The sequence below is a fragment of the Eublepharis macularius genome, chromosome 5, assembly GCF_028583425.1.
Source record: "Eublepharis macularius isolate TG4126 chromosome 5, MPM_Emac_v1.0, whole genome shotgun sequence".
NCBI lineage: Eukaryota > Metazoa > Chordata > Lepidosauria > Squamata > Eublepharidae > Eublepharis > Eublepharis macularius.
The window spans coordinates 39,600,907-39,745,085 of NC_072794.1; the positions used below are offsets into that span (position 1 = coordinate 39,600,907).

Sequence of the window (144,179 nt, forward strand, 5' to 3'; positions counted from 1 at the left end):
GTTAAGGGGGGAGAGAGCATTGACACCTGCTCCACTCCTAATACCAGCTGTGTTAAGGTGGGGAGAGGGCATTGCCACCTGCTCCGCTCCTAATAGCAGCTGGGTAAAGGTGGGGGTGGGTATTGCCACCTGCTCCTCTCCTAATATCAGCTGGGTGAAGGCAAGAGGTGGGCATTGCCACCTGCTCCACTCCTAATATCAGCTGGGTTAAGTTGGGTGGTGGGCATTGACACCTGCCTCACTCCTAATACCAGTTGAGTGAAAGCAGAAGGCAGGCATTGCCACCTGCTCCCATCCTGGGCTTCCCACCATGGCACGTTTTCTGGAGGGACATAGTGCCTTGCCTAGGCACTTCCCTCCATGGCAGAGCCCTTTGGTGGTGCACCAGGGCATAAAGTGAGTTGTCTGAAATACAGTTACTCAGTTATATAGTAAGTTTACTTCTAACCTAACCAGCCATTCCAGAAGGGTACTGTGACCAATGATAATGAAAGCAGCCAAGAGATCCAGGAGAATCAACCAGAATGTCGTCCCATTGTCACTCACCTAGTGAAGAGACAGTGAGAGAGTGACCAAGGCTGATTCAGTCCCATCTCCATATTAATGCCTGCTAACAATACTTCTGCATATTCTTGCAACTTACCCAAGCCCCAAAACACTAATCAACATACCTGAACCTTCAAGTAAGTGGGTCCCAGGTTGTGAAGCATTTTGAAGGTAAACAACAACACCTTGAGTTAGACCCAGAAACAAATAGGCAGCCAATGCAAGTATCCCAATAAAGGAATAACTCCATGGGCTATATCTAACCCTACCATTCTTTCAGTGGAATGACATTTCTGTTTGTGGAAGATGGGGTGGTGATTTCAGCCTATCCTTTTCTCCTGCTGCAGTACCCATCCACACCTTGCCATATGCTGTTCTTGAGGGTCCAAAGACAACCAGGAACAAAACTGGGGTGGGGGGTGTCAGTGGACTGCAGCAGGAGGGGGAAGTAAGAAAGTCCACAGATGATTGCATACACACCACTATGTTCCCAATGGTGGAAACCATGGGGAAAGGAAGTTATTGGTGGGTTAGCTCATTGCCTTTCAGGTTTTTGAAAATTTGTGTCAAGTCATTTAATAATACTATTCAATAAGGCAAGTATCAGTAATATCTGCTGACCATTGTCTATCATATTCGAAGGATACTGATTTGTTTCCAAGGGTTATTGCTACAGTTGTAGCAGTACCAAAAGAGAATTCATCATTTGTTCCAAGCATTTTTATTTTGCTTTTTTTTTTTAAAAAAGAAAGCAACTGAGAACAAGGGGTCTGGCCAGCAATAAATCAATAGCTAATTAATAGCAAAATGAAAAAGGTCCAGGGCTTCTGTCAGTGCTGGCAAAATAAAGGTCAGCTCCCCCCTCTTAAATCTGCTTAGTGTTGTGAATGCTGGCAGGTTTATTGCCAACGAGGCAAGGGCAGATGATTCAGCAGGCAAGATTAGCCAATAGATTTAATGTCCGTGCTTCAAAACAGGCCTAGAAATTCTCTTCAGGAATGATGTCTGTATAAGGGGGTCGATGTAAACAGGAAACAGAGCTTGCAATTGCACATTTGATAGTGTAACAATTTTAATTCTTGGATCGCCAAGGAATAACTTAAAGGATAAAGAAGTGTATTGGGTAGCAACAGCTGCTGGAAACAGGTAGATCACTTGCAGAGCAGGATGGAAGGAATTGGAATTACTTATACGATTGCTAGATGGTGTTCCTTCTGCACTAATACCATGCAGGGACTTGCCAGCCATTGCAGAAGGTATGATATGCTCTGATATATGCTATCAACCAATTAGAAACTTTCTTTTTAATTGGGGTGGGGGTACACTCCTCCTCTTGGGTAAAGCCTGGTGGTGCCCTTCATTAACACCTTAGAGGCCGATGTTGTGAAAGTGCTTGCCCCGAGATAGATGGTAGAGCTTTCACTTGCATTGAGAGGAGAAAAGCATAGGCATTCTAGGAGCTGTGAAATTTTGGGACAGTTTAGGGGTAGTGGTGTTTTACCTCCCCGATGCTATTTTTCCGCAAAAGCAGTGATCCTGTCCTGCCTTGTCTGAATCTCAGTTTTGGTTATCAATATGCAGACTGAGTTCAGGAAAACAGTATTAGTAATGGATGGCCTGTATGTAATTGTGAGTGGGAGGGAGGGCAATACAGAAAGAAGAAAGTCTTCTACCATTATCCATTCCTGTCTCCATTGCTTCTAGGTCTCCCTCACATCCCCAAAAAACAGTGTGTTGAGTCATTGAATAACCTTTCAGAATACGTTGCAGGTGGTTGATAACCTGATGCCATGGATGAGATGGATGTCATCACAACAGCAGTCTTGAATCCTCAGAAACATATTTAATTCTGAATTGGACCGTAGACTGTGAATCAATAGATCAGCAAGGTAGAACTAACAACAGATAGGTTAGATTTCTTTACAAACTGAAGGAAGTCCCAGGTTTGCAGAAAAATCTGAGATTACCCCCACCAACAATAACAGAAAGAATGATGGTAGCTTTAAGAAAGGAATGCCCATTGAGCTCTCAGTGGCAATTGGGGATGTATCTAGGCAACCATCACAATATTGGTGAGCCTTCCATGCCTTAGTTTCTGTAACTTGGAGGCCAAAATAGCTCAGGAAAAGATCTCACCTCCCTCCCATGTCATCACCTGATGGAGGAGGATGCAGTGTGGATAGGCCTGGCACCTACCACTGAGACTCACCACCCACACAAGTCTTGGCCTAGCAGGGCCACCATAAAACTGGTACTGGGCCAGTAGTGGGCAATCGCCACCACACAATTGGGCCTGGCAGTGGCAGACACCACACAACTAGGCCTAGCTCAGCCCAAAAGTGGCAGCCACCATTGTACAACTGGGCCAAGCTTTCCCCAAGGAGATACTGTCAGTGAGTGGGAAGAAGAAAAGGCTGAAGATGGGAGCAGATAAAGGTAAATTGTCAGATGGGTAGAAAGGAGAGAAGGAAACAGAAAATGGAGAGAATCTATGGGGGCAAGCAAGGAAGAGAAAAAAGAAATAGTGGGAAGGGAATATGGGATAAATGAAGTGCCTGCACAGGTCCTTTTGAGTAATCAGCTTATAAAAAAAATAACCACAATCACTAGACCATCTGTGCCCAATGCAAGGGTCACCTGCTTTGTGCCATTTCATGAATCTGGGTCATCTTCCAAGCAGTGTTCTCAAAGATTGTTCTGAACATCCATTAAGTGCTCCTAAACCACTGTTTATCCCACTGCATGGGAATGACCATCAACAACCATGTATCTTCTACACGGAGGAGAATTGGATACTTGGTGTAATGGGAGGTCTGCAGTACAGTACAGCTCACGGAGGTTGGTAGGAAGGAGAAGGTCCATGGCACTGCTCACAGTGTTGTACTTGAACAGAAGTCTCAGAGATGTACTTATGTCTTTGCATTAAGAGGCTAAGTTCATTGAGGCACTCGTCAGTGGCTGCAGAGGAGCTATCCTCTCTCTTGACGCAAGGAACATCTAGCATTTCAGCCTTTTGTGCACCGACAGATGACTTTTACTCTCTACCTCTCTTATCAAGTATAGGCTTGGTGGCAAGCCCATATAATTTGTGAATTTGCTGCAGTTTGTGCTAGAGCGAATATGGGGAGAGAAGGAGATTGGGTTATCAATGGTAAGGATCATGCATCCTTCCTTTGTATTAGTAGATTCTGTGCAATTGGTTTTGACTATAGCTTAAAAATGATCAGTCTGTCTAGCTCATGCTATCAAAAAGGTTATCTTTTGAAAGTATTGAAGTATGCTTAGGTTCCTGGTGCATAAAGTTTAAATATGTCACAGTGTTCATTTAGAATTATTTCAGGTCCAACGAGCTTTTTTCACATTAAGCAAAATGAAGTGCAATAATGTAAGTATTAGCTGCGGTCATAAAATTAAAACTACTTTATTCCAATAAGAGGATGCATGACAGTGTGAGTTAATTCACTCTGTGAATCTCATTGAGTTCATTTGGTTTTGTAGAGTGAAGAGCTTGTTGCAGCCTGGCTTTGCCCACAGTCAGCCAAGTGAAAACATAACTCCACGAAACCGCAAGCCAGCTCATTATAATTTGATTTTTTAAAACAAAACTTTAATAATGCTAACATATATTAATTCAGGTAATTGCTGTGCTTCAGTAATTCCACCAGGTGGTTTTTCTTCCTTAGCTACATTTTTAACCTCAAAATGATCTTGTTGAGCCCTTAAAATCCCCAGTAATGTTTTCAATCAAGATAGTGTTCTTAAAATTGCATTTTTTATGGGACTGGATTAAAAACAAAAAATGAAAATGCACTCTGTTACGATCCTTTTGACCAAAATCTCCCCCCCCCCCTTTTTTAGTATTTCTTGGTCATATTGCTATTGCCATTCTCATGTAGTACTCATGGTAGCCCCTCTTCCTCATTTTCATAGTCTGATCTTACAAAGGGAAGTAGGGCCAGTTCATATGAGATCAGTTTTACAGATATGAAATGTGTGCCATGATGATCCAACTGAGATCACGTGTGAAAACTTGTTTACATGCACAAATCAGATGCATATCTTAATGTCGCTCAAATGGGAGTGTGGACTACTATTTGCAGGACATTATTTTAAATAGATGAACATTTCAGTATGTCACCCCTGCCCATATTCTCATATGAGTTTTACACCTTGTTTGTGCATATTGGAGAAAATGAAACAAGCACATGTTTGCCATCATATATCATAAAGGTACACATATAAAGCTAAGGCATGTATAAGCTGAAGCTGAATCCAGATAAGGCAGAGATGCTGCTGCTTGGGAAGGCAGGTGCTTGGGAATTTTTAGATCCACTGGTAGACAGAGTGGAGTTGGCATTTGCAGAGTAGGTGAAGATCTTGGAGGTAGTTATGGGCCCAGCCTTACAACTTGAAAAGCTGTTTGGTGGGGTGGCCAAAAGTGTCTTCTGTTAGACACATCGGATTTGCCAGCTCCCTCCTTTACTACACTCAGCTGACATAGTCCCACTGATCCATGCTTTTGTAAACTTGCATTTGGCCCCATTTGATCAACAAGGGGCTACTCTTGAAGACAACCTGGAAATCTGCAGCTGTCTCAGAATGCAACAGAGTGATGGTTGTCAGGAGCTGGCCGTCAGGGACATAGCTTACTGATTTTAAAACTGCTTCATTGGCTGTCAGTTTATTTGTGAGTTCAGTTCAACATGGTGGTTAAAAGCACCTCATAGCCTAGGATTCACATATCAAAAGGGCCATCTCTCCCTGTATGTCCTCATGTGCCAGCTATGATCTTAAGATGGCCATCTTCTAGTTGTTCCCTCATTAAGGAGTGGCCCACCTGGCATCCCTGAGTGCCTGTGCCCTTTCTGTTGTTGCTGCCACTCTATAGCATGGGATCTCTGAGAAGAATTAGGGCATTAGGAGACACTGTAAGGCTGTTTTATTCACCAGAGCTTTTCATGGAGGGCAGACTGTAGACATTTTATTAAGTTTTATTAAGTGTGTTTGTGGGGAGAGTGGATTTTATTGTTTTAATTATGTATTGCAAGATGTTTTGAGCCATGGGGAAAGGAGGAATATAAATGTTTTAATAAATAAAGAAGGCATGATTGGCTACCACTGTTTTTTTAATTTAGAAAAAAAAATAGTGGCAAAATTAACTTTGCCTCTTTACAGGTAAGAAATACCCCCTTGGTTTAGGGAGTGGCATGGGTTCCCTGTAATTCCATCTTGGCTGTGGACCTGTTTGCTAACTGTGCTTTGGAAGGTTTGTATCCACTGGTGGTAGATAGAGCGGAGCTGGCATTTGTACAAGTTAAGATGTCAGCAAGTAAGGAAAGGGTAATTTGTATTGCCATGGTAACAAAATGATAAATCTAGAAAGGTAATCTTAATATATCCTTCCTGTTGGTATGTGTGACATGGACTTGAGCAGACTGTAACGATCCCTTGATAACCCGTTTGCTAAATCTTGCTCTTTGTGAGTGAATTCCTTAGCAAAGCCTCATTGTCTTTGCAGTGACTTGTAATGTGCTTAACGCAATTTCGGCAAGTTGGGCTATGTGTGGTTTTTTTTTCTTTTCTCTAGTTTAATATTATTTCTTGTGATTACAGCAATGTGAATAATTCACCAGAATCGTTTATTCAACAAATTGAATTTCTCTTTCTGTTTGTGCAGTATCTGTAAACAGAACTAAATTATTTGCAAATTTAATCACTGAATAATTCTCTGTCTGCAGATCTATAGACTGTTGTCTGGTTGTGTAGTTTAATATGCAGCTAGAACTCCCCCTGCCCTTCCATTTGAAATGAATATTCAACAATGATTTTTTTTAAAATACCTTTTGATTAAGAATGTGCAAACATTCTCCGAGAAAGTTTGCTATGAGAACTTGCCTGTCTTCCCTTAGTATTTGATTTATATTTCTCCAGAAGAGGAAACTCCTCAGATTTTTTTTGAATTTCTGTTTGGGCAATAATATCCAATAACAATGTATGGGTATTGGGAGTACCTCTTGCATTTGAGGACATTTCGATTCGAATTTACCTTTTGATGAATTTCAATCAGTGGTAACTCTACTTGTAATAATAGTATAATTTTTTTTTAACAAATTGGGATGCTAGGTAGAATGTTCACTAGAAAGAGTTTGATCATAAGTGACATCTGCTCAAATGAATCTCCTAATTTTTGGAAGACTTCAAAAAACAGTTCTTGAATGAAAATCGTGTTATTAATATGAAGTATATGTTACCTTCAAACCTCTGTGGAGTCCTAGTGGAGATTTGGGAACAGCAGCAGCAGTAGTGGAGGGCTGGTGTTTCATGTTGGCAAGAAGGCCAGTTAGATCTAACAGTGAAAGGAACTGGCAAGGATCCAGAGTCCTAGGCAGTAAGGGTGCTTCTAACTATGTGGCTGAAATTCAAAACTACTTGTTTGGGAATGTGAATTTGCCTAGCTTGTAATTACAATTGCATACCTCCCAATGGGAGCTGGGAATCTACCAGAGTTACAATTGATCTCCGGGCTACAAAGATTCCTCCACTCTGGAGAAAATGTCTGCTTCAGAGGGTGCTCTGTAGCAGTACACCGTGCTGAGTCCCTCTACTCCCTGAACTCCAGCATCCCCAAATCTCCAAAAATTTCCTCTCCTGGAGTTGGCAACCTTACTTGTCATACTTGGATATAGTATGAATTGTTATCCCATCCTACACACACACACATGTGTGTGTGCACACACACACACACACTTTTCAGTTCAAGGTGTCAAATATGTGGTCAGCATTCTGGCTGTCCAGGTGCTCTGAAGGTGGAGGTACAAAAATTTGCTCAGCAAGAAAAGGAGAACCTTACCCTGAACATCATGATCCAACCACCCACAAACTGGAAGTGTTTCTCTGCTTACAATCCATGTCTACTTTGGATTTAAGACTTGACACAAATGGATGAATATTTGATATGATAAAGCACATCACCATGCCTGTGCCAGTATTTCCAGTTAAGAGAGAACTCTCAAAATTCTTTGCTCGCTTCAGCAGAGTGAGCTCAAATAAACTCATTCTGAGGAGAGTTTACCTAATAATAGGGTTTAAATAGCTTTGCTAGAGCTCTCTGTCAAACATGAAAGGAAGATGGAGGGAGTTGCTTTAAATGTCCCTATCACTTGATGACTTTTTTCAGCCCAAGTAGTTTCCACATCAAGAAACTAATGGTACCCTCTGATAACAAAAAAGTGCCATTTTTACATTTTAGTCACTAGCTCTATCTCTATGAACATTAACTATTTTTACTGGTTAGATGGTGGATTTAATAAGGGTTGAAGGGCCAACTCTATTGGCTCTTACCATTGACTTGCTTTGCATGAATCAAGCCATGGCTTTTTAGCCACCACCTTTCCAACATGAACAAAAGCCAAGGCTTTGATAGAGTCCTCTGCTTATTCTATATATTTTTTTAAAAAAACAGTGAGACATAAAAATCCAATGTGAATACTTCGGGCAGCAAAAAAATCTAACCTACCGCCCTCAGATCTCTTAAAACCCTTTGGCTGTCCAGCCTGATTGTCCCTAGACTAATGTTATTTACCTAGCTTGCAATCATTAGCAGTATAACAAAGATCCCCTCTCCGCCGCCTCCATAAATTATTCATTTACTATAGGGGAAGTCAAGGGTAAAAAAAAAAAATGATGTTTTGTTGTCTGAGTGATGAAGTGAAATAAGTTAGAGCTCCTGTTTGGTTATCAGTAAGGGCAATCCTTAGGCCCATGTGGTTAACCAATAATCCTTTACACAAAGCAGGTGCACTTAGACAATTCAAAAAGTCCCTAAGGGCATAGTAAATGTCATCCAGTGCAGTGTTTGGTCTCTAATTGCATTGTTGGTGACATTTGTGGTCTCTGTGCTGCTAAAAGAGCCATCCCCCCCCCTCTATAGTTTTAAATTACACCAGAAAAAAAATCAGGAGAGAATTATCTCTTTTTTGCCAGTTAGTTTAAGCCTTTTATTTTCTATTGAACCACCTGTTAGGAATCCAATTTTAGGGAAACCATTAATACTAAATTGATATTTGCATGAAGACTTCTTGTCCAACAACTGATGGTATCATCTAATGGCTTTTCTGTATACTCTGCTTTTGTGTGTGTGTGGGCAAAGAGTAGGCCTTTGGGTCCCATTGCTTGTATACTGAGCTCACATCTTCTCTCGGTGTAATGAGAACTTTCTGGGTCTGCTACAGTTTTCAGACACCCCAAATGAAACATTCAGTCCTAGTAACAACACTTTGCCCAGAACTATCATTGCTTGGGTGATATTTCAAGGGAAATGATTCCATGATTTTTATAGTCAATTCATCTGTAGTGCTGGGGATATAAGAACCAAAAACATAATGTATTGGAAAGTTCTCTTGAAAAAGTGTTGTATGGGAGACTCCTTGAATATCAATTATACATTTCAAAGGAGTTTGCAAGCATAACTCTGGATATTGCCCAATGGCATAACTAACCCACTCCAATGTGTATACGTTGTGAACCAATGAAACATCTTTTAAAATGTATTGTTGAGATAATTCATTTTAAAAACAGGGAAGCAGTGAATAGCAGCAAGGTTGTTCTACCCTGCAGCAACCATGCATCTTGGACCCAATTAGAATATGGTCCAGCTTGGATCAGAAGAGAGGACTCCACCCAAACCAAGGTTGTAGCAAGGCGTGAAAAATGTTTGTCCACCAAGGGTACCAGGGTTGCTACCCACATTTCAACTAAAGTAAATTTTAAACTGATTTGGAAGTTCCTTCTGAGGTGGAAATCTGTAGAGCTTTAAGAATGACAAAAGAATTCCAGTAAGACTCAATAGTCCTCAAGTGGGTTTCATAGATTTTAAGGCTGTCATAAATTTCACCTAAAGAGAACTTCCATGTGAATTTGGAGCTCACGCCTCAGGCAAATATCTGAGGAATTTGAAGGGAAGCCAAAAAAATAAAATAAACCCACCACTGCTGATATGAGTAGCAATGTGTCAAGGGTGTTTCACTCAACCCCTTACCTAACCAATATTTATTTTTCTAGCATTCCTGTTTGTTGTCATGTAAAATATTTGAGATTGCAATTATCCGCCAAGGCACTTCCCCCCCATTTCTTAATCTATTTTCAGTTCTTTTTCTATTATGCTACTGTGGAATATTACATGACACAAGTGATTGAACTCACCAGCAATTTACCTTTGAAAGCATGATAATAGGGGTTACAAATGAAATCAAGGATGACATTTTTTGCTCCAAGAGAGAGAAAGGGGGGCGGGATTTGATAGCATCAGCTGTTTGAGCTCAAAAGTCTGTGATAGAAAGTGTTAGGCAGTAAATTAAACAGCTATCTGTATGGCCCATATTAGCCAAAGCTCTTCTTGCTTTTGTATTTCCTCTGAATACAACAGTGTAAATGGTATGAATCAAAGTCATTGCTGATTGAAAGCCTACTTATGCTCCAATAGTTAGGTTTTTGGCTAAATGGAGGCTTCACCTTGATCTCATTCATTACTTGTATGCAGGGGTCATTTCGTAGAAAAAGAGCTGGAGGAACTAATTAGCATAACCCATTAGCATATGCTAATAAGTTGGCATCACCTTGACATCACCGGAAAGGTGTCATTAACGTAACTGATTTGCATATGCCACACCCCCTGACATCACCTATCCTGGCTGTTTTGGACCCAATCCTGGCCATTCAGGGCCGAAATTGAGCCTAAAATGGCAAAAGGGGCTAAAAATGGCCGAAAAGGAGCCCAAAATGGTCAGGATTGGGCCACTGCTAAACAGGAGAGTGATCCACCACCTGTCAGAGGCCCAATCCAGGATGAAATGGGCCCAAAATGGCCGAGCCAGGTGGGCAGGGCCACCTGACATGTGACCTCTTTGATGTTCCTGCGTGTTTCCCCTTGAAATTAGCCCTGCTTGTATCACTGAACATTTTACGTGCTTGTGTCCTACTGTTTTCATTGGAGTTGCCAGAAAACTTTAAATGTGAATGACAGCAGAATTCAAGAAGAGTCTGCTGGGTTTGAGACCCAAAAATGACGGCATCGCACCAGGGACAATGCTTTAGCATTCAGCCCAAAACATAGAGGTATGGGTAAAAAATGGTGTGACAGTGTTGCTTCCAGGTTGTGATGGAAACCGTATCATCAGGGACAGCAATTATACTCACTTGTCGGATGGCCTGCCTTTGCCCACCAATCAGCTAAGCATTGGCAGGCAGTGGTCCCAATCCCTAGCAGTTCCCCGGGGCCCCAGTCTTCCAGGGCAAATTAGAACCCTACCAGTGGACCATTTAGGGCAGCATTCCATTTAACACAGCAAGCAGCCAGTTGCCCTGGAGGGCAAAGAGGGCGCAGAGGTCAAGGCCTTCCCGTGATGCTACCTTCTGAAACTGATATTCAGAGGTTTAGTCATCATGGCTATTAACCACTGATGGCCCTCTTTTAAAGCTATTTATGGTCATGGCTGTTACTACCCCCCTTTGCAGTGAATTCCACAGTTTGTTTGAGTAAATAAATATTTCCTTTTACCTCTTCTGAACCTATTTCCTAACAATTTCATTGAGTGCCTCTAAGTTCTAGTATTACGAAGGAGGGATAAAAAGCTCCCTCTATCCACTTCCTCCATGCTATGCATAATTTTATAAACCTCAGTCATGTTTTTCCTTAGCTGTCTTTTTTCCAGACTGGAAATTTCCAGACTGTACAGTTTTTCCTCATAGGAAAGGTGCTCATCCAACCTCTCGTATCATCATAGCAATTGGGGAGTTTGAATCAGGAGGAAAGGTATGAATACACTTGCATAAAATGAAAAATGGCAAGATGGCAACAATTGATTTGTAATTCTCTCTCAGAGAGAGATTGAAGGGATTTTCTCAGGACTATCTTTCTATAGATCTTGCACATCTTGTCTGGTTTGGCCTTGTATTTCAGTGATATCCTTAAGCCTTTAATTTTCCCCAAATCTGCAGACACCTCCCTTTGAAGTAGCGTTGTCAGGTCCCTCTTGCCTCCTAATGGGAGGGTTGGGACCTGGCACTTACTTGTGCCAGTTCCTTGTACATTCTTGCGCACATGCTTTGCACATGCTCCGGAACCAGCATGATGACATCACTTCTGGATGTGACTTCATCAGGCTGGCTGTGTGGTGCCTTCACTTCCATAAGTGACATTGTCACGCTGGCCACAAGAGCACTCCTGCACTTGGTACAGGGGTGATTCGTTTGGGCCCAAGTTGGCCCCAAACAAAGCGCGGGAATTCTCCCACAGCTGGTGCACCACAGCTGGTACACTTATGGAAGTGACGGTGCTGTGTCAGTTGGGAGCATGTGCACAGCATGTGTTCCTGAGGTGCCTGCTGGTGGTGGGCAAGCTGTGGAAGCTTGCCCCCTCCCACTGATCACTGGGCAATTGGCAGACAAGGGGACAAATCCCCGGGAATTTGTCTGCCACTGGTGGGCACCTGGGAACCCTACTTTGAAGGGGTACAAACAAATTGTTTGCATCTGTTTCCTGTAGGAATGCTGCCTATTGTGGAAGGGTGGCTATGTATAGACTTGAGTCTAGATCAGATTATTTCCCCCAGCACAAAGATTTCTGCTCACAGAGTACAATTTACTGCCTTTCATGGCAACTTGAAATGCCCTCCAAAATTCTGCTCCTGGGGATTCCCTCTTCCCCAAGAACAGAATTTCATGGACATTTGGGGGTGGGTGGGAAAATCACACTCCATGGGATGGAATCCTTGTTCCTGTGGCATTGTTAAGCCATTTGAGCTCTCCTTTATTTTTTAACAGCTGTTACCCAAAGCTGCTTTGTTGCTGCAGGGAACTTGAGCTGGATCCGAGTTCAAGTGTTGGGTTCCCAGACCCAACACTTTAAAAACCTGCATGTTTCGCTTGAACCTAAGACTATGTAAGACTGAACTTTTTAGGATGTTTTTTTCTTGTATCGCACTATTGTTATTGTTCTGTAGTTGTTGTGCTATAGTTATTTTATTACAATCCACCAGATATTCGGGCTGGGATTTTTTTCGGTTCCTCATCAACTCAGATTTTATCCAAAAATCTAGGAGTCAGTGAGATATTGACTTAGTATGTGGCATGTGCCAAGTAGTGTGGCTGTGTGCAAGTGTCTAGTTGTTATCCTGTCTATGCTGATATTGCCAAGATGTTTAGTTACTCCTTTTGGAACCTCACAGAACACATTTATCTGTTGCATGTTTCTTCTACAAATGCTGAACTTCAGATCTTAGATCTTGGTATTTTGTTATCTTTTCCATCTCTTTTTCCTCAATTTGATTGTCACCTGGCATCAATAAGTTTGACCTTCTTTCTTTCAAACCCAGTAATATTCAGAGTTTTATGTTCTATTTCTTATCCATTTGGATTTTGGAATCCCACAAGATCTATAATGATGATGATGATTTAATTTTATTGGCATCTACTGGTTTTAAATGTCTTTGTGATTTGGTGAATCTTTTTCAAGAAAGGCTGTCTGTCTGTCTGTCTGTCAACATGGAGCATAAATATCATCATCAGTTTAAGCATTCAGTAAATCTCTGGTCCATACTAAGTGTCATTGATTTAGAATGCTTTTGTAGAATAATTTCTTATCCAGCAATGGCACAACTGCATGCTCTGTTTTGAGATAACCATCTTGCCATGGGTTGATCAGTCATGATAGGCTTCTGATGCCCTTTCTTAGCTGTATAAGTATTTGACACAGGTAAAGGAAGCTCCTGTAAAAGGGACAACAAATTAAAGCATTTTCACATAATCCAACATTCAAGTGATACCAGTAATGCTCACTTGAATAATGTAATTTATGAATTCACCCTTAAAACTACACTCCATTTAAATCTACAGAAGTTTCCAACTCAATAAGATTGTTAGGACTTTCCCTACCACCAAGAAATGACAAATCTTGTAAGTGTACTCTCAGTCTCAGCAACATTAAATCCTTACGCTGCGATCCTCTAGTTTTGAGCAATGGTTTATTGCATTTGCACTTTACATTTGCATGCTGTAAAAATCTTGGTTAGGAACCTAAAAATGCAATGTGGAAACCATCATAAGTACAAGACTTTCTGAAATGTTAACCGAAAAGTAACCTTATATTGATTGTGACCTAGAAATGCCTAAGTAAGAAATACCCAATTTAAGGACTGCCCATCATTCATATTTTTATATTATTTTGTGAATAGCTTTTCTCCATATGTTTATAAGTCTCGGCAACTGTCATTCAGAGTTACATCATTTTTACAACCTTTACCATATCTGCCGACACTTTCAATTTATCCACAGTTGAGTTGTAGCTTATTACTGTGGACATTCTCTGAACACATACTTTACCAACATATATTCAGTTAAGAATATGGTATTTTAAAAAATGAGGGACATTTGTGCATTTGTTTACTTCAAACTGCTCCTGTCATAGCCTCTATCAGATTGGTTTTTTCCCCAATTTGATAACATTTCACAAAGTCCAGACTTGTCAATCTCAGAGTTCCTTTCTCTTGTCATATTTTAAATAAAACAACATTCCACTAAGATTCCCCATAACATACCTATCTTGTCATTTCCCCCCCCCCCTGAAATCATATAGTGGCAAATTATAGGAAAGTAACAGAACTAAGCAAGGATAAAAATTCAATAAGGTAGGCTTTATTTATGTAGGCAAAGAAAGAAATCATAGAATGGACAGGCATGTTATACGTCCATCTACTGTAACACAGGACACTCTCCCAATTCTTTGTCTGACTGATGCCATTCTTAAAATGAAAGCAGGTATAGGTCACTTCCACTCACACTGAGTGAGTTTTACGTCTTTTACACAGTCTTTACAGTCTTGTGATGCTCTAGTACATATTCCAGATTTTCTCTGGTTTTCCTACCATCTTTCCTATATCTACTTACTATGATCTTTTAGGAAAGAGCACAGTACATCTAGGGTAGCAACCAAGTGGATGAGCAAGTTTAAATCTTTCCTGGTCTATCCCAGGTCAATGCCATCTTTCTACTCCAGTATCCCATGTCAGCAGCCATTCCATCATCCCTACACTTCACTAGAGTACTTTGCAGGTTTTGTGTTTTAAATCAGTGATTGATAGATCACTATAGCTTTATAAATCTATAGTGATTTGTCAATCACTTTTTAAAAAAGTCTCCCAGTGATACAAGGAGACAAATGGCTGCCATAGGGGAATGCAGCAGTGAAAATATATGGAAATCTGCCATACGAACACTCCAGTGCCACTGCATTGAATCAGCACCCACAAGAAAATCAGAGAGTAACAGCACCATGTAGGAGCAATTATCAGTTTTAGTGAAAGAGCTTTGAAAAAAAAAGTTATTTCCTTTAAAGAGACAAGCCTTAGGGTGCTACAGCAGTATGGTGAAACCACTTTCACCACAAGCCTGCCTTATCTTCATCCGTAGGGTGCCACACACAGAAAACAGGTCACCACAATGAGAAACAAACAGAATCACACATCCAGATATTGCAAACCATCTATTCAAACCAATTTATATTCCTGTAAGATACCATGGGGCTCAAACTAGAAGTCCTGGAACCCATACCCCTGCCTCACTGCCCCACTGTAACAGCAGTGTTTGAGGGGAAAGGAATTATGATCCTTTTGAACTCTCTGAATGTAATCCTCTTAGCTAGGTCAAGTGACCAGAAACAACCTTTTGTATATACAGCATGGCCTCTTGCTTTCCAAGTGAACAACAAGTCATTTGGACAAGGCACAAGTTCCCCTCCATGACTTCACTTTCATACCATCATACCACCCTACTGCCACTTGCTAAGGATATGCAATTATATACTAATCAACTCCCAAGCTGAAAATACCCCATTCATGGTGATTAAAACTAATCTGAAAAAAACAGCATTTAATATTTAGAAATGTTATGATCTGGCTATTATCCTGGTGCCTAAAGGTCTGCTGGAATTCAAGAAGGACAGGAGGAGATTGAGAGTGCAGGAAGAGTGACTTAGCATATAGAGACTAATATTAACCGAGAGTGAAAAACCTTGCTTTAAGCATTTCACTCATTTTAAAAGAGAAAATATTTCATAAGAGCGTTTTTTTGTCAGTGTTTCCCCAATTTTTCCATTTCTTCCATTGGAAAAAAAATGGGAGTGCAGTACTTTAAAAAAAAACAGGAAAAAATCTGTTGGTGAAACTGCAGCACAAGTTTGAAAAAATCTGAGGTGCCAAGGAGTCTAGAAATTTCATTGTGGTGTCTTGCATTTTCAGCAATCATTTTATTGTTCTGTCTATTGGCAGTCCTCAGTAGAACCGCAAATATTATTTATCTTTTCATATCAGAATATGTTTTGCTATATGATAAATGCATGTACCTGACGTTCTTGCCTCTGCTTGTTTATACACTAACTTTCTACCATTCAATGGTTGCTTTCTATACTGGCCCCAATATTCAGTTAAACGGAACCTTTTAAAGTGACACTGATGAGAAACACAGGAGAATTTAGGTTAGGATTAGAGCTAGAGGTTAGCTTTTTGCTGTGATGATGACAGCCAGGGTTACCCCATATTTATGTATGTACTACAACACTTCTGTCATCACTTTAATAAAAATTATGAGAAATTGTGAAGAGTTTAGGGTTAGGTATTGTGGCAGCAATAAGTAGAGAATATGGTCATTAAAAAACAAAACAATGAAGGCTGAAATGTGGCTCCTACATTTTTGGGCGGGTTCCTAAAGCTAAAGAAAATTTGTCAAGGCTAAAGGGGCATACATCTCTTGAATGCTAACCCATGAAACAAAGTTCTTTGCAAGCAGAAAACCACTCCATCTTCGGCAACTCTAGGGATCAGCTTGAAAGGGACTTTTAACTGAGGGAAAGATTCATTTTTAATATCTAGCCTTAAAAGAGTTCTGGGGAGCTTAAAAGTTTGCACACACTTTTGTGTTGTAAGTCTGACACTCCTTAGTTTGACTTGCAAGCCCTTCCTATCTCTATATAAAAGGGCTAGGCAGGGGTGCCCACCCCCCTCCCCAAATTCGGCTTAATCTGGTTCCAGGTATAATAGATACCATAAAAATTCAGTAGCCTTAAATCTTGGTCATATTCTCTAATCCAGTTCAGTAAGATCAGAGAATCTCAAATTTATCCAGCAATTATTCCCTATAGTAAAAACTATCCAGGGTGGTGGGGAGAAATTATCAATAAATTCCACCAAATTTGCCAGTAACCAAATCCTTCCTTTCCACAAAAGACCTCACAAGTTTCAGGAAGATTGGGCCCCAGGGTCCAATTTCGTGTGCCCATGAACAAAGTGCCCCAGCCACTCCCCATCGCTTCCTATAGGGAAACCTTTCCAAGGCTTTCCATGCCAATAAACCTTAAGCAAAGGGGCAATCCCTTGCAAAAACCCACTTCCCAATGCAAGCCCACTCCACTAGCCAACAATCACAGTGCAGAACCAAATACCTCTCACAGTGAAAAAGCAACTCCCCCCACCAAGAAAAGCCAGGAACTAGCAACATGCAGCAGTCCAACACCCCCCCCCCCCCGCACACACACACACAAAGGAGAACTGGAAAAATCTGGGAAATAAAGAGCAATGCCAATAAATGGACAGCAACGAGCAAACAGTAATGCAAAGTACCTCCACCATCAATTAATTAAAAGCAATTAAAGCTTAGAAAACTGCCCCTCCCCCTTTTACTCTACTCCTCCCCAACTCAACACAAAGCTAAGAGGCAAAAATTGGTCTTACCAGGGCTTTTTTTCTGGGAAAAGAGGTGGTGGAACTCAGTGGGTTGCCAGCACAGGGGGCAACTCTTGGTGGGAGGTGGTGGCCCTGGTATCACATGTGCGTGTGCAAAGTGCGCGCACGCTCCCAGGACCAATGACATCACTTTGGGTCAGCTGGAACAAGGGGGGAGTTTTTAAAAGTTTAAATCACCCTTGGCAAAAATGGTCACATGGCTGGTGGCCCCGCCCCCTGATCTCCAGACAGAGAGGAGTTTAGATTGGCCTCCGCGCTGCTCCAGCAGCACGGAGGGCAATCTAAACTCCTCTCTGTTTGGAGATCAGGGGGCGGGGCCACCAGCCATGTGACCATTTTCAAGAGGTTCCAGAACTCCGTTCCACCACATTCCAGCTGAAAAAAAGCCCTGCTTAAGACTAGACATGGGCACGAACCAAAAAAATTAATCAAACCATTGGATCGTGGTTCGGTGCGGACCACGATCCCGAATTCTCGAACAGCAACAACCATCTCTTGTCCCCGAACCAAACCCGGATCATGGATCGTGGAAAACGCAGCAGGGTGCGCCGCTGTTCCCAGCCCATGGCTATTTATAAGCATGTGTCCCATTCAGCAACACAGGAGGTCTGTATTTTGCTGTCAGAGCTGCCTATCAGAGTTTGCAGGGATGAGATTGGAGTGCCCATGGCTACAGAACACCCCCTTCCCCCTCCCTCCCCTGGGTGTCTTCTCCCAACTTGTGATTGCTTTGCTGCTCCGTGGTTGGAAGGAAGCCCTGCTGATCAAGGAAAGCTGGGCTTCCATTCGGGTTTCCAGGGTGACAGAAGGAGGGCAAACAGAGCTCAGGCATTCCCCTGGCTCCGTTGCCAGGAGAATAGATTGCTGGCGCCTGAGTGTCTGGATCCTCGAACTGAGCCTGAACGCCACGATCCAGGCCTCTCCAGACCGCTGGATCATTGGCCATGGACAATCACGATCTTCCGGGTCATGATCGCGCGATCGCCATTTTCGTGGGTTTTTTACGTTCGTGATGCGGATCGTGCCCATCTCTACTTAAGACTCACAAACCAGGTGAAGTCAGATCTTCAAGTGGCTCTCCTCAACTCTCAGCTTTTCCTTCAGGCAGGCAACAGCATTAAGATCCAGGGGCAGCAGGCAGTTAAATCCAGTAGTGGGTAATCTCAAGGACAAAGAGAGCAAGGCAGAGCAGCAGTCTCAGCATAGTCTGTCCACACCAGATCTACACAAAGTGAAGACTGTTCTGAGGAAAGCCTATTTATTAATGCCTTGCGATTTTTGAAAAAGGCTCTCTCCCATCCAAGAATCCCCGAATGGCCAGTCAATGAGAGCTCCTGCATGGATTGGCCACTCACCCCCCCTCCCTGCCTCACTTGCCCTCCTTCCTGCCTCATTCCCCTTCACTCCCCCTCCACTCTTGGAAAAATGCCCAGGAAAGCTTGGAAGAGCTGCCAGCCAAAGGCTGCATCTGTGTTTGCTGGATTAAACTAAATAAACTCAATTGAATCTTACCCAGAGTTCTCTAATTTGGTTTGATATAGCCAGATTATGTCAGACCAGTATAAATCTTGCTATATGGCCAATAAATGAATGCCAGCACAGCTCACACACCCCTAAGTTCGACAGTGGTGGGGAGAGACAAACCTACATGCTCAGAAATAATCTGTTTCAGGTGGATAGCTGTGTTAGACTGCAGTAGAACAGATTTGGAAAGCTGATACTTTTGTTCTTCTTTAAGGTGTTATTACATTTGAATCTAGAAGTAATCTGGTAATTAAAAAATGAGTCATATATTTAATAATTATATTATTGTATATATATGTTTGGTGACATGGCACACAGTAGTCATGTAGCTATTTTGGTTTGTTGCCTTTGCAAATGTGGCTCTCTATGAGCCACAGAGTAAGTACCACTTGTTCAAGGTTTGGTTTGAGGTTTTGATTTTTACAAACCCGGCAATGTCTTTTAAATATCACAATTTGTCTTTTACTGTGCAATGTGAGAAGTGACTTTTAATCTCATAGCTTCTTATGAAACTTCTGAAAAAGCTGCATGCAGTGGACTGGAGTAGCTTGCTTTGTGTTTGCTAAGGAAACACACACGTCCTTGTGAAGCAGTTTATGTTTCAAGCAAATCCTACTGTTCAGGTGCATGCATATTGACTGTGTTCAGGTACAGGTAGCTCTGAGAGTCGAAGATTCCTCCAGAGCAATCCTGATTCCATCTGAGCTTCTTATACAAAGTTTCAAAGTTCTTGACTTATAAAGTCCATCCACTATCTAGAGAAGCATATTTTATGCTGACACTGGCCAGATGGGTGAAGTGGATTACAGGAAATATATGGGGATTACAGAGTGTGTGGAGCACGGCAAATGGATGAGAAAAGAACAGGTGATTGACAGAATGACTAGAGGGCAACAAGGAACTGAGGGAGATAAGTGAGAGAAATGGATGAAATAGTTTGAGGACTTTTGTGCAAGGATTAACGTACAGAAAGCCTTGCACTTTCGCTTTGTACATATTTGTACCTGGTTTCACCGTTTGTGAGACTCTGTCCCTCTGCTTTCTCTGAGACATAGGCTGAGGTATAATGTGGCAAAGCTTGCTTTAGGCTATTCAAACTTTGCATTTTGCCTCAGGGCCCCAAATGGCCTCTGTATAAATTATAGTAACACCTGTAGGGATTTAAGCAGTTTCTTTACCATACAGACTCTCTGCAGCACACAAAGAGAAGGAGAGCTATAGTTCATTAGTGACCTATGATTAAAGATGAATTGAGTGTGCAGAAAATTAATTTTCCTATTTGAAACTTATTATGGAAACTGGCAAAACTCATACTCATTTGCATTTCTTCCAAAATCCAGCTTTTATAAAATAATGTGAACTCATCCCCCCCACACACACACACACAATTAGAGTGCTACCATCTTAAAACTGAGTTTCAGTACCCAAAAACAGAAGTTTGGAAGTTATGAAGTTACTTAGTTGATTTTTAAAATATTTCTTATTTGAGGAATAAATTAAATTTGAAGACGTTTAGATTTTTTGCTTCCACAATACCTACAATGCATATGACAACTGGATAGTCCCAACAGCACTAAAGAAGGTGCTTTACTTGAAATCATAGTGCTGGCCTGTAGCAAGATAGCTCTTGGTATAATTTTCAAAAGGAGTTAAAATGAGAGAATATAAAATCCTAGAGAGAATTTTTTCCTGTACCTTAAGGCTTGAGGAGTTCCTTCCCTCTTTTCACCATGTTTGTCTGTCTCCCTTTTATGCATGTTAAAATGTAATGTGGGAGCAGAGGGAATCTTTTTCTGTAGGCCAGTGACTGTTTCAGTAGCTTGTATAGCACAGGCCAATTTTATTTGGCTCAGTGTTCTTTATATTCTAAAAACTGCCATTTATTCTTCTTTAATTTTCAAGGAATGCACATGACCTTTTGCACTTGTCATGACTTTTTGGTATTATTTACTCTACTATGATGGGTTAATAATATCATCCTGGTAGATACATGACTCTCGGCTGGAAGAAAGACTCCACAGTGTTACTGATATGAATTGGACAGTTTATTGGAAAGGACTGTTGTACAATGCACTACAAAGCAAACTGCATGATACATGAACAAATGGTAAAATACACGGATATAGAAATACTGGAAAGATGTAACTGGCTATGGCAAATAACATGGAATATATAAACAGGCAGTAGATAAAAATGGAAACAAGATATGAGTCTGCAGTTCAGTTTTACACCAGTTCCCAGAAGAATAGGTACAATAGGTAGTGGAGAGGGGAAAAAACTTGCATGCATTGCAAATGATTTTGAAACAAAGGGCTGGGCGGGGGTGGCTTGGCACTGAGCATGATGGCAGCCTAAAATCTGAGTTTCTCTCCTCATCTCCTAAAATCTGCAAATAAATCAGGCTATCTGCTGAAATCAAATACCAAACGGATGGAGGGGGGGGGAGCCTACAACACTTCAAGATCTAATAACTAGAGATGGGCACAAACAGCAATACAAACTTTAAAAACCCATGAACAGCCCAATCTGCTGTTCGTGAGGCCCCATTCTAAACAAAAAGGTGGTTGTTGCAAGCCTCGTTCATTGCTGTTCGTTGCTGTTGGTCAAGCCAGACAGCCTGGCACCTGCAATAAATTCCCTTGGCAACTTAGGCAGGGATTGTCTGAACTCTGTCTGAACTCCTGCTGTTGCCCTGGAAACCCAAATCTAAACCCGATTTACCTTGATAGGCAGGTCTTCCTTCCAAGTGTGGACTGGAGCTCCAAATTTGTTACAAAATGAAAAGACAGGGGGGAGGGGGGCTCCTAGCTCTGGCTTTCAGGGAGACACAGCTGGTGTTAGAGAGACAGGGGGAGTGCACTGGAGCTTGAATTTTCTTTGTGTGTGGTGGGATAGGGATCTACCCCTTCAGGTTCCAGGGCTGCTGCAAGGCTCTGGGGCCAAACTATTATTTATTATTGGTACATTTCCTGCTGCCTGCTCAGGTAGGGTTTCTGGGAGTGGTGTGGTAGGAAACTTGATGGCTGGAGGAGAGCTTGCTGGCCCCCATGAACTACGAATAATGAACATGTTCGTGAACAGGATGGCAACGAACAACGAACACCATGTTCGGGGTTTTTTCTGTTTGTGCCCATGTCTACTAATAACATACCCTCCACATTGGTAGAAGAATATTCTCAAGAAGAAATGCTGTGGTTACACTTATGTTGTTGTAAGTTCAATAAAGCAGCTCTTTAGTTCTCAACTTCTGTGTCTGTCTCTTCATTCTAATTGCAGGGGGGGCAATGTGGCACTCCTGGCCAATGGCAACAGCTGCCTTGACTTGGGGCCATTATTTGCCTCCCCAGAGGAGGGAGGCAGACAAAGCTTTCCCAGGCATCCATTTGTACACTGAGGGACAGATCCAGAGGTCTTAAAAGGCCACTCTGCCTCTCGGTGTCCCAGTTGCGCCTCATGCTCAGCCCACCCACATCCTATTTCAGTGCAAGTTTAGCCGGTCACTGTTCTCGGGGCCAGGTAGGAATTTTTTTCTCCTCTCTCGCAATTGGCACATTGGGAGTGGAGTTTTTCACCTACCTTGCACTGTTAGATGAAGAAGGTAATTGGCTTGGTGGGCTGATTTACCCTTGGGGACAGGTTAGAAATGAGGGGGGAATGAGGGGGCCAGTGAGCATCCTTGGCATATCCCCATTGGTAGGGAATTGGGATATACCAGGAGCAGCTGGCTGCTTTACGGTCCAGTTGTGAGGACAGATGCCCTAGTGGGGAACCCTTGGACAAGCCAGTCTCCCCTCGCAGCTTTACAGCCAAGTGGGGGACCTTTAAAGGGGTCAACCACTTTGCCTGGCCAGGCCAGGTCCCAGTCATACCACAGATGGCTTACACCTGGGGCAGTGGGTTGCTTGCCTATACAGGACAGGGTGGAGGTCCAGGAGTGACCCCAGGGCCTGACCTGTACCACTAATTAGGCCCTTGCTGTGGTTACAGTTATGGTGTTGTAAGTTCAATAAAGCAGCCTTTTAGTTCCCAACTTCTGTGTCTGCCTCTTCATTCCGACTGGGAGGGGGGCAATACACATCCACTTCCACATGGTTATGTACAACAACACATAATAGGATGGATATTCAGTACAGTAAGATATAATCATTGCTATATGATCGTATGTGAATTGTAAATATATGTTATTTATGAATGTATGAATATATAATAATTTAGAAAAGTTATACTGAATGTAACAATTTTTATAGATACCTATCCTTGTAAAAGTTATTTGTATCATTGAAATTTTGAAAATAATGAACAGAATTTGGAAACAAAAGGCTGCAAACATGGGAGCAAGATTATTGCATGCTAAAACTCTAATTCTACCCACCTGCCCCCCCACACACATACACAGTTAAAGCTGAATTCACTAGCAAACAGATTAAAAGGCACCTATCCAAGGATACAGAAGGGTTGGGGACATAGGACCTTTGCAGGCTTGAAGGTCTCTCAACCCTCAGACTTGACTACTAGGACGAAGGGAGCGCAAAGCAGGAATAGGCCTTTGGCAACCTCGATACACATCAAGACATCCTCAAAGCAGGTGGACCCTAAAAAGAAAAAGTGGCTTTTCTCCTGGGTTACTTCTACATTTCCCTTGCTCAAAGGTACTACCATGGAGGTACCCCAGTCCATAGAGGATGAGACAAATGGTTGCCTTTATTCTTACCTCATTAATTGTTTGTTTTGGCACCCCAAAAATGAAAGTCCCCATACTCATAACACTTTCACCTCTCCCAAAATAATATGCCAGTAAGGGGGCTTCTTATTTGCCTCCACAGTTGGAATGGAGGCAGACACATAAGTTGGGAACTAAAGGGCTACTTTATTAGCATAACAAAAATATATTATTAAACTTTATTAACATAACAATATATTATCAAACTTTATTAACATAACAACAATATATTATCAAACATGGCAAGGGCCTCTGCCCTGACCTGTCTGGGCAAGTCACCCACTGCCCAGGGTGCAAGCCATCCATTGTATGGCTGGTACCTAGCCTGGCCAGGCTAAGTGGTTCACTCCTTTAAAGTTCTCCCCCCTGGGGGGAGACTGGCTTGTCCAGGGGTTCCCCACCAGGGTGCCTGTCCTCACAACTGGGCTATAAAGCATCCAGCTGCTCTGAGTCCTGACTAGGGGTGTGCAAGGAAAAAACTTTCGGCTTTCTTGTTTCGGGATTACCCGAAACAAGATTCTCTACCGTTAAAGCCGAAAGCCGAAACAAGAATCTCTTTCGGGATTCGGGATTCGGGATTCTTTCGGCATTCTTTCGGCATTCTTTCGGGGTTTTTTGGGGGGAAAATGCCTCCGTCTTTCAGGACGCCTGGAGGAGGCATTTTCCCACCTAATAAGCCCAAAATTGGTGGGGACCTTCCACTAACCCTTCTCTAACAACCACCCAAGTTTCAGACAGATTGGACTTTGGGGGGCCATGTTATGGCCCCCCAAAGCAGGTCCCCCCATCCTCCCATAAGAAAGCGAAGGAGCAGCATATTGTTAGCATGCTGCTGCTCATCTTTCTTCATTATTTCCTATGGGGAAAAAATGAAGAGGCAGGCTTCCTTTGCCAGGGGTGGCATTTTGCATGCAAAATGCCCCCCTACCCTCAGGGGCCCTTCTCCCACCCCTCCTCCCACCCCCCACCAAGGCTCAGCCTGCTCCCACTCACACAGCAGGGGGGAACACCAAAGGGCATGGCAGCACTATCTTACACAAAAATAACACAACTCGCTTCACATTAAAGAATCACCCCAAAAAATTGCTGTCAAAAGCACTTTATTTCTGTAACTGCTTTAGGAAGGCACCACAGAGCAGGAAAGCAGTGTACTACACAAAAATAACACAACTCACTTCACATCAGAGAATCACACAAACACAATTGCTGTCAAAAACGGTGAAGTGGGTTGTATTATTTTTTGCAGTACATTGCTATCATGCCCTGTTGTGCCCTCCTACTGTGTAACCTAAAGCTGTTCAAGAAATAAAGTGTTTTTGACAGGAATCATGCTTTGTGATTCTCTGATGTTAAGTGAGTTTTGTTTTAATTTTTCTGTGTGGGGGACTGCTGGTGTAATGTGTCATAATGCTTTGCCTACTTGTACTTTGGAAGGGAGAATATAATTTTTTAAAAACTTTATTTTGTGTTGTTCTTGTTTTATTCTTTGTTGTGCAGTTGGTTCCCATCATAGGGAACAATGGGGCTGGCTGGCCAGCCATCTCTGTAGGTGGTGGGGGAATTTGAGGGAGGGTGTCTGTGGTTCAGGTGCTCTTTCACAGGGACCAGCTGGCACTCAGAAGTGTGCCCACCATTGTGGCACCCCTGGGCTGTGCAGAATTGCCTAGGGAAAGAGAGTTTAGAAGTTCCCAGCATAGGGAACAAAGGGAGAGGGCTGGCCTTTGCCAGCCTGTTCCTGGGGTTATGGGTGTGGGGCAGGTGGGGGTGGATTTGGGTCTGTGTGTGGCAGCTGGGGGGGAATTGGGTATGTGTGGGGCTGTAAGGGGTGGACTTTAGGGGCTGAGAGGACCTACTTGGGGAGGCCATGAAATGGCCCCCCCAAGTGGGAGCAGTCTGAGCCTTGGTGGGGGGTGGGAGGAAGGGTGGGAGAAGGGCCCCAGAGGGCTGGGGGGCATTTTGCATGCAAAATGCCACCCCTTGCAACACAAGCCTCCCCCAGCTGTCAGTGGTAGAGATGAGAGCAGAGCACCTACTTGGGGAGGCCATGAAATGCCCCCCCAAGTGGGAGCAGGCTGAGCCTTGGTGGGGGGTGGGAGGAGGGGTGGGAGAAGGGCCCCAGAGGGTTGGGGGGCATTTTGCATGCAAAATGCCACCCCTGGCAACACAAGCCTCCCCCAGCTGTCAGTGGTAGAGATTAGAGCACCTACTTGGGGAGGCCATGAAATGGCCCCCCCAAGTGGGAGCAGGCTGAGCCTTGGTGGGGGGTGGGAGGAGGGGTGGGAGAAGGGCCCCTGAGGGTAAGGGGGCATTTTGCATGCAAAATGCCACCCCTGGCAAAGGAAGCCTGCCTCTTCATTTTTTCCCCATAGGAAATAATGAAGAAAGATGAGCAGCAGCATGCTAACAATATGCTGCTCCTTCGCTTTCTTATGGGAGGATGGGGGGACCTGCTTTGGGGGGCCATAACATGGCCCCCCAAAGTCCAATCTGTCTGAAACTTGGGTGGTTGTTAGAGAAGGGTTAGAGGAAGGTCCCCACCAATTTTGGGCTTATTCGGTGGGAAAATGCCTCCTCCAGACGTCCTGGAAGACGGAGGCATTTTCCCATAGAAAAGCCGAAAGAAAGCCGAAAGAATCCCGAAACGTTTCGGCTTTTTTCTTTCGGCTACCCGAAACGTTTCGGCATTCCCCGAAACGTTTCGGCATTCCCCGAAAGAAGCCGAAACACTTTTGTTTCGGCATTCTTTCGGCATTCTGAATGCCGAAACGCACATCCCTAGTCCTGACAGACCCTAATTTCCCCACCAATGGGATATGCCAAGGGTGCTCACCAGTCCACTCATGACTGAGCTGTCGGGGAAAAGCAGCCTGAGGAGGCCTGCAAGCTCCGCCCCCAACACATACCCAGATGCCCGGAAAAGTGCCTATCTGCCTCCTTCCATCCGTGGAGGCAAATCACGGCAACTGGCTAAGGCAGCAGTTGCCACCTGCTGGGAGTGCCGAACAGTCATGAGACTATTATTCTGTTTGTTAGAGTTGCAGCATGCAGTTGAGTCTAGGATTGCCATGTTCCCATTTACTGCCACCACTCTGGAGTCAGGTGAGAGGGAAAAATGTTTTTTTTTTTTAATTGCCAATGGCATTATGTCACTTCTGAAGGATACCTGGAAGTACTATCAGTTCTCTCTAGGAATCATCAGAAACTCTGTGGTAAATTTCTAGAGCTGACTGATGTTTTTCCCAGAAGTGATGTTGTGCTGTGGCTGATGGCAACCCTCCCCTAGACTCCTACCTGTTGCCAACCAGTGGCAACCTACTTGTGTTTCCTCAAGACTTCTTGCTGCCTCAGCAACCAGCAGTGCATTCTGGGAACTTCAAATGAGGATTTAAACCCAGGCTGAATTCAAGGTTCCACATGTGGACCATGGAGGGGAATTAGGCAAGATTGAGTGAAAAGGTTGGCTGGAGCCAAATCTTTGTCATTGCACGTTAACACATTTTTTCATTCCTACAATATCAAGTGATATCAAATTTTCCATAAAGTGATCTTTGATTTCATGCCTTTCCCACAGTTTTAGTTACTTGTCATCTCTGTGATTCTTCCAGTTAATCACAATGTTCAGTCCTGCAGCACATATTAAATTTATAATGAATTCCGTATAGTGTTGCCCCCCATAACAGTTTGCTTGTTTTTGAACCACCCTGTTATGATTTGCTGTTTGTTTTAACCTTAAATCTTTTGTTAAACCCCTTTACCTTTGCCTTTGGTCCTTTAGTTCAGCCCCTCCTTACTTTATCTTGAACTTATACCTCAGGAGGGCTCTGGTCATAACCAACACTCTTCGTATTTCCCTTAGATATCTCTTCAGTTCTCAAGCCAGGCTCCAAAGCTAATAATAATAAATAATAACAACATTTGATTTATACCACCCTTCAGGACAATTTAATGCCCACTCAGAGCGGTTTAGGAAGTATATTATTATCATCCCAACAACAATCACTCTGTGAGGTAGGTAAGGCTGAGAGAGCTCTGGAAGAGCTGTGACAGACCCAAGGTCACCCAGCTGGCTTCAAGTGGAGGAATGGGGAATCAAACCCAGCTCTCCATATTAGAATCCTGCCGCTCTTAACCACTACACCAAACTGGCTCTCAAGTTAACTCACGGTTGTTCCTTTGACTTCTCCAGTTCACTGGATGATTGAAAGGTGTTTTTTTTATATATTAGGCCACTCCTTTCACTTTCAGAAAGATAAGCTGTCATAATGTCAAGTGTTTTATAGATTTTAAGTGGCATTTCTGCAATTAAATGTGTCCGAGCTGCTAGAAGACTAAGTCCCTCTGATCTACCATGCTTATGCAGTGGAGACAGTGAGAGCAGATTATGAATCACTGTCTCATTGTTGATGGTCATTAGCTGCTCTGAAAAGCAGGCAATTTCATCCTGAGGTGACAATCAAATCTATTTGGATGCTTAAAAGGAGCAAAAAAGTCCTCTAGCTTTGTTTGCTTGCTCAGGGGAGTTGAGCATTCCTCCTCAAATGGATAGACACTTTTCATCCTCATAATTAAAAGGTTAGTACCCTTGCCTCTTCTTTTGTCCACTTCAAGGCTTTTTGCAGGTTTGAGAAGATAAATCCTCAGACCAGCACCCAGCACAGCTGGTTTAACTCATTAACCTCTCAGTTTTCAAGGCTTCATGGTATAAGCAAAACTTCAAAATCAAAACGTCTGCCCAATTTGCCTCCAAACATCAGCAAAACACTTGTAAAAGTTCTGTATGGAAATGTATGAAAAGATATATCTCTTGGCCCCACCTGCTAAGCCCTGCCCCTACTTGCCAGTTTGATGGGGCTGAATCAGCCCCCAAGCAGCAAAATTGCTATGTTTGGGTCTGATTTGGCCCCTCTGAGCCTCCATCAATTCTGTTTTAAACAGGAAGAGTTACCAGTGGAGGCCTCTAGAATGCAGACGACACAATGCTATTATCTAGATCAGAAGTTGGTCTTTGTGAGGAATTAAATGCATGTATTGATTATTGTATTCAGGAGGGATTATGATAAATTTAAAATAATGATTTTTTTAAAGGCCTTGTTCTAGACAGAAGACTTGAACTGTCAAGGGAGGAAAAATAGAGCAGGTGGCTCATTTCAAATATCTGGGAGTTATGTTCAGCCATAATCTCACCAGGAAAGCCTATGTCCACTAAGCAACTGAAATTACTAGGACCATACAAATGATCTCTTAAGATTTTTCTATTTAAAAGGAGGTCACTATGTACCTGCAGCCATTACAGCTTTTATTGTTAAAACATTTCCTCAGGTCTTGTTTGGGGAAGTCATTTGGATAAGTGGAGTCTCTGAGTCTTTGGATTACACATTTCTTCAGTTCCTCCAATGGATGGCAGAAGTGTCTAGCTGTATTGCAGAAACTGTTCTTAGAGTAGCATCCATACCGCGTTCATTCAAGTCCAGGACCTGGATTGTGGCCTTTCATTTGATACTGAAGGTCCTCTTTTCTGTACCTAATGCCCAAAGGGCACCTTTTAAAGGAAGACAATTTCAGAAGTGTCTGGAAGAGATGTGTAGATAACAAGCTTGAGCTCCTTGGCCTTTCCCTCATAACACTTAGGAACTGTCGTGGAACAGCCATGGCCTGAAGATAGCTCTGAATCCTTTGTGGAAGAGCAACTGGATTTCATAACTGTCAGCCACCAGCCAGCTGCAGTTGAGCAGCCAGATGAGGAATCTCAGCCAGAAGGCCAGAAGATTTCCTCTCCTCACCCAGAGCTGACCGTTCAGGATCAGCCAGCTGCCCTATTTCGGCCCCTTCCTGGCAAGCAGCTACGCTGCTCAGCCAGGGGCCGTTTATTGCCACTCCTGAGGGATGGACGGCACCACCCCCTCCATTCCTTATAAGGAGTGGCTGGGAGGGCAGAGCGAGCTTTGTGACGCAGCTCTGCCCTTCCCAGCTCATTGCAACTCAGTCGCTCGGTGGAGAAGGACGTCTCCAGCGAGCGACTGGGGGGCTCGGCGTGGGCCTAGAGGCTTGCCTGCGTGCAGGAGAGCGTTTGAGGCTAGGCGCAGCGGATCGGCCTCGGAGCAGCGTCGGGAGGCGCGAAGGTCGCTCTGCAGCCCGGGAGTGCGCCGGCCGACGGAGGCGCGGCGCAGCTGCGCGGCCTCTTCCTTTCCGTGGGCCAGGTGCACGCAGACGAGTGCACCCAAGCCGAAGCAAGCCAAGGCTGAGGGGCTCCGGGACAGCTTGGGAGGTTTGGTGGGCCGTTTCGCAGCCCGGGAGTGTGCCGGCCAATGGAGGCGCGGCGCGGCTGGGCAGCCTCGTCCCTTGCCTTGCCGGGTGCCGCGGAGGCGGGCAGGCTGGTGGGATTGGGGCGACTTTATCGGGGCGTAGGGGTACCAGCGCGCCCTTGGGGGTTTCCCTTTTTTCGGCTGCGCAGCCTGGGCTTTGGGGGAGGACGCCATAGTTCAGCTTCCCTGCAAGGGAGTTGTTCCCGTTAAGGGTGCGTCGGAGGGCGGACCTATTGGACAGCCCTCTGTGTGCCGGCCGCCATTTTGGCATTGCATAGTGGTCGGCGGCCATTTTGTGTGCGGCCCTGTTGGTTCGGCCATTTTGGCTACTACTGCATATCAAGGGCAGTGCGGCCTAGTGGGAAGGGTGGTTAATACATATGGGGCATTGGCCTGGGCACATTAGGCTGCTCTGAGGGGTTGGATTCTCATTGCTTGCCCCTAGTGGGTGGGCCCTTCCTTTGGATTAACACGTGGCTAGGGCAGCCTTGCCTAGTAGTTAGTGGAACCGGAGCAAGGACATCTTGGTTCCCTGTTACCTTTCAGGTGACTTACCCGTCCCATCAGATCTTGGAAGCTAAGCAGGGTTAGCCTTGCTTGGTGGGTTGGGGGCTGGACCCGGCCTTAAGGCCTGGGGGAAGTTGGTATTGGGTGCTGTGGTATTATACGAGTGGGTAAGCCTTGAGTATGGCTCCCAAGAAAGGTAAGGGGACTTCCAAAGGGAAGCAGCCTGCTAGGAGGGCACCGTCTAAGCGGCCCCCTCCCCCAGCTATTTCATCTTCGGATGAGGATGATTCTCTGGGGGATCAGCAGGATATTTTGAGGCGCCTGGAGGCTCTTGAGCAGTCGAAAGGGGATAAGGGCTCTGCCCCGCAAGGGGGGCGTGCTGTATGGCCTGTGCGGCGTGCAGCTAGGGACGCAACTAATCGTGATATTTTGCGTCGTTTATCCGCTTTGGAGGGCGCTACTGGATCCCCGGCGGCTGGAGCCAGCAGTGGCCACGCAGCAACGGTGTCTGATGTCCAGGAATCGGTGGCAGAAGTTGTGGATGCGCCTGATGAGTTGCCGCCTGTGGCAGTGGCAGTGGACCCAGTAGAGGCGACTGGTAAGGACCATGCACCGCACTACACTTACCCGTGGCCTTGGGGCCCGTGGGCGCAGGGAACAGCCAGCGGGTCAATTAGCAGAGTACAGGATGCCCCATCCAATGCCGCAGCCGCTCTTGCGGGTGGGGGGCAGCCCGCTATCAATCAGAGCGTTCCTCCAGGTACGCAGCAACAACAGGCGGTTCCCCTTCAGGTTTGGGGGGGTCCTCCTTTTGGTTGGCCTGGCTTTTCGGCCGGCCCTTGGGGCTATTATCCTTACCCGGCACTGAACTATGGCCAGGTCCCTTTTCATGCTCTGCCTTTTGGTGATACGGCCCTTCCATTGGGCGACCATCTGGCGCAGGCCACGAGGGAGAAAATTCTTCGTGGGGAGTATGTGGATGTCTTTTCCCTTCTCTATCGTGAGTTAGAAAAGAAGGACAAGGACGAGATGGATGATAGAGACAAGGAACGTTTGAAAAGGAGGCGGGTTGATAGGACTTGGAACAATTGGCTGCCTGGCTTCTTGATTTATGCTGGGGTAATTGCCAGGGCGCAGCCCAGTCGGGCTGCGTCTCTGTTTCAGTACCTCGACATCATTTTGAAAGGTTATACGGGCTTCTCAGGTGCTGCATGGATGCAGTACGATGAGGAGTTCCGTATGCGGGCGGCTATGAACCCCAGCCTACCGTGGGACCGTATTCACCAACAGCTGTGGTTGTCGGTGATGTCCCCTGCTAAGCCTAACCTAGGGGATCGTTCAGACAGCGGCCATGTAGTTTCTCGCAACACCCAATCGTCCAATACCCGCGGCGGAGCGGGGCAGCAGGTTCAACCCCGGCTGCTCTGCTGGGAGTATGCTTATAAGGGAACCTGCCCCAGAAAACCTTGCCGATTCCGGCATGAATGCCCATCTTGTGGGGGCCAGCACCCCTACAATGCGTGCGGTAAAGCCCGGCAAGGGTGGGGAGGCAAAAAGCAAGGTGCTGGCGGTTCCGGCGGCCAGCAGCCTCCTGGAAAAGGGCCCCAGCCCGGTAAAGCTGAAGGTCCTTGAACGCCTGTTACGTTATTATCCTCTTAGGGATGATGCAGTTTATTTGTTGGAAGGTTTTAGGGATGGTTTCAGAATCCCCGTTCAGGGTTCTAGGGCCCCATTTATGGCCGAGAATTTGCGTTCAGTTTGCGGCATGGAGGATATTGTCAGGCATAAAATTCAAAAGGAATGTGCGGAGGGCAGAGTTTTGGGGCCGTTTGCGACCCCTCCAACCCCCAATTTTAGGGTGTCTCCTTTGGGGGTGGTCCCCAAGAAGGTGGCGGGTGAGTACCGCCTCATCCATCACCTTTCTTATCCTAAAGGGGCTTCAGTTAATGATGCCATTCCAGAGCATTTATGCTCTGTCCGGTACACCTCTTTTGATCAGGCTGTGCAGGTAGTGCGCAGGTGTGGGGTGGGCGCGGAGCTGGCGAAATGCGATATTAAATCTGCATTTCGTCTTCTCCCGGTCCACCCGCTGGACTTTGAGCTTTTGGGGTTTGCCTTTGAAGGTGAGTATTACATGGATCGTGCCCTGCCGATGGGTTGCTCCGTGTCTTGTGCAGCCTTTGAACGATTCAGCTCATTCCTGGAGTGGGAACTGAGGCGGCGCGCTGTTAGCAGTGACTCCGCCCACTATTTAGATGATTTTTTATTCGTTGGGCGGGCACAGTCGTCTCAATGTGCCAGGCTTTTGGCCACCTTTATTGAGCTGGCAGATGAGCTGGGGGTTCCATTGGCTCACGAGAAGACGGAGGGCCCCTCTACGGTTCTCACCTTCTTGGGCACTGTTCGGCAATCGTTGCGATTGCCTTTGGATAAAGTGGAGGACCTTAGGGCCCGTCTGAGGGACTTCAAGGGTAAGTGCAAGGCTTCCTTGGTTGAGTTGCAGCAGTTCGTTGGGCACCTTAATTTTGCGTGCAAAGCTGTTGCGCCTGGTAGGCCGTTTTTGCGTCGCTTTTGTGACGCCATGGCTCATCTGCGTGCACCCCATCACAGGTTGCGAGTGACGGGTGGCATGCATGCTGACTTAGAGGTGTGGTCAGAATTTTTGAGCGACTTTAATGGTATTACCTTTTGGCGGGATGATTTGTTGCTCGAGGCTGAGTTGCAAGTCACGTTTGACGCCTCGGGTTCCACTGGCTTCGGAGTTTATTTCCGAAGGCACTGGTGCGCTGAGCAGTGGCCTGCAGATTGGCTGGCATCAGATGTGGTTAAAGACTTGACCTTTTTAGAGTTTTTTCCCATTCTGGTAGCAGTCCATTTATGGGGTGAGGAGCTGGCGAACCACACTGTCCACTTTTGGTGTGACAATTTGGCTGTGGTTCACGTCGTCAATTCATTGTCCTCAAAGTCCCCCAGGGTTATGCGATTGGTGAGGGCATTTACGTTGTTGTGCCTCCGGCGCAATATATTGTTTAAGGCTAGGCACGTTCCTGGCGTGTGCAACGGCGTGGCGGATGCTTTGTCTCGCCAACAGATGGAGCGTTTCTGGCAGCTTGCCTCAGAGGCGGATTCTCGTCCAGCAGTGATGCCTCCAGAGCTTTGGCTGCTTGGGAGGTCGAGGCGTGCTGCGCCATCCAGCTAGCCATCGCGCCCAGTACTCGGAGGGCGTATTGGAGAGCGGTAGGCCAGTTGAAGGGGTTCAGACGGGAAGCTGGGATTGAGGACACTTGGCCCATTCCGGTGGAGCACATTCTTCAGTTCTGTGTACACCAGAAGGCTCGGGGGCTGGCAGTGAAGTCCATTAAAGGGCAACTGGCCGCCCTGGCCTTTGTTAGCAAAGCTCGGGGATTGCCTGAGGCCACGGGCGATTTTCGGGTACGGAAGATGCTCGAGGGTTGGGCCAGGGAGGGCGTGGTCCATAGGGATCCGCGTCAGCCCATTTCTCCGTCTGTGCTTAGGGGCCTTAGTGCGGTTTGGAAAACAGTTTGTACCTCTGGCTATGAGGCGAGGCTCTTTCATGCGGCTGCGTTGACTGCCTTTTTTGGGGCCCTCCGGGTTGGGGAGCTGGTGGCTTCATCCTGTAAGGATACCTCTGGCCGCGCTCTTATGGCTAGCGACCTAACTTTTAAGGGGGATTCGGTTTCTCTGACAATACGTTGGTCTAAAACAGACCAGATGCGTAAGGGGGCTTGCATTCGGTTGGGCTCTTGCTCCGATGAGGAGCTGTGCCCAGTCCATGCATTGAAGAGGTATTGGCAAGTGAGGGGCAGTGGGCAGGGATGCCTTTTTCGGCACCTAGATGGCTTCCCCTTAACTCGCTACCAGTTCTGGGCAGTGACTAAGCGAGCTCTGGCGGCGCTTGGACTGCAGGGTGTGAGTTTTGGAACTCATTCCTTTAGAATTGGAGCGGCTTCGACAGCTGCTGCTATGGGGTATTCAGGTCAGGTTATCCAAAAGGTTGGTAGGTGGCGATCTGCGGCTTACCGCTCTTATGTGCGTCCTTTAAAGCATGTTTGAACGTTACTAATTGTTGTTTTTCTTAGGTCCTGCATCGCGGGTTGGACGTCAGCGCATCTTGATATGTGGGCACAGTTTTGTATTCTGGGCTGCCCATCAAGCACGCAGGACGCCGGTTGGGTCCCAGCTGGGGCTTAGCGACCGGGCTACGGTTGAATGGCGGGGCCGGCGGGGCCTTCGGTGGCTGGGCCTGTTGCCATTGTTGTTTGGGGCTGGGTGTGACACGCCACCCCACATCCTTGTTATACATTTAGGGGGAAACGACTTGGGATTACTGCAGGGTAAGGCATTATCTTCCCAGGCGCTATCTGATATGCGCCTTATTGCGGTGCGTTGGCCAGGGGTGCTGATCATGTGGTCAGCTATGGTCCCCCGGCGAGTCTGGAGGGAGGCTGAAAATCGCCAGGCCATCGAGCGGGCCAGGATGAAAGCCAATCGGGCTATCCAAAAGGGTTTAGGGAGGGGGTTAGGCGTTTATTTGCCTCACCCCAGGATCATGGCCGAATTCCCCAACCTCTACAGGGGTGATGGGGTGCACTTGTCTCAGACAGGCAACCAGATCTTTCTTGATGATCTGCGGCAAGGACTTCAGTTGGCCTTAGGCCATCAGTGGGGCGCCTGGGCCTAAGCAGAGGCTTGGCCCGGGCATTGGCTGGTTTGTAGGAGTAGGGTGCGGGACGGTGAGCACCCTTGGCGCTTCCCTGTGTGGGAAGAGGGGCCTGCCTAAAGGGCTGGTACTGCTGTGACGGCTGCCAGGCCCACAGGCAGGCTGCCTTCGGGAACCCCTGCCTGCGAGTCCTTTCCCTTACTGCTATACGGCTGAGGTGTCAGGAGCTTAAAGGGGGGGTGACCAAATTTGCCTGGCCGGCTGGGTCCGCCCCATCCACCGGATGGGTCCCACCTGGGGCTTCGGGGCTCGCCCAGACAGGTCAAGGCAGTGGTCCAGGTGGGACACCGTGGCTTGACCTGTACCGCTTTAGGTCCTTGCCGCTGTTTGGCTTGTTTTGTCTGTATTAAGTTAATAAAGTGGCCCTTAGATCCAACTTGGTGTCCGTCTCTTTTCTGAATGGGGTGGCAATTCGGCCCCTTCCTGGCAAGCAGCTACGCTGCTCAGCCAGGGGCCGTTTATTGCCACTCCTGAGGGATGGACGGCACCACCCCCTCCATTCCTTATAAGGAGTGGCTGGGAGGGCAGAGCGAGCTTTGTGACGCAGCTCTGCCCTTCCCAGCTCATTGCAGCTCAGTCGCTCGGCCCACCCGCCTCTCCCTAAGTTATTGGTGCAGGAGTAGCCGGCTGCCGTTTCGGAGCCAGGTAGGAATTTTTTCCCCCCTTTCTGTATTGGCTTGGGTAAAGGGGGGTTTTTCGCCTACCTTGCATCGATGTATGGGGATTGAGAAATTTGGTGCGAGGTGGTGCCTGTTAGGTGAGTCATGGCTGGTTTGTAGGAGTAGGGTGCGGGACGGTGAGCACCCTTGGCGCTTCCCTGTGTGGGAAGAGGGGCCTGCCTAAAGCTGCTGGTACTGCTGTGACGGCTTCCAGGCCCACAGGCAGGCTGCCTTCGGGAACCCCTGCCTGCGAGTCCTTTCCCTTACTGCTATACGGCTGAGGTGTCAGGAGCTTAAAGGGGGGGTGACCAAATTTGCCTGGCTGGCTGGGTCCGCCCCATCCACCGGATGGGTCCCACCTGGGGCTTCGGGGCTCGCCCAGACAGGTCAAGGCGGTGGTCCAGGTGGGACACCGTGGCTTGACCTGTACCGCTTTAGGTCCTTGCCGCTGTTTGGCTTGTTTTGTCTGTATTAAGTTAATAAAGTGGCCCTTAGATCCAACTTGGTGTCCGTCTCTTTTCTGAATGGGGTGGCAATCCCTTCAGGATCCCCAGACCCGCGAGAGCAACATCAGCACAGGTACTGAGGGGACTTACAGAGCAGATGCAGGCCAGCACTAGAGATGGGCACAAAACGAACCATGGAACAAAATTCCGTACGGAACGGCCGGTTGGTTTGAAGTGAAACACATGTTCTGTGGGACCGCATTTTTCCGGAACAAATGAATTTTTCCAGCCATTCCATGGCCGGTTCAGAGTTTCACAGACCCCGTGCTGGTTTCAGCCCATCGGCTGAACCCAGTGTGGGGTTTGTGAAACTAACAGCCCCTTTTTCCTGCTGCTCTGAGCAGTAAGTAAGGTTCAAGACCGCAACAGAATGTAAAGTTTCTTCTCTCCAAGTGTCTATGAACTGTAAAAATATATACTTTTAAGATCTACTGAGTATGTAAAGAAAAATAAAAGGAGCAATTCATTTTGACCCATCAGTGTCTCATAAGAGGATGTTTCCAGCACAGATGCAAGGGTATTTTCAATCAGCCTTAATGTTTTAGCTCTATTGATTAGCCACAGGGCATGTTTAAATGCACAGAAAGCTAGTGCTTTGGAGCCCAGAAACACACAACAGATCCCAGGAAGCCATTCTTTTTCAATGCTACAGTATTTATCTAAATGTTAGTTGCACTATAAGGACCATTATTGCTTCTTTTGGAAATCAATAAAGGAAAAAGGACCTGTATTTATGCCACAATATTCAAGAGAGTGGCAACATCAATAGATACAATTTGTTTGGAGAAAGAGCAAAAGAGAGCAGAGTGTTTCTTTCCATAATGACAGGAACCAACTATGCAAAGGTTTTTTGAACATCTTGTCAATGCAAGATTGCTTATAGAGTTCACAGCCCAAGTCATCGGTGTTCAGCTAGCATCATGCCAACCTCCTGAGCTGTTGTTATCCATGCCTTCAACTTGCCTAAAAAAGGTTAGGGCAGAACTTGACATGGAGTGGTACTGGCCAGCCAGTTGAAAGGAAGGGAGTGCATTTTATTTATCTAGCATATTTATATTCCACTTTTCTCCCTGGGGGAGGGGGGTGCTCAATGTGGCTAACAATACACAGAGAAAACAAACCAAACAAGCAAGGGAGGGAAAGGATCTGATAGTCAAGCAGGTCTTTTCTATCTGCTGCTGGATCTCCTGTCCATCTCTAGGTCCAATCCCCAGACTATGACCTGAAGGATGAGAACCTTTCGGTTCAAGTGTCTGGGCATATCTAGGCTGCATTATGTACCAGTGTGCAGAGAAGAGGACAAACTCGGCAAGCTGTTACTCTAGGTGCTACTAACTAGCTGGATCTTCCCTACTGCTGCTCCTGCCACAGGCATTGCTTTTTCAGCCTGCTGTTCCTGCTTTCAAAAGTACTTGCTTGGAGGAGCTTACTTTTCTGCCTTCTGGGCACTGTTGTGAGAATCGACTATGAATTCACAGTCCGGTTTAGAAAATTTGATGAAAAGGCTCAGCTTTGGCCACCAGGCAGGCAGAATGGGCAAGGCTAAAATGCTAGACAGACAAGAAACTTAGTTAAGTTATCCCCTCCTCCATGAGGGAGCAGAATTGAGAAAACTAAAAAAGCACTACTTTTGTCAGTTAACAGCTTGGATTCTCACTTCTCTTTCTGTTTATGCTAGTTACTTCCACTAGTGGCAAAGGGAAAAGAAATGTTTTTTTTCTGATTCTCCTCCTCACTGCAGTTCCTTATGTTGACCCCCTCTTTCGAGAGTCAAAGAAGCCTGTGGTGGGAGGCAGGAAAATTGTTAATGGAGCACAGTTCTTGTCGCACTGCATAAAAGCCAAGCCAATATTTTGTCTTCTTTCAGTTAAGTTTAGAGGAAAAGAGAAAGCAGCATGTGAACACACATATGCACAGTAGAAAAATTCCAAACTCTTGATAGAAAAGTCAAAAGTGTACTTTTTTGGGGAAGTGTTCAAAGGTGCTGCTCACAATTTGCCAATAAATTGCAATTTAAACAGAGACTCCTATTGTTGGTTAGTGTGACTTCTTGCCTTATTTGTCAGTATGGTGTTTTATCTTTATGTTGAGGATAAAACCCTGATCTTGATTACTGAGACCTGGTTATCATCACGCACAGCAAAATGCAACAGAGCCAAACGAGTACTGTGCAATATCAGTGAGGCTTCCTCCCAGGCTGTAGGATGATTTAATGTGATGAAGCCAGGAGAGCCTGAAGGCAGAAGCAATCTTCTCTATGAGCTAGATTTGTCAAAGAAGCTTAGCTTTAATTTGCGCAGGGCACTCGGCTCTGTGGCTCCCTGGGTCAGCAAAATGTCACATACACACACGTTATATAAAAAGGCAAGAATGTCAAATGTGTCTCCTAACTCTAATATGCAGCTTTTTCTATTACATACCTAAAACCAGCCGCAAGTTAAGCTAGTTCATGGCACAAAAATATATTCCCTACCTGTTTTTAAAATAGATGCCTGTAGGGCAAAACCCTTGGAAACGCTTCGGGAATTTGCATACTTCACCTTCTGTAAGTCCCTCCTGATTGCATTAACAATTCTAGCAACCATTTGTGTCAGCAAGTGCTCTTTGAATGCCACAAGTCATGTCTGAACATATTTGAGAGCAGAGAACGAGACAGAGAAACTTGCACTTTTCAATATTCATCTAGTAGATTATTAAAACCTCCAAAACGGTACTGAATTAGATTAAATCAGTTTCTTAAAATTAGACCTCTGCTGAATTAACCTCACTGTATAATGAACGCAGCAAATTATCCAAATTCACACAAATAAGTTTGTTGCAATCTTCCAGACTTCAGTGTGAGACTTTTGGATCCAAAATTTGCATTTTAAAAAAATTGTTGTGTGTGTGTGTGTTTTATTATACAAAACATGGATATGCATGAGTATGTGTGTTGGCGGTTGTAGTTGTCAGTGAGCTTATATAGTGTCACTGATATAAGTGACACTTTCCAGAGCTACAGAAGCAAAAAGAACCCCCACCAATTTCTTGCCTGGAGAAACTTATAATCTAAATTGAACCAGTGGGGGAGACAACAAAAGAGCTAGAGAGAGAGAAGGGCAAGGAGGAAAGGAATAGACAAGGGGCTGGATGCAAACCTTGTTTCCTTCCCTCATAAGGCACTTCTGACAGCTGAAGAGGCAGTGATTTTTGCTAATTTCCTGACTCACTTTGCATTCGCTGTCCCATTTTGCCTCCACCCAATTCTCTGCCACCCAAGAAGAGCATTTAGAGGATCTCAGCAGGAGGTAGGAAGGGAGAAGTTCAATTTCATTAGCAGTGCTCCACTGAGAGTGTTCGGGATCCATCCCAAGGATAATAAAGAACAAATGTTGCCAAGTTTTCAGTTTTGATTCCTGTTTGTTGACTAATTTATTTCTAGTTTGACTGACACGTTGACCCTTTCAGCATCTACAGGTGACGTCCTGCAAGTTTCCCAAAGTGGATCATTGTAATTTTCATTGAGTCAACTCGTATTCAAAGACTATCATCTTGAAGTAAGTTTGGTTTTTTATATAGATAAAGATTGGTGGGGACACCGTGCAGTCCTTCTTAGAGTTGTACCCTTCTAGGGCTATTTTCTCTGGTGGACTTAGAAGGCATAATTGCTTCAATTTTCCCAGTTGGTGTCTGGCTTGTGGAACATAGGTGAAGTCATACACAAGACCATGTTCCATATGAATTGCCATCATGGGATGGTCGTAGAAGGTCACTACGCACTGGTAAAATGGTCATGTGACTCATTCATCCATTTATTTTGTTGAATTATCATATGCAGGATCATACTGAAGAGTGTCACACAAGAAGCCCAGTCAATGCAGGCTCCACTGAGTGCAGATATGATTGTGCATTTTAAAAACTCGATTGAGCAGCTTTTCTAGATTTTGAGGTTCGGTGTGTGGTAAGCCTGGAGAATTTTCACATTTTTTCACTAATGTGCAGTTCACAGTTTTAGGTTAAGCTTTACTGTGAAGACAACCGTTTGTTTGTTGAAATTACTTCCAATACAGGGAAAGTGTTTAATGCCTCTGACACTGAAATCAATATATTTTCTTAATGAACCATTTGGTATGGTGAGCTCATTCATATCTAGAAACTTCTTATCAAGATTCAGGATGTATTATTACACCCTTTTTATCTGTTTTATTTTCATACATTGACATCACCAGTCTTTTCGTTTCCTCCGTTTTGTGGCTAGTGTACCCTTTTGTTTCTTTTATGCCATTTTAATGCTCTGTATATGATACATGACAGAGTATGGCCCTGATCTAGATATCCCAGGTGAGCCAGATCTCGTCAGATCTCAGAAGCCGAGCGGGGTCAGCCTTGGTTAGTAATTGGATGGGAGACCTCCAACAAAGACGACGGTTGCAGAGGCAGGCAATGGCAAACCACCTCTGATAGTTTCTTGCCATGAAAACCCCACCAGGGGTCACCATAAGTCAACTCTGAGTTGAGGGCACCACACACACTCTCTCACACACATTACATGCCGCTGATACATAAATAACACAAACGTACTTTTTCAACAAATGTGTAAATTTAAAGGGGGAAATATGATATGAGGAAACAATAAACAGCATGAAATAAAGATATGCCTCTCAAGCCTGCTGTCTGAGCCTCTCACTCAGTGGTAAGGCAGCTGGCAACCACAGACAAGATTTTTTCAACGGTTGTGCCTCACATGGGAATGTCCTCCTCTTTGAGGCTCACCTGTCACCTACCAGCCTTACTTTAAGCAACAGGACAAAATGTAGCTTTTTAAATATGACTTTTACTGAAGAGTTTTATCTTTTTAGCTGTTCTATGAGCTATTTTTAGCTTGGGGATCTACATCATTTTAGGCTAGTTTCAGATAGGTAGCTGTGTTGGTCTGAAGTAGAACATCAGGATTCGAGTCCAGTAGCACCTTAGAAACCAACATTTTCAGGGTATAAGCTTTCAACTTTCAAAAGATAATAATAATAATAACTGCACTTATTTAAATCTCTTTTAGAGAGATTAGTTCCCCACTCAGAGTGGTGAACAGTCAGTGTTATTATTATCCCCTCAATACAATTGAGGAAGTGAGAGGAGTGGCTTACTCAAGGCCATCTACTGGTGGGAATTGAACAAGCAGTGTGCTGATTCACAACCCTACTGCTTATGCTACAGCAGCTCTTAAGGCTTGCACTTGTTCAGTGTATACGTTATGCTGTTTTTAATGCCCGGGCATGTTTTTAAATAGTTTTATTTTAATGGTTAATAACAACAACAACAACAGCAGCAACCACAAACAAACAAAATTCAATTTATATACCGCCCTTCAGGGCAACTTAACACCTACTCACAGCAAAGTATGTGTTTATTATCCCCACAACAATCACCCTGTGAAGTAGGTGGGGCTGAGAGAACTCTTAGAAGCTGTGACTGATCCAAGGTCACCCAGCTGGCTTCAAGTGGAGGAGTGGGGAATCAAACCTGTTTCTCTAGATTAGAGACCCGCAGCTCTGAACCACTACACCAGACTGGTTTTGTTTTGATTTTTTGTTTTAACATCAAACAGGTCTCTGGAGAGGTGGCAGATAAATTTTAAATAAGTAACACAGATACAAAATTTAGTAACAAGTAAAGGTCAGAGTTCAACAAATGTATGATGAATAGGATTCCCAAGTATCTGCTGGTGATGAGCAAACTCCCAGTGGTTTGCTTCTCCACGTGGCAATTGCTGGCACACAGAAGGTGATGGTAAATCGCCCAGCAATTGCCTGCCACTGGCAAGCATCTCAGGCAAATGTGTTGCACATGCACTCCTAGCCAGGAATGAGGGCATCACTTCTTGAAGTGACATCATTGCACTGGCATGGGAGTACTCTTGCACTTTACACAGGGCTAATTTTGGCCCCAAACAGGCCGATTTATAAAGAATCATCAGCCTCGAGCAAAGCCCTACAGCCAATCCAATTATGTCCCTTCCAGAAGTGACATCATTGCATGGTGGCTGGGAGAGTGTGCACACTTTGCAAGCATGAAACAAAAAAGAAGCCCAGTAAGTACTGCCCCTCCTCCTGCTGGTTGCCAGGGACCCTGATTGCCAGGGACCCTGGCAACCATATTGATGAAGGGAGCTTTGTCTCTCAAAAGCTTATACCCTATTTTTTTTTAATCTTTAAGCAGCTAACTGGACTCAAATCTTTTTCTTCTACTCCACACCAATATGGCGACCCACCTGAAATTATCTTCAATGGACTTGGAAGGGTCAGACTGTGACTAAGTGGCAGAGCATCTACTTTGCATACATTGTCCCAGGTTCAATCTTCAGCTCGTGTAGGTAAAAAATATCAGGTGATGTGACAGACATTTTCCTGAGATCTTGGAGAGTCATTGCCAGTCAGGGTAGACAACACTGACCTCAGTAGACCAGTGTCTGGACTCAATATGAAGCAGCTTCATAGAGTCATATGTTCAAGGATGTAAGCCCACTTGCCTGGCTTTTGAGTGACATTTCTAAAAATTCAAGCACATGGAAACATTTACCATAATTCACTTTTGTTTAGATGATAATTAATGTTGAATAATCAATGCCGCTTAGTGCTATGGCTACAGTCAAGACACTGAGTGCTGGAGCTTTTTTCCTGTAATGAGAATGTTCCCATTAGCTATTGCAGTCCCATTCAGTAATAATGTAATTAGCTGACTGTAATTTCAGAACGGATAGGATAAAAATAAAAGAGTACATTAATATGCCATTATTAATTCAGCCTTCAGTGAACCCTACGTTACAAACAGTGTGAACTTGTGCAAAAGAGGAGTGTTAGTAATTTATAAACTTCTCTGAGGTTTTCAGCCAGCTTCTATTTGCTATAAAACATGTTTCAGTGGGAAAGTGCCATTCTTGTGGATATCTAGTGCATTTGGGGCCCTTGCACCAATTTCTGCGTTCTCTGATACTTACTATAAAAAATAACAATGGCTTAACTCATGTGGGTTTGAAAACTGTTAATTACTAAAAATAAAATAAATGCATTTATGAGATAAAATACTGTCAATTCCACACTATAGAAAATTAAATATTCCAGTTAAGTCCAAGGGTCACTACACAGAGGGAGACACTGGCAAACTGCCTCTGTTCATCTCTTTCCTTGAAAACCCTATGGGGGTCACTTAAAGTCAGCTGTGACATGATGGCACTATACATACACACACACATATTGCAAAACATCTTGTGAATATAAAATGGAGGCAATTGGAGAATCAGCACTGAATGAGAATAAAGCTAGGTTCGAACTGGAAGTGATGTTATTGTCCCAGCAGAGCCTGCATGTAGCATGCTCCGGACTGCCTCTGCTGGCCTTTCTCCCCCCTGCTGGCCATATGACAGTTGGAGGGTAGAAACTAGAGATGGGCACAAACAGCAATACAAACAAAAAAAGCCACAAACAGCCCAATCTGCTGTTCGCAAGCAAGTTATTTGTGAGCCCCAGTGAACATGTGTTTGTTTCAAGCCCTGTTCATAGCGTTCGTCAGCCGTTCATAAAGTCAGACAGTCTGGCGCCTTTTAATCAATTCCCTTGGCAATGTAGGCATGGGCTGTCTGAACTCTGTCTGAACTCCTTCTGGCTTTCCTTTTGGCTTCTAACCCCTCAAAGTAGCTTCCAGCAGACAGTCCAATTTTTGCCACTGTGAAGAGAAAATGACAGAAAATGGAGGGACCTATGGATGATGGCTTTCCTGGGGTCCAATCTCTCTGAAACATGAGGGATCTTCAGAGGACAGTGAGGACTATGTCCCCTGCAAATTTGGTGAGTATTGGACATTTGGAAGGTCAGTTTGTAATCCCTCAAAGTAGCTTCCAGCAGACAGTCCAGTTTTTGCTACTGTGAAGAGAAAATGACAGGAAAGGGCGGGGGGGGGGCATGGATCATGCCTTTCCCGGCTCAAGTTCAGCTAAGTCCAAAGGGGGCTGTTTTAGCTCCCACAAACCTCTGACTATGAACAGGTTCGTGAGCAGGTCATAGTCATTTATGTTTGTGAAACCCTGTTTGTGGATGGCAACGAACAACAAACATCATGTTCAGGTTTTTTTCCTGTTTGTGCCCATCTCTAGTAGAGACTGGGGCAGGGGATCTCCCACCATGACAGGGGACCTGGCCGCCCTGGAAGAGAATTTTCAAAAGTGATGTGGCAATATGGCTTGCTGGTCAAAGAAACAGGAAGTCAAAAATCTCATTATGCATTTCTAATTCTTCCAGGTTTATTGACCAAAGGACTCAATCATAAGCATGCTTACCTGAAAGTAGAGAATTGTTAATCCCATTCCCCAATAATTTAATGAAACTCTTTTGGCTCCTCTCAGAGTTTTTCTAATGTTTCACTTGCAAAAAGAACTCTTAAATTTATTTTTCATCTGGAAAGATAATCTTATTCAAATGTTCATTCAAGAAGAAATGAATTTGTGGTGAGATGATTTGGGGCATGCTTTAACTGGCCTATGCATGAGCCATATCCTTCCTTTTTTCAGGATACAGGTTATGCATACTATGCATAGAGGTTCTGTGTAAAAGTTGCAATGGTTAGGAGCAGGGCAGGTGCCTGTCTGAGTCTATCCTCCCCCTGCATTCACTCCAACCTGAACAAGGCTTGAATAAACTCTGCTTCGGGTTAGTGAATACAGTTTGGGCCTGTGAAATGTGTTTCCATGTAATTATATCAATGAATGCACTGGGACTTACTTCCAAACAAATTCCAGTAAATCCATTTTACATAATTTGTGCAAATCTGCAGCTTTCTTGTTTATGCCCCTCAGTAGTACACCCTCCTCACAGAAGTCTGACAGAGTCCTTTGTTACAGACTTTTTTAATAGTACAGTTTTAAAAGAACTTGGTTAAATATGAGTTTTTGGTACACCATTTTATTGTTATATGATTTTATATAAAGGTTGCCTACTGGACAGGGAAGAAAGTCCCATTTCTTTCATAGGAGTTTAAGAATTGGAAATGGGCTATCACAGCTTTTCATGTCAGGAAGTTAAACATCACCTAATAATTTATTACAAATCAAACTAATGTTAAAGGGACAGCTAGAAGAACAAGTTTAAAAGTTGGCAACCCAATTTTATATTTATGCTTTATAGGTTAGCTGCTTTGATTAGGACAGGAAAACGTCAATATAATAGCTAAAATAAAAATCTTGAATGTATAGTACTTATTTTAACCAATGAGGTCATCAATTCTCAAGTCACTGACAAAAAATTTAGTGAGGTTTTATGTTTTCACAGTTGGTTCCAGGACTGAGTTTTGTGACTAATCTATATGTATATTTGGAGCAAGGGACTATGGAAATTTCTTATTTTCTTTCCAAGCACTGGTCATCATTTGCATTCCAGAAATTGATAAGTTAGTATAAATCAGTAAGAATGTGCAAAAATCAATTAACTAAACAAATCATGCATAGAAGCCTACAGATAGAAATCCGAAAGATTGCTGATGCAGTCATCTGTATCTCTAGCAATGTTTCTTCGTGATAAGGAAAGTTATTTAACATGCTGTACATTTTCTTTAAAGAGAGAGGAAGAGGTAAAGTTAGGTTGCTTTCAGGGCAAATCAGAGAACTGTGAGCTGTAATTACTCTTGTACGTTCTGATTAGTGAAAAATATAGCACTTCATTGTATTAACACTTCCAATAATGCATGGTACAAGCTTTTCAAATGCAGTTAGAAAAAAATAATTAGAAACATAATTATGACACTGAATAGCTTGTATGCTACCTTGTTTCTAAACTTTTAGAAATTGTTCAAAAAGTACTTTCAAATTTGCAGCAACTTCAGCAACAAGACAACATGCCCAACCATGCATGAAGTGCGCTTGGGCTGGGGGCTGCTTTTGCCTCACTGCACAGAGGGAAAGGCAGCCCTGCATTTCTTGGCATCCAGGTCTTTGGGAGGCAGGGCCTGGCCCTGTAAAGGGCAACTCTACCTCTGTAGGGTTCAGTCAGCTTTGAAAGCTCATCCCACTCACCACACCCTATGGCAGTACAGGATTAGCTGGTTGCTGGTTACCAGGGCCAGGTAGGATTTTTTTCTCCTTTTCCCAAATTGACTCAGGGAAAAGGCGATTTTTGCCTAGCTTGTACTGTTTTGTAGGAGTGATACTTGGAATGGTGGAGCTGTTACCAAGGTCTTTGGCAGGTTAGATTTGAGTAGACAGAGCAGACCAGTGAGCACCCGAATTAGGGTCTGTCAGGGATCAGCTGGCAGGCTTTACAGTGGCCAGCTGGAAGGGCTGACTGACTGGGATCTCCTGTACAAGTCCTTCCCTCAGGCTCTATAGCTGGGGTGCTTGGAGCTTTAAGGGGGGAACCACTAGCTTGGCTGGCTGGGTTACAGCCATGCACATGGATGGCTCGCACCTGGGGCAGCAGATGACTCACTCAGACAGGTTGGGGAAGAGGTCCAGGGTGATCCCTTGGTCCTGACCTGTACCTCTAGTGATGCCCTTGCCATTATTAAGTTTAATGTTGGTCAATAAATGGCCCAGATTTATACCCAAGCCTTGTGTCTGTCTCTTCATTCCGAATGAGGGGGCAAGTAGTCATTCCTACCACACTAAATATATATTCAATAGCTAAGCAGGGCTGGCATTGGTTAGTAATTAGATCGGAGACCTCCAACAAAGACCAGGGTTGCAGAGGCAGACAATGGCAAACCCCCTGTTAGTCTCTTGCCATGAAAACCCCACCAAGGGTCACCATAAGTCAGCTGTGACTTGAAGACACCACACACACACACACACACACACACACACACACACACATGCACAGCACTAATGGGAGGAAGATTTGCTAAAATAAACACGTTTAAGATGATATCAGACAAAAATATTTTTTTCTCCAATAAAATTCCAGAGTTTGGATTCTTAAATAAGATGCAGCATTCACTTGGGAATTTACTGAGAAACTTTTTCAAGGACACTGTATGACTTTGTACAGAGCAAACTACCACCAACAAAGAAAAGAGAGTGAAACCCATCAGAATACTTCACTGCAATTTTCCTAGAACAAACCTGTAGAGAAAGTGAGAGCTTTAAGAATAATCTGACTTGGAACTCTAGATCTTGGTATTCTGAAACCATAGCAGAGCATGGAGTAGACTTCTGGATATTATGGTAGGATTAGCAACAAAGCCCGTTGTGGGGAAAAAAATACAATGGGCTCTAGAAAAGGGAGGGCAGGCAGGCATTCGCTCATCCTCAGTCACTGAGTCCAGGAGGGGGGGTGGGCATTGTCATCTCCTCCATTCCTGATCTACCTGATCTTGGCAATGTGAAGGGGTGGTGGGCTTTGCTACCCGCTCCATGTATGACACATGCCGGGTAAAGGGGAGAATCACCTCCTGTTCTATACCTGACTACGACTGGGTGAGGGGGGGGCAGGAATTGCCACCTGCTCTGAGCCTGATCCCAGCTGGGTGAAGGGGGTTGGGCATTGCCACCTGCTCCTCTCCTAATACCAACTGTGTTAAGGTGGGAGAGGGCATTGCCACCAGCTCTGCTCCTAATACCAACTGGGTTGAGGTGGGGGTAGGCATTGCCACCTACTCAGCTCCTAATACCAACTGTGTTAAGGTGGAGAGCAGGCATTGCCTCCTGCTCTGCTCCTAATACCAACTGGGTTGAGGTGAGGGGTCAGCATTGTCACCTGCTCCGCTCCTAATACCAGCTGGTTAAAGCGGGGAGAGAGCATTGCCAGCTGCTCCGCTCCTAATACCAACTGAGTTAAGGCTGGGGGTGGGCATTGCCACCTGCTCTGCTCCTAATACCAGCTGTGTTAACGTGGTATTCTGAAACCATAGCAGAGCATGGTTTCATGCTCTGCCTCACTCCTACTACCAGCTGGGTGAAAGCAGAAGGTGGGCATTTCCACCTGCTCCCATCCTACTCCCAGCCTAGGCTTCCCTCCATGGCAGTGCTCTCTGGTGGTGCACCAGAGTATAAAGTGAGTTGTCTGAAATAAGCTTGCTCAATTATATACAGTATGTTTCAGCCAAGTAAACTGAGAATTTGAACTCCAAGTTTTAAATATGGTACACTGTTTACTACACCACACTAGACTTATATACCTGAAAGTCAGTACACAAATCAAATGTTGTTGTTGTTGTTGTTTTTGTTGTTATTTCAATCTTTGCCGAAAATCACACTTTGGCACGAATTGTTCTTTTCAAATTCAACCTTCAAATTCAATCTTCCTGGTCTCGTTAATTTCTAGAATTTAAATTTTAAGGAGTCTTATTGGTTTTTTAAGATACATGTATTTTATATTATAGTACTAATTGCAATCTACCTTGAGCCTGCTGATGCAGGGAGGGCAGGATATAAATCAAATAAATAAATAAATAAATAAAAAGAATAGAGTAGCCTGCGTTCTAAGGACTGTCTTTTTGATTCCTCCAAGAGTTACATTTTCTGACAGGACAGGGATATGTGTATGTATACAAGTATGCCAGAGACTACATGTGTGCACTTGTATTTCTATGTATTATGTGCCAGGCTGCTTGATTTTGAAGGCTCAGTGAGAATCTGCATTTAAAATGTTTTAGAAATGTTTTATGTATTCAGGCTGCCTGACTATGGAGGCTCAGTGAAAATGGGGGTTTGATGGTATACTGTTTATACGCAATCATTTGAGCTTCATTTGGGATATGACTACACACCTGATGAAGCTCTTTGCAGAAACAGGATTTACAATCAGCCGGCCACCCATTATGTAACAGCCATTTGGAATTGACAAACACCCTTGGACTGTTTTGGCGGGAGTTGTTTTGTTCAGAAGAAAAACGTTTATTGAAGTACGTATTTATTTATTTATTTATTTATTTATTTATTTATTTATTTATTTATTTATTTATTTATTTATTTATTTATTTATTTATAGCCTGCCCTCCCCATGAACAGGCTCAGGGCGGGTTACAATAAAATGGTCAAGGCATTAAAACATATAATTATAGTTAAAAAAAAAAACACCATAAATACGTGCAAAACAGCATTTCGGATGGCAGCCCCTCTCCAGTTCCCTAATCATTATGTAAAGAAACAGAACAGAATAGAGCAGAAGGGGTGGTGCAGGGGCACAGTTTATAATAATCTGGGGACTATACTTATGGGGGCAGATAATTTTGTTGCCCCCCTGGCAGGAAATAAATAGGGAGGCTCCTAAAATGATAAAAGTTTATATACTACCTGTCTTGTGCAAGCCTTTAAGAAATGGTTTGGATATCTCAATTGGTTATGTTAATGTTGGCAGCTTTTGAACAGGTATATGATGAGAAGACAATTTTGTATATTTACACAAAGAAATACATATACATAGTTGTATTTCGCAAGAGAACTTTGATTAAATTGTAGAAGTAGTGAGATTATCATGGTGGTTATTCCTAATTCTTCCCCTATATGTTTAAACAGGCAGAAAGATAGTATGTGTCTGTGTCTGTGTCTATAATTCATATAATGATATTCATAGACACAGCTTTGTCTGGGGTTAGACTTCAAGTTGTGACCTTCCTAGTAAAAGGAAAAGAGAATGTTAAGTTTCTGAAAGTTCAGAAGAACCTTTTAGCATTTCAAAAAGGAAGAAAGAGAAACCAAGGAGTTGAGCCTCACCATTTCTGCTACTCTAACCTTGTTCTTAGGTTATATATTCCTTTCTTTTAACCAAACAGAAGGATTTCTAACGATATCTCATATTTTCCGCTCTTTGGGTATATTTTCTTATCTTCAGACTCAAGAAGAATAACAATTTAGGTCAAGAAAAATAATATATCTTTTTTAAAAAGTATTAAGCAAAACAACATATTCTTTTTGTAGCGCTGCAAGCTTTTCCCAGAGTTCATTGTTAGTGTTACTGTTGATGTACACAAAGGAAAGCTCTCAAGTTATCTTGTCCTTGAATAATAAAACTTCTTTCATGATATTTGTGTTAACGTTCAGTATTTAACAACCCACAAAATGGAAGAAACGTTAAGAAACCTTTCATTGTCAGTGGCAGCAACTGCAATTTTGATACAGATTTTGGAACCTTGTACAATTACCATAAGTATTCATGATTTTCTACTTTTTAAAAAAATGCCTGTGTACTTGCTATTGTGGATCAGTGTCTTGAAGAGGTAACGAATTTGAGAATATTAACGTTGGGCTGTGCAAAAAACAACAAAAAACCTCCCACAGTGGCTAGCTACACAAGCAGTGGTTTCAAATCAATATCAGTTGGCGATGTGATGCAGTAAAAAAGATTCAGAAGTGCATTCTACTGTTTAGAGAGATTTTTTGTGTTTTTGCATGGGACACCAGATTCCCAGTAAAGAAATTGTGTATGAGTACAGTGTGCAACAATGATTTTGCAAAAATTGCTTTCTCTGCTTTTTTGAACAAGGTGTCCCAAACATTTGGTGCCAGAATGTGGAAAGTGGAAATATATGTTGAAAGAAAGGCACAAAATGGCCACTATAAGTAGGAAAGTTACAAAATGTTGAAAGGTTCCAAGCTAAACATCTTACTATGATGGAGGCAGCTATTTCTGAATAAGTGCTCCCTGCAGACCCAAAGGTGGTCTCCTCAAGTCTTCTGAAGCACCTTCTACTTCAGTGAGGTGGAAGAAATCTGTGATTAGAACTTTGCTTTGGGGAAGAAGCAAAATGGCACCACAAAACACATCAGCAAGCACTGAATTGGGGATCACTGTTCCTACCTCTCAATGCTGTAAAGGGTTTAGATTCCTTTGAACAAAAGAACACTGGAGACTTACACTGCTGGTAATGTTTTCTTTTGCAAGTCAAGTACTGATGGGGAAGAAGAGGCCAGGTGCAAGGTGGCATAACACACCAGACAACACTGAAGAAGTTGAAAGAGATGACAACATTATTGATTTATAGTTCGTGGAGCACTGGCACTGCATAAGATCAGCTGACCCGCCTGCCAGCAGATCACTCCCACCCCTTCAGACCACCTACTGAGGAGGGGGACCATGGGATGGCAATTGGTGGAATACCACATGGGTGGATGCATCTGTGTGGATCCCCTGCCACCTGGGAATGAGGATGCCCTGACAGCCCCTGAACTGGGCATGCACCTGCCTTACCATGTTCCCCAGATCCCTTAAGGGGACCCATAATAATGAAACTGAGCTTTCAGGCCCTGCCCCCCCCCACACAAATGGATCTATGCCCAATGCCCAAACGACCTATTCCAAAGTTGTGACAGAAGAAAGTGCAACCATCACTTGCATGCACTCCTATGACAAACTGCAAACCACTCAGAGTTCCATAGCACTGCTCATGAACAGAGTCCTGACAATAAAAGCTCAAGGGAGGACTGAATAGGAAGCCAACCATGAGCCAAGTGACCCTCATAAAGAGACCTAGAGACAGACATGAGAGAGAACTGTGTTGCTCAGGTCAGTAGCCCTTTTCCTGCCCCATCGTTCAGGCACGGCCGGCGTCAGGGTTTCTGGCGCTTGCGGCAACCCCCCCCACACGGACTGCATGATGACATCATCATGCGATGATGTCATCACGCAGCGCAAGCCGGGGGCATTGGCTGGCGGATGGCTGGGGTGGCGGGTGGAGGCTGCTCCACGCTCCGCACACCGCTCTGGCAGCGTCTCATGGCTACTGCGCCCAGCTGGGGGCATGTGGTGGCAGCAGTGGTGGTGGCACAGGGCTGGCTGGCTGCAGCAGCTGCGGTCCAGCCACGCCAGTTCTGCAGTGCGTGCCTCCGCCCCTGACACCCCCTCCGGCGCTTCTCCAGTGCCCTCGTGCCCTAAGGCCACCACCTACCTGACCTCAATGGGCACGCCGCCCCTGCGTCCAGGTTTAGCCTGCCCTGTTTGGCTGGCCTGGAATTTGAACTGTGGCAATGTGAGCTGCCCTGCAGTGGATGCCGGGAGCCTCCCAGCACCCAGAACATGGCAGTCACCATGCTTCCACCCTCTTTTCCCCTGTGGCCTGCAACTGGTTCCGCAGGTGAGTCTGGGAGCCGGCGTTATCTACAATATCCCAAAAGTAGATACAAAATTCTAACTACTGCATCAGAATCCCTGGTGCTTCATCTCCAGCCAACTCCCTGCTCCTTTTTTCTCTCCCAATGCAACCTGCCTTCAAACTCTCTCTCTGCCCTTTTCTCTACCTTTAAAAAGTTTTGTTTTTAGATAGATGTATTCTATCTAAGATACTGCGAAAATCCGCCTTCAGTAATTAAGGACTGCTAAAGTTCCTTTGTTCAAAGTTCCCATCCATTCATTTACAGTGTCCACGACAGCCAGAGTTTCAACAATATTCCAATCAAGTAGAATTGAAACACTGTTCATTTTTAACTCTGAAGTAAATCCTTGTTTTATTATTATTCTGACAGTCTATCAAAGGGGAAAACATCAATGTACAATAAGAAATAGCTTTTAGGTACAGATTCCAGCAGTTCTCAAGCAGCAGTAAGAAGGAAGCTGGCATGACCAGAAACATTTTGCGGTGTTCAGCCACCACAGTAATAAAGAAGGGAGCAATATACATTCTTCTTGGAAAATGCTACAAATTAGTTTCCCAGGAAAAAACCCAGAGAGCAGGTGCACCGAAAACTGACTGCTGTAAAAGCTTCATAAAAAATTTCAGAGCCCATCTGTGATCAAACGTTACCATTTAAGGTAGTTTATGGCAATCCATGCATTATGCTAATAGCTGCAGCTGACCCACATTATGGTGTGTCTGCTTTAAATGTTTTGGGGTGAGCCTTAAAGCTCTTTCCCAATCTTCTACAAATGCATACCAAACAGCCTCAAGGGAGCTTACAGAAAACTGATCAGGCAGACAAATCTGTCTTTCAAAGCTGGCATGAAATTGGACCAGAACCCTAAAGCATGGATTATTATTTTTGTTTCTAGATTGCTTTTCATTTGCAGAAAAGTCTTATACATTCTTACAATCTTTGTCTTGGTCATTTTTACTGCTACTTTTTTATTCCCATCACTACATACTTATATCAGGTTTGCTGATGAAGAATTGGATCAGGGAAGCTGTGAACTGTGTGTTTGAAAGCAAGAAAGCATCTGATCCAAGAATTGCCAATTCTAAAGCCAGGACTGTAGCACTGTGTCATTTAGTGGTCAAAGACAACTCTGGAAATGTAACTTTGTTTGTTTTTTTTAAAATTTATTGGATTAGAAATCTCTATAATATCTATTACAATCAATTTCCTTTAAATATTCCAGTTCTAACCCCCTCCCTTTCCCCCCCTTTTGTTGACTTCCAACAGTTTTCCAACCCCTTATCCGTTTTTTCCCCCTACTCATTTCAAACTTATTTTATTCTATTAAACATATACTTTCACTCTCTTCTAAGCTTCTATTATAACACAGTGCTATCTCTATTCCCTTTCCCACTTAACTTATCAACTAAATGTTACATTCCTGGCATATATTCTTTAATAATAACAGTCATTTGTCTACTTTTATACTCCATATTCTATCTTATTTCATTCTTGTCTCGTCAATACGGGGCAAACAATTTGTCCCTTATTCTGCATAACTTTAAGTACTTCTATAAGCATTGTATACATTCACTGTAAGTCAATCAATTTAACTCATACTCTATATGTTGCTCTTTACTTCCTTCTATTTTATATTCATTCTATCTTAGTTATATAAATCTCCATTATACAATTATCTGCCAGAAATAAAATTAGTTAATTTCTATCCTTATAATTCTTATAGTAACACCTCTATTACTTAGTACTATATATAGTAGTCAAATAAAATATTTGCTTAGAATTTCTCATTTAACTCTCCTCCCCTCGGTAAAGTCACTTCCCTCTTCTTTTGTTGTATTTCAGTAATTTTCAAACTGCCACAGTTCTCCTCCCACCTCCCATTTTTTCACCAAATATTGCTTCAACTTTTCCCAATCCATGTTAAACTGTCCTGGATCAAGGTCTCTCAGTTTCCTTGTCATTTTGTCCATTTCCGCCATGTACAGCAATTTGTAAATCCAGTCCTCGATAGTTGGCACTTCTTGTACTTTCCACTTTTGCGCATACAACAGTCTAGCCGGTGCTGTCATGTAAAATAACAATGTCCTGTATTGTGCCGGAATATCCTCCATTCCCAAGTTCAGTAGCAGGAGTTCTGGGTTCTTATTAACTTGAAATTGTAAAATCTCACTTATCACTCTTATTATTTCCCCCCAGTACTGCCTAGCTACCTCACAAGTCCACCACATGTGGTACAACGATCCTTTATGCTTTTTACATTTCCAGCATTTATTAGACATGTTCAAATTCCCTAACGTAATTTTCTTTGGTGTCAAATACCAACGATAAATCATTTTGTAAACGTTCTCTTTAAGTTAGTGCATGTCGTGATCTTCAATGTATTCTTCCACAAGTATTCCCACGCCTCCATTGTTATTTCTTTATTAAAGTTTATAGCCCACTTCACCATTTGCACTTTAACTGTCTCATCTTCTGTGTACCATTTTAGCAACACTTTATAAGTCTTAGAGATTTCCTTTTTATCCTCTTGTAAAATTACCTCCTCTAATTCTGAATTCTCCATTCTTACCCCTCCTTTCACACAGTCTGAGTTATAGAGATCTCTAATCTGTCTATATTGAAACCAATCATAACTTGGAGACAACTCGACTTGCGTCTTTATTCTTAGTTTGGAAAATTCTATTCGTGTTATCTCCTTATATGTTAAACATTGTTGTTCATTATCGACAGTTCTCGGATCTATTACTTCATAAGGAACCACCCAGGAGGGAATTCCTTCCTGTAGGTAATCTCTATACTTCTTCCAAATTGTGAAGAGGCTTCTCCGAATGCAATGGTGTAAAAACATAGAGTCTGCTTTTACTTTGTCATACCACAGATATGCATGCCATCCAAATATTTTTTTATATCCTTCTAAGGCCAGTAGTTTGCGGTTTTTGAGCGTCATTCAGTCTTTCAGCCACACCAAACAGATTGCATCGTAGTAGAGTCTTAGATTGGGCAGTTGCATTCCCCCTCTCTCTTTTGCGTCTTGTAATACTTTCATTTTCACTCGAGGCTTCTTGCCTGCCCAAACAAAGTCCGATATTTTCCTCTGCCATTTTTCAAACTGCTTAGAGTCCCAAATAATTGGTATTGTTTGTAACAGAAACATCACTCTTGGCAGCACATTCATCTTAACTACTGCAATTCTTCCCAACCATGACAAATTCAATCTATTCCATTTAATCAAATCTTGCTCTATCTGAGTCCACAGTTTCTCATAATTATTCTTGAATAGATCTATATTCTTTGCAGTCAGTTCAATTCCCAAATATTTCACCTTACTTGTTACTTCACAATCTGTTATTTCCGTTAATAACTGTTTTTGTTTGGTCATATTTTTGCATAATATCTTGGACTTCTTTTTATTTACATAGAATCCTGCCAAATCTCCAAATTCCTTGATTTTCTCTATTACCTTTGGCATATTCTCAATTGGATCTTCCACAATTAACATTATGTCGTCCGCAAATGCTCTGACCTTGTAGGAAAAGTCTTTTATTTTTATTCCACGGATTGCATTATCTTCTCGAATCTGTATCATCAATATTTCCAAAACCAAAATAAACAACAGTGGAGACAATGGGCAACCTTGTCTTGTACCTTTACCTATAGTCAGTTTCTTAGTCACCTCGTCATTCACCACAATTGCTGCACTCTGGTCTCTGTAGATTTCTTTCACTGCTCTTATGAATCTTTCCCCCATTTGTAGCTGTTCCATAGTGGCAAACATAAAATCCCAGTTCAAATTGTCAAATGCTTTTTCAGCGTCCACAAAGAAGAAACCAACCTCCTTATCACAACGCTTGTCATAGTATTCAATAGCATTTATAACTGTCCTTAAATTGTCTTTAATTTGTCTGTTTGGTAAAAAACCAGCTTGTTCCTCCTCAATAACTTCGGAAAGCCATCCCTTTACTCTTTCCGCCAATATCTTCGCAAAGATTTTATAGTCATTATTAAGTAGTGAAATAGGTCTGTAATTTTTAACATTAGTCAAATTTTGTCCTTCTTTGGGGATCAATGATATATTAGCTTCACTCCAAGTATCAGGAATCCTTTGATCCCTCAAAACACCATTGATGACTTCTTTTAGGAATGGCACCAGTTCATTGACCATTACCTTGTAAAATTTGGCTGTAAGTCCATCAGGTCCTGGCACCTTTCCCAGATTTGTTGACTGTATTGCCTTCCTTATCTCTTCCTCCGTTACTTCACTGTTCAGTTTGTCTCTCCATCTTTCCGAAATTACTGGGAGCTTCATTTTCCCCAAGTACGTTGCTATTGAGTCTTTATTCACTTCTTTTTTGTTGTACAGTTTAGCATAAAATTTGTAAAAGGCTCTGCTAATAGCCGTCTGTTCCAGATATACTTTATTGTCCTCACATATTTTATTTATTGTCTTCTTCTCCTTTCTCTTCTTCAATTGCCACGCCAAATATTTCCCAGGTTTATTTGCACCTTCAAACGACTTTTGGTTCATTCTCTTAAGATTCCATTCCAGTTCTTTATTATTCATTGCCGTCAACTGCTCTTGAAGGATTTTAATATCCTGGTATATTTTCTTTTTCCCTGGTCTTTTCTTTAATTGTATTTCTTTGGCTTTTATTTTCTCCATAATCTCCTGTCTCTTCTCCTCTCTTTTTTTCCTAGCTCTTCCATTTAAGTCCATTAGTATACCTCTAATTACTGCCTTATAGGTATCCCATACCTTATTAGTTGGTACTTCTCTATTAATGTTGTGTTGTATGAAGAACTTAGTTTCCCTTCTCAACATCTCCATATTTTCTCCCTCTTGTAACAAGTCCTCATTTATTCTCCATCCTTTCCTTTTGGTTCTTTTTCCAAACTTCCACATAATTGGATTATGATCTGAGCCTACCATGGGCATTATTTCTACGTCCTTAGTCCAAAGCGCTAAGTCTTTTGAGGCCCAGATCATATCAATTCGTGATAACGTAGAGTGTCTCGCAGAGTAAAACGTATATTGTCTGCCTTTAGGATTCTGTCTTCTCCATACATCTTCCAAAATTTCCTGTTGCATTAATACAAAAAAAGTCTTTGGTAGTAATCCTCTTTTCTTTTGTACAGTTGGTGATTTTTTGTCCTGTTCCAAATTTGTAACTCCATTGAAGTCTCCTGCAAGAATTATCTGGTCGTAAGAAAGTTCATCTAATTGCTTCCTTAAATCCTCAAAGAAGCTTTCTTTTGCTCCATTAGGTGCATAAATTCCAATCACCAACACTCTCTTTAAATTCCATGTACATTCCACTGCTAAAAATCTGGCTTCCACATCTCTCATCACTAATTTTGGCTGTAGCTCCTCTTTTATATACAATGCCACTCCCCTTTTTTTCTTTTTTGAGGCCGCTACAAAGTCATTGCCCAATTTGTTCAATTTAAGATATTTTACATCCTGCTTTCTGATATGAGTCTCTTGCAAACACACAATATCACATTTTTGTTTTAATAGCCAGTGGAAAATACTTTTTCTCTTATTCGGTGAGTTAAGTCCATTTACATTCCAAGATAACACTTTACACTCCATATTCATAACCTTGTTGTTGGTAAGTCCTTTTCATTGTCCCTCAAAAACTTTTCCATTTCTAGTTCAGATCTGATGTGCTTTTTCACTCCTCCAAATTCAAAGGACACTCCTTCTGGTAATTCCCATCTGTACCTTATTTTCATGTCCTTCAGAGTCTGGACTAAGGCTTTGTATTTTTTCCGATATAGCAACACTGATCTGGGTAACTCCTTCATAATAATAACCATCTTGCCATCAACCTCCAATGGTTCTTGAAATTGTTTACTCACAATCATTTCTCTTATATTTCTAGTCGTAAATTGCACAATCACGTCTCTTGGTAATTTCCTTTGGGTCGCAATTCTTGAATTTATTCGATACACCACATCTAGAATGGCCACAGTTTCCTCCTCCTCCTTTCCCAGGTATTCAGCTAACACCTCGGTAATCTGTTCTTGGGCCATCTTTCCTTCTACCTCCGGCAAGCCGCGAAACCTCAGCTGCTTCTCCATATGCTTGCTCTCCGCAACCGCCATTCTTCCCCTCATCACCCTCATCTCTGTTCGTTGTGTGTCTGCAAGGTTCTCCACCGCATTTTCCACTACATTGACTCTTTGCTGTGTCGCCTGCAGGTCATTTTGTATTGTTTCCATTCCCTTCTTCACTTCTGCCAGTTCATTCTTTACTGTCTCTTTAACCTCTTTCACCAGCTCAGGTTTCATATCCTTGAGTTCTTTAATCGCTTCTGAAAGTTTTTTATCCAAGTTCTCTATAGCCGTTTGCCACTCTTTTTTCGACATCATGGGGCTTGCTTTACCTTGCTCCCACGTGTCCGCTCGCTTCCTTAACTCCGTGGCGCTTGGCTTAGTGTTCTTTTGTTTTAAATGTCCCGGTCTTTTTGCAAAAAAATTGTTTAAAGAGTCCAAAATGTCAGGCATCTTTTCTCTATGGTTCCTCTATGGTTTTTGTAATCCAATATGGCTTACTTCCTCTTCCGCTGAAGCCGCAGCTCTTCCCCTTTCAAAAATGGTGATTCCCTTCTTCCTGTCATCCGGCAAGGGCCGCTCCTCTCCAGCAACTCTATCACTATTACGTACTTCCTGTTTCCCGACTTCCCACAGCAGTTCTCGCAATGGTAAAGCTTTCTCACAGTCTGATATCTCCTTGTGACCACAGGTATGTAAAACAATAGTCCAATTTCTTTAATAACTCCGTTTAACTTAGTCCTTTTTCTAACATAGTTCTTGCCGGATCCTCCCCTCCTTCTAATCAATCTGTTGCAGTTTAAAAGTCTGCTTTAATGTTTCATTGCTTTAAGTAATCTGTCCCGTTTCAAGAGATAGTGATCTTTACCTTCTCCAGTGCTTTTCGCGGGTTGTAATCGCTGTTTCAATCTCAGATTCCCATCAATTCTTCTTGTCCCTGTTGAAGCTTGGGCATGTAGGTCCTATGCCAACCGCATTGGCTCCAGAACTGCCGCAGAGATTTTAGCCGCCCTGTCTTCGGGTGGGACCTCAAGGGTCGGGAGAGAGTCCGTTGCGTAGGACCCCCCCTCGCCCGAGATCAATGCTCCCTGAGGTACTTGAGCGTTCTATGCCTGTTCTCCGCCTGAGAACAGTTGGCCGCGGGGGTCTTTTTGCCCCACCGGCCGTTGAAACGGCAGTCCGGTCAGCTCAGCACTTAGAGCTGCATTAGACCTCTATGGATCCCAAACCGGAAGTCGGAAATGTAACTTTGGAAATGTAACCTTGTCATGAGACAAAGGAACACACATTCCTCAACATCTTGCCTAACTACAGTTCCCAGGATTTCTTGAAGGAAATCCATGCCAGTTGTGATTGTATAAAACCAGTATAAATGCCATGAGAGTTCTTCACATGAATCTTTACAGATAGTAATAAGAACTTTTTTGATTGCTCCTAGGAAATGATTTATGGACATATTTGTATTCTATATTAATATAAAGAGCACCATGTAGAGAAGGCAGGAGGAAGAATCAACTCATATCATGTGAGATATATTCCATGTGATCTTTCAAAGACCAGTTTAGTGATTTTTCAGTAATTGGTAGAAATGCGGCTGCAACTCCTGTGTCACTGCATTTGGGCAGCATCCCTCCCCCCTCATTTGCTTGTTCTGGGTGGCGAGCAGCCCTGTCAGGGCTCACAAGTAGCAGCCTCTTTCCCCAACCAAAGTCGGGGGTCATGGTGCTTGTGGGGTATTTGGGAGGCTCAACATTCCCCCCGTTTGGCCCAAAAGCCTGTAGGCAGACAAAAACCTGGGCTGAGGGACCCAGAGAGAAGGAAGGTCCCATCCAGCTTTAATCAGGTTGAGGGCAGTGGACCCATCTATTAGGGCTAGAGTGGTAATGCCTCCTAAGAAGGCTGCAACAGGGAAGTCATCCAGAGTAGAGGCTGGGGCTAGCCCACCCCTCAAGGCCACCGGGGTGCTGCCACAAGTGGAGTTAAGTCCAGGCCCCCTACTCAGGTGGCTAAGGCAGGGGGCAGCTGAGCCAAAGGGCATTTGGCTCAAGCAGCGCCAGCACCCTGACTTGCTCATCAAAGCCAAGGGGCACAAAAGGTTCTCAGTCAGGGCCTAGCCTTCATTCTGCGTCTCCTTCAGGGATGGGCCCTGTGGGCAGGTGCACTCTGCAAGGTCTCTTGTGTCTCCTTGAGCTCCTCTCTGAGAGCTAAGCTACAAGTGACACCTGACACAGGTTGGACACTTGTCAGCTTCCCTCAAGTTTTGATGGGAAATGTAGGTGTCCTGGTCTTGCAGCTGTAATGGAGAGCCAAGCTGTAAAACCAGGATGCCTACATTTCCCATCAAAACTTTCGGTAAGCTGACAAGTGTCCAACCTGTGTAAGGTGTCACTTGTAGCTTGGCTCTGAGAGAGTCAAGCAGCTGGGGGCCTCTGGGCCAGGATCAGCAGCCACTATTCTGGCGTCTGTTGATGCCTCCCCCCAGGCAGATAGTAAAGCTGCTGGGACCAGTGTACCAGACCATGGGCATTGTGAGTTCTGTTACTCTCCAGCAGTTCTGGCTGCTTGAGTAGCCTGGTGAGGGAAAAGTGGCCTGCCAGGAAGAGGAGCCATCAAACCTGCAGAAATGCCAGGAAAGTGTCAAAAAGGGAGGAGAACTCTGACAGCAGGGGGACCACAGGTGAATCCTCTTCTGATGGTGGGTCTGGGGATGATAATGAGGAGTATTGAGGGGGTATCCACTCATGTTCCTGGCCTACCAGCCTGGGCACTGAGGAGGAGGGCTTGGGGTGATGGGAAGAAAATGTCCCCCAGGAAGTCTGGGCTGCTGGCCATACCAAAGGTGGCCAGGATAAGACCCCATCCGTCATGAATGATGAGGACCCTCCCAGCATTCACCTGGCTTGCCACAAGCAGGAGAAGATACTTGACAAGTATTATGTGGATTACTTTGTATTAATCAAACCCAAGGCAGAGGATGGGAGGAGTGCCTCCCCCCATCCAAGAGGGATAGGAAGAGGTGCAAAAAGAGGTGGCTGAGCATGTCTTTAGCAATTATATGGAAGGTTATGCAGTTTTTATAGGGGTGGTACAGGGGGCATACTCAGAGAGGGCTGGACCTAACCAATCACCTGAGTAACTTTTGAAAGCCCGGGCCATCATGGAGGATTATGCAGCTCTGGAGTATAATGAAGTCTTTCAAAAGAGGGCTTCTCATAACCCTCAGGGCCAGGTGGGACCTCATCAGCCACAAGCTGTGGCTGTGGCTGTGGCTGGTGGGGCCTCCCATCAGAGCCTGGTCCAATGCCCCCAAAATGGCAAATGGCCTTGGAGGCACAAACAGGTGAAGGACTTGTGCTGAGAAATCAATCAGGGAAGATGCCAGCATTCCCACTGCCAATCTGACCACATTTGTGATGGCCGTTTTAGCCAGGCTTTCATGGATCTAGGATTGGCACAAACCCCACATCAGGCTCACTGCCCTTCACCACTTTCTGATCTGCAAAATCCAGGTTTGAATTCCTACTCTGCCATGGAAGCTTATTGGATGGCCTTGGGCCAGTCACTCAGTCAACCTAACCTGTCTTCTATGAAGACAGAATGAAAGCAGAGAGAATGATGTTGTAAGCAGTTTTGGTTCCCCATTCACGAGAAAAGTGAGATATAAATAATATCTAAATAAGTTAAATACCTCACTTGCAGACCAAGTACCATTTGGCAATCTCAGATGGCAGGTAGAAGGTGCACAGGGAGATGTTTGGCACCTTAAGAAAATCAAACAGATGCATAGCACTTCACACTATGAATATAGAGGCTTGCATCTGGCACACCAGGAAGGCAGACTCTGACAGCATCCTCCTATATAGAGTTGCACCCTTCTGTTTAGGGTGACACTTGAAATTATGGTTTCCTGTACAGAGATTAGCAATTCTAAAAACAGCAACAGAGAACCCATAAAGGCAGACTGAGCCCAGATGCTCAGCACAGGGAAAGAAATGGCCGTTTTCCTTGCGGCTGTGGCATTTTTTTTTAAAAAAAGAACAATGGCTAGTGGACAGAGAAAACTTTCAGCAAAATCTTCTAGGGCTGCATGAATGATAATGCATTCTGCTGGCTGGCCAACGTACCTGTCTGTCATTGTCATTATTTGCTGATTCATTCTCTCCCTCAAGCTCCCACTGTCATTGTCAGACTGAAAGAGCATCGACAACATGCCACAATACAGAGGATTAATGAACTTTCCCCATAAATTTTCCAATTTGGATTAGTTACAATGGTTTGTATCCAATGGACCACTGGCAGAATGATGGCCTTGATTCTCTCTGTTTTTGTCTCCCAATTCTCACATACAGACCCCTCAAACCCCAGAAAGATTATATCTGGGGTTGTGGGGTACACATGTATGAAAAACTCTGGTGGGCTGCGCTGAGGGCTAAATTGATCCTATTGAATCCAACTCTGCTAATGGAATGGAGAAGAGGAGATTATTTCAGTCCCTTCCGCCTCTTCACAGCAGTCTTCCCTGACCAGCAGAGGTCCCACAACTTCAAGAACAATCTGGGACTTAAAAGAGACTTCAGAGAGGGAGAGGAGCACAGGGAAAATCCACAAGCCTTCTCTTGGAACTTTGTTGAATGCAAGTCAATAACTATATCTCAGAACAGAATGCAATATGTTCAGAGTTTGATTAGTTTATAGCTGAATTTACATCCCTAGTTGATGACCATGTCAATTAAAGGCACCACCAAAAATGTTTCTGAAACACACAACTTTCCCCCATCTTGAATATAGCCAAAATAAAAACAGGCCTCATTGGCCATGCTTTACTATCAGCACTGTCCTGTCTCACCCATAATGACTGAAATTCAGATTCTGTAGGAAGACTCAGCTACCAAGGATGGGCAACTTTTCACATAAATAATTATTTTAGGTAAATACTTATACCCCACAGTTTCCTTTGTGGATCAAGGACATGTAGTTAGGTTTTTAGTTCCATGTATGGAAAAATCTACTGAAATATGACTTTTACTCAGACATCTTCATGTAAAAGCCATTAAATCAGTCACTTTTATATTAGGTGGCCTGCAACGCCAAGTTGAAAAGGGATAGTCTTGTCAGACTATGCTACTCCAGAGTTGATAGTCTGTTTCACTCCCCTCTACAAGAAGACAAGGTCTTTTTGATTTCAAAAGGTTTATTGTGAAAGACAGCATTCATCTCTAGGCATACATATTCCAGGATAGAGACCCTGGCTAACCAAAGTATTGTCCAGAAAGACTCATGAATAGAAAGTGGTTACATTTCACACTCCAAAGCCCAGCCTCCCTCCTCGAGTTCACATAGCAAAGCTTCTCAGAGGCACGCTGTGCTGGCCAAGGTCGTGCAGACAGATAAGAGAGTTTCTTTTCCCATGGATTCGGCTCCTTGCAGGTGTTGGGGCCTGGGAAAAAACACTACAAAATTAAACATGGCGTTACTCAGGTTAAACAGGCTCTGACAAGTCTTTCATACCAATACAGAGCTTTTGTTGGTTTGCTGTAAAAGAAAGCACCGTAAGATGGGAGTGAGAGGAAAATAATTGTAGCAAACAAGAAGGAACCCATGAGAAACTCATGAGGAAATTTCCCTTCTTTCATCTTCTTCTGACCCTCCCTATCTCCCATCCCCCACTCCCCTTTCCTCTGCCACTGTTTTTTTCTCCTTAAGTGAAAAGTGGATGTGATACTGTGACCAGTGCATTTGTGTTTTTTTTTTTTCAAATTAAAAATTGTGGTAGGAGCAGTTAGTGGTAGGTTTGGAACTTTTGTTTTGCTTGGAACAGGAAAGAAAAAGGAGACTTGTGTTTTCTGTTTTCATTTTTTCCTCTTGCAATGGCAGATTTACCACCTTGTCCTAGGGAGAGAAAGAAGGTGAATCAGAACAGTGCTTTGTATTTAAAAATAAGCGGAAGCAAGTCCCAGTCTAAGAGACAGAGAGAGAGATGCATGTGTATGTGCACACAAACTTAATGGTCAAAGAGAAAGAGGAAAAACAGTACCAGCATCATGGACTATAAATCCCCTCAGTAGGTCAATTCCAGCACCACCCCAAATGAGATCTAGATTATCTGAAATTAATAAACTTGCATTTTGTATATACTGAATTTGGGAATAAGCTGCATCGAAAAAGCAAGACTAACTCCCCCCCGCCCGCGCGCAAATAAGCACAGAGTTGATTTGCACAAGTGTTGCACTGAAATATGCAAAAAAAAAAGAGAGAGAGAGAGCAGAATTTACAATGAATCTTGAGGTGCCACCTGTCAAATTTCAAGAACAACATCAATCGAGTGGTGTTTCTTTCCCGAAGACATGATATTTCACTCTCCCCCTCTTTCTACTTCACTAATAGTGCAATCCTAAGCAGAGTTACTCCAGTCTAAGACCATTGAAAGCAATGGGCTTCAACTGGCATAACTCTGCTTAGGATTGTTCTGTAATATTCTTAAGAGCTCTTTGCAAATAGCAAGCAAGAACAGCTCTGTCACCTGCTCCTTCCTACGCAACAGCTAAAAAACTGCTTGCGACCCATGCCTAATAAAGGGTTTTGTTCAACCGTTGGCAACAATGTCTATTATAAGTGGAGAGGCTTTACTCAGTATTCATTCCAAAAGTACCGGCATGAGCAATTATTAACAATGTACTTACTCCCACATCCAATTCATTCATGTGCAGTTTCATATTAAAAATCCTGAGGACCCTACTGATTCTAGCCACCATTATTATTAAGAAATAATTAGGCTGAACAATGCACAGTCTTATTAGCTGCAGAAAGTAGAAAACAAATGGAAATCTTTCAGCACAGTTCTGTGAGCCCCTGCAGACAGGCATCGCCATAGAGGATTAGGGATCATGTTCCAACATATGCATGACGGTATAATTGATATCCTCATGCAATTCTATAATTCATCCTTAACCTTACTGTCATCTCAAGGTAGATTCAAATTTAGAACTGATATAAGGGCTGGCTATCAGATCACATAGGGATTTTTCATTCCTTTATGTCTATTGAAATCATTTTCACGTATGCACCTTCTAATGTTCAGCTGTCTTATTTTTACATGTTTCCTACTTAAATTGATGATGTTAAGGACTTTAAATCTCTTAAACTGAGGACCAAGGACCTGCTTTGGCGGCGGGGGGGAGGGAATATAAGTGGAAGAAGGTCCAAGGGGAACTCTGCTGAGTTTAGTTTGATTTGAATGAAAGAGCATCAGAGACTTATGCTATCTTCATATCATTTGGTTTATTTACAAATATACAAGCAGAGCATAGGTACAGAGACACAACTGATCAGCTGCAATCCCATCAGATCTACAGATAGAGTGCTCCCCTGTGAGTTCTTCTACTGTATCCTAGCCAACAAATGCTAAAACTGACAACCTTCACTAAATACAAGCCAAAGTTGGGAGGTCTAAATAATGTTTTCAAAGAACTCTAGGCTCGTTCTTTACTATTTCCTGATCTGCCATAGGAAGCTCCTCCAGAATTATGGGTCTGCCACTAAAATATTTCTCTCCATGTGAGTCAACCTAGGATTTTTTTTAAGTAACTTTTTTTTAAAACAACCCGTTCCATAGGTATCTATTTTAAAAATTCTTTATGATTTCAAGAAAATTGCCAGCAGAATGAAATGATTAACTTCCCTTAGAAATTTAGTACGTGTCTTGATACGCCCGGAATTGCCCATTCTCACTCCCTTGTAGGTGATAGGCAGGCATTTGTTCCTTTTGGGGGGGGGGGGCGGTCCAAAGTGCAATGCAAGAATGTAGTCTTTCCATGCACAAGAAAATCACTGTGGATGGAAATCATTGCACCCACAGAAATGCTGCTCTAGACCCAAGACTTATTATGACATGGGGGAAAAAATTCCCAGAGATGTTTTCCGAGTCAAGAATGTTAAACACTTTGAATGCTGTTACTGAAGACTAAGGAGCTGCTTTAGGGGTAATATACCTAAAAGAAACTCGCATAATCATATATTATCCTATTCTGTCTCAATACTCCAGAAAGACAGCTAAGCTCTTGCAAAGAAAGATTATGGCATATTTTAATCGAGACTACAAAGGATTAGAAAAGCTCAATTTTTTGTCTCTAGTGGTCTTGGAATAACAGTTCCATATTTCTCAGCAACGATAATGCAATGAATTAATTATTCATATAGCCAGCACTAACTGGATATTTAAGGGTGATTAGCTGTGGTGCAGGGAGAAAGTATCTTAGCCTAGTTCACAAAAGTGGAATTTTTTAAAAGAAGTGTGGAGAAATATTAACATGAAATAGGTATTAGTACCATATTGAAAACTGCATTTAATTCACTGTGTGTAAATTAGAACAATCTTGGTCACTCCCCAAACCCAAATTATCTAAATTTCCAATGCCATCCAATATAAAATTCTATAAAACATCTGTTCATGGTAGTTGCCATTAAAAAAGCCTGCTTACTATTTCTTTATTTAAAACTTCTCCACCCTGATTTTCTCTCAAAACAGGGACCCAATATTCTTCTCTAGATTATGACTAATTCACACACTGACTCATAGATTATCCAAGATAGATAGGATGACATACAAGTACTGGTTATTATTAAAAAAATATTTGTACAGAAAGCAGCAAGTAGCAAAGATGGGCCACATTGCCTAGACAACTGTTTCCCTACTTGAGTATACTCACTCAAGGGATGGGGGGTGGGGGTGGGGGTGGGGGAGGACTACAGGTTGATAGACCACAAGAAGAAGCAACCAGGGAGAGAAAGATGGGAAATGCTGAGTTCAGAATAAGCAGTCAATAGAAGAAAAGAAAAAATAGGATACAGGAGAGAGATAAAGAAATGCAGGAGCAGAGAAATCTGTTTAAAAAAGTAGATCCAAGACTTGTGATGGCATTCCCATAGTGATGCAAATTCATAGAGAACAAGAAATAAAATGCCTTTTCCAAACTGCCACCCTTTCTTACTGAAGGAGATAGGGATCTCAGCATCAAGGCTACGGCTCTTGATGTGGCTATGAGTTGTCCCCATGAAGAACAGACTCAATGAATTCCATTCAGTTTTCACAAGTTATAAAATGTGGTTTTGGAATCTGTGTATTTGATTTTTAAAAATCCAGAGTAAACTTAGACAACTCCACAGTTACTGGGCCAGTTTGTACAGATGGCAGGCTCTGTGAGATTCTCCTACTTTATGGCCCAAGCCTTCATCATTGGGGAGCAACTGTTCTATGAATCATTGCCTCTGTTTGAGGAATATACATGGAACACCACAATTTTAAGCAGTCGTGATGGCTTGAAAAGCTTAATTTGAATGTACAAATTGTGATGGCTTCATGTACCTTCCACAGGGCGGAGCAGGGTTGCAAACTTATCCAATTGATATCTCAGACAAAATCCTGACTGTTCCATAAGCTTGATAATGGCTCACATTCTCCCAGTGGGCTTGGCCATACAGTTTGACTGAGGGATAAACCAAGCAAGACTCTGGGAAATCAATTATTGGATTTCCAGAACTTCCCCTCCCCACATAGGGGGGACTGAGATGAAAGACATGGAAGTAAATGCTTTCTTGTCACACCAACTTCTTGGGCTTAAATGCCTCTTATTGGGCAAAGCATACAGGCACCATACAGGAAACCTGTACATTTCTTCAACAGGTCAAATATCATCTGGAAGTGTAGCTTTTTGAGGTTGAGAAACTCCTCACAAGCCCATTCCCAAGCACTCTTGCAACTGCTATTTACAAAAAAAATGCCCCAAACTTTCACAAAATTGTCCCATTTCACAAAACAATTTGTTAGTTTTGTGATTCGTCAGAACCCAGGGCACTTCAATGGCCTCCTTCATACCCAGAGATGCCAAACTCACAGGGAGACTTCAGTAGGCTCTCCTCCACCCACCCTCACACAACAAGCCAGCAAGAACAAATTCTTTAAATAAGAATATAAGCAAAGAAAATTAAAGAAAAAAAAGGTAGGCCTCAGTCAAGCTAGGCCCCAGAGCCAGGCAATGCCCTGAGACTGGGGTTGGGTGAGGTGGAAGAAAAAAGGCACCCTCACCCAACGACCTTCCCAGCAAGGCCAAGAGTTGAAAATAAGAAAGAGGCTTTTCAGTCTTTTTTAAAACAGTAGCTAATCCAGCCCAAAGCTCCCAATTCTACTCTCTCACTCCAAATCCCAGCAACAGGTCCTCCCTCTACCTCTGTCTACTGGAACTGAAAAGCACGAGGCAAAGAGCTGTGCCTTATGTAAGAAATGCTCACATAGAACAGAACAGGAGGTCTTTGGCTGGCAGTCAGACCTGCCTAACAGGGTTTGGAGGGATGAGATTGGTGTTCCCAAGGTTACAGAAGGCCCACCTCCTCAGTTGCCTGGGGGATTAACCCCCCTGCTCCTTGCTGTATAGGGAAGAATGGAAGCCCTCCAGTTGGCAAGGAGAGCTGCCTATCAAGGTTATATGAGCTAAGATCGGGGTTTCCAATGGCAACAAAAGGTCTGCAGACATTCCTGGCCTATGTTGCCTAGGGAATCAATGGATTGGCGCCCGCCTATCTGGTATCACAAATCATTCACGAATTGAACGAATTGCCCCCAAAAGTCATGAATTTTGTGAAAACCACAGCCCCACGAATCACATTTTGCAAAACACAAATCGGCCTGATTTGTCACAAAATTTGATTCGTATTTTGATTTGTGCCCATGTCTACTTGTAGGTATTCTGTGTCTTCTGCCTTCTCTGTACACAAGACATTGTATTTTCAACATAAAAGTCTCTCAAGAAGAAATTAATTCTTTACTCAATTAATAATTACATTGCGGAGTTCACTGCCAGTAATCAACTGATGACCATTAACTTAGATGGCTTTAATGAATTAATTTATTCATGGAGGATAGGTCTACTAGTGGCTGCTAGTCATGATAACTAAAAGGAACTTCTACCAGTCCTGAAAGACAATGTTAGTGGAAGGCCTTAGCCTCTATTCCCTCTTTATTAGCTCCCCAGGGCAACTGATTGGCCACTGTATGAGATAGGATGCTGGACTAGATGGATCTCCGGTGTGATTCATAATTCCCCCAAAAGACCAACTGGCCTCTCTTCCTTCTGTCCTCATTGCTATTCTTCTTCACCTACTACTTGCCTACTACTGCTGTTCCCTCTGTCTTCAGGTGTCTGGCAACTGCACTCATGCACTATGTATGGCTCCCAAAATATAACCTAGAAACCATTGACAATAGACTAACCAGCTCAGTTGCTGACACCAGCAGTGACACCATATTGGTAACATTGAAACATGGGGAATAAAATGATTGCAGCAGTTTAGAGCATCTTGGAAGATTTATTATGGCTGCAGCTGGAAGTGTTACATCATGTCAGATGATAATTTGGCAGTATAAATTATGAGTTGCAGGAGAATGTTAATTAAGAATTGCTAACTGTGCAGGAAATCATTATGTCTGACAGTGAGCAACTTCACGTGTCAGCATTTTGATTTTCGTATCTGTAGAAGCCAGTGTTGTGGCTTGGAGGGGAGGGGAATATGATTAATTGGTGCTTGTCGGCAATGATTTAACATTGGGGAGAATTAACACATTTCCTGGTAAACTACTTATAACTCTGCATCATTAAATATGTTAACAGACAACTACTGTGTAATATTGCATCATGATCAATAGGACAGTATATGTTTCTGATGTGGTATACAGAAACAAGACAAATAAGGTATGTAACTGGAGAAGAGTTGCGCAACAGGATTTCCCTACCAATGAAAGGCAGATGACAAAAGTTTCCATTTGCCCTATAAAATCGTCATTGCAGTCTGGAAATCAATTAACTTCTTGTCATTTGCTTAAGTTCCATTTGCGTCCTGTGAGTAATGGCCTTTTGCCTTATACAATAACTACTGCTACTACTACTACTACTATTAAGATCACTCAATCATTGTTGCAGTCTGGAAATCTATGAACTGGTTCTAGCGAATCAAACGTTTTTGTTTTTTTTTCATTTGCTTAAGTTCCATTTATGTCCAAGTTGTAATGGCCTTTGGCCCTATACAATTATTACTGGTGCTGCTGCTACTACTACTACTACTACAACTACTACTATTACTACTGTGTGTGGTTCCCTCAAGTCAGAGTTGACTTATGGTGACCCCTGATGTGGTTTTCATGGCATGAAACTATCAGAGGTGGTTTGCCATTACTTGCCTCTGCAGCCCTCATCTTCATTGGAGGTATCCCATCCAATTACTAACCAAGGCTGACCCTGCTTAGCTTCTCAGATCTGATGAGATCAGGCTTGCCTGGACTGCTGCTGCTGCTGCTACTACTACTGCTGCTGCTGCTGCTACTGCTTCTACTATCAATCAGGCTAATCTTAGTAATGCACCTGTACATCACTGAAACTCACTGTTTTGCTACCAGTCTGGAATGACAAAATTAGAAGGGTTATTAAAAACTTGGCAGGCCATAATAGGCTGATGGCCTCTGCTTGATCTAGTGGTTTGCAAGTTATGCAAGCCTAACAGAGGCATGTCTGCAGAGGGGCATTCTGGGTGACCAGATGTGTTTGTTTATCTCAATAGTCCTCACAGATATCTTCAGTCTGCCAATCCAATGCTCTGTCACATAAAGATCTTCCCAGTGGGCTAGCACTTTCATCTTGATTTGTTAGTTTTGAATTTTTAGGAAGCTTTAAAGTGAGGATGGGGAGTCAGTTAAGCATATTTCCATGTTTGCTTGTTTTGTATAATTTATTCTGCTTCTTGACACGGGAAAGAGACCCTGGTCCCAGGTCACCCAACTGTATAGTTTCTGAGATCTTATCATGAGGCTTTGCCTGTACATTTCATGCGCAACCATGACGGATACAAACAAATGACATGCTGCACAAGGGAATGCATGCTTGTATTGCAACTCAAATAGCTTTTTATGGCATGATGATTATGCACTTTAGCATTTCACAAACAAAAAGTAAATACTCTTATGCACATCTGTATATACTGAATACATTCTTTAACAGGTGTCTCCAAACTCTTCCCCCTACCCAAAGCAAAACAGAGCTCCTAAGGTAAGTATCCTGGTACTGTGGTATAGTGGTTAGAGTGTCAGACCAGGATCTGAGAGTCCCAGGTTCGAATCCCTGATCTGCCATAGAAGCTTGCTGGGTGACCTCAGGCTAGTCACACACACTTAGTTTAGCATTGCTGTCTCACAAGCATACAATGATAAATGGAGGAGAGGAGAACAGTGGCAGCCAGTCTGGGTCTCTGTTGGAGAGAATGGCAGGATATAACAACACACACACACCCTGAAAATATGGATGATTTCTGATAAATGAGATCAGTTGTAGATACTGTAGGGCTGATCTTCACGTGCAGAAGGATAATTTAGTAATGACCTGTGATTGTAACCAAGGACTACCATTTTAAATTGTCCTCATGTTAAAAGGTGAGGGGGGGAGGTGGTGCTGTTACAGATTTCTATTTCCAGGATATATATATTTTTTAATGCAGTGGCGTGGAAGGTGGATTCAGAGAAAAGTTCATGAAAGGAGTTGGTAGAAAAGATCTCTCCAAGCCTTCTCTTTCCTTGCTGTTTACTCTGAAAATCCTCCTGGAGGGTTCATGAAGAAAATACACAACAACATGGAGTGTTGCAGCAATAAGAGGAAATCAGACAAAATTGTCTCATTTTCCCTCCTCCACTGATGCAAGCCACTAATGGAAGAGGGAGAAGAAGGTGATTTTACCTGAATCCCATTCATGGCTGTGGCACCCCACACCATCATACATTTTCTTTCTGAGGCTCTCCCAACCCTCCAAGAAGTTTTTTCACAACAAACCGCAAGCTTCTGGATCAAGGGAATTGCTGGGGAGAAATCCAGCATGCCAATTATATCTTTGAACTTTTCTTCTGGAAGTTTTCAAAAATGTTATCCCCAATCTGTAGTCCTAAATGGGCAGTACATTCTATCATCTACCATGTACAAGTTTTCCGTGGAAGTACTACATTATAGAATTTGGCTTCTGAAGTTTTATGTAAGTTATTTTAAGGGGGAAAGAAACCAAAAGCGGGAATATGGAAAACGTTATCAGTGGCCAAGGCAGGTCTGACAGTTTAGAGCTTCGATTTTATCAGCGCTTACAAGGCTTGAATGAGCTCCCTCCTCTCTTGTTCTTCTTCGGCCCAGTTGACTCATTTTGAAAGAACTCATTACTTCATATAATAGTTTTTACTCCCTCCTTCCCCGCACACAAACTTATTAAAATCAACTGGATACCATTGCCAAAGAAGGCTTGTTAAATTGGTTTAGCATATTTTTAACAGACTCCTTGCAGTATATTAATCTGTACTGTTATGTTATTTGCTATTGAATCGCCTCAGGAAGCCTCTAGGGAAATGGGCAAATGAGATGAGAAGAAATAGAAATCTCCAACATCCTTGTTCCTAGTGAAATAGCAAATCAATACATTAGAATGAGACATATTTTTTGTAGCCACACAGTACCAAGGATTCGGTGGGGAGAAAAAAAAATGGCTGCCCAAGGGTATCCAAAGCCCCAAAGGCTGCAGATTTTGATTGGACTCGACTTTGTATAATTTTTTAGTAATCAGGGATTCTCTACTGCCAAATGGGATTTATGTTTGAAGTGTTTCTTTCCATATAAACAAGAAAAACAGAGTTCATCTGCCCATAATAACATTAAACTTCTTCATGCATGCATATCATATGTAGAATTTTCCTGACATTTACCAGTTAAAAAAATAAATGGCCCAGAGTCACTTGTTTGTTTAAATATTTATTTACTAGCAACAAAGCCCATTGCGGGAAACAATATAATGGGCTTTAGAAAGGGGAGGGCGGACAGGCAGGCATTCACTCATCCTCCGTCACTGATTCCAGCAGGTGAAGGAGGGGGGTGGGCATTGTCATCTACATCACACCTGATCTGCCTGATTTTGGCCATGTGAAGGGATGGTGGGCTTTGTTACCTGCTCCATGCATGATACATACCTCCTGTTCTGTGCCTGACTACGGCTAACTTAAGGGGGGCAAGCATTGCTACCTGCTCTGAGCCTGATCCCAGCTGGGTGAAGGGGAGTGGGCATTATCACCTGCTCCCCGCTGGGTTAAGGGAGGAACAGGCATTACTTCCTGCTCCATGCCTAATTGTGACAGGTGAAGGTGGGTGGCAAGCTATACTACCTGCTTTGCTCCTGATCCCAGCTGGGTGAAGGGGGTGTGGGCATTGCCACATGCTCTGCTCCTGATTGCGGCAGGTTGAAGGGGGGGGCAGACGTTGCTGCTTGCTTGGCTCCTGACTCTGGCAGGTTGAAGACAGGGTGGGCATTTCCTTCTGCTCAGTGGCTTATTCTGGTAGGTTGAAGAGGGCGGGCATTGCCACCTGCTCTGCTCCTTATCCCAGCTGGGTGAAGGGAAGAAGGGCATTGCCTCCTGCTGTGCACTTGATCCCAGCCAGGTGAAGGCACAAGGTTGGCATTGTCCCCTGCTCTACTCCTGATGCCAAATGGGTGGTTGCAAGAGGTGGGTATTGACACCTGCTCCACCACTAATACCAGCTGGGTTAAGGTGGGGGGCATTGTCACCTGCTCCACTCCTGATCCCAGTCGAGTGAAGGAGGGCAGGCATTGCCATCTAATCTGCTCCTGATCCCTTCTGGGTTAAGAAGGCTGGGCATTGCCACCTGCTCCACTCCTAATATCTGCTGAGATAAGGCAGTGGGTTGGCAAAGCCACCTTCTCTGCTTCTGATCCAAGCTGGGTGAAGGTGTGTGTGTGTGTGGGCATCACCAAGTGATCCATTCCTAATACCAGCTGGGTTAAGTTCAGAGGTGGCATTGCCACCTGCTCTGCTCCTAATAACAGCTGGGTTGAGAAGGAGGGGAAATTCCACCAGTTCCGCTCCTAATACCAACTTGGTTAAGGTGGGGAGTGGGCATTGCCATCTGTTCCGCTCCTAATACCAGCTGGATTAAGGCAGAGGGAGGGCATTACCACCTACTCTGCTCCCAACACCAGCTGGCTTAAGATGGGGGTAGGCATGGCCACCTGCTCTGCCATTAATACCAGCTGGGTCAAGACAGGGGAGGGCATTGCCACCTGCTCCACTCATAATACAAGCTAAGTTAAGGCAGAGGTTGGGCATTGCCACCTGCTCCGCTCCTAACACCAGCTAGGTAAGGGCGGGGGTAGGTAGGCATTGCCAACTGCTCCGCTCCTGATCCGTACTGGTTCAAATGGGGGCAGGCATTGCCACCTGCTCCACTACTGATACCAGCTGGGTTAAGGAAGGGGTTAGGCATTGCCACCTGCTCTTCTCCTAATACCAATGGGGTTAATGGGGGGGGCATTGCCAGCTGCTCCACTCCTAATACCAGCTGGGTTAAGGCAGCGGTTAGGCATTGCCAGCTGCTCTACTCCTAATACCAACTGAATTAAGGCGGGAGGGTGGGTATTGCCAACTGCTCTGCTCCTAATAACAACTGGGTTAACACGGGGGAGGGCATTGCCACCTGCTCCATTCCCAATACCAGCTGTGTTAAGTTGAGGATGGGCAATACCACCTGCTCTTCTCCTAATACCAGCTGGGTTAAGTTGAGTGCTGTGCATTGCCACCTACCTCACTACTAATACCAGCGGGGTCAAAGTGGAAGGTGGGTATTGCCATCTGCTCCCAGCCTGAGTTTCCCTCCATGGCACGTTTTCTAGAGGGACATGGTGGCTTGCCTAAGCTTCCGTCCATGGCAGTGCCCTCTGGTAGTGCACCAGGATATAAAGTGAGTTGTCTGAAATATGCTTACTCAATTATATAGTAAGATAAAGCATACAAACCATTTTTCTATTTAGAAAAATACCCACAGTGGCAAACTTTATTGAGTGTCTTGAAGGTGAACTAGGGAAACAAAAACAAAAATTAATTTCTACAATCAGTGAAAAAACATAAATGCTACAGTTGTGAAACCCAGTAAAAAAATTTGACCCTTAACAGAAAACTGTCTAGAAATGCTTTACAAAACCTCCTAAATTTCAATAATGATGATGACTCAATGAGGGCTTAGAAAGATCCCCCAGATCCCCCAAAAAACTGACCCCAAGTTCTTACAAAGGAAATGTACATGTTTATTTACATGTTTATGCCATTTGGGCCTAGATCCCCTTACTGCAACCACTTCAACAGCCATCTTACAACACTGACACATGGTTCTTCCTCTCAGAGCCAAGCTACAAATGACAAATTACATGAGGACTGCACATGAAGGGAGTTGCAATGTTAACTGGGAAGCTAAGTTTTAAAGGAGATCAGAAGGCTTTGTCAATTTACCCTCTCTCGTGAAGACACTCGGTCTCGACAAGATTTTATATCTTTTCGGCGGGCCTGTAAGATGGAGATGTTCCACCAGGCATATGGCTGAGGCCAACACGGGATCCATCTAATTAGCCTCCCTACTGGTCTCCTACCAATGAGGAAGGGGTTTATGGTTCATCTACCCCCCTTGTTATGCTTGGGGAGTTTCACCAACCCACACCTCCACCCTTTTCTTCCTTGGTGTACGGTGGGCAGAGAAACGGGGAAGGGTGCCCCATTCAGAATATTGAAATTCATGTATGTACTGAAATGTTATTTTATTGTTTTTATCCATTGTAATTTATTTATGATTGTAACCCGCTATGAGCCTGCTTGCGGGCAGGGTGGGCTAAACATCTAATCAATAGAGCGGGGGAGATGCTCTTCAGAGGGTTTGTTAATTTCCTCTTCACCTCCTAGAACAGGAGGTGAAACTGACAGATCTTTCTGGAGGCAAAGAGGAAATTAACAAACCCTTCCAGGAGCTATCTCCCCAGCTCTGTAGAGAGGGGAAATTGACAAAGCCTTCTGATCTGTTTTAAAATTCAGCTTCCCGGCTAACATTGTGATTCCCTTCACGTGCAGTCCTTGTATAATTCGTCATTTGTAGCTTGGCTCTCAGACTCCACCAGGAGGTAGATGGTTTCTCCTCCAAATATTAACTCTTCATTAACTTATAATCCTTTTAAGTATGATATATTGTTGAAGGCTTTCACGGCCGGAGAACGATGGTTGTTGTGGATTTTCCGGGCTGTATTGTCATGACACTGAGAGATCCCTTTCTTTCGGTGCTACACCTCTGAAGATGCCAGTCACAGCTGCTGGCGAAACGTCAGGAACTACAATGCCAAGACTACGGCAATACAGCCCGGAAAATCCACAGCAACCATCTTTTTTAAGTATGCTTTACTACAAAAGCTAGGGCCCTCTGACCTCCACCAACAAGCTATTCCACAACAGTGCATCACTGGGGGATGTTCTAGCATTTGGGAAAAACATTATGGTTAAACTACAGAATGTCCTCAAATGCTAGAGCATCCCCTGGCAACATATTGGCATCAGTTCAGGGTGCATGAAATGATGTTGGCATGTCAGATGCTGACTACATTTCCCACCCCACCGAGCAGAAAGCCATGGTTGGGCACAGGGATTCTCCACCTATTTGTATGTATTGTGAGCAGCACTGAAGGTACCATGCAGCTGTATTTGTTGGGGTAGAATATTTTAGAGCAGCACAATGCAGGAATTTCCTTTAATTCCTCATACTTTTTTGAACCAAGATTTGAATAAATGGGGTGGGGAGTTTTGTTTCCAACATTTTGTCCATCCTCATAATTTTCAAATCCTAAAGCTAAATTTAATCTTTGTAGATTCATTTCTTTCTTACATGCATTTAATTTTATAATTCTCCTATTGTCTCAGACAATGAGACTTTATGGCAGGAGGAGAAATTTTAAAAATACCTCCATATTCCTAAATTGTATCCTCACTAGGTAATGGGAGGTGTTCACAATCTTTAGATTGAATAGCATAAAAGCAAGCTGATTGATACCTTCTAAATATCAAAATGATGACTGTCTTTTTGAGTCTGTTGTTTTGGCAGCTGAGAATTTGTGATGGCTAAGCACAGAATATGAGAAGCCTGTAATCCTCCCTACAAACCTAAGCATTTTTTTTCTCCCAAAGTATCTTTTATGAAAGGTGTTCATGCCTATACACTTTTAATCTTCCTCCCACTATCATAATAGTTAGGAACTGACAACTTCTGAACTAACTTCTATTGTTAGCTAACAGAAAATATAAAAGCTGCTTCACTGTATTTGTGACCAAAGTGTCATGCCTGGATAAGAATACTTACAAGTGTGTATGTGTTTAAAAAGAAAAACTGTAATTTTTGTTCCATGGGAACAACTCTTCTATTCTCCATTGAGTCTGTTCAGCTGTGTGTTAATTCAGCCAGGGTGTGTTGTGATTGGTTGGTCTGCTAGTCTAACTTTTGTTTCATATACTAGTAATGGCTTTATGTATTCTCACACACTCTTCATTCTTACATGGTGTTATCCTCCTGATCAGCAGAAATCTTTTAACGGGGTAATACTTCGAGACTAGCAATAGAGCTATTTTTTTTAGAAAAGGGCCCTAGAAAATGGAGCGCAGGAATGCTGGCTGTCCTACAGTGGTGGCACCCTCTGGAGAGACAGGCCACCTTGCCTGGCCTTCCTACTGCAGTGGCACCCACCAGAGGGATGGGCTGCCTCACCTGGCCATCCCTTCACAGCGGCATCCTCCATAGGGACAGGCCGCCTCATCTGGCCATTCTGCCCCAGAGGCACTCTCCAGAAGGACGGGCCACCTCGCCTGGCCTCTTCTTGTTATGGCAGTGCCCTCTGGAGGCCTTATTGGCAACGACTCAGTTTTTATCCTAGTGCTCCTCTGCAGAAGCACTAGGATAAAAAGTGAGCTGTTGCCAATGGGGCTTGCCTTTTATGTAGTAGGATGAGCAGGGTTTGAAGGACTGAAATATTTAGACACACTCACTGATTGCAATGAAATTCAAGTCCAGTAGTACCCTGAAGACCAACAAAATTTTCTGGGCATCAAAGCTCCCTTTGTCAGGCACAGGTAGGAATGGAGGTCTCATCTTAAATGCTTATACCTGGAAAATCTTGTTTTGTCTTCAAGGTCCTACTGGACTCAAATCTTGCTGTTCAACTACAGACCAACATAGGGCTTCCATGTCCACTGGTGGGGGTGGGGAATTCCCCACTCCCAGTTTCTGTCCCCCACTGCCACTCATCTGGCTGGCAGGGGGGAAAGGCACACAGCACGCCTCTAAGCACAGTTTGGCCACCATTTTGGATGCTCTGGCAGCATTCAGTCAGAAATGTTGTGCAAAGTCTTGCATTGGAGACTGGGAACTGTACATGGTTTGACATGATACTTTTTAAAGAGGCCTGGGACTGCAAGCAGACAAAGAGACTGATCTCCAGCAGCTTCCAAGCAGGGGTGGTGGTTGGGCAGTAATAAGGAGGCAGAAAGCAAATGTACACATGCAGTCTACCTTTTACATACAAAATATATAGTATTTATATGTACAGTAGATGGCATGTATACAATGTGAAAAATTCAAGCAAAGAAACAGAAAACTGGACAAGAATACAGAATTTCAAGATTGATTTGGAGCTGAAGAACAAGGGTAAGAAATTCAATTTTGTTCCTATTTACAATTGCTTGCCTTTGATTGACAAATATGTCGTTTCTAGTATTATTATTAAATTGCCGAAATGAGAAAATTTCCCTTTCCACAAATTTGAGCATTTTTATAGGTTTGGATGTTTTCATACCTTTGATAAGGTAGTAAATAGAGGCTATCCATAATTATGGATGCAGGACACAATCCACTGGGAAATTCTCTTTCTTGACGTAATGAAAAGGAATGAAGGAAACTTGAATAGGAGAACTGTGCAGTGCCATATATTTAATGGGTGTATACTAGAGACCTTCCCAATGGACTTTTTCCCAAAGCATTAATCTAGTAAGCTTTGCCTACATAGAAATCCTAGTTATGAATGTAAACACTAGCAAGAAAGAGTTGATGAATTGTACCAAAAAGATAAACCCAGAAGAGAGAATTCTAGACTACTTTTTTTCCAGATCCATACAACCAGTTAAGTACCTTTTGTTCTCTCTACATCTGAAATTGTCTAATGAGGTAGCTGTGGACAAAATAAAGTAATTTTCAAATTAAGAAAGTCTGAGTGAGCAACATTCCAATAACTGGCATGAGAAGGAAATAATTTACAGAGAGTGTTTTCATTCTTCTTGAGACTCTCTGGGACCAATTTCTACTTTTTAAACTATACTCTGGAATTGATAAAAGAGATCTTGTTCTAAATAGTGTCATAAAGAAAATTATTGGTATATTGCAATACACAGCTACAGTAGATGACTACTGTCTAGCTGTATGTGTTGGCTAGCTGTACATATTTTCTCATTTATCAATACAGTTGGATTTTTGTAAGGCCATAAAAAGAATTCTCCTGGATCAGACTAGTGATCCATCTAAACAAGCATCCTTTCTCACACAGTAGTTAACCATGTAGGGCCAAGAAACATGGCATAGAGGCCAAGGTCTTCCTCACCCCCTCCCTGCACTGGTACTCTGATGTTTACTGCATCTTAATATGGAGGTGTTCTCATGTTTCTGGTTTGGAAGAGGGAAAAGATAGATTAAGTCTTCCCTAATCCTGAACTAGGTAAGAGGTGGACTGGCAATGCTCATTTCCTGATCAAGGAAGCTTAGAATATGATAACCAAGAAAACTTATCTTGATCCAACTCCCTTGCTTACACACAGGGTAAGCTCCTGAGAAGATCAGTTCAGTTTTTTAAAATAAAAATTTATACATTTATATGCTGCTTTAAAAAAAAAATGATGTACAACATTTATAAGATAAAATTACAATTGAGCTTTTGCACTCTGGATTTTTGATGCAGCTCATCTTCTTAATTAAACCAGGTTTTCCCCTCTTTTACAGACAATACAATCTTTTTGAGTCTGCCGACACCTGACACTGGATGATGGAAACAATCACAAAATGGCAGCCAATCAGATCTCCAGTGACCAATCAGAATCCCTGCTGGGCAAAAACATCTCACTCCACCCACTTTCTAAAAACACCTGGTGTGCTCTGTGGTGCTCATGCACCCCTCATTAAAGAAACTTGCAATAGAGTTTGCCTGTCACTCCTTTCCTATTTCATCCACCCGCCCAATGTTTTTTCAGACAACTTCAAAGATGGTTTGAAAAAAATATGGAAAACATCTGCAAAAAAAGAACCTGGAGGATCCTGACACTATAATCAACTGATAAAACCATTTTCTTACAGAGTACAAACTGGTTTGATCACATGAAGCAGCCTTATAGTGAGTGCAACCATATGACAGCCATGTTTTAGGTTGTCTGTTCTCCACCTTCCAAAGTACAGGATTTCTGCTTTTTCCATTACCTAGTTTAACTAGAGATATCAGAGACTGAACTTCAGACCTTCTACATGCAAAGCATATGCATCTTCACTGAACCATTACCCCTCTAGTCTTAGAATGAATGCAACTTACCAGGTATAATGCATTCCCCTTTGTTTTCTACTTGGGTTGATTTTCTCATTCACATAAAGGCATTCAGTTGATTGTTCATCATATGCAGTGTCCACTAACGTTATATAATGAGAAAGGGTAAGAAAAAGAGATGCTTTGTTTTCAGTGCAAATACAGGCTTTGGGTAGAGCAAAAATGTTCTCCAAGCCATCCTTTTGTTCATTTTATTCATAGCTCTGGTTGGTTGCTGCATTTTTGCTATTTTTTCCTTGTAAAACTGTCATTCTCTTTGTCCCTGCAAAATGTGAACTTGCCTCAAAGTCAATAGGATTTGGCTGACATTACATATATCAAAGGAATTACTGATCAGATGGGAAAGCTTATGAGAAAGCATAACCTTCAAGCAGTATTCAGACCCACCCGAAAAATACAACAGATGCTACGATCAGCAAAAGACAGTAGAGACCCCCTCACCTCTGCAGGAGTATACCGTATACCCTGCAGCTGTGGACAAGTTTACATCGGGACCACAAAGTGTAGCATCCAGACAAGAATAAAAGAACATGAAAGACACTGCAGACTTGGACAACCTGAAAAATCAGCAGTGGCTGAACATAGCCTAACTCAAACAGGGCACAGTATCTTATTCCAGGACACCAAAATACTGGACAACACTTCCAACTACTTTGTCAGACTGCACAGGGAAGCCATTGAAATTCACAAGCATAAGCAAAACTTCAACAGGAAAGAAGAAACCTTAAGAATGAACAGAGCATGGTTTCCAGTTCTGAAAAACACCAGGCTAACAAAACACTCTATGCTCGACAATAGCCCTGCAGAGAAGATTAGCACATCAAGCACCAATCCATATGCAAAAGAACCTCCTCAGGATACAGTGAAGCCTCCCGCCATTAGCATTCCACACCCTGGGAAACTCTTACAGGATGACTCAGCTCAACGCCACCCCTCCTGAGTAGATACAAATGACCTGCTAACATCTTTTCCACACTGTGACACTGAGAGATCTCTGTCTTTTGGTGCTACACCTCTGAAGATGCCAGCCACAGCTGCTGGCGAAACGTCAGGAACTACAATGCCAAGACCATGGCAATACAGCCCGGAAAACCCACAACAACCATCGTTCTCCGGCCGTGAAAGCCTTCGACAATACATCCATCTTTCCTGCTTTTTAATGATTGGGACAACATTTTTCCAGCTCCAGTTTCCTGTACTTCAAGAATTCACAAAGTTTAAAGCCAAAGGTTCTGAAATAATAGTTGCAAGTTTTTTTCCATACCCTGTATGATGCCCCCCCTTCACTCCCCCCACTCTGATTTTCTCATCAAAATCCAAGTTCACCTGCTTTGGTTGAGCAGCCCCAAGTAGTGTGTCTATATTTGTGTTTTTAAAGTTTGGTTATGTCACACCCTGATAAAGCCCTATAATGGTAGTGCTTTCCCCTGGCACAAGGTGTCTTCCCCTGTCTCAAGAAGATGCTGCAAAAGTGGAAGGCCCCCTGCACCAGGAAACTGCCAACATTAGTGGAACAGATCTGTGTGATCCAAGCCTATCTTCTTGTTCTGGGTACTTGGTTTATTATTTGCTCTGGACCTTTTCTTCTGCAGGATTTAATTTAAAGCCCTCCTTCAGGTTTGCAAGGCTTTCAGCAATGGCTGGTTCATTGACAGTATCAATGAAATACATTAACTGAGCTTGACCAAAGAAACAACTTGGTTGAAGGAGATAAAAATGTGTTAGGCCACTCAGCTTTCTATGGTTTTATCTTTGTTTTAAAGACATATTGCTATAGTGGTTTGTGTAGCTTGGATGTAATTTCAATTTAACTAACAATTATTATACCTAACGTCATGAAGGTAACTCTTGCTTTTATAATTTGAATGATCTTCAAAAAATAGGTAATTTACATAGCCTCTTGTCTGGATTTTATATGAATTTTTAAAAACTATTAAAACATATTTTGAATACAATCAATATATTCATTGACAGTAGATCTTCTGCCGCCGTGTTTCACTGATCTTTCATGATTTTGACTGTAGCTACTGGAGTTTTCTTCTACACCATCTAATGGCAACATATTAATTATGAGGTGCATCTTTGAAGAACGGAGGAAAACTACCAGGAGTTTTCAGACCTGCCATTCTGGAGTTCATGTATAATATTTATGAAATTTGTATAAACAGATAAATAACAGAGTGATGTGTCCAATATGACATGGAACTCATCCTCTGCTTTTTTATATAAGCTGATGCATAAATTGTGGCTTTGGTAAAGAGGAATGTTGAGTTTTGGAGAAGAGCATGAGCAGTGGGTACCTTTTATTTTATATTTTTTATGGATTGCAATGCTTTCATAAAGTATGAAATGATTTTAGGGCTTGTTTCCATGACAACCGCTGTGCTAGACAAGGGATTCGGTGAAGCTGCCAAGGACTTTAATAAATGCTTCCTTTGAAAATATGGTGGGCTATTCAGATTTACACTTCAGCCTTTGGTCTACAGTTTAAACAAATGAACTTCTGTTTGGCACGTTCCCATATATGAACACACTGCAGCATTACATGGAAAATATTCTCCACTTACATATTGGCTTCAGTACTTGTGCTCATAAGCTATGTGGTATGACAAGCACATTGAAATTAAATGTTGGGATGGGGGAGTCCAGAGAAAGAGGCAGCCTTCATCCTGTGAATGCCAGAGCAGATTATTCTTGTGACAGGAGTTTGGGACCTGGCATTTGTAACATCATTCATTGACAGTGAAATCCTAAGCAGACTTATTCCAGTCTAAGCCCATTGAAATCAATGAGCCTACCAATCCAATCACAGGGACCACTGCCAAATTGGAGGATTTCTGCATTAGACAGTGATAAGGCAACCTTCTATATGTTGATAACTTGCCATTTTGCCAAGGGTTGCTGGTTTAGTTGTAGAAGAACTTTCTAGCACAGAGAATTCTCCTCTCCTCATGTTTGCACCTATTGAGGTTGATGATTAATAAGGCAGGTCGCTGTTTTCTTCCATTGGGTCTGTCATAGGGAGGGACAGTTCATTTACCTCCTCCAGAAGCATGGGGAATGCAGGCTTTTGTGATTTCTTCAGATGCCCCTTTCAACTGAGGTGTAATTGTTTCAGTTTTCTGCAATCTATACTCAATTGTATTATTTATCGTATTATTTATTGAATAAAGGCTTTTAGGCCTTTCAGCAGAGGCATAGTTCCCCCTTGGAAGCAGCACTCTGTATGTGATCAGCAGACAGTGCAGGAAGACCTAATGTGAGATGGATTGACTCAAAGGAAGCCACAGCCTTCTGTTTGCAAGACCTGAGCCAGGCTGTCAATGATAGGGCATTTTGGACATTATTAATTCACAGGGTCACCTCAAGCCAGAAGCAGGTTGATGGCACATAACATACACATGTGATCAGAAGCAATTCTTCGAGAACAGGAAGAATAGGACTGTACAAGTGTCAGGAAGCAATGAGTTCTACTGTTTATCCACCCATCAGCTCTCCACACAGGTTTTCATTCTGGCATATTAGTGCCATGTTCTTGCTGTTGATTGTATTGAATTACACACAGTGTAATCTACCTTGAATCTAAAGTGGACTATAAAAAATATAAATAAAATAAATCAACTAATGTAATTAACCAGATTAAGGTAACCTGTTCCATCACAGCACTGTGTGTCACATCTTAAATTATATATTAATAGTTGCCCCTGTCAACCCCTAAAAGGATGTGATTACACTATCACTTTTTTTAAATGTTCTAAATGCTGATTAATTCATTCTGAGAGTAGTTTTGCTGGGAACCGTTTCTGATTCAGTGGTCTCCAGTGTGTGTACACTTGGAATCACTTATACTGTAAGCAGTAATGGTTAGGTCAGAAGCAGTCCTTCTTTTTGCTTAATCTAATTGTCCTGGAATGATGTTTTCTTCCTGAATATCTTCAGCTCTCATGTTGACAAATGATACCAGTACCATCTATGGAAGTAGCATGCTGGAATAATGTGGTTAGGAGAAGAAACGGAAGCTACTTTATACTGAATTATACCATTGGTCTGTCTAACTCACTGTGCAGGGAAAGGGCTGTGGAACATCTCTGCTTTGCATGTGGAAGGACCCAGGTTCAAATCCTGGCATCTCCAGCTAAACCTGGACAGCTGCTGGCGGTCTGAATAGGCAATATACATCTTGATAGAACAAAGGGCTAATTTAGTATAAAGTATAAAGTAAAGTTGCCTCAGTCAAACCCAATGGAAATAAATAGATTGTGCTGTCACTACTATCTTCTATGGTTGTCCTGTCCAGCAGAGAGAAGTCTTTTATCAGAACCTGCTAGATGAGATCCTTTGAGTGGAGATCCTGTAGATTGAACCTGGATCAGAACCTTCTGTATGCACCACTGAGCCATTAACATTATCCTCTGCATGGTTCCCATTCAAATCTCATCTTTGCCATGAACTTGCTAGCTAGCTAGCATGAAGCATACTGTCTTTCAGTCTAAGCCTCCTCACCTGCAATGGGTTGTAAATATGTCTCTCCGGGAACCAAGATCAAGATCATCTAAACTATGGTATTCCCCATTATTATGTATGGATGTGGAAGTTGGATGGTGAAGAAAGCTGACAGGAAGAAAATTGATTCATTTCAAATGTGTTACTGGAGGAGAGTTTTGTGGATTCCATGGATGGCCAAAAAGACAAATAAGTGGATACCAGATCAAATCAAGCCTGAATTCTCCCTAGAAGCTAAAATGACAAAACTAAGGCTATTGTACTTTGGTCACATTATGAGATGACAAGATTCTCTGGAAAAGTCAATAATGTTAGGAAAAGTGGAAGGCAGTAGGAAAAGAAGAAGACCCAAAATGAGTTGGCTTGACTCAATAAAAGAAGCCATGTCCTCCAGTTTACAGGATCTGAACAAGTCTGTTAATGATAGGACTTTTTGGAGGTCTCTCATTTATAGGATCGCCATAGGCCGGAGGCTACTTGACAGCACATAACACACACATGACAAGATAATTTGGATTGGCTCCAACGTACCACGGGCAGAGCTCCGCTCTTGAAAACTTTCCTGCCTCTCTCCTCCAGTTGCACTCCCTGAAATGCTGCTCCTCTTAGTAGGTCTGGGAACCCTTACTACAGGAAATTAAGGTTTAGATCCAACTTAATATGGGTGAAATGTATTGAATACAGAAAGCACCATATAAATGCTTCTTTTTATTATGCTTAATGAAAGGATCTGATCTGACATCTTTGTAATAAAAAACCTTCTGGCAACGGTAAAGCACTTTATCTTTTCAAAGCCAAGGTACTTTTGTGTGCCTATTAAAAACAAACAGAAGTGAACTTTTTGCTCTTGACTTTGTTTCCCCATGAGAAAGTATTGTAAATTCTACTGTGTTTGAGCAGCTTGATTTTTAATCTTACTGGGTCAAAGTTGACCAGCAGTATTAATTAGCAGTGAATACATGGATCTCGGGACACTAAATCACAAGGCTATTTTTCACAATATTTTCTTCTCCTTGGGTTGTAATCTTAGATAGACTTGGGGGGAGGGCGAGGAACTATATTGAATTTGTATAGCTGGAAAGATAATAAACACAACTGCAGTGGGCTGATAGCAGATCACTATTGGCATTTTCAGTATGAAACCCGAAAGGTCTGTATTGAAGCTGTCATATTGAAATGTGAAGATAAAGGATAATTCCTGGTATTTTCAGAAATGTTGAGAAATAAAAAAGAAATATAAGCTAATGGAATTAACAATAGGGTGCTTATCAAGCACATGATTCCTCACTTCTGTGGCCAACTCTTTACAACTGCTTTAACTCAAATGTAAGAGTTTTGTTTGTAAGTATCCAGAATGAAACCTTGAAACCTGTATTCATCCAAGATGGATTCTGGCAGACACATCTCTCAACACTACTTTTGGATGAAGTACTGTTGGCATTTATCTTTGGTCTTCTGTGACACTCTCTTTTTTCCCTTCTCTGATCATCTTTTATATCTAGCAAATTATTGTGTGTGAAGTAATTGGCATGTGCTAAGAGTGTCTTTAGAATATGACTGGGTTCCGCATTGTGGGGAGGGGATTGTAACTGCCCAGGCTCTGATGTGCCATCAGTGCCTGCACTGCCTATTTCTTCATCCCTATGTCAGGGCCACTTGCAAGAAGGTGCTGGTCTGGTGGTGTCACCTGTTGGCAGAGTATCTACACAACAGTAGCCATGTGAAATAATTACACAGTAAAGAAAGTGTATTTAGGAACTAACATACTTGATAGTGAAGTGGAGAGACAGAGATAGACATCGAGCTATCTAGCTGACTAAGAGAGAGAGGTTCTGAGAAGGAGGAGGATATTGCCCTGTGAGTACCAATTTGGAGACAAGACAAGGAAATGACACTCAATAGAAAGAGAGGTATTGACCTCACATTTCTATCAGACTAGCCCTTGCTGCCCCATATAGGGTCTTCTCTTTCTCTTTGTACACCAGACATTGCTTCTTCCAACATGACCAGCCATGGTGGTACTGGCTTGGAGACATGGTCCAATAGAGCCCAGGGAGGATGCCCAACCTTAGTGAAATGCCATGCCTCACTTTTCAAGATAGCAATCTAAGTCTGGTTTCCAGGGCAATGTAACACCAGGCTGAAGAAACCAATGAGAAGATGAAAATTCAACTCAGTGGTAGCTCTCTTGTACTAACACTAAATCGCTGACAGGGATTTAAAACCAAGCCAGTCGGATCTGTAAAGGATTCTCATGTGGCTAGAGCAAAAGATATAAAGGCAGCCACAGGATGGAAGAGGAGAATTGTGGGTAGTAGGGGCTGATAGCAGGCCAGCAAAATACCAAATCAGAGTGTGTGGGACAGTATTGTCACAATAGCCTAATCTCTGACTTGTGATCTGGACATTCTGCCACCCTCTTTGAGAGAATCACAAAAGCACAATTCCTGTCAAAAACACTTTATTTCTTGAACAGCTTTAGGATACACAGCAGGGGGGTGCACCAAAGGGCATGTCAGCAGTATCTTACAAAAAAATAACACAACTCACTTAACATCAGAGAATCACCCCAAAATATTGCTGTCAAAAGCACTTTATTTCCTTAACTGCTTTAGGTTACACACTAGGAAGGCACAACAGGGCATGAAAGCAGTGTACTACATAAAAATAACAGAACTCACTTCACATCAGAGAATCACACAAACACAACTGCTGTCAAAAACGGTGAAGTGGGTTGTATTATTTTGTGTAGTACACTTCTATCATGCCCTTTGGTGTTCTCCCCTGCTGTGTATCCTAAAGCTCTTCAAGAAATAAAGTGTTTTTGACAGGAATTGTGCTTTTGTGATTCTCTGATGTTAAGTGAGTTGTGTTATTTTTGTCTAAGATACTGCTGCCATGCCCTTTGGTGTGCCCCCCTGCTGTGTAACCTAAAGCTGTTCAAGAAATAAAGTGTTTTTGACAGGAATCGTGTTTTGTGATTCTCTGATGTTAAGTGAGTTGTGTTAATTTTTCTGTGTGGGGGACTGCTGGTGTAATGTGTCATAATGCTTTGCCTACTTGTACTTTGAAAGGGAGAAAATAATTTTTAAAAAAACTTTATTTTGTGTTGTTCGTGTTTTATTCTTTGTTGTGCAGTTGGTTCCCATCATAGGGAACAATGGGGCTGGGAACAAAGGGAGAGGGCTGGCCTTTGCCAGCCTGTTCCTGGGGTTATGGGTGTGGGGCAGGTGGGGGTGGATTTGGGTCTGTGAGGGGCTAATGTGGGGATTTGGGTCTGTGTGTGGCAGCTGGGGGGGAATTGGGTTTGTGTGGGGCTGTAAGGGGTGGACTTTAGGGGCTGAGAGGACCTACTTGGGGAGGCCATGAAATGCCCCCCCAAGTGGGAGCAGGCTGAGCCTTGGTGGGGGGTGAGAGGAGGGGTGGGAGAAGGGCCCCTGAGGGCTGGGGGGCATTTTGCATGCAAAATGCCACCCCTGGCAAGACAAGCCTCCCCCTGCTGTCAGTGGTAGAGAAAAGAGCACCTACTTGGGGAGGCCATGAAATGCCCCCCCCAAGTGGGAGCAGTCTGAGCCTTGGTGGGGGTGGGAGGAGGGGTGGGAGAAGGGCCCCTGAGGGCTGGGGGGCATTTTGCATGCAAAATGCCACCCCTGGCAAGACAAGCTTCCCCCAGCTGTCAGTGGTAGAGATGAGAGCAGAGCACCTACTTGGGGAGGCCATGAAATGCCCCCCCCCCAAGTGGGAGCAGGCTGAGCCTTGGTGGGGGGTGGGAGGAAGGGTGGGAGAAGGGCCCCTGAGGGTAAGGGGGCATTTTGCATGCAAAATGCCAACCCTGACAAAGGAAGCCTGCTTCTTCATTTTTTCCCCATAGGAAATAATGAAGAAGATGAGCAGCAGCATGCTAACAATATGCTGCTCCTTCGCTTTCTTATGGGAGGATAGGGGGACCTGATTTGGGGGGCCATAACATGGCTCCCCCAAAGTCCAATCGGTCTGAAACTTGGGGGGTTTGTAGAGAGGGGTTAGAGGAAGGTCCCCACCAATTTTGGGCTGATTCGGTCACAAAATGCCTCCCCCGGACGTCCGGGAATACGGAGGCATTTTCCCATTGAAAAGCTGAAAGAAAGCCGAAATAAGCCGAAACGTTTCGGCTTTTTTTCTTTCGGCTAAGCCGTGTCAGGTTCAGAATGCTTTCATGTATATCCTTGCCTAACCGACTCCATGTTTAATCCTTTCAGTGTTTAAGTGCTTTCTTCACAGGTGCCAAGGTTCCCAGGCAGCTATCTCACAGAGAAGAATTGTTTTGGCTACTGCTGTTCCACCAAGAACCGGCCTTGAAGAACTTTCGCTTTCCTGGCTTCAAAGGGGTTGTTTTGAGAACTATGGGGGGAGGTTGGGCCTGCTGGGAACTGTTACTTTGTACCTCATGCTTTGCCTGTCATTGGTAACAATGCTTATGTACCATCCTGGATATTGTATCCAGGCCAGTGGACTATAATGAACTAATTCTTCAGTAAAACCCTTTTGGAAACAATGGACTGTTGTCTGATTGCAGAAGGTAGTCTGGAGTAAGGACATTATCTAGCCACAGTTCTGACAAGCCAAAATGTTTTGGCTTTCTCTGAAACGTTTCGGCTAACCCGAAAGAAGCCGAAACACTTTTGTTTCGGCTTTCTTTCGGCATTCAGAAAGCTGAAACGCACATCCCTAATAATAATCAAAGAAGTAGGTAGGATAACAATCAAAGAAGTTGTCACCACAGCCATTTCAGTAGCATGGCTCTCCTATCTGTCTGAAGTAACTCTGTGTTTTGGACTCATTTTTTGTTCTTTGTTTATTTGTTTGGGGGGGGGGGCGGTTACAATTCTGATACCGGCAGGCTGAAAACTTTTCATGTGTCTGTATTCCCTCATACAAGAAGATATTGACCTTGCTTTCATCTTGTAAACAATTATAATTGTATCAATAGCACCAGAACACTGACTCCAAGGAATAATATGCAAAACTCTTTACTAAGCTTGATATGATGGTTACATAACCTGGTAATACATATTATTAGGGGTGCTGTCAACTTTGTGTCAAAACATGGTCAGCAGGCAAGCATTCCATTTTCAGCAACCAAGATCACTTGTGAGCCAAGCTTTGGATTTCCTCGCCTTCCACTATCTTCTTTAGTAGTGTGCCGCACAGCTTTTTGGCTGTGTGGATTAGATGTGATGGTGCAGTTTCATTTCCTTCTGCCTTGTGGCCACTTTTTTCCATTTGCTCAATTGGAGAAATTAATATAACAAGTCTTTATTTTTTTTAAAGAAACCCTATAAATAACTGGCTGGCTTGCTCACCCTATATTTAAACAATTGGCTACAGAGCTGCATTGCCTTGATAGTTCTGAGGAAATAGTGACTAGTATTAGCAATCAGACACCCCTCCCCACACTGCAAGGGCAGTTTATAGATATGAAATATCATAAACCCCTTACCATGAGTCCTAGACATTGCCTGGCCTCAGGAAGAGAGGGTGCCAGCCGTCCTGGAGACTGGAAAGTTACCAAGCCATAAGTTATAGCGGGAATGACTGACTGATAGTCCTCCATGTTCCAGAGAGCAGCAGAGATAACAAGGCTTCCTGAGACAAATCCCTACCTAATCTTATCAAAACCTTCTATCTCTCCTCTCCCCTTTACCTAATCAAGGCTATTCAGCACATCTGATAGCCTTCTTGCCTGGCACTTACCAGGTAATCAAGCAATATTTTTACCTATAGTCCATTCTAGATAGTCATATCACACCTTTTCCAATTTATTGTCCTACCCGTGGACAAGGCATTAAGGCATTGTTTTTGGGAGCAGCCTTGGTCCAGGATACATTTTGCTCTGAAACTAGGCTGCCCAGCTGTGTGTGTGTGTTCTGGATCCATATATGCACTCTCAGACACGTCCAAGTCCTCTCTCCTTCTCCCCATGAAATGCTGTTCATTCTGCTGCTGCTCCCGCAGTCCCCCTTTTTCTTCAGACTGGTAATTATCACCCTATACCAAATTACTTTCTCCCATTTTCCTCCCTGATTTTCTTAGTCAGCCTTGTATGTGAGCTGTATTTGTGTTACCACCCTTTTACTTCTCTTTTAATTAAAAACACTTTTCCTGTTGAGCACCTGCCTAATTTATTTTTGAGTTCTCTAAGGCAAAAAAAATTATACGATCTGAAGAGAAACCAGAGTTCTCTAAGGGAATAATCCCCATATAGATAGGTGGAGATTCCTAGTTACCCCCTCTCTCTGTGTTTCCTTTAATGCTCATTCCCCCATCTAATTAAGAAGACCTCATATTTGGGTTACATTAGGACTTTCTAAGAGACATATCAATGTGCAGGCTTTTATTTATATATTTCTCTTTCCTTAAAATCAGAATGGTAAGCAGTTGGTGACCAGTATGGAGTTAATGTATTTCTTCAAGGCATTGGAAAAAACGGTTGCTGATCAAACTGCACCATAAAAAATGTGGGCTATTATAGAAATTTGGAATCAAACTTTTAAAAGAAAATTGGATAACATCTGTCTGAATTTGTTTGAATCCCTCAACAGTCTTTGGTGATGTTCTATCTTCCTTTGACTTGAATTAGAAATTGCTCACCTCTTATAAGTAGAGATGGGCATGAACCGCATTACGAACTTCAAAAACCCACGAAATTGGCAATCGCACGATCGTGATCCAGCGGTTCGTGATTGTCCACGGCCAACAAACCAGCGTTCGGGAGAGGGCCTGGTTTGGTACGTTCAGCCGTGGTTCGGGAAGCCAGATACTCAGGCGCCAGCAATCAATTCCCCAGGCAATGGAGCCAGGGGAATGCCTGAACTCTGTCTGTGCTCCTTCTGTCACCCTGGAAACACAAATGGAAGCCCAGCTTACCTTGATCGGCAGGTCTTCCTTCCAACCACAGAGCTGCAAAGTGGTTACAAGTTGGGAGAAGACAGCCAGGGGAGGGAGGGGGAAGGGGGTGTTCTGTAGCCATGGGCACTCCAATCTCATCCCTTTAAACCCTGATAGCCAGCTCTGATGGCCAAACACAGACCTTCTTTGTTGCTCAATGGGTCCTGTGCTTATAAATAGCTGTGGGCTCCCAGGCTGGGTTGCACTTTCAGCGAGCAGTGAAGTGGGACAGAGCTCTTGCTTGCCACTTGCTAGCCTTTGGAGAGAGAGACTGAGAGTATAATTCAGCTTGGATTTCAGGGATAGGGATCTATCTCCTCTGGTTCCAGGGCTGCTGCCTGGCTCTGGGACCAAACTCAGTGGGCACCTCGGCTGAGGGCTCACATTGATTATTGATCAGAGCATGATCTGTTCAGGTCTGTGAGAGTGGTGGGCTAGGGCTCTAGTCTCTCCTACCCTCTGGTGTCAGGCCTGCTGCTAGGCACTGGGGTCAAGCTCAGTGGGCACCTCGGCTGAGGGCTCACATAAGTGCCTGATCTGTTCAGGTCTGTGGGAGTGGTGGGCTAGGGCTCTAGTCCCTCCCTCCCTCTGGTGCCAGGGCTGCTGCCAGGCCCTGGGGTGGGCAGCACCGAACCACGAACCGCAGAGTCATTAAATTTTTTTGGTTTGTGTCCATGTCTACTTATAAGCATTATCTGTAAACATTAAGAAAGGTGTTTATCAAGATTATTTAAATTGATTTCCTTTATTTGTATAACCATTTGAGAATAGTAGCTCGGTGGGAATTTTCTTCTTGTTGCTTTTTGATTCATGAGGCAAGGATTTTTTCTCAAATCATTGGACTCCTGGTTTGTGATTTTAAATATCAAATGTACATTATTATTGTTAATGTTGTCAATATTCTATCCAGAAGACAGGTCCCTGCCTGAAAGATCTTTTAATCTAAAATCTGAGATAAGGAGAGTAACAAAGGGACAAGATGAACAGTCGAGTCATGAGTCACGAGAGCCCAGGGTCTGTTTTATAAATTACACATTATTTTAAAGACATTCAAGTCAAGCTCATAAATTTTAAAAAATGGGCCCCTTTTGAACACTTTAAAGAATGAACATCAAGAAGATACAAAATTGGTACCCAAACACATCATATTTCTAAATTATGAGAAGGCCATTTTCAGGAATTTGAAATATAGCCAAACATTGCAAGCAGGGTAAATTCAAATATTGAGCCTGTTGTATCTCAACGTCCAATACTAATAATTTCTGAGGTTTAGATTAACAATCTACACACTATCTATGTCACTGTACTGTTACAATTTATAGACTTCCCCACACAGCCACAGAATTCTGAATGTTGCAGTTTGGTGAATTTGTAGATGATTCTTTATTAGATATTCCTAGTGCTGAAAAAAGAACTACAGTTCCCAAAGTTGCTTGATTCAAAGGGGTAAATGTTAAAACCAGTTTAAGTTCGTACTGTATACATCCCTGTATACATTCCTGTATACTTAAGCAACACTGGCATCTCTTTTTAGAAGCTTAGCTCAAAGAGAGTGCCAGTATGGTTCCTGGTTTCTAGTTTAAAACTCAGTAATATCAGCAGGAAATCTCATTAACTAGAGCTGAGTCTGATATCTGGATGAAGAAAAAATGAGTTATTGTGGCATCACAAAGAATTACAGCACAGTGGAAATTAAATTCTGCATTACTGAAGTTCTGGCATTTTTGGCACAATAGTACTATGACCTGCGTGAGGAGATTCCCTATAGATGGACTGAAAGCAAGCATAGTGAAAGATCTTCTGATTGGTCTAACGTGAAAGGATTTGAAAGAAATATTGCCAAACTATGCGGCCTCAACAGATTCTGTACCAGAACACAAATCTGGCACAATTCTGGACCAGCTGTAATATCAATAGAGATTTAGGGATGGCCATTTCAGGGGAAAAATCCTCTAACTGTTCCCAGTTCCTAATGAGAACTGAAGCCTATCAAATTATAAGGATATTGTTGTTGTTAAAGACAAGATACTGCTCCATTTTAGGTGAGTGAGTAAAATAAAGTATCTTGACTGGTGAGATTTAACATAGAATGAAAATCAGAGTTCCTATCAACAAAATAAGACAAGCCATCATTTCTTCTAAAGTGCATAGGAAATGCATTCTTCGGATATTGGGGGTGCAATTTAGGCAGGTATTTCAGGTATGTAGTTAATAATAACATTCAAATAACATTTGATTTATATACTGCCCCTCAGGACAACTTAATACCCTCTCAGAATGGTTTACAAAGTATGTCATTACTCCCACAACAAAACACCCTGTGAGGTGGGTGGGGCTGAGAGAGCTCCTAGAAGCTGTGACTGACCCAAGGTCACCCAGTTGGCATGGAGGAGTGGGGAATCAAACCCGGTTCTCCAGATTAGAGTCCCACGCTTTTCATATGTACATATGCCAAAGCACAACTTATTTTACTTTAAAACAGGTAACTGGTGTATGATAATGACGTTGTGATTATTTTAATTATTTTTTTTTACTAACCACAACAAATTCTCATATAATTTTGCAGTTGAAACTCAGAAGTAACATTATGCAGCCATCCACCAGCAATCCCCCACGCGTCCCTGCCCTCTGATTACCTGTTGATAGTCAGGCCTGGCCTGGCAATTCTTGATCTAATATAAAGCCCTGCTAATATTTAGGACTGAGATAAGCCTTTCCAGTGTGGAGTAGTGGTTAGAGTGTCATACTAGGATCGGGGAGATCCAGGTTTGAATCCACACTATGCCATGGAAGCTTGCTGGGTGACCTTGATCCAGTCACACACTCTTGGTCTTACCTGTCTCACAGGGTTACTGTTGTGAGCATAAAATAAAGGAGAGAACAATGAAAGATGTTTTGCGTCCCCGTTGGGGAGCAAGGTGGGGTATAAATGAAATTGGTTGAACCTTTTAATTAAACTTTTAGAAACTGCAGCCCAAACAAAGGATTTGTAGTGTTATTCTGAACAGAGTTACATCATATTAAGTCCATCGAATACATGAACTTAGAAGGGTATAGCCAGTTCTACTAATGCTGGCTTAAGTGTATTGGAAAGCGTGTGGCCCAATTTTAATTTTAAATTAAGACAAAATCTGGAAAACGTACTCTTCTATGGAAGAATCTAGAGGTCTTTCATCATTAAAGTATTGTGGGGTACTTTCACAATAAGTAGATTATAATTTTTTTCAGTCTATTCACAGTTAGGTACAATTACTATAATTAACTACAACTGCTTGAACTTTCTGGTTCAAAGGTGTGTGCTAATTAAGTGGCAGTCTTTTTTGAATTCTTGGCATTGATTATAGGAATGAACATAACTCCGCTGCTGAGTATATCTACTATTTGATGTAGTCTCACTAACAAAATTCTCAAAAATCCCTTCAGTATGGTAAAGTATATAGATAGTACCATAGGAATTTTTCCAGAAGTGTATTGTGGTTTCAGGTTTTATTTTTGTTTCTTTAAAAGAAGTTTGAAACGAGATTCTTTATTGTTTCCTTTTCCCAAGCATAAAACTATAGGTGTTCCTGTAGATTTATCATATTAATGTTTGCCTTTTTGTAATTGAAAAGAGTCCAGTAGCACCTTTAAGACTAACCAACTTTACTGTAGCATAAGCTTTCGAGAATCACAGTTCTCTTCGTCACGTATCTGACGAAGAGAACTGTGATTCTTAAAAGCTTATGCTACAGTAAAATTGGTTATTCTTAAAGGTGCTACTGGACTCTTTTTGATTTTGCTACTACAGACTAACACGGCTAACTCCTCTGGATCTATGCCTTTTTATACAGTTCGTTGAGAGTACTGAAATGGCTAAAAAAAATGAAATCTTAAGATTGTTGAAAGTATTACAAGATGAGAGAACTTTTTAAAAAATGCTGCACCACATATTAGCAGATAATCGTGTTATGAAAACAATTCATCTCTCCTATCCCTTTAATTTCTTCTTGAAAATTTAAATTAGAGTATATTAACTTATTAGAGCCCCATGGCACAGAGTGGTCAGTTGCAGTACTGCAGCCCAAGCTCTGTTCACAACCTGAGTCCGATCCTGGTGGAAGCTGGGTTCAGATAGCCGGCTCAAGGTTGACTCAGCCTTCCATCCTTCTGAGGTTGGTAAAATGAGTACCCAGTTTTCTGGGGGTAATGTGTAGATGACTGGGGAAGGCAATGGCAAACCACCCCATAAAAAGTCTGCCAAGAAAACGTTGTGATCCGCTGTCTCCCCCCCCCCATAGGTCAGTAACAACTCAGTGTTTGCACAGGGGACTACCTTTACCTTTATATTAACCTATTAAAATTTGGTTTTACACCCCCCCCCCCCGCCCCGCATTTAGCTGTTGATCTCTTTGGCTAAATGGTGACCTCACTGAGGGCAAATGAAATCAATTCAGAAAGAGGGTAAGGTTTCTGAGTCCATGAACACCTTTGAAGGAATTACCTGGGGGGCATTAAAATGAGTGGGGCTGTGGTTTGAAAAGCACTTCTGACTCAGCCCTAACAAAACTCTAAAATGCTATATAAATAAATAGCAAACATTTACATTCATATTTACGTAAAGAGGCAACATGTTTTTTCATAGCAATATATAGCAATGTGTATATGTTTATTCTAGAACTTTCTTTATTCCTGCATCTGTTCATTCTTAGTCTCCACCCCCACAAAAGTCTGGACAAACACAATATTCAATCAAATTTCACAGAATCGTTTCTTCCTTTCAGAAAGCCAGATTCACTATGTCTAAATTTTAGTGCTAACAAAGCTGAGCGGGCCAGTTAGTGCCAAGCATGATGTGAAGCAGGTGCTGTACAAGCGTTCCCACATAAAGCTGCCAGCACAGATTACATGCTAACAGCCAAACCTTTGTCATCTCTCTTGAGCAGGCCAAAACTTGGACCAATCTTTCTTTTCACAAACTTTTCAAATTATGATAAATACATCCAGACTCTAATTTGATTTAATATCTATATACAGTGCAGGCATAGTTCTACCAAGTATACACATTGTTTCATAATTTTCAGCATTTCTACCAACACATTTATATGATACTTACTTCTAATTTGCAACATGTCATTACAGTTTTCTTGTGCTTGTTTTTGCAATGCCTCTATGCCATAGGGCACTCTCATTTACAGATAGGAAATTTTGAGTTAGTTAATAATAAAAGATCAGCTGAATAGATTCGTTCCACTCTAAAAGGTTTTGGTGAAGGGTGGAATGCACACATATTATAAAGTCGACTGTGAACATGGAATGGATTCAGCAATTCACTGTGGGCATCACATTGCACTTAGCATGGCACAGTGAAAGGGTAAGTGGCAAAGCTACTTGTTCAATGCACTAGAGATATCCAGGCATTCAAGTATAGGTGATTCAGTGATGTACCAGGCTATGCTATTTCTACTTCCCATGCCCCTTCCAGAATGAGCTGGAGACCAATTAGAAAATGATGGGCCCTGGGTCTGTTCTGGAAAGAATCTCACCATGAGTGGAATTTGTGATTCCAGACTGGATTCTTGCTGAGATGAGAATCAGCCCTGGTATGACACAGTGACTTCCAAGTCACACTGGAAGTTATGTTATCACGGAGCACCGTGATAACATAAAGATAAATGAATCCACATTGGGAGCAGCGTATGAAAGAATGAAGCGCTTTATAGTCTCTCTCTCATATTAGTTATTGTGATGTTCAGCTACCCCACAAACACTTTTGAGCCATGTTAATTCATTTTTGTTTAATTCTACGTGATTACTTCACAATTAAGAAAAACGCATTTAAAGTGAAATCCCAAAGTTCATGTAGAAACTAAACTTTGTAACATGGAAAAATCAAATAATATTGTTTCCATAAATACATGGTATACTTTTTCCCAAGATTCCCCTAAATTTTAATGGCTATCAAGATTAAATAAAAAAGTGTAAACCAAGAGTTTTTCTCCTTGGGCTGAATCTGCATGTACTTGGTCTGACACGACAAGACACTAGTAAATCATGACCTCAAGCATTTAAAGACAGACTGTTACTTGGATTATTTCTCCCGCATATCCCCTTCCCTTGGATTTATCTCTCAGTGGGGTAGCCAGAGTCTTTCATCCAATTTGAAGCCAAGAGATAATATTACTGAAAATATCCCAAGAAATAATAATATTACTGAGAATATTCACCACCCACAGCAAGATTCTTCAAATCTCAATGTGTTTTGGATTTTGCTATTAATGTCACCTGCAGGAAAGAAACAGTCAAAAGCTTTAAATCTAAAGTACTTATTTCAGGGAACCTTCTTAGTAAAATCAATAGGAGATTTTGTTTGAATAAGAAGCACAAGCCTGGGCCTGTGCTCCAATTTTCGCCCTCTAGGAAGAACAATTGGTGCAAAGAAAAAGAACGTAACAAAGCAGAGGCTGTCTTTGACATGCTTTACATCACTGAAGAGCAGATGAAATCTTGACAAAGTCAAAGCTCTTTTCTTCTCGTCTTGTAATGAAGTACACTCCTGGATTAAAAAAAGGAAATGCACCCACACAATTCTCCAACGAAAGCTTTTGCACACCTGCCAGCCCAAACCAAAGTTTGTTAATTAGCCTTTGGAAAGTGCTTCCGTGCTCAAGTGTTTAGAAGAGTTGCACTCAAGTTCTGGCAGGTGTTTGTCACAGTCATCTCTTAAAATGTAATCCATAACTGGGTTCTTTAAAAGCCCTACATCTCAAAATGCATTGCTATCATTACTATACATTTTTCCAAGATAATTTTAACTCTGAATCATTGAGCCACTGTCAAAAGTGTGCCTAATTCAATAGAGACTAGATCTATTCATCACTGGGTATTGTCTACCATTGGAATATCCATAATGTCTATCTATATCGAGAGTCTACTATAGATTATAAAGCTGAATATAGTCCTCTTTTTTAACAGAGTTTCTTTTATTGATGAAAATTCTTCCATCTTCCACTTCAGAGATGTGAACCACACTGAGAAAATTCTTAATATTCTGAACATTCTTTTGCTTTGCTTTATATTCCCTGTATATTTGTTCAGAGCAAGAATGTCCAAATTTGACTTCAGGTGAAATCCACTGAAAACTCGAGCTCCATGCCATATCAGCTTTTCAGTCAGTACTAAGTTTTTTTTAAAAAAAATCCATGGACCAGATGATGCCTTCACAACACTCATTAACATATCTTGAGCAACAATTGGCACTGATGTTCTCGGGGGCGGGGTAGGGACAGGGCAATTTCTTATCACGGGATAATCCCTTTTATGGCTGTAGACATGGTCAGAACTAACTTCCTTGCAAATCCCAGTCCAGCCCTGTCTGGCTAACAGACCGAAAGTTGCTTCTACCAGAGCAAGACAACTGCCCACTCAACAGTCTTCCTTTTTTCTGCTGCCCTCCTTTCCCTTTCCTAGCCTGGAGACTTGGAAGCTTTGGCCAAAGTCCCAAAGCCAGTTAGACAGTCCTGATGAAGCCATGAAGCCATAAATTTAATTACTTATGTCAGGTAATTAAATGCTGCTATGAGGGACTTTAAACTGTAAGACTTTTTGAAAAGTAGTGTTTGTTGATAGTCACTGATAGATTAATAGGCTCACTTTATTTATGCAATTGGCTGTCAAGCAGCAAAGATATGTCTAGAACTTGGGCTGTGTGAAAACATACATGTGTGAAATGCTGTCATGTGCATTATGCTGTATTGTTTGAACAGATGAACAAATAACCTGATAAACCTGATATAATAACTGATACGATCTAAAATATTCTGATTCAAATTGCTCCTGAAAAGCTGGTTGAAAAATCAGCTTCATTTTTGCAGCTGGCAAACCGAACATGAACTACCACATGTTCAAGTATCCCTAACTAAAGTTACTTTCTGTTGCTGTCTAAATATTCCTTGGTAACATAGAATCAGTCTGCCAAAAGAGTAGCAGTACCTATCACCTAAAGGCTGAATCACACTGAATATGGCAAGCACTTCTGATGTATATATAAGTGATAGAAGAGATGTACATCTTTATACAGTAAGGATCACATGGTGCACATGTCAAGCAGCTGTACAGCAATCATAGGCCCTTGGTGGAGGCCTCCCATGGGTATTCAAACATAAAAAATGGGTTTTGACTGATTGTTATTGGACATATGTGCTGTCCATTGCCTATTAAGAAAGCATAGTATGAATATTAGGGTATCAGATCACAGGTTTGAATGCCTTCACTTCCATGGAAGCTTACTGTGTATCCAGTCTACCGGACAGGATTGTTTTTGTGACAATAAAAAGGGTCACTTTGGCCCCCATTGTGGAGAAAAATAAGCTATAGAATCTCCAAATGAATAAATATTCGCCATTCAAAGGAGAGTTATATTGGTATTGCTCATGATATCAGACTATTTTGCTTTCATATTCCGTTCAGTTGGTCAAAAGGTGATGTATCATCTCAGCAAGACACTTCCTCCCTTTTCTTCACTGAACCAAAATAAGAATTTCAAAACAGTGTTATATTTGGAAATTTGTCAGTCACCTGTCCTGTCTATACGAAGGAAGTTATAAGGGTCACCTATGGCAATAAAGGACATGCATGATGTATACTCCTAGGACACAGAAGGCTATCTGATGTGACATGATACATCCTTTGTGATACTATTTATGTGGGATGAGTATCCCTTATGAGAAGAAAATGAAATTTGGAATCTCAAGAGATGCTTCTGAAGTAAAAATAGATGAGAACCTTTCTTTTAAGTTTTCCTGTAGCAGTCAGAACACTTGTGGTATTTGGGTTTTTTTTTAAAGAGCAGACTTCTGTACATCTTTGCAATGTATCTTGATCTATATTTCAAGGGCAGAACTGCCTATGTTTACTCTGTGAACAAATCTCTGGCTATAGGCATTGTGATAGGCAGGAATGCTGTTTAATGACAATACTTGTTTTTCCTTTCCTTTCTGTAAATTGACCCCCCCCCCCCCGAACAGTGAGGACTATTTTAGAGGAAAATCTGCTGATATACATGGAAGAAATATTAGGCAGTGGCAAAGACATATAAAATATGCAAAATGATATGTTTCACAAACGATTTAATCATTTAAAACATAGCTGTTCCTCACATAGATGCTTTAAAAATGGGAAACCTCTGAATACCAGTGCTAGGAGGCAGCTTCAAAGGAAGCCTGTATAACTTGCTTGTTGGACCTCTGAGGTAATTGGTTTCCCACTGGTCTAATCCATCAGGGCTCCTCTAATATAATATTGCCAAATATGGACAAATATCCATCATTTAGCCCATTTCACAAAGCCTGGAAAAAACATCTGGCGAAACGCTCATGCATGTATGTGAGGCACAGTTAGTAGGGGTTACAGTATTTTATACTTTGCCTGGATTCTAAAGTACAAATATACATGAGAAAAAGGGATCTTCTCACAGTTGGATTCTTGCTTCCGATTTCTTGCAACAGTTTCTGTTGCTGAACACAAGCCACAGTACAGCTTTAAAAGGACCTTGTCTCTTCAGCAAAATCACAAAAGGGCCATCAACCAATTCTTCCTGCACCCCTTATTTTAATTGCTAAGACTGAGGGCCAAACTACAAGTGACGAATGGCACTCGAACAGCAAGTGTATTCTTCCCTGTTCACTTGCTCTGCACTCAATCCACTTGCCGTTCAAGTGTCATTCGTCACTTGTAGCTTGGCCCTCAGTTTCTCAAGGGCAGCTACTGTTTAGATTTTTATTGGAGACAGGGTCATTCTAATTGTAAAGGGAGCTTGCCGACTTACCAGCAGGCAAGGTGCCGGCCAAAGGTGAGGCTGAGGACAAAGGAAAAGAGCTGAGGCAGGGGGTGCAGAGGGAGGAGCACAAACATGGCTGAGCTCCCCCACTGCATCCTGCATGATCGTCATTATTTATGGAGGTGGCAGTGGAGGTGGTGGGATATTCTCCCTCCCTCCTTCCCTTGAGTGACAGCAGGGAGGTGCTGATTGTCACAACTTGAGGTGGTTTGGATGCATTGGGCCAGATCCACTGAGTAGTGTGGACTAGGCAGCTTACCCTGCTTCTTCAGGGTTCCCTTAAGGCATCTGAGGTGAAGCTGAAGGGCACGCACCTGGGCCTGGCCATTGTAGGTTTCTCCCTATGTGGCAGGGGCCACCTGGCCATGCAGGGATGATCATGCATCTTCTGTCATCCTATGGTGCCCAGCAGGTGGGCTGGGGAAGCAACCATCAGACAGCAGGGGGGCATTTGATGCAGTGGATCCATTGCCCTATGCCTTGCCAATGCTCCAATGGCTGTAATCAATAAGGTCGTGGCCCATTACATGCAAAAGATTGTGTTATGTATTTTTTTCCCAGGGCACTAGCCTCAATATCTCCTATATGGATGCAAAGGAACAGTCTTCATCCTAAAGATTTGCTCACTCTCCTACCTTTGTCAATAAAGCAATTCAGGAGGACATTGACAGACAATCAGATTTGCAGAAATGTGGTCTATCATTACGTAAGTTATTTTTCCTCTTATTTTGAAGCATCCCAGCTGCTGCAGGCACTAAAGGCAGTTTTAGATGGATAAATTTGCTGATCCTCTACGACACTTGGTGTGCTCCTAGTCAAAACTGATGGGCACAATGTCAAAACCATGGAGAATTTAGAGAACATTCCAGGGTCATTTGTTCATTCAATGACATGTCGATCTGCCATTCCCAATGTCATTCACCAGCAAGGCAGCAATATTGAGCAGAATACCTACAGTTAAAATATACAGTGAAGAAACAAACAAGAAAACTCATTCTTACTGTACTGAAGGAGTTCCTTACTAAGATAAGGAAAGGTTTGGGTAGCTGTGGGTAAAATGCTTTTTACCCAGAGAGAATAGGTGTTTACAGTTAAAAAACCTCCCTGGTAAACCCAAATCTATTCACGTATGCATTATGTTCAAGGGATTGATTTAATCCTAAATGATAACTTTCATTAATGTGTTAGAAGCTAGCCTGTCAGTATCTGAGAAGAGCACTTGAATACTAATTAGGTTCCAAAATGCAGAAACTTGTCTGGACATTACCAAGGGTCAAATCAAACAAAGGTGAAGCCCATTGAATGTGACACTTTCCATGTAAAGAAAGGGGAAAGTAGAACAGACAAATGAATGGAAAAGTGGTAGGAGTATTTGTCATAAATGGTTCCCCCCCACCTCCCTTTGCTTTTGTTATCCTTTTTAACAATATTGCAATATTAAAAGGCATTGAAACTTCTCCCAGCCAAGTTTTTGCAACTTACAACCCAGCTGTGGTGTCTTTGACTTGGAAGTAATCACAGATCCACAGAGTCATGGCTAGTTTTGCCCTCAGACATTTTATAATAAGTTTAGAAACTGAATTTCAGATAAAAATTGTGGAGTAACTGTTCTTTCCCAAATATTTAAAAAGGCATTATTATATTACACCCCCTCAGATATTTCTCATTCATTGTAGATGCTAGTATCTTTAGAAAAATTGGATGGCATTATCCCATATGTGTATCACACAGCTTAATGTGTTTGGTGAGATAGTGATTAGACCTCTTAGCAAGGTCTTCCTTGCAATAATAGGCACTTAAGAATAACTCCAGGTTAGATTAAAAAAACCTGTTTGAACCTCAATCATTATTTCTCCCATGCTTTCCTGATATAAAGAATATCTGGGAAAATTAGATTTGCTTTTCAAAGGGCAGTCAGGATAGTGACTTAACTTTAAGCCTTAAGACATCACTAGGGAGTTGCGAAACGTGCTTGTATTTTAAAAGGAGGGGCAAGGCCGAAAGTGGAAAATTCTGTAAACCTCACATATCCTTCAACCAGAAACTGGGGGGAAAAATGTTTTATGTGTGTCATTGAACCTTCACCTAAAAATACAACAAAATGTATGTGTGTACCAGGTCCCACAACACACAAGATCTCTGCAAACATCCCAGTTGTACCTACATATGTGCTGTTGAGGACATGAAGAATGGGCCCAGCAATGCTTATGATTATGGCAGCACTTACTTTGTCCTTCACAACATTTTTTTCTTTTACTTGACTGAAGTGTTTTACAGATGCACATTGTGTGTGTGTGATCTGGACCTTCCACTCACCTCCAACTCTGAGCCCCTTCTCCCTCTTCTTGCTGCAAAGTGCTGCTTACAGAAGCTGCTCTCCCTCGGAGGCCCTCGATCTTCTGGACATGTTAACTATAAGCAACTGTCTCCAACTTTTTTCCCTGTTTTTTTTTCTAGTTTGCTCTATGACTCGCTTCAGTCGGGCAACCTGGCCTTGTCTGCCTCTGCCACAGCTGTCGATGCTGGGATTTCCATGGCTGGTCAGAGCCCTGTCTTGAGGATCATTTTGGAAAACCTCTTCTACCCAGTAACCCTAGAGAGCCAGTTTGGTGTAGTGGTTAAGAGCACGGGACTCTAATCTGGAGAGCCGGGTTTGATTCCCCACTCCTCCACTTGAAGCCAGCTGGGTGACCTTGGGTGAGTCACAGTTCTCTGGAGCTCTCTCAGCCCCACCCACCTCACAGGGTGATTGTTGTGGGGTAATAATAACACTTTGTAAACCGCTCTGAGTGGGCATTAAGTTGTCCTGAAGGGCGGTATATAAATCGAATGTTATTATTATCTATTATTATTAGATGTTCTGCATCAGATCTTCTCCAAGTTTGGCACAGTGCTGAAAATAATGCGGCACTTACCTGCGTGCAGCGTCAGCCGGGTGCCGTTAATTGCTGCACTGGAAGGAGGGAGGCTGCACCAACGCCTCTCCCTTCCTTATTTGGGCTGGCTGGGCAGGGCGGGGCAAGAGCCTTAGAGGCTGCGCTGCCCGTGCCCAGCCTCAGTTGCATCAGTTGCTCGGCCCACCCTCCGCTCCCTATATTGGTGTAGGATTAGCTGGCTGCTGTTATCAGAGCCAGGTAGGAATTTTTTCCCCTCTTCCATAATTGGCCAGTGGGAGGAGGGGTTTTTCGCCTACCTTGCACCGATGTATAGGAGTGGTGATTGGCTTAGGGTGGAGCCTGTTAGTTTTTGTCATGGCAGGTTTGGGGTCAGTTAGGTGCGGGACGGTGAGCACCCTTGGCGCTTCCCCATAGTGGGAAGAGGGGCCTGCCTGAGGGCCTGGTACTGCTTTGACGGCTGCCAGGGGTAGGGCTGAGGTGTTAGGAGATTATTAGGGGGGTGACCACGTTGCTTGGCTGGCCAGGTCCACGCCATCCATTGGATGGGTCGCACCCGGGGCTTCGGGGCTTGCCCAGACAGGTCAAGGCGGTGGTCTGTGGGACCCCGTGGCTTGACTTGTACCGCTGTAGGCCCTTGCCGCTGTTATTAGTATTGTATGTATATAGTTAATAAAGTGGCCCTTAGATCCAACTTGGTGTCTGCCTCTTCATTCCGACTAGGGTGGCAATAACATTCACAAAGAACAACCAGTTCCAGGCTCTCTTGCAGTATGCAGATCCTATGAGTGCTCAGCATGCCAAATTGTCCCTAGATTGGCAGAACATCTACAATGCCTGCTGCACCTTCCACATTGACTTCTCCAAGCTCACCAGCCTACATATGAAGTACAACAATGACAAGAGCCGAGACTACACACGACACGGCCAGACCTGCCTAGTGGGGACAGCCAGCCCTCCCTCGACCAGACAACGGCAGCCACTTTTGGTGCTCTGGGCATAATTTCTGCCTCTCCATATACAAGGGCTGGCTTGCCTCCTGCTTTTGCAATTCCTCAAGCTGCAGGCCTCTCAGTACGAAATGTACATGGAGCTGTTGCTCCTTTGGCTATCCCATCAGCAGCTGCTGCCACCGCTGCCACAGGATGGATTGCTATTCCCGGCCTCACCAGGGCAGGGAACTCCATTCTGCTGGTTAGAAATTTGAACCCCAAGAGAGTTACACCCCAATTCCTCTTTATTCTTTTGGGGGCATATGGTGATGTGCAAAGAGTGAATATCTTGTTTATCAAGAAGGAGGGTCCCTTGGTTCAAGTGGCAGATGGCAATCAAGCCCAAGCCATTGAGTCACCTCAACGGTCAGAAGCTGCATGGCAAGCCCATATGCATCACCCTGTCAAACTAGTTAGCTCTACGTGTGTACAGTGTGTTTTGTGTGCAATTGATTTGGAATATTTTAAATAAAGAACTCTTTTTGATTGGACATTTGCCTGTTTATTGAAAGAGTTCTCTAGAGGAAGGGATCCTCATATACATAGATGAAAAAGATCCCAGTTACTCCCTGCTTGCTATCTTCTCCTTGCTGCTAATTCCCCCCAACTTGCAAGGAGACCTGCCCTTTGGGTAACACAGTAGCCTTTCCTGGGCAGAAAAGGGTCACTTCTACAGGTCCTTAATGAGATGGCCTGCCAACAGAACTTTGGCGGGTTATTTCACTCATTATATACGTCAATGTTTCCCATGCATGAGCAGGTCATGACAATCCCACTTTTTAAGCATTTTTTGTAAAAATTATTTTAGTCTGTTTCCATTTTTGATGCCATTTTTTCTGCAAAATTATCTAGCATATCAATGCATGTGGACCCTTTTTTGCACTTTTGAAGTGCCCTCCAACAAATCTCCAACCCCTCCTTTCACCATTACCCCTCCCACACATGTGTCTGGCTCACATGTGTGATTATATAATCCCCTCCTTTTAAAACTTTTTTAAACAACCCTTGTGCTATTACAATATCTATGTATACAAAGGGAATCACACTGCAGTGCTTGCTACATTGGATCACTCAGCAATCAGACTATCAGTCTAGGAACAACATTGGGAATGGAATGCCATTTCTGATTTTATTTCAAACTAGCAATGAGGTCCATTGTTTGGGAAAATACAATGGGCCCTAGCAGCACTCCCCCTCCTCATACCTCTCCCCACAACATCAGTTAAGGGGGGCAATAGGGGAAGAGAGCAGGGGCATCCTCCTCCTCCAACCCCTTGACCACCACTTGGCTTGTGTGCAGTCCTCCCAAGGCCCCACAGAGGAAGCGGGGAGCTCTGCCACCACTGCTGTGGGACTTTGGGAAGGCCTTGCAGCTTCACTGAGCTTTTCTGCAAGAACGCTGGGCCCTTCCAGGCCTCTGAAGGCCCCAAGGAGGCAATGGGGAGGCAAACCATTTTGCCCCCCACTTGCTCCTTATCCCTGCATACTGTGCCTCTGTGGGGATAAGGAATGAATGGTGAGGAACACAGTTTGCCTTTTATATAATGGGATATGTGATTGCACTACTCTACTCTTCACATATTTATTAAACACTTTTGCATTTAAAACTTTGAGTGGGAAATCAATGGTAGAGAACAGAGTACTGTGCATGCCCAGTTTCTATAAAAGCTGAAAGACAGGAAAACAATATAGCGCAATCCCACAAGTGCTCAAAAAAAAAAAAAAAGGAAAGTTGGGCGGGAATGCACCAACATCATTTGTGACAAGGTGCAGAACATGTTTTCTGGACTTCCGGAATGGCATGGCGATGTCACGGCAGCTGAGTTTATGAGCTCAGTACCATAATCTTCCCGATCCCCTGGGATTTGGGCACTCAAGACCCCCCCCCATGGAGATGGGGGGGTAGGCCAGAGCAAGGTGGAGGAGCTCACGGGGACTGGCAACCCCCTGTTGGAGCCCCCACACCGGCTTGAAAGCAAGGGCTGAGGAAGAAGCCTTAATGGCGCATCAGCTACGAACCCTGAGACTTTGAAACAAGCAAAAACAAAGCAAGGATTCCTGACAAGATAGATGCAAGGACAACTGAAAGACCGAAAAAGAGTGATTTACCTGACATTTCTCCAAGTAAGAGTATTGTTTATTGCTTTACAACAGCTAAACAGCTTGATGAGGGGGGTTTATTATCCCCTGGAAAGGCAGCCACCTCATGGACTAGGAAACTGACACTCAAGAAGTGAAGCGTAAGGAGAGGTTTCCTGGGATGGAGAGCTGGGGAGCAAAAAACTTTATAATCACAAATAGTAAGAGCAAAGGAGCTTTTTACCAGTTTTAAAAGATCTGTGACTGAACATTTGTGAGTGGACAAAATGGTGTTTTCTGAAGATATACTTTTAAAGCTGCAACAAATTTCTAAACTGATGAATTGTGTATTAAGAAAAGCAGATGAAACACTTGGAATAAAAACAGGCACGAGCACGGTGTTAGATGCCAAGTTAGAAGACAATTTTGATGGGACAGACTTACCTAAAAGAAAATCGGAGTGGAATTGTGAAAAATACTCCCAACAAAATGGAGGAGAAAATCAGCTTTCTTCTGTGAAAGTACAGAAAGAGGAGAAGAAGTGGGAGGAGTGTGGTGGAAAGGAAGCTGTGAGGAAGACTTTTAGCGTACTGCTTCTATATGAAATACAAAGCATACAACAAACTTCAATCAAGAAACATATCACAAAGATGAAGAGAGACAAACAGGGACATTATAATGTATTTAATGGCACCTCGCATGAATGGCTAGAAGGCAAAAAGAGTTGGCTATGGCTGATCATTGGAAAGAACAAGTTTCAATACTATTCTAGAGGGAGAAAGAAGAAGAAGGAAAATGAAACTTAAAAGTGTGACCCTTGTTCCTTTATCTTTTCTTCCCCTCTCTCTTCTTTGCTGTTTATATGGCATAGAGCTTTAAACTGAAGTGAGATTAAAAGGGTGGGTTAATAGGGTTGTTAGGGGCTTTTGCAAATAAGGATGGTATATGGGATATATTGTGATTTTTATATGTCCATGTTCTAAATGCTATCTAAATTGCTTTAACATAAAACTTAGAGAATCTGGAAAGAAACTAGGCTTAATATGCCTCCTTCTGTTTCATGCGGTTTAATATAGACCTAATACAATCCTCTATGCTTTTCTAACACATTAGATATTGTTTATGTTTAGTTACTGGACTAGAGGGAGTGTGGCAAATGGGTCTCTGTAGTCTTCTACTTTCCTTCTCACCCTTTATCTTCTTCTTTGGATTTCTTTCCTTTAAATAAAAGTATAAGAAAGATGGTGAGACAAGATATCTTCTAGGACTAATAGGGGAAACACTAGGGAGGTAGAGGGAACTTGTTAAATTTCAAAACTTAAACTATTGGTTAAGCTAAGTCTACCTATACACTTTCTTTTGCCTTTTGTAATGAAAATACAAGTATAAAACCTCCGATGGCTTGGGTTTTGATGTATGAAAGACAGAGGGTAGGCTGTTACAAAAATCCTTTTGTATACTTTTCTCCTTTAAGAAATCACTTAGTCAATGATATACACAAATAATGGGACTAATAATAGAATACAAAGATGTGTCTGTTTGTTTTTCTTAGTTCTGTTTCCGGACTGGCCATGGACTTAGTACCCTAGGCTTAAGAATTAAAGGATTGAAGTGTGCCTTACGAAGCTGCTCACTTAGAATATAAATAATTGTAAGAAATGAGAAAAGGAATTGAGTAGTTGAGTAAAAGAGCAAGGAATTTAAAAGGTGCTTGGAGAGATCTAAATGGAATGTGTATTGTATAAATGAGAAAAAGGGGGCATAGTTGGTTAGTTTCTTTTTCTATGGATTGATGTTTGTATTGGAAATTTTTTGAAATTTTCGGTGTATAATGACTATCTTGTACACAAACCTGATACTAAAAAGTTTTCTTTCTTCCTCTTAAAAAACTTAATAAAAATCTATTACAAAAAAAAAAGAACACATTTTCTGTTTTGGGACCTTCCCCCCCCCCCCACGACAAACTCCCACAAAACACGCATGAGGATGATACAAGTGGAAGGTGAGTTCTTGAAGTGGATCGGGAAGATGCAGCTTTGGGACAGGGAAAACTCGAATATATTGGAGCGTGTGGAAGTGACCAAGATCTGGCCACTCTGGAATTCTCCCCCCAGGGAGAGTTATGGCCTAGTCACATGTTCTCTCAACTCATGTGTGATTGGGGAAAACCTATATTTACTGAAGTTTAATGTGTAACTTCACTCTCCTTCATAATACTTGGGGTGAAAGATAAAGCACTCCTGTGTGAGAGTGCAGAGGTACTCTGCCCCTGCTTTTCACCCAGCTCATTTTCACAGATAGAAAATAGCTGTGGGAGGTGGGCACTTTCTCCTATTACAAACATCTCTTAGGCAAGCATGAGGAAAAGAGAGAAAGAGCCCACCTCCTATGGCTCCTCCCTATCTGTGAAAACTTATTAGGTGGAAAGCAGAGACAGAGGAAACCACTCCTACTAGGGTTGCTAGTCCCTAGGGGGGCAATAACAACAACAAATCAGAAGAAATAGGAGGGAAATTGATTATTTATTATAATAATCAATTATAGGAATAATAAATATGCAGCTCCATCCTGGCCATCTTTACTTGGAAATTAATCCTGGTGATTTCAATGAGATTTTTTCCTAATTAACAATGTCAACCCAAGCAGAGCAACCACTTGTAAGTCAATGGATTTACAATGGTATAACTCTGCTTACAGTGTTAGCTTTTTTGTAATGCACTCATAGGCCCTGTGAATGGATTTAGTAGTAAAGGTGTATAGAAACCCCAGAGCATAACCAGAAGCTCTTGTGCTTGGGCACCAACTCCTGATGTGTGCTTTATGGAACAGCACTAAACAAACATTTACATCGCTGTATAGAACCAAGGGAGTGAACTTTGCATTCTGAAAAATCTTTGTAAAAGGATAAAGTAATAAATGCTCCACCATAGATACAGGGTTTATTTTTAGATGTCTAGTGCTCCATACCTACTTTGTGATGCTACTACAAAGGGCTTAATTATGTTTTGCTTTTTATGTCATTCACAAATTGCCTTTTACTAGTTATTAGGTGAGAAGTTATTAGGTGAGAGCTATTTACCCTAATGATGATGTGTACTCAGCAGCTCATTGTTCACAAGGTGAGATTAATGTTACATGATTTGTTATTGGTGAGGTGTTGTTTGCCTTTACTTGAAAAAGTGGTGATGGAGAGAAAATTGGCAAGAAAATCAAGGGATTAATTATTTAGGCTAAAATAAATTACTTTTGTTGGGTTTCTTGTCCAGGTGTACATCAGTGTAACAAACAATTGTTTCTTATATGGAAATAAGATCTGTGCATGTGTATAGAGGTGTGGGATGATTCTGTTTTGGAATGGATGGAATATTGAGTCAGAGGAAGAAAGAGAGGGAGGCAAGGAAGGACTGAATATTGGAAGGAACCCTGCAATGAACTAGAAAGGGGTAGAAATTGAGCCAATTTGGGACAGAAAAGTGTATTACTTCCAGTACTGAACGAAAAGGCCATGTTGGCCAATTTCTTATTCCTATCTTTGCATCTAGTTTGGGGTAGTGGTTAAGAGGGGCAGGACTTTAACCTGGAGAACCAGGATTGATTCTTCATTCCTCCACTTGAAGCCAGCTGGGTGACCTTGGGTCAGTCACAGCTCTCTCAGAGCTCTCTCAGCCCCACCCACCTCATAGGGTGATTGTTGTGAGGATAATAGTAACATTTTTTTTGTAAATCAAGTGTTAAGTTTTCCTGAAAGGCAGTGTATAAATCAAATGTTGTTATTATTATCCAGGTGGACAAAGAGATGAGGGCTCACCACACTATGGTGCTGTTGGAGATTGTGTGGACTACCCTAGAAGCTTAAGAAGTCATGATGACCTCCTGGGGTTACAGATATATGGAGAAATGGCCAAATGTCCAAGTAGTCCCAAGGTTATAAAAAGGTTCTAGAGCTCCACAGAGGGAAATACATGTATTCCATTGTGTGCAAAAGCCGCACAATAATCTCTTTTGCCAAGAATTTCACTTGTGGAAACATGCTTGTGTTTTATTGTAATGCACCACTGCCATATCAAAGTCTAAAGGCAGAACTATTATATTATGAAACATGAGGCAATTGTCAAAAATGGAAGGCAGCCCATTTTGAATTATGTGTTTTTTCTCCAAAATGTTCAGTACAACTTACTGGATCTCTTAATGGGTATTTTGCTATGGCAACTCCACATCATTGGCCATTGGTGACAAAGTGTAAAAAATGTAGAATGATATCATCTGGGTATGATGTAAATTCTAAATTGTACTAAATATTACTGAGAGGGGGAAGAGAATTCTACACAGGACTTCCATTTTTCATGTACACCTAGTATGTACACCTGCCCTAAAGGATGTGGGAACTGGGGCACAAAAAACATTTTGTTTTTGTCTTTGACTAGCTTTACTTTTGTCTTACAGATCACTTTCTTGTTCCTATCCTTAATCAAAGTTAACATGAAGCAAATGCCATGGGAAGATAAAAGCCTTCATTACAGTTGACCTTTGTGTAATTTCATTTCACCATCACTTTTCCTTCCTTCAGTTGTAACTATGCAATTAGTAGTAAAAAGAGATAAAGGGCAATCTGTTTCCCACTAGTAACCTTGAAGGAAAAGGGGGGGGGAGAGTTGAATTTCAGGGACATTAGGTAAGGAACAAAGATAAAATCTGAAGATGCGCACAGTGCATATCCATAGTGAGCTACAATTTTCTAGACTATTAATAAAAGATGCTTGGGACCTGCAGGGATGTTTTTAAAAAGTAATCTTTCAACAAAGGTACAAGTTGTACGTTAGGAGACAAATGGAAATGTAAGGTCAAATTCACAGAAACGTATCTCATAGAGTCTTCAAATTCTTGATAGTAACTTTCAGGATAATTTTCATATACAATGCTTCATGTGTAGAGTTAACCTTTCTGGGTTAGCTTTTTAAAAGTCACAAACAGTAAAAGGATTCTGACTGGGACTAAAATATAGTTAACTCGCAACTTAGGTGACAAATTGCAGTAATTGCAGCCACCTATAAAATCAATATTTCAGTACAAAAGTCTCATGATCAATTTATTATGCTGCAATCCTTGTGTGTTAATAATAATTTTTCTTTAGCCTTAACAAGGATAGGTTAGAGCTGAAGTCTCATTCAATATCAGAATGGTTCCCATGGAACCTTATACTCAATTTAAAGGTGTTCTGTGGGAGGAACTTTGAAAGCAGGAATGAAAATATAATTTAATTCCCTTAGAGATGAATGCCCCTACTTTTGGTATCATTTATTTCTGTTGGCTCAAGTAGTTTGAGGAGGCAAGATTTTGACTATGAGTTAAACCAGGGAACATAATGTGAACTGCAATAATAATATGAACATTATTCATTTTAGGTTGAAGCCAGAGATGCTCTTATTCTAACAATGAAACTTCCTGCTGGCAAGAGGAGGTTTGCTCTGGCAAAAGAGGCTTGTAGCAGCCTAGTGTTGATGGCAAAGGAGGGGAGAGGGCTCTGGCGACAAATACAGGCATACACGTTGGCTGGAGTAAAAATTTGGGCCACAACTTTATTGAGATACAACAAACAGGTAATGCATGTGGGTTGGATCCCAAAACGTCGGCTGACACGCCTGCCAGCTGATGACCCTCACCCCCTCAGACCACTGCTGGGGGGGAACCAAGGAGTGACATTGTGGGGGAGATCATATGAGTGTACACCCCTGTGTGACTCCCCTGCCACCTGGGAGTGAGAATGCCCCGGCAGTCCCCAAACTGGGCATGCACTACCATAATTCACTCCCAAGATTCCTTATGGGAATCCCCTTAATTGGGAGGCTGGGCACGCAGACCTTGCCTTCCCCAAAAAGGGATCCAATCTAATGCAAAACTGCCAGACAAAGTTGTGACAGATGAAAATTAAACATGTAGGGAATGTAAGAGACCCCAACAATACAGAACAAGGAGAGGTGGGTGGGCTTCGCTGGCAAAGCCAAGTGTGGATGGGGTGGGGCCAGCTGCTCTTTAAGTACCTGGCTGCTGGACTGGAGGGAAAACTGCACCTGACTGGTCCAGAGCCAGGCCTCACCTCCCAGGGCCAAGCAAGCCTGTAACATGGCAGCCACCATGCCCCTTGCTCCTCCATTGCTCACTGGCAGCAACCAGGGCCCCCAGGTAAGTCCAGTGGCTGCTGCTTCTAGTTGTGGAAGGCTTAACAACTGAAGGCTCCACCTGTAGTGGAATGGAATCTTTGGATTCAACCATTTAATTTATATAATTTATTATCCTAGCTGCATGTGTAAAAATAAGACAAAATAGAATACAAATGTTTTCCAACAAAGAGCTAGTTTCAAGGATGGACAAATGTCACGTCCCCATTTTAAAAAAAAATCTGATGCAATGAATCTACAAAAAATCATTTTAAAAGATATGATAAGAGCCTGAAATTCCAGTCTATCCTTGGCATGCATTATGTGATATTCTCTTTAATGCTGAACAGATGAACTCTTAGTATTATTTGTATTTGAACATTTTAATAAAAGGATCTTCGATAATTTTCTTATTAGAAAAACATGTGTTGTGTATGTTCTCTACACATCACTGAAAACAGCAGACGATGAAGTTCATCAGGGTAAAAAAAGGGAGGCAAACTTTACACCTGCTGCTGGATTCCTCTACCCCCTCACCTCCCAGCTTATCTATCTTTTTGATTTAGAGTGATAAGATGATGACATGAGGTAACTTAGAGGAAAGAAAATACTTGCAGTTATCTCGATCCATTTTTTACTCCCTGTTCCAGTGCATTCGAGAAAGAGAAGTTCCCAGAATACCTGTCATTAACTATCTGGCATTCTAGGAACTACGGACCAAGGATCTCTTCTCCTTTGTTTTGAAGAAAGGAAAACAGGCCCTAGCTTCACTGACTCAGACGTTATTGCAAGCAGCTGTGAAACAATCTGGCTGCAACCATAACTCCTCCCTTAGCTCTAAGTTCTCTGATGAGAAGCTGCATTTCCTGATCCTTACTAATTGAATGAGAGACCTCCAAAGAAGACCAGGGTCTGCTATGCAGGCAGGCAGCAACAAATCACCTCTGTTAGTCTCTTGCCTTGAAAACCACAGCAGGCATCATCATAAGTTGGCTATGACTTAACAGCTTTTTCTACCATCACCACCACCACAATGACTACACTTAGTCTTTGTTGCAGCACCCTCTGATTTTAGATAATGATTCCAATACCCTCAGGGATTTGGGAAACTGTAGGATATTCTGGATATTGTAGTTGTCTGAATACCTAGTGCTATCAGGCATTCTGATTGCTACAGTTCCTAAAATGGTGGGAATGGACAGAGACAGTGCAAGTATTTTCCTTCCTCTCAGCTGTTTTATGCTCCATATCTACAAAGTAGATAAGTTGGGATCTACTCAAAGAGAAGAAGGGCAATTCAAGTGGGCACGAAGAGTCCCATGGCATTGTTGATGACATATTTATTTATTTATTATTTATGCCATTTATAGTCTGCCTTTCTCACTGAGACTGAAGATGGATTACATGGTGTGAGTTAGTACAAACAGTACCATGACATTTCAGAATACATGTAATGAGCATGTACATGCAATTTGCAAGATTTAAAGAGAAAGAAAGAAAGAAAGAAAGAAAGAAAGAAAGAAAGAAAGAAAGAAAGAAAGAAAGAAAGAAAGAAAGAAAGAAAGAATATAGACAAATTCCATGATTAAACAAAATAGGAACTAACCAGTAAGATCATACTTACATCAATAGTGCTGAAGTCTATGGTCTCTCACCATTTACAGCAATAGTAGCGGAAATATTAGTGAAGTCTTTGGTTCCTTCTTATCCCTTTATTGATGGGTTCCCTATCCCTTTACTGATGGATCTCTTGAGGCTGCTTTCATACAGTACGGCCCTCCCATCTGAGCAAAAAGCCCTCTTGAATAATTTGGTTTTGCATTGTTTACAGAAGGCCAGGAGAGTCGGAGCTTTTCTAACCTCCTCAGATTGACCATTCCATAAAGTGGATGCCACCACAGAGAATATCCATGTGCGGGCAGCTGTTGCTTTTGCCCATATGAGGGTGGTACCTATGAGTAAAGTTAGTAGTAGTAGGTTTAATTGTATATGGCCAAAATCCATCACAATACAGAGTTAAGAACAGTAAAAATAGACATTTATCATACAGTTATTAAAATAACAAAAATAAAATACAATTAAAATAGAACCTTAATAAATACCAGATAGTTGGAGGGGGGGGAGTTAGTTTTCTGAGGAAACAATTTTGGCCCTAATCTTTTTTGCAGCTAAGGCAAACAGGGATACTCTGCTAGTGACAAATGAATGTCAGATAACAAAAAAACTAATTTGTCAATATCAGAGGTAGTATGAGTAAAGTTGCTGTGATGGAATATAGAGAGCCATCCTGTAGATAAGATGAACCAAGGTCATGGAAACCTTTGTAGAATCTGAGAGAATGTCAATGGATTGACTGTAGAATGGGAGCAATATTCATGATTCTCCTAGCTTCCAATAATAGCTGAGCTGCAGCATTCTGCACCAACTGGAGACTCCAAGTTAACTTAGAGGGGAGACCTATGTACAGTGCATTGCAGTAGTCAAGTTTCTGTGTTACCATGTCATGGATCCAGGTGGCCAGATTGGCCAGATTGAGGTAGAGGGGCATCTTCCAGGCTAGGCTGAATTTGTGGAAAGCATTTTTTGCAGCCATCTTAATTTGCTTTCCTAGCAGTAGTGCTGGATCCAGTATAACCCCTAGGCTCTTGACCGAGTCTGCAAGGGTCAGATGAACTCCACTGAAAGTGGTAAGCATGATGTCCTTAAAGATCTCTGCCTTCCCAACCAAAATCACTTCCGTTTTGTCTTGGTTCAGTTTCAATTTGTTTGCTTTCAGCCATTTGACCACTGCTCTCAAAGAGTGACCTAAGATCTCTACTGCATCTCTACTCCGTTTTGATGGAGAGATATAGAGCTGGGTGTCATATGCATCTTGATGGTATCTAATTCCATAGCTATGAATGAGTCTCCTAAAGGCTTTACATAGAAGTTGAACAAAATGGGAGATAAGATTGCACCATGTGGAACTCTGTAATTCCCATTCTGCAGATAGTTAATTTCCAACACTTGCCCTTTGAATCCATTCCAAGAGAAATAATTTAAACTAGTCTAAGACAATGGTTGTTGTGGGTTTTCCGGGCTGTATTGCCGTGGTCTTGGCATTGTAGTTCCTGACGTTTCGCCAGCAGCTGTGGCTGGCATCTTCAGAGATGTAGCACCAAAAGACAGAGATCTCTCAGTGTCTCTCTGAGAGATCTCTGTCTTTTGGTGCTACACCTCTGAAGATGCCAGCCACAGCTGCTGGCGAAACGTCAGGAACTACAATGCCAAGACCACGGCAATACAGCCCGGAAAACCCACAACAACCATTGTTTTCCGGCGGTGAAAGCCTTCGACAATAGTCTAAGACACATCCCTTGATACCTATTTCTGCCTCTTGGTGCCTCAACAAAGTGGCACGGTCTACTGTATTAAAGGCAGTAGATAGGTCCAGAAGGAGCAACAAAGAAGCACGGCCTTTGTCTATATTTAGTCAGAGATCATCAACTAATGCCATCAGAGCAGTTTCTGTCCCATAGCACAGCCTGAATCCCAACTGAATTGCGTCCAAAGCACCAGATTTATTCAAGAAGGCCTGGAATTGCTCAGCTGCAGCTCTCTCAATCACTTTGCCCAGAAAGGGCAGATTGGAGACAGGACAATAATTGGCCACATCATTGTAGTGACATAGTGTTCTCAGAATGATTTCAACTCTTACAACACAAGTTTCATGACCATTTACCCTCAAAAAACTTGGTTTGCTCATACTGGACTCAGAGGTGAGCTCAGAAGAGATCACCCATCTCTAATTCTGAACATTCAGTCATACAATGTGTTTTTCTCTCTTAACTTTTATTATAGCATCCCTCTTAGTTTTAGGAGTCAGATTTATATCTTTCTGTTTTGACATCCAACATGTGCTCATGGCTTATATTGGGTAAGTGTGGCCCATCCTGTGCATTATGACCATGGTGTATGTGTTCTACAATATAAAATAGTTTCATTCATCATATTAAAAGATACTACTACCCCTCCCTTAAATGGTGCTTTGAGTACAATTATCACTCTGACACTGATTTACAACTTCCACAACCTCCCTTCAATTAGGTACAAAAATAAGTTAATCAAAATGGAATCTGCATACTGATGTCACCTCAGCCCAAATCTTTGTAATAGCTCCTCCAGATATAAATAGGAGGCAAGATGGATCCATGTGGCACCCCATATGCCTCAGGCCATGGACTTAGATCTCACTTGAATTAAAGGATTTCCACCCCTGCTTCTCCCACCCTCCATTGGCCAAAATAATTTCTTGTGCTACTGCTGCTTGGGGACTGGGGTGTGAGGGACAGGAGAAAATTCTACCCTCTTTTCTTTCCAATTCAGCTTGGACAAAATAAGATTTGAAATACTGAATTGAATGTCGGAGTGGGATTTCCCCCCCCCCAACAAATCTGAGGCGGTTAACATCCAATGATCTACTGAAAAGGGGGAGTTGGATTTTAGAGGGAAAGGGGCTAGGAGGTGTTCTGGAATAGTCAGGAAGTCCAATAGGGACTTTAGAGTATTATTTGGACAACCAGGGCTTGAGTGCTGTACCTATTTTAAAAAACAGTGAAGTTAACTGCTTATTATTTCCAACTTGCTTTGTAGCTACTATGCATAGAACACTCCCAAGGTCTGGTAACTTGTGTTATCTATCATACTAGAGTGGGAAGGTGTTAAACTTAAGTGTGTTTGTTCCCCTCAGTTCCTGTATTCTCATCAAACCATACAACCGCAGCAAATTCTATAGGTTTCAGGAAGAAAGTATTCTGATTGACATCTGCTGTGGTCTCTATTTTATGATTAAGGGAACCCAGTGAAGACGGAGGTCCTGCAGCTGGGACGGGGGCTGCCAGATGTTGGGATCCAGCTCCCTGCCCTGGATGGGACACCACTGGCAACTTTGCCAGTGGTAAAGAGTCTGGGCGTGCTCCTGGATGCCTCCCTATCGATGGAGGCCCAGGTCACGGCGGTTGCCAAGTCTGCATTTTTCCATCTTCGTCAGATCAGGCAACTTACCCCCTACCTGACGCCCCAGGACCTGGCTACAGTGATCCATGCAACGGTCACCTCCAGGCTAGATTACTGTAACTCACTCTACGCTGGGCTACCCCTGGGCCTGATCCGGAAATTACACCTGGTCCAGAATGCGGCGGCACGGGTACTGACTGGTATACCTTACCAGTCACACATCACACCTGTCCTGCGCCAGCTGTACTGGCTTCCGGTTGAATTCCGAATCAGGTTCAAAGTGTTGGTTCTTACCTTTAAAGCCCTGAGCGGGTTGGGACCGGCATATCTTCGGGACCGCCTCTCCCTGTACGTTCCCTGGAGATCGCTTCGATCAGCGAATAAATATTTACTTGTGGCCCCCGGCCCTAAGGAAGCCCACCTCGCTTCAACCAGGGCCAGGGCCTTTTCAGTCCTGGCCCCAGCCTGGTGGAACGCTCTGTCAATGGAAACCCGGGCCCAGCGGGACATATTATCGTTCCGCCGGGCCTGTAAGACAGAGCTGTTCCGCCAGGCGTTCTGTGATTGAAGGGGGCGGTGCCATGTCGGCCTCCCACCTTTGGGGTGGGGGAGGGTTCTCCCCACCACTGCACCTTGTTAATTTGTTTTATTATTTGTATATTGATTTTAGTTTTTGTTTTTATCCATTTTAACTGTTCACCGCCCAGAGCCCTTCGGGATGGGCGGTATATAAATTGAAAGAAAGAAAGAAAGAAAGAAAGAAAGAAAGAAAGAAAGAAAGAAAGAAAGAAAGAAAGAAAGAAAGAAAGAAAGAAAGAAAGAAAGAAAGAAAGAAAGAAAGAAAGAAAGAAAGAAAGAAGAAAAACTCTACCTCGCACTCCTGGAGCTGAAGGTGAATCTTGCAGTAGGAAAGGGTGGTGTTGGTAGTGAGATTGTTCACAGCCTGTTGCCTGATGGGCTTGTTTTAGGGAAATTAAAATATAAAAAGTGAAAGATCTGGATTAGGAATGGCTAGCCGTAAGGGAATAGAATTGTTAAAAAAATATCTCCTCTTGCTTGCACAGAAATTTTAGGTGGGATCCATCAAACCATAGAGTGGAAAAACTGCCCCATACTTTCCAACTTTTCTCCGTTGAAAATAGGGACATGATCCAGTTTCCATATTAAAGGTCATTTCATATTTTTTATCCACCTATTATATGTTAGTCAAGGTTCCACTATATCCACTTTCTGTTATATTAATTTAATTTACAATAACATCGATTTAAAAGACAAGATTATGTTTTTTTTCTTTTATTTAAAGTTATATTTGACAAAACACAATTGTTCTAGAGTTCAAAATGTACTTCATCTGCTTTACTGTATTGTTATCATGAATGGCCAGAAGATACAGCCCGCTTTCCACTTTAAACCTATATTTACACTAAATAGCTTCAGTGTAAGGAAGAAAACTATCTTTTTGTGGCTTAGGTTCTGCACCTAGGAATTCAAATGAATTTCTCCAGTCTGGGCAATGACCCACACAAATAGCTGAAAGGGTTCTTTGACAAAGCAGTGGGGTGCCTCTGCAAGCTTGGAAGGAATACCACGAATCTGGATAGAGGGATAATATAAATAAAGTTTATTGAGGTACAAATATCTGAACTGGAGAACTAGTGTTGAGCAGTTAAAATATTATCAAGTATTCACTATAATGACACTCAGTACTAGAAGTCCACATAATTAGACAGTCACTCCACACAAAACTGTACAATTTTCTGTTCTGAAGCAAGGAACCAAGAGGTAAAGCGAGAATGAGAGAAACCAGGGCTGATTATAGCAACTGTCTATGCGGGAAAAAATCCATGTAACTGAAGCAGAGGTCCCTGGACTCCCTGCATATGACAGCAAATAATTCAAAAAGTAAACCCATGAGGAATAAAGTCTTGTTGAAGTCAGAAGTGAGTAGAAAATCAGAGACAAGTGTATACACAATGTATGTCATCGGAAAGCTTCTGTATCATGGGGGTGAAACCAGCAGGAATGCAAATTTGAGGGCAGCTTCTGGCCCCAGTTATAGGATTGGCAGCCAAGTTCAAAACCAAAAGTTTTTTTCCCCATTTTGTGGCTTGGAAAGATTGGAGGGCAAGGTTGCATCCAGATATGCTGCTTGACTGGCCAAAAGGGAGGAATATGTGGTTCAGAGTCCTCCTGAGAATATTTCCAAATAAATTAAAAGGTGATTGTTTTCAGATGCAGCTTTGGCCTGTTTGGTGAGCCATTCTAAATAATCCAAGCTATAGCCACGGCCTCTCCCAAAGACAGACTGCATTGACTCCAGTTATATATGATTCTTGTCTCATGGAAACCCTGTTTCTTGATCTACTGTGCTATGCAGAGAAGACCCAGGAAACAAATGGAAGCTTGTTGCTAACAGGATGAATGATAGGCTATAAAACTGCAGGGTGCCATAGTGTCCGTATGTATGAATTTACAGTGATGTGAACAGAGAAAGGGTGCATCCAAGTGAGCTTAAATTTCTAGCGATTGAGGAGTGATAAGAGAGTTGACCATGAAAAATAACTGATCATGTTAATGCTAACAAGGCCTTCCCAAAAGACATAAAAACAGCCAAAACAGAAGCCAGTGATTTACCAAGGACAGTACCATAATAAGTACTGTCCCTGGTAAACAGGGACAGTTAGAGTGCATGCAGTTCCCCAGCACCACCTTCTGGAGCCAATTCTGAGCTGGAATATGAGAGGACATTTTATTTCTAGACTTGGCGGCCTTTGTAACAGTAACAATGAAAGAAATTATTCTTCTTGTTACAAAAGAAATGTTTGCAGCAAATGCAGCTAGAAGGGTTGTAAACCAAACTAGGCACAAATTATACTTTAGAATTACTGAAGTGCTGACCTATGGCTTTAACCAGCTATTGTAGGATGATAATGCATTCATTCTGCTGCATCTAGAAGCCCTCTCCTGAGTGTAGGTCACATTGAAAAGGAACGCACTCTACTATAACAATTGCTCATAAATGACTATAGGGGCATTAGTATCATTAATCTGAGTAATTATCAGATTGATACACATGCAGATTGTGCCAATTAGCCTTTAAACAGTTTGGTGCCCACAGTGAAGGGCTCATCTGTTATAGAAGTCAGCTCCACGCTCTTTATGTTTGCTTAGCATAATGGATGGATTTTCTGCACTTGAGCATGGAAAAAATACAATAGGATGTGTCCTTGGCTGTTTGTATGCAGTGACTGCATCTTCATGGTTGCAACTTTTTTTTTTTTTAGCAAACCTACTTTTGTCTTTTTAGATAATTACAGCTGTGCAGTGTCATTGCTTGCCTATGATATTCCTTCAGTTCCATTGTACTGTTGACTATGGGTTATCTAAAATACAATCCTTCACAGAGTTACATTGATTTAGATGCATGCCATTCTGTTTAGGACTCCAGTATTAGGGTTGCAAGATTTGAGTCCAGTGGCTCTCTAAAGACCAAGAAATTTTTCAGGGTATCAGCTTTCGAGAGCCAAATCTCCCTTTTCCAGATGCTATCAAAAGCTGATATCTTCTAATGTTGTTGGTCTTTATAATGCCACTGGATTTGAATCTTGATGTTCTATTACAGACTAGAGATGGGCACAGACTGGTAAAAAAACATGGGCCAGCAATCAGGGGTCCATTGCATTTCATGGACCATGAACTTTTCATAGATGGCCCCCCAGTTCGGTTTGTGGGTCCATGGTCTGGCACAAAGGGCCCACATTGCTCTGACTGGCTAGCAGGCTCTGGTAGTCAGCTGGAGCAAGGGGAAGTTTAAAGGGCCCTCCACGTGGCTTGCGAGGGGTGCAGAGGGCCCTATTGCTCCGGCTGCATGGCAGGCTCTGCCAGTCAGCTGGACCAAGCGGAGGTGGGGTGGGGAAGGTTTAAAGGGCCCTCCATGCTGCTCACGAGTGGCATGGAGGGCCCCCATTGCTCTGGTTGGCTGGTGGGCTCTCCCAGTCAACTGGAGCAAGCAGGGGTGGGGGAGGTTTAAAGGGTCCTCCGTGTGGCTCGTGAGTGGCATGTAGGGCCCGTGATGCTTTGGCTGGTTGGTGGCTCTGCCAGTCAACTGGAGCAAGTGGGGTGGGGGATGGGGATGTTTAAAGGGCCCTCTGCACAACCAGTGAGTGACACGGAGGGCCCTGTTGCTCTGAGTAGCTGGCGGGTTCTGCCAGTCAGCTGGAGCAAGTGGGAATGGGGGGTGAGGGAAGTTTGAAGGGCCCTCCTCATGGTTCATGAGTGGCATGGAGTGCCCCAGTTGCTCCTGCTGTCTGGTGGCTCTGTCAGTCAGCTGGATCAAGAAGGGATGGGGGAAGGCTTAAAGGGCCCTCTGAGCTGCTCCGGCTGGCTGGTGGGCTCCGTCTGTCAGCTGGAACAAGAGGGGTCCAATTTACAACCCAACAGACCAACAGTCCAGACAAAAGTCGTGGTGTCCATGAATAACAGGCATCCTATGACCTGCAGATTCGTGAATGCTGACTCGGCTCAGTCTGTGTTAAATTTTGGTCCACTTTCCAGTCCGTGCCCACCTCTACTGCAGGCCAATACATCTACCTACCTGAAACTATTAAAGTTAAAGAATACACATTTCTCCTGATTTTTCTTCAATCCTGCAACTAACAAAATGGTGTAACCAATATCATAAGGAACATAGTCCTTTGGATTTTTGTCACTCACTTTTTGCGTGTGAGTATAGAAGTAGAAAGGGCCTGTGTTGTAGGCACTATGAGATCTATGCAAGGTAAAGGATTTTCCACCTGGGGTTCCTCTCAATGAGCTACATAGGGGCAGCAGGAAAAGAAATTACATTTGCCTCAGTGGTGTCCTCAAATAGCACACTATTTTTTTTCCCCATTGATGTGAGTGGCACTTTATTTGACCCACAGAATTTAATTGAGAATTGAGACTGCTTCACCCTGTATCATCCATCCCTTCATGTGCATTGACCAGCTCTGGGTATAGTTTCTCGATAATGGTAGAGAGTGACAAAGAGATTGAATTCAGGAACTGGCTTTTGTATAGAGATGATATTAATATCAATCAATCAATACTTTATTGCTTCAGCATAGCCATAGCAAATAACAAGAAAAGTACAATATTATTAATACAAATTACTAGATATTAATATCTGTCTTACACCCTGAAAGTATACCAAAAATGTTAATTAATATTATCCTGCCCTGTTAACACACAAATCCTGTACTTAGAGATGTCAGGATATTTTGAGATATTTTCTGAATTTTGCCCAGGATTTCAGTGCCTGTCTGAACTTTTTCTTGTTTCCTGATTTGCCCTCTCACATATTTCCATACTGATGCCTGGCTACCTGCTCTCAATATATGTATTCTGTATCGGATGCTCTTCCCCCCTTTTCTTTGTATTTGCCACATGATTTTGCTGGATTTCTTGGTGTATCTTGTCTGTCTATTTTAACCTTCTTCTTTGGTCTCATCTTCTTTGTAGCTTTCATTTCTTTTGGCCCAGTCCTGCATGCTTTGTGTCTGCTAAAATTTTGCTAGGCCTATCTTCATTCAGAATAAGATTGATTTTTTATGAAGAAAAGTGCTGCAATTATTACTCAAAGCAAGGCAAGTTCAGTGTTGAAGCGAGAGAGACCCCTTCGTCAATTTTGTGCAAAAGTGGACTCTTGCAGCTCTCTTTCCTTTGAAGAGAAATGATCGTCAAAAAATCTCATTTTGATCCTCACTTTATCTTCTTGACAAGAAAAAAAGTTCAGAACATGTTCCAGTGTCCTAAAATCTTCAAAGACATTTGGACAAAGCTATGAATATTCCTTCCAGCCACCTAGTCTACTTAAGTATTATGTTCCTGCAGGATAATTGGAAAATATTTTAAACCAAAACTCTTACTCTACCGGGTGCCTAGAAGATAAGATGACTTTGTTTAACATGTGCTATGCTTGGCCTGTTGGTTTCTAATCAAAGTGAATTCAGAATGGAAATTATTTTCTTCTGAAGTTCTGAAATAGGGGCTGGGAGTATATAGCTTAAAGCCATGACTCAGAATAGTTACTAACAAACTGCTGTTTTGCGCCTTTGTGAGTTAAGGATGGCACAAGGTGACAGCTGTGTAGGCGTGTAAATGTCACAACCTGTGCAACTTGCAAATTACTCCACAATGTTGTTCTACAATGACAACAATGCTGGATTATTGCCATATGATCTACATGGGGCTTAGCTGAGTGTCCGGAAGTTAATGCTGCAGCAAGAAGAAACATAAATATGACTTCTTCAGAATATTGGTAAAAGTTTTCTCTCCAGGAAGCTATTTGGGTCTTTGGATTAGTCGGTGGCTGCAGTGTATGAATATAATTCCTGATGCTGTTATATTTTGAAATAATGGGTTTATTTTACTGGGATATTTTCATGGGATTGTTATTGTGGTTTTTTATTATTTTAAGGTGTCTAAATTGCTGGGTGCAGAATACATTAAAATGTGTGCCTTCATCCACAGCTGCTATTGTTAGCTCTGGTAGAACAGTGCCTATGCAAATTGGTCAGTGTCTCAGAAGTGACTAGAGATGGAGAATGATTAGACATAAATACAGTTTCCTCATTTCCACCTGTATTCTCCTACACTAGGATTCAAAGAGTGGGCTAGCTGGGCTTGATTATCTTTTACTGACCTTGTCAGAATGGCTCCTACCAGGTGCCTCAGACATGAGTGAAGCCTTCATTCTGCCAGCCCTCTTGTTCACCCAAGATATTCTCCTACCTGGATGCAATCACCTTTCTTGCCCTTCTGGGAAGCTCCCCCAACCCTATCCCAACTCAGTAAGAACCAGGAAATCCATAGATGCTCATCCTGAACTCATCATGAACTCCTGTATTTGACAATCGTTTCTTTCATATTGTTGTGTGTTTGCTCCTACAGCTATCACTGCTCTGCCAGCTGAAGTGTGGTGGTGGGCGCTGCCTCTTCTTCTCCACTTTTTTAAGAAGCTATCAACTCCTCTTCTCTTTGAGACTCCAGACATTTACTTGCCAAACAGGAGAATCCCTCCACTTTCTTATCTTCTTATTATTTCCTCAGAACCCTTGGATGTTCTGCCTAAGTCCTCTACTCTCGATTTCCTGATCATCAAGATGTACAATGTACCATAACCAGTTCAGGAGACTAAAGATAAGTAAATGCCTGTTTCCATGAAACTTGGACTTGTCATTCCTTTTCTCTTAAAACTCTCTTTTCCACTTCTTTAAATCCTTTGCTCTCCCACTCCCCAATGCAGAATTCTGTCTTGGCTTGGCTCTCTTTTTCTTTCTTTTCTCTCATTTCCCCTCTTCATATGCAAGTCCTTCTGAACACAATGATTTCATCATTCTTATGCTAATACCTTTCAAGTTCTGTATTTCTAAATAAATTCAAAACCTTGTATTAGTAACGATATGGGTGTTTCATGGTTACTGGTTATTAGAGGCACTTTGAGCTTGTTTGCCACTATCCAGGTAAAGATTCCTTAACCACATGCTCTGTCCCCCCTCAGTGATGAATTTGTCAGTTTTCCAACCTATCCAGTCTGTGGAAACAGGAAGAGCTTTCCCACTGACACTGAGCCTGATTCCACCCAATTGCTTGTGCTTCTGGGTGAGTAATCAAAACCCAAGTTAGAGAGTCCACAGGTGTCTAAGGATCCATGTGAAGGGAGTAACACTGTTACTTTATTTCTTGTTTTATTTGTGTTATGTGCAGTCAAGTTGCTTCTGACTTACTGCAGCCCTATGAATTAAAAGACCTAGAAAGCATCCTATCATTAACAGCCTTCCTCAGATCTTGCACACTGGTGGGCATGGCTTCCCTGACTGAGTCAAGCCATCTCATTCTGAGTCTTCCTCTTTTCTTACTGTCTTCCATCTTTCCTAGCATTGTTGTCTTTTCCAGTGGGTCTTGTCCTGTTGTCAGTATTGTTCGATTTCTCCATCCCCATGCAAACTAGAAAAATGAAAATTATTGTAGATATTTTCACAATCTCTTTCATGGATTTTTAACACCCAGCTGACTCCCTCACTACGTGCTCCTGTGCTGAAATTCAGCACAGATGCTGCATGTTTTCCTGCAACAAACACTACAGGGAATGTGTGATTCAACTTGCGGCTTATGCTAAGGCCCGGAGGGAGGGAGCGGCGCGCTGACAAACACACACACACTACACAGCTGGAGAAAAAATTGGACACAACTTTATTGCAAACAAACAAACAAAAGGAGCATTGGCAAGCATATGGATCGGATCCCAGTAAACGGCTGGCCCGCCTGCCAGCCCCTGCCCTCCCCCCTTCAGGACCCCCGCTGAAGGGGGGGCACCGAGGAGTGACATTAATGGGGGATCACGTGGGTGTATACCCCTGGATGATTCCCCTGCCACCTGGGAGTGAGGCAACCCCGGCGATCCACCCAGCACTGGGTATGCCTCTCCCCTCACTCCCAAGACTCCGTATGGGAATCCCCTCAACGGGGATACAGGGCCGGGGCCCTGGAACCTGGAAAGAGATCCGATCCAATGCTACCCGCCAAGTTGTGACAACCATAAGCAAAAAGGGGAGCGGAGGGTGGGAATCACGCCGGAAAGCAGAGTGAGGGAGAGCGGGGCCGGCTCCAGTTTAAATACTGAGCTGCCGGACCAGAGGGAGAACTTTGCTTCTCAGGTCCAGCAGCTGGCCCCGCCCCCCCAGCAGCTCCTCCCCGGCTGCCTGTGATTGGGCGGCCAAGTTTTAAACTGATTGGCCGCCCTGAAAGCAGAGCACGCCGGGGGAAGGAAGCAGCCAGCTGCACCCGTCCCAGCCTCCGTGCTGGCAGCCGCAAACCCTCTGCCCGGTAAGTCGGGTGTCGGTTGCTTGCGGCTTATGCTAAGGCCCGGAGGGAGGGAGCGGCGCGCTGACAAACACACACACACTACACAGCTGGAGAAAAAATTGGACACAACTTTATTGCAAACAAACAAACAAAAGGAGCATTGGCAAGCATATGGATCGGATCCCAGTAAACGGCTGGCCCGCCTGCCAGCCCCTGCCCTCCCCCCTTCAGGACCCCCGCTGAAGGGGGGGCACCGAGGAGTGACATTAATGGGGGATCACGTGGGTGTATACCCCTGGATGATTCCCCTGCCACCTGGGAGTGAGGCAACCCCGGCGATCCACCCAGCACTGGGTATGCCTCTCCCCTCACTCCCAAGACTCCGTATGGGAATCCCCTCAACGGGGATCCAGGGCCGGGGCCCTGGAACCCGGAAAGAGATCCGATCCAATGCTACCCGCCACAAAAGCCATGAGTGGCTCCCGCCAAAGCTCCTAAAAACCCAGCCAGTCCAGCAACGCATCTCTCAGGTCCTGGAGCCAAATGTCCTGCCCCCAACTAGACAGGTGGACCCCATCCGGCCAGTACAGGGCCTCCAAGCGGAAGGTGATGTCTGGGTGCAAGATAAGGCACCCTCCAGATGCGACCACATGCTGCCCCATGGCCCGTGCCAGCCGCTGCCTGGCCCCGTCGATCTTCTCCGGGTCCCGCGCCCCCCGCCAGACCCGCCTTTGAAGCAGGTCGGACCAAAGAAAATGTGTCCTTGGAAAGCTGGCAAAGAGGTGGTCCATGTCCTTGCGCATGGAGAGCTTCAGGTCGAGACATCCCCGCTGAACCAAGTCATTCTCGCCAAGCTGGATGATTAGAGCATCAGGTGGACCGCGCCGCTGGGCCTGGCGCTCGAGGGTCGGAACCAGGGCCTCCCACCGCATGCCCCGGAAGCCGAACCACCGGATTTCCGTGTACTTGTCCAGACCGAGGTTGTTTCCCCATCCGGATCCAGCTGCGTACTGCCCGGCCCAATGAACGATGCTGTGGCCGCAGATCCAAACTGTCCTCCGCTTACCTGGGGAATGAAAGAGGGTAGAGGCAAACTAATTAGCAAAGCAAGACCCGAGCCGGGCGGATATACGAGCGGAAGGCCCCGGACCTCCACCGGCCAATGTGCTGAATAAGGGGGGGCGTGGCGCCCAACTCGGCAGCCACCGTGGCAGCCCCGATGCGGAAGGAATGTGTGGCAAAATCGAGGGCGGGGAGCCCGGCGGCCTGCAGGCCGGCCCGGAGTAAGGAAGCAAACTGGTAGCGGGTGAGGGGGGTCCCATCTGAGTGCACCAGGAAGGGCCCCGGGCCCCGAGGGTGAACAGTGAGTTAGCCCCGCACAAGGGAGACTGGACAAGCTGCCCGCTGCGGGGAGGCCCGCAGGGCGATGGAAGTGCCGCGGCCGAGCTGGTCAGTCTTAGAACGCCGAATGGTGAGGATGAGCCTGCGGCGGGAGAGGGTCACATCGGCCAGGGAAAGGGCCCTGCCTGACGAGTCCCAGCGGGAACCCGCAACCAGCTCGCTGACGCGGAGAGCCCCGAAGAATGCCAACGTGAAGGCCGCCCGGAAAAGCCGGACCTCGAAAGGGGACCAACAAAGATCTGACACCACACGCAGTAGTGTGACCAGTAGGAGGAGTGTGACGGGCCTCTGCTGATCTGGTGGGGGGGGCAACCCGTCTCCAACCCGCCAAAGCCTTGCGGGCGGCAAAGCTATCGCAGGGATCAGGGAACCCAAGGGCTTTACTATAGAAGGAGATTGCTGCCAAGTCCCTACTCATGGTCCTCGGCGCCACCCCCAGACCCCACAAGTGGGCCAGATATTGTAAGACCAACTGCTGTGATGCTGGCCAAGGGGCCTGATCCCCTGTTCCAGCCGCAAAGGTACAGAATCTTGACACTGCCGCTGAGTAAGCCCGTAGAGTAGATGGCGCTAGGGAGCTGAAGATTTCCTGCATGATGGTGCCCCGCCAACTGTCCACAGTTCCGCCGGGAATGGTTCGGGGATCCGGTGAGCCTCGGGAGCAAGTGTGAAGAACCTCTCCATCTGGAAGCGAGACAGCGCATCTGCAATGCCGTTATCTACGCCTGCCACATGACGTGCTGAAAAGGAGATGTTAGAGGCAAGGCAAACCAGGACGAAGCGGCGTACCAGGCGCATGACCCGCTCAGAGCGAGATGATTGCTTATTGATGACCCTGACTGAGGCCTGATTATCGCACCAAAACAGTACACGCTTGTCCCGGAACTCCCTTCGCCATATTGTCACGGCCACCAGGAGGGGGAAGAGTTCCAAAAAGGTAAGGTCCTTGAGGATCCCGGCCCCGCCCCAAGAGGATGGCCAACGCTGGGCGCACCACCTGCCCTTGAAGTAAACCCCGAACCCGAGACTGCCCGCCGCGTCTGACCGGACCTGAAGATCGGGGCCTGGGACCAAAGCATCCTGCCATAAAGACACCCCATTAAAGTTGGACAGGAACTCCAGCCACACCCCAAGGTCCTCCTTAATACCCTGCGTCAGGCGAACGTGATGGTGGGGGGATGAGGCTCCCCTGCAAGCCCAAGAAAGGCGTGCACAGAAAGCCCGCCCTGGTGACACCACCCTGCAGGCAAAGTTAAGATGCCCAATGATCGACTGCAACTCCCTTAGTGTACACTTCCGGCGTGCCAGGGCCAGTGAGATAAGCCCCCTTAACCGGGACAGTTTATCTTGGGGGAGGCGTGAGACCCCAGCCACCGAATCCAGCTCGATTCCCAAGTAGGTTAGCCTTGAGGCTGGGCCCTCCGTTTTATCTCATGCTAGGGGGACGCCCAACTCTTGGGCCAGCGACTGGAAAATGCGCAGCCTGTCCACGCAGGCAGGGGACCCGGCTGGAGCCATTATCAGGAAGTCATCTAAGTAATGGGTAATATGGGGGGACCCCATGCGGTCTTTGGCCACCCACTCGATGAAAGTGCTGAAAGCCTCGAATGCCGCGCAGGCCACGGAGCACCCCATGGGCATGGCCTTGTCCACGTACCATTCCCCCTGGAACTTAAACCCTAGCAGGCAGAAATCACGTGGGTGGACAGGCAGCAACCTGAAGGCCGATTCAATATCACACTTGGCCATGAGTGCCCCGGGACCGCATGCTCGGACCAGCCGTACGGCATGATCAAAAGAGGCATATCGCACTGAACATAGCTCCTGGGGAATGGAGTCGTTAACCGACGAACCCCGGGGGTAGGAGAGGTGATGGATGAGCCTGAATTCCCCAGGTGCCTTTTTTGGGACCACCCCCAGGGGAGAGACTCTCAAATTTGGCAGAGGAGGGGACGAGAAGGGGCCTGCCACCTGGCCTGCTGCCACTTCCTTACTGATCTTCGCAGCCACCACCTCCGGCAACTCCCTGGCGGATTTAAGATTGCCGGAGGTGGTGGCTATTCGGGGCCCAGTGAACGGAATACGGAATCCTACTGTGAAGCCTTCCAGCAGGAAGTGTGCTGCTTCCTTATCTGGGTAGCGTGCCAGGAGTGGGCGGAGAGCATCGGCGCGCACCGGGGTGACCGCCAAGGCCAGGTCCCCGCACTCTGGGCTACTTACTGCCATTGTTGGCTGGGGCAGTATTGGCACCGGGTCCCCCCTCCTTATGGGAACTGCCGTTGGAGGCCCGGCTGCCCCGAAAGGGCCCTGTGGAAAGTGCACCCCGAGAACACCCTGAGCGGGGGTGGGGAGCCCCGCAAGCCTCGCAGCTGTGCTCGTAGCGGCACTTCTGCCGCTGACACCTGCCCTGATTAAATTCCCAACACAGCCAACGTGATTTTTCGCGGCGCCCTGACCAGCGCCCCCCCCCCGCGAGCCTTCTCCCTTGCCCCTTATGTGGGGACCGACCAGCCATAGCCACAGCTTTTGGCTGATTAGGTCCCACCTGGCTCTAGGGTTGTGGGAGGCCCTCTTACAGAAGGCCTCATCATAATCTAAGGCGGCCCCATCGCCTGCCAGAGCCCGGGCCCTGAGAACATTTCCCAGGTGGTTGGAAAGGTGCCACCCCCTGTCGGGGTAGGCCACCTGAACCACCCCCATATAAACGTTAAACCCTTCCAACCAGTTGTTAAATGTGCGCTCAGCCACTGCTTTCTTAGCCCCATGCTTATCCTTCCTGGAGGGAGGGCCGCTCCTCCCATCCTCGGCCTCAGGCCTGAGGAGGGAAAAGACATCCACATAATATCCATCTAGAATCCGTTCCCTGACCTTGCGGGCCAGATGGATTCCGGGGGGGTCCTCCTCATCAGTGAATAAGTTAGGGAGGGAAGGGGCCTGCTCCCGCCCCTCATCCCAAACAGCACGCACGTCACCGCTTATGGCAGTTCCCTCCCTCCTGCACCGAGCCCACCTTGGAAGGCCTGGGACAGAGGCGGCAGTTACCCAATAATTCTCCCCAGGAACCTCCTCGTCGGAAGAGGAGGACTCACCTGAGGATCCCCCGCTGTCTGATCCCTCCTGGTGTCTATGCCTCCGAGTCTTCCTTCTGCTGGTCCTTCTCCTCTTAGGAGCAGGCAGCCGCTCACCACTGGGGCTGCTGGAGCTGGAGCTTGGCGACCGGGCGGCCCGGCTTCCCTTGCCGGCCCTCCGGCCGACTGGCCTCTTCTGGCCCACAATGGGCTCCGAGCGAGATGAAGCCCGTTCATGCCCAGAGCCTCCCAGCTGCTCCACCCGGGCAGTGAGCAGCTCTAAGGCCTTACTAATGTCCTGGAGGGAACTGGGGGATGGGCCAGGGTTGCCAAGCCCTGCGCCCCATCCCCCTGTGCTGTGCTGCACTGCTGGCTTGGCCCTGGTGCCCGCCCCTTGCCCCTTACTGCCTTTCCCAGTTGCCTTGCGAGGGGAGGGGGAGACAGGTTGCCCAGGCATTGCCCTGCACTGTACCCTTCCAGCCCGCTTGGCCCTCCCTGTCTGCCCCTTGGAAGGCCTTGCCTTGGGGGCTGGCTTGCTTGCTGTGGGTCTGCTACTGCCCACTCGTTTTTGCTGTGAGGGCTGGGCAGCCCTAGCTCTGCCCACTGGAGCTTGCCCCGAGCTGTGCTCCCCAGCCCGGGGTCCGGCTCCCCTGGAGCTCCGAGCAGGCGCCATCCTGCGGCAGCTGCCTGAAGAAAGTAAAGGAGAGTAGGGGGGTAGCAGCCCACAGTGCAGCCTGTGCCGCCCTGAGGCTGGGCTGATCCTGTGCCCGGGCTGGAGCTCGCCCTCCTGAGCAGCACGTGATCACAAAGTCTCCCTGCTGCCCTGCTGCTCTTCGCTCGCCTCTTCACCGTGCCAAGGCTTGGGCTCAGCTAGACCCAAGCCTCTGGCCACGGTGCTCCCACCTGACTTGGCCTTGCCCGAGTCAGGGATCCGACCGACGAGCCATTGGGGAGAGACTGCTCCGACCTCCCCGTCCGCAGCTCGCCCGAAGTCCCGTCATCTCCGCCATTCGCCGCTGCTCCGTTGCTGCTCTGCTGCTGCTCTGCTTCCTTCTGCCTTGATCACGTCGGAAAGCAGAGTGAGGGAGAGCGGGGCTGGCTCCAGTTTAAATACTGAGCTGCCGGACCAGAGGGAGAACTTTGCTTCTCAGGTCCAGCAGCTGGCCCCGCCCCCCCAGCAGCTCCTCCCCAGCTGTCTGTGATTGGGCGGCCAAGTTTTAAACTGATTGGCCGCCCTGAAAGCAGAGCACGCCGGGGGAAGGAAGCAGCCAGCTGCACCCGTCCCAGCCTCCGTGCTGGCAGCCGCAAACCCTCTGCCCGGTAAGTCGGGTGTCGGTTGCTTCTCACAGGTGTTTTTAAGACTGTATCCTACCATTCTGCTGCCAGTGGAACTTCCCTTCCACAGATCTTTCTTCTAGAGAAAGAGGCTCCTTTTGTGCATGGAGAATTCTTTTGATGGCAGAAAAGTTCCACCATCAGCAGGTTGGAACTGTAGGACAGAACCCGTTGTCTTTATATTAAGAAAAGCATGGCCCTATTTAGTCATCATATTGTCTGAATTCATGGAGAATGACATAGACATGAGCAAGCACACAAGATCCACACTATTTTGGTTTAGTGGATACACATTCATCCCAGCATGACCTCTACCTTGTTGTATTCTCACCTCTGTCTTCTCAATGTTTACTTCTGAAGGTAAAAATTTGCAGCATTCTGTTCTGCCTGACAAGGAATTCTGCATAATTCAAAACCTTCCACAAACTCTCGCCAACAGGTATTGGAAGATATTGCCTTATCTATTTCTTTAAATTCTGCGTGGTGCTATTATTTGTCCCTGCTGATAACTCTTAATGACAGTGAAGCATATAAAAGGATTTTCATAGCTGAAATTGACCATGCATTGCAGAAGGTACCAAAGAACTATTTTAATCGCTATGACAGCAGATATGAGAGTGTCAGCAAATAAAAGTATTTATGCACCATCAAGCTGTCATTTTGACAAAGTGAATTTTTCTACAGGAGTGATGTTTAAATGCCATGGTGTGAATATCTGTATAATATTGGCAATACATTTTAAGGCAACAATCCTAATAACACATTTGAAAATAAGCTTTTGGAACACAACAAGGTTTACTTCCAAGTAAACATTATTAGGATACTGCTTTGCAGCATAGTAGTACATGCTTGAGCACAATCCAGTTAAGGTTATGCATTGTTAAGCCCCATTTATTGCGGTGAAGAAGAGAATGTGTTAAGTAGATCCTTTTAAAATCTATGGTACTATTTAACTGGATTGTGCCCATTTTTAAAATGCTGTATTAATTTTCCACCTCTAAAGAGATAGCAGCACATTCAAACACTGAAAAATGTTGAATTCCTCAATATATTGGCTGTGAGATATAAGAAGCTACAAGGTAAAAGCTTGCCCAGACTAGATGGGCTTGTTTATACTTTTTTGTTGTTGTTAAGTCAGCTACACTATTGCTACTCCAGGTCCATGTTACCAGTTTTAATTGATCCTGGCTTATAAATTTGTAACTGTGGACATTAGTATTTTTTAAATATATATATATATATTTAAGTTAAATCTTCGGGAAGTTAAATCTTTGGTTATCAGTGCCATCCTAAGCATTGAAGTCAATGGATTAGATCCAGGCAGCTTTTTCACTCAGCCTTGTTTAGCCCTCTTCCTTGCTACAGCCCCCTTCCCACATGCTGTTCATTCCCCTGATCTTCAGCATGACCTTTTTAGGTGGTCAAAGGGAATCCTCTTTTCCAGTTTTCACCAATGGAAAACTGGCTGGATCCAACCCCACGGGCTCAGAAGATTATTGCTTAGGATGGCACTGCAAATCTCCTACTGAAAAACGGGGTTTGTGAGCGCTTAATTGGGAGCGAATTTGTATCCAAACTGCTTTTGAAACTGTTTCAAAAATAATTTCCAAAATGTTATGGGAAATTGCTGTTATAAAATCATGTCTCAAGTTCATAAACCTGCAGAAAACTAGTTGCATGGCTCTTGGGTTCTTGACCACTTAAAATAAATGACTGGATAGTGATTGGGGAATGTGGGGTGAGGATCCTGGTTGTGGGGAAATCCTTATACTTTAAAGCATATTTACATGAAATGGCTTCTCTTTTCAGATTATAATTATGAAATCTTGCTTTTGAAATTTATGGTTCAAATTTCTGATCAAGATATGGAAGATTTGTACCAAAAGAGAGCCAGTTTGGTGTAGTGGTTAAGAGTGTGGCACTCTAATCTAGAGAGCCGAGTTTGATTCCCCACTCTTCCACTTGAAGCCAGCTGAATGGCCTTGGGTCAGTCACAGGTTTTAGGAGCTCTCTCAGCCCCACCCACCTCACAGGGTGATTATTGTTGTGGGGATAATGATGACATACTTTGTAAGTCATTCTGAGTGGGTGTTAAGTTGTCCTGAAGGGTGGTATATAAATTGAATGTTATTATTATTATTAGGAGCCCCGTGACACAGAGTGGTAAGCTGCAGTACTGCAGTCCAAGCTCTGCTCATGACCTGAGTTCGATCTTGGTGGAAGCCAGGTTCAGGTAGCCGGCTCAAGGTTGACTCAGCCTTCCATCCTTCTAAGGTCGGTAAAATGAGTACCCAGTTCCCTGGAGGTAAAGTGTAGATGACTGGAGAAGGCAATGGCAAACCACCCCATAACAGAAGTCTGCCAAGAAAATGTCATGATGTGACGTCCTTATGAGTCATTAATGACTCGGTGCTTGCACAGGGGACTACCTTTACCTTTTTATTATTATTATAAATATAGCACTGGTTTCATGTACAGCTTAATCTTCAAATGCTGGATGAGTGAACGTCCCCCACTTCATTTCTTTTTATACGTATTTTATATTTTGGTCAAAGGTTTGAGTTCTCCACTTTTTGCTTTTGGTTTTGTAGATCAGTATGTATTATATTTACATGTTGGGCAGGTTTTATATGTAATTTGTATGCAATTTGTAAATACATACAATGTACACCATTTATACATACATAATGCATAAATTTATTGATTCAAAAATAATATTGAGAAATATATGCATTTAACAGGAAAAATTCAGTGTGAAACTACCGAAAATGGCTCAAAAATAAAGAATCGCAGGTTGAAATCATAGTTCCAATTGCATAAGGAAGCAAGGAAATAAAAACGGTCATTTCTATGCAAAACAGCAGGGTGAGAAATTTGAAAACATCCCTTATCAAAATTGATTGAATATAAATCATTTTGATTTGAGACTCATGTTCTTGTCAGAGTGTAAACAAAGCATCAAAATGGGCTTTGTCCCTTCGTAATTTTTTTTAAATGACAGTTTTAAAGATCAAGCAATCACTTTATCACTTTCTATAAATATGTACTTTTAAACCCACCCAGATATATTGACATTGGCTATCTTAATTAAGATTAAAATATCTCTTATAGTCAACAGTGCCTATAAACAAGAAACAGAAGAACAGATAAAACAGCTTGAATTGAAAATACCACTTTCTTGGTATTTATGCCTTTTCTGGCAGAAAATCTATAGTATGTAAACAAAACCCAATCTTAGTAGGCACCATTCTGTTTAATACATCAAACATGTCTAGATGTTTAATTACTGAAAGTAAAACTGTTAAGTTCAAGACAAGAAACAATAATAACATTTGGATGATACTGGCAGCCTGTGGGTTGAACCTGGCCCCTAATCAGTTTTAATTGGCCCCTAGTAACCCTATCCAATTTTAATCAAGGTGCAATAAAAAAGTTGACTGACCTCCCCTGCTAACTGGACAAAGAGGCATCTTTTAAAGGGGTTGGAGGTGGTTTGCACACATTCAGCAAGAAACTCGACTGTCCCTGTTGGGTTCCCATGATATTGATCTGCAGCTGTTTCTTGGCTTGTGCTAAGGAACAGCTTATTTCTAAGAAAATGAAAAGTTTTAAAAAATAAATATAGCATGCCAGCCAAAAGCCAGAAATTGTTATGGAGGCAAAGCAATCCAGTTAAAGGTCACTCTTTCATGAGGCAGTACAGAGCAGGCATGCACCTAAAGACTTAGATTCAGACTAATGTTTCCACAGGCACAAGGACTTCTGTCCATGGAGCACAATTTTTCTGCCTCCCTGCTCCCTTCTGTCCAGGAAAAGGATTGGGGGGGGGGCATTATAAGCTGCTGCAGGAGAAGGAAGAAGGGAGTAGAGGTCCTTTCACCACAGAAACATTAATCAGAATTCAACCCAAAGTAAATAAATATAAATTAAATGATCCACAGAAAAAAATGGTCTAGAGGCACAAATGTGTATGTACTTATTGTGGGGAAATTATTATTATTATTTTACATTTTTCTTAACATCCAGCCTAATGAATGGGGTGGCCACAAAATACAGAAGGCTTCCATGATCAGGTTACATGGGCCCAAATTGTTGCGTTACTTGAGTATTGAGACCTCTGATTTAAGATGAAACAATTTGTTAGGTAACCTTCAACTTCCTGGCTAGTAGCTGTATAAGAACAAAATACAGGGGTCACGTTACAACCTAAAATAAAATATATTTAGAAAGTATTTATTATAAATGTGCACATATATAGATTAAAACCAAATTTAAAACATAAGGCCTGAATGGCAGGCTACATAGATATGCTAAAACTTGCTAGAACATTCCCAATGTATAGATGATGGTACCAATATAAACAGACCATGGTACAGTACAAAAACTGACCAGACGCGTTTCGGCCCTAAGGCCTTCCTCAGTGGTCAATTGTAAACTATTTATAATCAAACACACTCACACATACAGAAACCTATCATGAAATGTTCCCAGTGTTTTATCCAAAACTGCAACAAAAGAAGAAGCGGGGGAGAGGAGGAATTTTTTAAAAATAAAATGTAGTCAACCATTATATTCTAGAATTATTTTAGGTAAAATACTAAATCAAAATTTACCTCTAATATTGTGTGATAAAATGCAATTGTGGCAGCAGACCCAGGACTGCACTCACACAATGTTATTGTAATCTATAGAAAAAATATGCCAAATCAAATAATTATTCCATTACAAACTCTTAACCACCACCACCCCCAGGTTCTCAAAGCTCAATCACAAACCAACCTAAGGCTTGGTTTCCAATGTACACGGGTGTGTTGCATCAATCTGCAGTAGACATAGAGTGGCACTTTAACCTCAAAAAGCTCAGCTTTATGGAAAGGTAGAAGGGTGATTCAGTGTCTCCCTCGTGACAGGAGATATGCTCTCAAGGGAGATGGGTGGGGGGGAGAAGGAAGAGAACACTAAAGTGGCAAAGACACAGCACTATCAATTAGGGGTGTTGTCTATATCAACTCATATCACTCTCAGACACAACAAGTCCAGTCCACTTCTTCATTAAGTCCCCAAGGCATCAATTTCTGGAGGTGGGGGATCCAAAATACTTCTCTTTTCTGCAGGAGTTTGTACGAGCCTGAAGATGTGTTCTGTATACATTCCACAACCCAGAATCGCAGCTGCTTCTCCATGTGGCAGGCAGTGAGATAGTGGTTAACAAGTGGGGCATTCAGTCTCTTTAATCTAATACAGCTCTTATGCTCACATATTCGAACTTTCAAAGGTCTAGTAGTCATACCTACATACATTAAGTTCCAGGGACACTGAATCACATAGATAACTCCCTTGGAATTGCAGTTGCTAAAAGAATAAATTACAAACCTCCTGGTGTTTGATGAATTTTGAAAAGTTTTTTTAGGCACAGAGCCACCACATCCAGCACAATGTTGACAAGGAAAGAAACCTTTTGTTGCTATCCTCCCACTTCCACAGCTGCTGTCCTTCACCTCCAGTAGTTTACTCTTGACTAGTAAGTCCCAGAAGATTTTCGCTCTTTTCGCTGTGAACAGGAGGGGGGGGGGATTTTTGCACCTAGGAATGTTGGACAGAAGATGCCAATGTCTTTCTAAGATGGCCTGAACTGATTTGTGAGTACTATTGTATGTTAAAGGGATAACCATCCTGTCTAGGTTCCCTTTCTTAGTTTTTGGGGTAAGCAACAAAGCTCTTGATGTATTCTGGGTCCTAAAATAAGCTTGTTTTAAGATTCTAGCTGAATAGCCTCTGTCAGTAAATTGGTTCATCAAAATTCTTGCTTGTCTTGGAAACCAGCCTCTGTGTTACAATTTCTCCTCAATCTTAACAGCTGAGAATATGGCATGTTCCTCTTTAAATGACCTGGGTGGAAACTGTCTCTTGCTAAATATGAGTTGGCATCTGTAGGTTTTCTGTAGACATCTGTCTGTAGAGTGTTGCCAATCCTTCTGAACTCTAGTTCCAAATAATACACTTTAGAGTTATCAAAAAACATTTCAAACGTAATTGTACTATGGATGTTATTCATGAACGAACCAAATTCCACCAAAGTTTCTTGTTAGTAGCTGTATGATTCTATTTTATTATACAATTAGTAACAAAGCCCATTGTGGGGAAAAAATACAATGGGCACTTGAAAGGGGAGGGCGGGCAGGCAGGAATCACTCCTCCTCCGTCACTGATTCCAGGAGTGGGAGTGGGCATTGTCATCTACTCCACAACTGATCTGCCTGATATTGGTCATGTGAAGGGGTGGTGGGCTTTGTTACCTGCTCCATGAGAGATACATGCCAGATAAAGAGGAGTATTACCTCCTGTTCTATGCCTGACTACAACTGGGTAAAGGGGGGGCACCTGCTCTGAGCCTGATCCCAGCTGGGTGAAGGGCAGTACAGGCATTGTCACTTGCTCCTCACTGGGTGAAGGGAGGAACAGGCATTGCCTCCTGCTCCATGCCTGATTCTAGTAACAGTGTAAAAGGTTATTCCCGATTAACAAGTAACTATATAGGAGCGGTCAAAAGACCATCAGGAAGGAACAAACAGCTTGCGTAAGATAATTTCCGATGTTTTATAACTTCCTTATAACAACTCTTAACATAATATAATCAGAGTATTTTTTAACATTTTTTACAACATTCCTTGCAATACAAGATTTTTTTCAACAAAACCCCTATCAGGGGGCCAAAGGTGTAACGGCAAACGGATGCAACAAGTAAGTCTTTCAGGACTCAAGGTACACGTATCTTCTTCATATATATATATATATTTAGGAGCCAAAAAGGAGAGGTCCATTGCTCATCCTGAAGATGGAAATTGGAGAGCCCAATCGTGCCCGGAACTAAGGCCGGCAGATTTCCTTATAGTTCTTCGTCTGTAAGGACTTCCTCAGGGGCAGCCAATTAGCTCTATACAAGATATATTAAAATTAAATGTCATACAAATAACCAACTTTTGGCTCAAAAGTGTGTTCTTTTACAGTAATAGCAAATAGAATCCATGCTTACCATTCAAGGTGGCAATGCACACACTCCGAAAGAACACCCATAGACGTGGAATAATCCTACATACCATGGCTCCAAATGATCAAACTTATATATCATATACAATTAAGGATACCGTGTCCTCACATATAATCCAGAAAAGAATTAAATCCCTTCCTCATTACCATTATACATTCATTTCTATCAAACAGAAATACAGATACAAATACCAAGAGAAATACAGATGCAAATCCAATTATAACTTATATAATCCTTCCATGCTAATATATATATACGGTGGATACCTCTAGTAAAAGACATTTGATACCTCTAGTCCAGAAAGCATTTCAGGGACAATTCGTTATTCAATCCCCTAGGATGCATAGTACCTAAAGAGTGAATCCATCCTGCTTCCTTTCAGAGAAGATCTAATTGCTGGCCAGATTCTCTAGTGTATGCTACCACTACATGTGATACATGTACCTTGAGTCCTGAAAGACTTATTTGTTGCATCCGTTTGCCATTACACCTTTGGCTCCCTGATAGGGGTTTTGTTGAAAAAAATCTTGCATTGCAAGGAATGTTGTAAAAAATGTTGTAAAAAATGTTAAAAAATACTCTGATTATATTATGTTAAGAGTTGTTATAAGGAGGTTATAAAACATCGGAAATTATCTTACGCAAGCTGTTTGTTCCTTCCATGCCTGATTCTGGCAAGTGAAAGTAGGTGGCAGGCTTTACTACCTGCTCTGCTCCTGATCCCCACTGGGTGAAAGGGGTGCAAGCATTGCCACCTGCTCTGTTCCTGATTCTGGCAGGTTGAAGGGGGGAGGCAGGCATTGCTGCATGCTTGGCTCCTGACTCCGGCAGGGTGAAGACAGGGTGGGCATTGCCGCCTTCTCAGTGGCTTAGTCCAATAGGTTAAAGAGGGCGAGCATTGCAACATTATCTGCTCCTTATCCCAGCTGGATGAAGGGGGGTGGGCATTGCCACTTGCTCCTCTCCTAATACCAGCTGGGTTAAGATGGGGGGTGGGCATTGCCAACTGCTCTGCTCTTGATCCCAACTGGTCCAAGGGGAGGTGGGCATTGCCACCTGCTCCGCTGCTGATACCAGCTGGGTTAAAGCGGGGAGAGGGCATTGCCAGCTGCTCCACTCCTAATACTAACTGAGTTAAGGTGTAGGGTGGGCATTGCCACCTGCTCTACTCCTAATACTAGCTGGGTGAATGCAGGGGGTGGGCATTGCCACCTGCTCCACTCCTAATATCAGCTGGGTTAAGTTGAGTTGTGGGCATTGACACCTACCTCACTCCTAATACCAGCTTGGTGAAAGCAGAAGGTGGACATTGCCACCTGCTCCCAGCCTGCTCCCAGCCTGGGCTTCCCACCATGGCACGATTTCTGGAGGGACATAGTGCCTTGCCTTGGCTTCCCTCTGAGGCAACGCCCTCTGATGGTGCACCAAGGTATAAAGTGAGTTGTCTGAAATATGCTTACTCAATTATATAGTAAGATTCTTATCAGGAAAAGGGAAGCTCAGAAACTGAAATGTTTCCTAGGATTCTTTCTGCTTTTTTGCATTGTATACAAACATTCACGTAACGTGATTCAATCTTACAAAAGTATTTACGAGCATCTCCACACAAATAATTAAGGCTCTGAAGAATGGCAATTTCATGTTGAATGTGAATTTCTAATATAATATTTTCTCAAGAACAAGCATGTGCATTAAAAAAAATGAAGTAAAATTAAACCTGAATATCATTTGATTACCACTTTCCAGTTTGGAAGAGAGAGGGGAACAAGGCTTAATCATTTGGGGAATGTACAAAATATATGAAGGCACAAGTAGTGCCACCAAATCAGAGCAATGAGTTCTCCTGAGTAATCACGGAAAATGAAAATGTTGACAGCTTATTATTGAACTCTCCAAAGGTTGATGGTGCTGTTTTCAGTAATTTTATGCAGAGCTGAATGACCCTTGAGTCAGAGGAGCAAAAAATGACAATCAGCATGGTATGGGATGTTCAATCTTGCTTAGAAACAATGTGCTCTTATAGAATATAAGGAAGATTAGGAGACTGGGGTAGGAAAAATAGTTTAGGTGTGTTAGTCACAAGAGTATAGTGTGTTAGTCACAAGAGTGAAAGTTCAAATGGATATTTATTTTCAAATGGTAGGATTCAGACTAATGCCGCTGTTAGCTCTAAAATGTTTGGGGACAAGTTTACTTAAAGAGCCACCTACACCATAGCTTCTGCCAGGTGAGGAGTGCCCCACCTCTAATGAGGTGAGATTGGTGGAAAGAGGAGTCAAGGTCTTCTCTGTGGTGTCATTTTCCTTATGACAAGTCCTCCCCGTATTTGTTCATATTTTATTAGCACTGACTCTCCTGAGTGCTGCTGCTAATCTCTTTTTTGCCGTTTAAAATAAATGTTAAAATAATAGCGATAAATAAATCACCCCGGAGAAGGTTGCTGGCTTTATCAAAAACTCTTTTGAAATCTTTTGATATTTCTAAGGAACTTCCTTCCAGTATGGTGATCCAGATTTGCTGTGAGCAAAATCCAGTGGCAACCTAGGGATGTACAGAGACCCCCTGAGAAAGTATGGCTGTTTCATTGACATCTGCTTGATATTGTTGAAATACCTCAGATTAAGTTTTGCTGCAACATTCATTAATACCAGAAGCAATTTACAGTGAAATCTTAAGCAGACTTACTCCAGTCTAAGCCCATTGAAGCCTATTGTACTCAGGGGTCATTTTGTAGAAAAAGAGCTGCAGGAACTAATTAGCACAACTCATTAGCATAACCATTAGCATATACCATGCCCCTTGACATCACCAGAAGTGTGTCATTGGCATAACTGATAAGCATATGCCACACACCCTGACATCACCGGAAGTCTGTCAGAAGGCAACACATACCCCTCAGGCTCCACCCCAAAAATCTCCCGGTATTTCCCAACTCAGAGTTGGCAAGCCTACCTGGAGAAAAATTGCTTCAAAAGCACAAAGAAAATAGTCAAGATGTTAAGTGGTTTTATTATAAAATCAACAACTCTACAATTAACGATTAAATAATACAAATAACCATAACTGATATATTTAACTAACACAGAACCAATCTGCTTTCAAAAGCTGTGAGAACCATAACAAAGTCAACTTCAGTCAACAAAAGAATGAAAGAAACTCACACACACAGCCTCACCCACCCCATGCACCCCAGCAGCTCTGCTTACTCTCTCTCT

General features: G+C 43.4%; 1 pseudogene; it reads left to right on the forward strand.

Moving 5' to 3' along the window:
• The first annotated feature begins 30,569 nt into the window (after window positions 1-30,569).
• Window positions 30,570-106,452, forward strand: LOC129330313 (polypyrimidine tract-binding protein 1-like; annotated as a pseudogene).
• Window positions 106,453-144,179: the final 37,727 nt, after the last annotated feature.